This window comes from Eutrigla gurnardus, assembly GCF_963514095.1.
Source record: "Eutrigla gurnardus genome assembly, chromosome: 1".
Lineage (NCBI taxonomy): Eukaryota > Metazoa > Chordata > Actinopteri > Perciformes > Triglidae > Eutrigla > Eutrigla gurnardus.
In genome coordinates this window covers 29,418,772-29,540,667 of record NC_139915.1, presented here as the reverse complement: position 1 = coordinate 29,540,667, position 121,896 = coordinate 29,418,772, and the positions used below count along the sequence as shown (strand labels likewise).

The 121,896-nt window shown below is 41.9% G+C and overlaps 3 protein-coding genes across 3 annotated transcripts; 1 reads left to right on the top strand and 2 right to left on the bottom strand.

Moving 5' to 3' along the window:
- Positions 1–3,475: 3,475 nt before the first annotated feature.
- On the bottom strand, positions 3,476–4,501 carry LOC311015105 (gonadotropin subunit beta-1-like). Its single transcript, XM_084012182.1, has 3 exons — positions 4,416–4,501; positions 3,810–4,033; positions 3,476–3,695 (listed from the first exon to the last, which is right to left on the bottom strand). The coding sequence occupies exons 2-3, from the start codon at positions 3,969–3,971 to the stop codon at positions 3,492–3,494; spliced, it is 366 nt and encodes a 121-aa protein (XP_083868308.1). The 5' UTR covers positions 3,972–4,033; positions 4,416–4,501; the 3' UTR covers positions 3,476–3,491.
- A 9,798-nt stretch (positions 4,502–14,299) lies between these two features.
- kcna4 (potassium voltage-gated channel, shaker-related subfamily, member 4) lies at positions 14,300–61,648 on the top strand (the record flags this gene model as incomplete). Its single annotated transcript, XM_084018448.1, has 2 exons — positions 14,300–17,569; positions 54,321–61,648. One exon carries the CDS (start codon positions 14,300–14,302, stop codon positions 16,382–16,384), a length of 2,085 nt encoding a protein of 694 aa, XP_083874574.1. The 3' UTR covers positions 16,385–17,569; positions 54,321–61,648.
- A 40,076-nt stretch (positions 61,649–101,724) lies between these two features.
- On the bottom strand, positions 101,725–119,882 carry LOC311019412 (CD151 antigen-like). Its single transcript, XM_084018809.1, has 8 exons — positions 119,691–119,882; positions 115,746–115,830; positions 111,714–111,905; positions 106,445–106,519; positions 104,512–104,616; positions 103,457–103,615; positions 103,093–103,179; positions 101,725–102,973 (listed from the first exon to the last, which is right to left on the bottom strand). The coding sequence occupies exons 2-8, from the start codon at positions 115,827–115,829 to the stop codon at positions 102,914–102,916; spliced, it is 762 nt and encodes a 253-aa protein (XP_083874935.1). The 5' UTR covers position 115,830; positions 119,691–119,882; the 3' UTR covers positions 101,725–102,913.
- Between the last annotated feature and the right edge of the window lie 2,014 nt (positions 119,883–121,896).

Sequence of the window (121,896 nt, the reverse complement as noted above, 5' to 3'; positions counted from 1 at the left end):
CTAGATGGCGCCAAATAAACTGAGCTGCACCCAGTTTGGTGCGCCTCAGGAACGCTGACTGATGAAATCTTCCATTACTTAAATTCAAGCCACCAAAACCAGAAAACGACACCAAAACATCCAGAAACCCATGTGGGATATTCATGAGCCCATTCAGAGCCCCACGGGCTTTTAACTGTCGATAAGAAAAGGTGCTGTTGGGTAATAGTGTGCTCTGGACTGTGCAATATATAGCCTTCTTTAAAAAAAAATCTATTGTCCTCAGTTTATATAAAATTCCACTCGGGGAGAAATGAATCACCGGCTGACAGAGAGTCATCCACTACTAGACGGCCTCCATCCCCTCCCTCCAGCTGAGCCACGGCCTCGTCTGGAAACTTGATCAAACGTCCATCTGAATATTGGCTGCGGCGCTCGTTAGCGAGGAGAGAGCAGGAACCCTCTGGGGAGCCGCTGGATGAAAACAAGCCGCTATTAAAGGACACCAGCAGATATCCTGCAGAGTTCACAGTGGAGCAGAGGTGTGACAGGAGAGTGTGTGAGGAGTTTAAAGGCTGAGACGAAAATCTATGAGCAGGAGGGCGTGAGGGTCAAAAGGACAAAGAAGATTAAGTAACGGCCCATGTGTTTGCAATAGAAATAATACATCTTTGGATAAATTACTCTACAGATTTGTGGCCATCATCTTTGGTTTGCCAGCGTTTCTACAGTTAGATCGCTCTATTCTCCTCTTCCTGAGTTCCCTTGGTGTCACATCGAACCCTGCACTCCCTCTGCTGGTTGCGTAACCTCGGGGTGTTTGTATTGATGCGAAAGAAAATGTTGATGTTGTGATATAACGGCGAAGGAAGCGGCGCCCTGAGGCCACGGTCCAACTCTACACGCCAGCTTGTATACGAGCAGCTTAGGTCAGCTTCGCCTGCAGGGTCGGTCATCGCTCCATCGAGTCTCAACGCCTTTTCTTCCAAAAAACAATCTGAAAACTTGTCCAAGAAATACTTCAGCTCCCTCGTATATGTACTCATTTTTCACCCTGAACCTGCTTCAGTATATATAATCAGCATTCCGCTGTCTCAAAGTGAGAAAATACTCTGGAATCTTATTTCTTTTACGACCTGAGATTGATTGTTCTGTTCCCTTGAGTTTGATCATAAATCATTCCATTGATTGTCTCACTTATTAGAGGATTCTGTGACCGCGCTGGAAATATTGATGCCCTTTAAATACAAGTGTTCAAAATCACTCCAGATGAGACTCTACAGCAAACATGTCAAACATTCTATGGTCGTTTTTATCCACATCTTCTTTATAAAGCAGAACTTTTGGGCACGTTAGTGGACTTGTTATAAAGAGTACTACACTCTCAGAATAAATGGTTCTACATAGAACCTTAAATGGTTCAATCAATATCCCCAAATTAAATGTATTTGAATGAATAACCCCTAATATTCAAAATGTTAATAACATACAGTAAACCCATTGCCAACACAAATCTAATGTGAAAGGGAAAAGAAGCATCCATCCATCCATGTACACACACACACACACACACACACACACACACACACACACACACACACACACACACACACACACACACACACACACACACACACACACACACACACACACACACACACACACAGGGCTGTGTTTATGTATCTTATATATAGTATATTGATACATATTTCAGGGCTTTATTAGTTTATTGTCTGTATTAATGATTTCTTTCATGCTTTTCAATAAAGATTTATTTATAGACAAATTCTTATGCACTGGGCATTTTGCCAAATATATCTTTTAAATCGACTACTGTGAATAATCATTCCCAAATAAGGTGAAACCGGTGAAGTAAACGCGTGGTAAATGTTGTGAATTCAATCCAAAACACTTCGACATCAACCAAAATAATGATGTAAACTATAAACATCACTAACTTTGGGACATGGACACTGGTCTCCTGGTTGAAAGTTTGCCTAATCCTCCCGACCTCCTTACAGCAAACATTAAACACTAAAAATAAACTGCAGCATGAACCTTTTCTCAATGAATTCCTCCACCTGATAACTGCTGACGGCACACATTCCTGTCAGCGTGAATAAGATGCTGTCCTCGCTGAAGCAGATCACGTTAGGAGGGAAAACGGGGAAGTTGCCAAGTCGCCACACTGAAGGTAATTAACAGCTCCTCATATTAATGAGCTCTCCGTCATTAGCGGAGCCACTCGGGTTCGACAGCCTCTCCGGATTAATAAGACGTTACTCTAACAATCTGCAGACTCAGAAGCTGCACCTGCGTTTTTCTCTAAAAGCAAGCCTTTTTTCCCTCTAACTGTATCATAGAAACAGTCTCCAGTGGACTTCAGGGTAGAGAGCTGATGTATTTGTCCCTTCACTTCTCTGCAAGGTTGTTCATCAATCCTGCTCCCCTTTTTTTGGATTCTAGTTTCCTGGAGTTGAAGGTAAATTTCCTCAACTTTGAAATAAATTGTAAATGGAGCTGCATTTATATAATAATATATTTTATTCTCGACCACTCAGGGGTTGAAAAACAATGCAGAACAAAAGCATGCACCAACTTCACTGCTGTGGTTTGACTTTTGTCCGAGGTGAGAGAGTATTTCATGTCACTGTTGAGTGCTGCGATTAAGTCTTCCTCAAGCCAAAGCACACAGTTAAGGCTGCTAGCAGATCCAGTTGTTTAAGGCAACTTAAACCTGTTTCCAGCTGTTATGCTAAGCCAAAGCTAAGCTATGACTGTAGCTTTGTATTTGCACTGCACTCAATGGGGGTTACAGCAGGTTTTGTGTCCGCTGGCACCGCAGTTTCCCCTCGATATCTGCAAGCTTCCTCCTTCCATGTCTAAATTCATGGGGAGGAGATATAAATGCTCCAAATCTCATTTTATGCACCTTTAATGGACACAAGAGTGGCACAGATCCTCTCGTCTAACATCAGCATGTTTCACAAATTCGTCAAATGTTAGGGTCAATTGCAATAATGGCTCAAGTGCAGAAACAAATATGCAAGATTTAGCTTAGGGAGCAGTTTCTAAATGTAGTGTTACCTGCTGAAGTGAGCCACTGAGCAGCAGGCACTTTGGATATACCGCAAACTCTATATTTTCATTTCCACCTGTCAAAAAAAAAGAGGTGAGGCCTGCTGTTTTTCTTATAGGATGACCTCAGCATGAAAACTTGGATCGCAGGATTACTGAACTTTAGGTGTCAGTCACGAAAAGGGAGACTGTTGGAGGAATTTAATCTCTCAATCGGCCTTCATCACGTTAAAGTCATCTCGCCACATAATCTACAGACAAGTTCTTCTGCACTGCCTTTTCGTCATTGGTGTTAACAGCTAGAGGACGGAGCAGATTAAAACGTGTGACTGAGGAAAACAAAAAGACAAAAATCCAAGAAGTGATATCTGTTTATTAAGAGTCGAGTGACACAAAGGATGATTAAGTGAATGTAGGATAGATGATAGGTTCCATTAAAAGGAACAGCTGGCTAAGTTTCCACGATAGCGCTTGCAGTCCGTGTCTTCGTCCGGGTTACAGACGCGACACCTGCAGTTTCTGGCCACGGGGTAGGTGACGCCCTCCGAGCATCCCTCGATGTACTTCACCTCGTAGGACCAGTCCCCGTTACAGGTGTTCTGTGTGGACCGGTAGTCAGTGCCGATGTAGCCCGGGACCTGTGACCGACACCAGCACACCACGGTAAATTATAAAAAAAAAACATGGACGTAGAGTATGCAATTTGTGATGACATGGCAAAAACATAAATGGCCATTTTAGCTGTGAAGTACCATTTGGAAACACTGTCCTTCACATTTGGTGGTGTTGATTTCCACGATCCTGCCACAGACCTCCACGTTGATGGGGACGGTGGCCAGATGACAGCGGAGTAAGCCGCAGCGCTGCCCAGCCCCTGCCAGTGCCAGCACTGCTGCCATGACAACCAGCTGCATCCTCTGCCGGGTGCAGCACAGATGCCTACCACAAGAGGGGATCGGGTCTCACTTCAGGCACCCTGAAACGAGCCGTCAGGCGAGGATGAAAGTCATCATCAGCATCAGGGTGATTATAATAGTTATTATATTATATAGTTATTTTTTATTATAAAATGTCTGAAAAAATAATAATATATATGTATATGTATATACTTTTTTTGCAGTGCCTCTATCAATAGAAATTAATTTCTTCATTTGATTTGCCCTATCAGACCTTAAAGAGTTGGTTCACATCAATTAAACCATGAAAGCATATGGATGAATTTGCTTTTATTTATCAAGGCAATAAAGACATTGATCTCGGAGATTTCCACCACAGTAATAATGTAATTATGTCTATGGTTCAAGTTCAAATCAGCTGCAAAGCTCTCATTATGTTATTGAAAGGAAATGAAAACGTACCTGTAGAGCTCTGTTGTCACTCTGAACCAGTCTCCTTTCTTCTGTTACTCTCTCAACATCTGTAACAGCAGTCAAACCTGCGGCCGTCCTCCCCGTTACTTAAATAGTGCTGCTCATAAATCCGTTTAATCTCTTGGACCTCGGCCGCGGTGATATTTCCCCCCACGTGTTTGGATATCGAAAGAGCATCTTTTTCCCCTTAACATTTGGGAGGAGGCCCGCGACTCAAGGCCTTTCTTTCCACGCGAGGGGGCGTGAGTCGCTATCTACAGATATCTTGATTAGATTAGCCAGTCGGGATTAGATGGACAGCAGAAATACATAAACAAAGCTCTGCCCACGCCGTGAGATGGAAAAGACTGGCTCCAAAGTCTTTGTTTTTTTTAAATCTTTTTCAAACCACCTAAAGCTACTATTGTGTATGTTATTTTATATCATTCTGGAGTTGCTTTTTGATGTGTTGAAGGATGAATCATCCCAGTAGAAAGTGTTGCTTTCAGCTCATTCATCACTCACACTTACTTTACTGTCAAATCAAATAAAAAAAGGCACTGTCGGGGCATCTTTGTTGATTTCTGTGCATGATGATCCAGAAGTCAAAGCAACATCTTCAACTGTGGCTAACTTTGTCTGCTCACTCTCAATCGGTATGAATGTTATTAATAACGGGCTGATTTAGTCACGTGAGAAGTAGTCAGATAATTTACAAAAAAAGTACAAAAAGTCTCTGCATTAAAGTAAAAGTAATCAGCTGAATATACTTAGTACAAGTAAAAGTACTCCACCTTTCAGAGTATTATAGCATCACTGCAGATTACTGGATCATTATCACTAATGCAGTTTAATTCACGTTTTTGCTGGTTGAGTTACTGCTTGAATACAATCAAATGATTCGTCTGTCTCTTACAAATCTGCAAAGCAACATACTGGAAGTAACAGGTAATCTTACTCCTCAAGTAAAGTATAAAAACCTCTAAATTATACCTTCCTTTTCCAGCCTCCAAGCTACTGTTCTGTTTACTCTGCTGTAAAGTAACAAAGTGAGCGCTGCACCAGGAGCCGGACGTCTGCAGTGACAGTACAATAGAAGTACTCGGGGAGCGGCCCGGCTCGTCTTCGTCTGCCCTTGCAGCCACCAGGGAATCTCCCCAGCATCCTGCTGACCCGACACCTCTAACGAGGCTGCAGGGGCTCGTCCTCTACACGCCACTTCCTCTAGCCCAAACGTCTCGTTATCAGCCCGCGTATTTGTCCTTTAAGCAACACTATTCATAGCTGATTAATCTTGTATTATTAGGAGAACACATCATTAGTCATTTTCTGACCAGACAGTACAGCAGCTGGTTATTCCTCTTAAAATGAGCACATTGAAACTGAAACATTGACTTATTAAGCAGGAAGCTGAGACCATTGATATGCTAATTACAGATATACCTTTTCTATCACAATGAACCTGGAATCTGGAAAGGTCTTTTAAGTTAAAGTCACATATATATATATATATATATATATATATAAGTTTGGCAAACGTGTGTTGCAGCAAGTTTAAAGAAAACAAACAGTGAAGAAGCTTTAAAAACAAATGTCCTGGTGAGCATCTTATGTCTGTTTCTTGTCACATTAATGTCCGACGGGAGTCCGTTTAAAAGGTGATGGATGAGGTGAAGGTTTCCGTGCCGAGGATGGTTTTCTGGGTCATAACTCTAAGCACTATACTATAAAGAAAAGAAAGGAAATCTCATTTGTTTGCAACAGCTCAAACAAGCTTTATATGAAGTCTTGCATAAAACAGCTCCGAGCTATACGTCTTGCTGACATCGCAGGTTTAAGTCACGAGTCGTTGGTTTGGAGCTCTGCAACAGAGTACTCTCGTTTTTTGTTGGGTTTTATTTTTTATATATAAATATATGTCTACACATACACACACACACACACACACACACACACACACACACACACACACACACACACACACACACACACACACACACACACACCGTAAAACGCTGCCACAACAGCACGGACAGCAGCCACGAACCCACTCAGTCACACCTTGCTGTCCTCTCTGCAGAGCCTCGCCTCCACCATCTGCTACTGTGCGAGTCACAGTCGAAAACAGACTTCTTTAAGAATCATTGTGTCGCATGGAGAAAGAAAAAACACTCGCGGCCCTGAACGCACCGGGCTGAGTGTCCCCCCCCCCCTCCTCCACCATCAGGTCCAAACAAACGCCTCCACAGCCCTGCCAAGGACGAGCCTTTTGTGTGGATGTTTCTGTGTGGACGTTATAGGTGAGGTGCGTTCATGTGCATCGACTGCTGATGATCCTTCACTGTTCTTACCGTCTTTGTTTGTTTCTATTGCTGTTATGTGTTTTATTGTAAGCGTATGTGTGTACCTTTGTTTGTCAGATATCTCATGACCATGTGATTTACAGCGTACTCTTTCTTGGCCGTTTTTTCCTTCCATAACATGTCTTCTTTCAGACTAAATGGGTCTCATTTGCATATTTCTACATCACATTTCATAAAACGTGTCTTCTTTTTACCATATTGTATTCTCTTAACTGTGTTGTCAACAATACAGAGATTTACAGCCTTTTTTTCCTCAGACACTCAGCTAGAAATCTGCCCTTCAGTTCACTAAACTTCCCACTTTAAGTCCTTCTATATCTATATAAGGTTTTTACAGAGGGTTTGTTCATATATCATTCACACCTATATTTATAGAATATTTATTCGTAAATAAATGGACAAAATTTATTATTTTATTTCATTATTAAACTTCGCTCTGAAAACCTTTGTCTCTACAACACAAGGAAACACGTTTGGCTTCATCCAGTGCTCAAATTTATTATCTCAAAATTTGCATATGTATGATACGATAATGCCTCATTTGCATGTTTAAACGTACATTATGTGTTGTAGCATATTGGCCCAACACAACCCTTCGATTAGTCAAAAAATGTTCTTCACCTATAAATAATCTAAAAATCCAACAGATTATCAATTCATGCTCACCTGCATGAACATGTGCTATAAGCACACGTCAGCCGACCCGACTGTGTCCACAAAGTGAGGAGAATCTCAGATAACAACGCACACAGAGGGAGAGTGACATCATTCTCTGCTCAGGTAGATATTACTCCACTAGATCTTTACATAACAAATAAGCTATCGTGATATTGATTTCTACCACGTTGCTGAATTATGTTTTGCATGCAGGCTTATGCCCTTCATCGTCAAAGAGGAAAAGTAACCGACAAACTGAAACTTTCCTCGTGTCCACTGATGCAAAACACCGACAAGGTTAAAGAGTTGTTGTTGCATCATCAGCTCCAACAAAGTCTCAGACTTTTCTGACTTCATCAGCCGGTTTTGAATGGCATTCCTTTAAAAAAAAGATGGCACAATGGAAACTTTTAATGGATTTACAATATTCGTGTTACTTTTGAATGCAGGGTTTGACAGGTTTTGAAATTCATAAATAAATAAATAAATAAATAAATAAGTAAATAAATGCATGCTCTGCCGTGCATCAGAATGACTTCATCTCTACAAAGTGAATGTTGAATAAATTGAATTTTCTGGCTGTTTCAATAAGATGCAGGACGGGTTTTGTCAACAGACGCAGCCGTGTTGCAGCTCTGGCATCAGATCAAAGTGCATCCAAACTTGTGTGTAAAACGGCTCCCTCTATCACCTCTTATTATTACTGACCTCACTACTCCCCCTGGTGCTGACTGGGGTGGATGCACACAATATAGTGCAAGGGGTGAGTGTGTGCATGTGTGTGTGTGTGTGTGATGGGTGGAAGGTTTCCTACAGAACATGTTGTTGCAGACCAGTAAAGAGCTCGTCTAATGTCTCAGACACAGAGAGAGAGAGACGACTGTGAAGACGAGCTCTGTAAAGAACCGCTGAGTGATACTTGCACCGTCAGCAGTTGCTGATTATTTCACAAGCATAAGCCTCCGCATTGGATTTTTGCATTTTGTTTCAGATTTATGAAAAAGAAACACAGTGATTCAGACATTTAGACAGAGAGACTGCGCAGGCAACCCAAAATATCCCTGCAGGATTAATACGACTGGAGACTTCAAAGCACCCGAGGGAATGATAAGGATTCCTTAGAGGAATGCTGCAACAGTTACGTGCTCTGGAATAGAAAGCTTCTTGTCCTAATTAGAGCTTATAAGTCAAACGGATAGCATGAATCAAACGGGCTAAACGGGCTGTAGCTACTGGGTGCTGTGCGTCCCAGCACCGGGCCGGCGGCAGAACCTGCAGAAAAACCAATTATCTGCACGATCAAATTAAACCAGGGAGGTTTCAAAGGCGCAATGAATAACACTTTTATTGTCCCGTAGCGCAAAATGATCCAAATAAATCTGTGGTAGCAATAGCCTGGGTTGATCAATAACAGTGACTCGACAGTTACCCCGCCAGATGCTGGGATGTCTGGCCTTTTCAAGATTCTGAAGTGTTTTTTTGACATTTACATCTGGCGGTGTATTCACAAACATTCAGAGAATACTTCAGAGATACTTCTAGCAAGTAGTATTAGTTCAGGAATGATTTGGGAAACATCTCAGAGCAGCTCCGACAAAGAAAGGGACAGAACAGAAATAAAACGGGATCAGCCATTTTCATGTGTATCAGGGCGACCGGTGTAGCACGCTAACTTCCGTATAAACCAGACCGACTTATGGAAAGACCGATAACAGTGGAGTAATATTACGAACGTAGACACAGCAAATTAGTAAAATTGTAAGACTACGCCAACAATCCCTCCACTCAGCGTAGGAAATCATCATTATCACCAGATGAGTGACAACTTTGTTGAACTCATTTTCTGTAGACAGTGTAGCATTAAAGCATGGTGGAATTGGAGAAGCTAGCTAGCCAACTGGTGGAGAGCTGGCTATGTGGCTAGCTTGCTGATTCCACCTTGCTTCAACACTACACTACAACGGCCCCTCCGCCTCATTCCCCACCCGCCGCTACAAAGAAGATCAAGCTACCTACCTAGCTACCTAGCCAGTTCATTCATCTCTAGCGCTGCAATATCACAGTCACCATAACAACCAACTACAAAAAGACATTTTTCTTTTGTACTAGTCTTAAAGACAGTTCAGTGTCCCTTCTACTCCTGTTCTACTTCTAGACCTTGTTTTAAAGAGGTGCGAAAAAAATAGAGGCTTACTTGCGAAGGAGCCCATTCCCATGCTGATAGTTGTTGTATTTATTTACCATGCTGGTAGTATTAGTATTTAATCTACTTCATATTACCGCTTGGATCTGGTTTCTGTATCTATAAACCAGCGAACAGCATTTTATCTCTCAGCGTTGATTACTTTCATGTCTGCCGTCATTGAGATGGGTGGGCGATGTGAGCGAATCTCCGATGAGATCGACCACCAACGTCATCCCTGAGTGCTTTCATCAACTCACTGTCATTAAGCGTTTGAAGAATATTTCTCCTCTTTGTCTTTAGGCCATTTCTCTCTGATTAAGAAACTCTTTAAGCCTCTTAAATGTCACCTCAGGGGCTTTCCTAAGGGCTATTTGTGAATTCTTTTTTATCCCTACTTGTCTTAACGTTAATGTCAAGCTGAAATTAAAAATGTGCGTTTTCACCCTTTTTAGATCAAATCCTTCATCCTGGAAAGCAAAGTCTGACACATGCATACTTCAGCTAGTACCAACAAGATTTCAACCAATAATATCGTGACATCCATCAAATGATCTGTACGTTTGGCTCTTGGGCTAATATTTTGCACAAATCGATGTTATGTCCCGCCTGCCGATCCCATCTAGATACTCTTGAAATGCAATTTCAGCTCGATTTTAAGGGGAAATTCTTAGAAAGTGTCATAATTCTAAAAAAAATCTTCAGATTCCTTCATTCGGAGCAACTTTTTGTACTGGGACGCTTCATAAATGCAGGTTTCCAAATCAAAGTTATTATTATAGAATAACATCTTATTATTCCGCATTTTATCATGAAGATTCTGTGATCTCTGATTTACTGGCCTTTATGGTAAAAGACTATTTGTTATGGCCGCCAGCCACTATATGGCTTATTGTGTATAGTATCCCCCCCTTTTAGTTAAGCGTCATTATTCCACAAGACTGGCCACATTAACAACAAAATACCGGATTCAGTGGCTTGTCTGAGGCTTCCAACAGTCATTACTCAAAGGAAGTAATGCATAGTTAATTGCTTCTTTCGACAGTATTGCATTGTTTGACCAGTCAATAGCCGAGCATGGCCATTTGTTAAGACTGCTGGTTGCGGTCCAGTCTTCAAAGCGTCTCTGCTGCTGGGGTTTTTACAGGGACCCGATGATGGCAGGTCCTCCAGTAGAGGTGCATTCAAGTGTCACCCCAAGGCTCCTTGTTATCCGTATGGATTTATGAATGTTTGGCTGAAATCTACAAACCTTCCTCAAAATATGATACAGCCGAAGAAGCCGAAGAATCCCTTCCTGTTGTATGGAGCCCATAATTCTTGGGTGAGCCCCAGAACTTAATCTCGGAGCCACTCTCATAAGTGTGTGTGTGTATGTGTGTGTGTGTGTGTGTGTGTGTGTGTGTGTGTGTGTATGTGTGTGAGTCATTTCCAAAGGCTGGGAGATTTTATTTGAGTCGCCAAATACATTTTTGCAGAATTTCTCCCTCGTAATCTTTTATTTAAACATTTCTATCTGCAGTACACCTTTCAGTCACACAGGGGAGCCTGAATGTTCGTATTGTTGGGATGATTGTAGTCTACTTGTAACATTTAGTCTGATATGAGCAGCTGGAGTAGATTCTGCTAGTTTCACTTAAGAGTTCAATAACACACATAGAAAAAGAAAGAGTTTGTCTTTTTTTTTTTAAAAAGTGGGCCCCCAGAACAGAAAAAAGTTTGTGAAACACTGTTTTAAATTCGTTTTTCTTGTTAAAACAGAGTGATGACTTACTATTTCATCCTCAATGAAAATGTTGCAGTTACTGAGAAAAATGAGAAAAAAACAATGATTTATTTGACCCGGCGCTGGTTTGTTTCCAACAGAAACATGCACTCAAATATCACTTTACATAAGGAAGAGCTTTTAAGTGAGTTTGTATTACAATCATAAAGATATTAACAGCTTTTACGACGTGTGCTTACATCAAGATTAATGCTGCAAACAACCCTGAATGGATAAGAAATCATGTTTAATTGGTGCTAAACTAACAGATTTCTGAATGAATTCAACCAATTGTATTGGTGTGGTGACGGAGGATATTCAGCTAGTGTGGCTTTAAGAGAGAAACGTCAGACGGATGATACTTCCTTGTGGTTTATAGCATTAATGTTCCTCTGCAACAACACCGAGGGGCATGTTTATGCAGAAACTGCTACAGATGTAGCTAGCACATTAGTAAAACCTGACAAGTAAGGGTGATGGTTGTTTGTTTGTTTTTTCTACATGTTTTGAGGATTTGTCACAAGTAAATCCCCACTGCCGTGGACATTTAAGTTGTTTTGTATTGTAATGTAACAGCTCATTACTTGTCTGAGCAGCTGCTGATTTCACATCCGCGACTTTGTGGTTTCTTTCTGATAACTATTGACTAAACTGTTCTGGGACGCAGTAAAAAGATAATGAACAAATAAATTAATTTTCTCCTTAAATGGTTGGCATCCGTTCTAAAGTGTCTATTCATTTCAGATGTTTGTAAAACAGAGCTACACTTGTATTTTTTTTATTTGAAATATGTATTGATAGGACTGATTTTTAAACCAGTGTGTCAATAGGGAGAAAATAATACTCTGAGGATCAAGTATTTTGAGTGCTTTAACATTTTTTTACATTTACAATTTAAACTCCCATCCTTGTGCAGGTTCAGGTGAAATCTTAATTATGGATTTCTGGTCATATTGATCATATATATTACTTAAAGGTGCGGACATCTTCTCCTAGGATCATTTTTAAAGGTAAAACAGGACAAAAAAACAACAGGACCTTTTTTTTAGGAGGATGGATTGAACTGAAAACTGCAAGTGCAAACGCGTTTTACAGCCAGCAGTTACACATAACTACGTTACTGAAGTAATCCATTACTTTTTTTTTCCGGGGGGTTGATGGGGGTAAGGACACCGGTTGCCACCCGGCAGTGATGCTGAAGGACAGATGAGGCTCGGGTGTGAGACTGCAGCACGGTGCGCAGTGACCGGCTGCGTCCACTGGGGGAGGACCGAGCACCGCATGCACGCGCTGCGGTACACGAACGACTTTCTCACCGAGGCTCTCCATCATCACACACACGCACACGCACAATAGATGGGATACCGGAGTATAGGTAGGGCTACGGCGGCAGACAGACAGATGTGTGATGCCCAGACCGGACCACGGGGCCGTTTCCCGTCGCCTGCGCGAAGGGGAAACTTTTACCGCCGTCGCGTCTCTCCGCCGTGACCGCGCGTCGCTGTCTTTGATGCCAACTCGCCGCTCGCACACCTGCTTCTGTTTTCCTTTTTTTCCCTCCTCCTCCTCTTCTTCTTCTTCTTCTTCTTCTTCTTCTTCTTCTTCTTCATCAATGATAATTGCTGCTGGTGAACCGGGAGCGATGCAGCAGAAACGGAGGCTGAAGTGGCGATAGATCCTGTTGAATTGAGACAAAACGTCGAGACGCAGCCACAAAAAAAAAAAAAAAAAAAAAAAAGAAAGAAAGGGGGAAAAGTGTCCGTCCACGGGGTGCGTCAGAGTACGGATGGATATAGTGGATGATATTGGTCGCTGGTTGGATACGACGAGGGGTTTGTGATATTACCCCCCTGAATCAAGACGGGAATTTGGGCAGAAGCGAAGAACTGCATCCTCACCTAGCCTACCTCCTCCTCCAGAAGAAGATTTGTTTGTAGGGGGAGGGGGGCGAGGCGGTTTCGTTTGGCCCCTTTTTCCACATGTAAGTATGAATGTCAGAATGAAGGGAGGCTGTTTTTTAAAGGGCAGTAAAAAAAAAATCATGCGTAATGTCTGTTTATAACATGTCTGTCTCCCGTGCATTCATTCCCATGTTTCCCCCCAGTAATAATAATGATAATAATAATATGCCTGTGAAGTTTTACCGCCCTTGCATTGCAAAAGATGCGTAGTATCCTAGACAACGGGCATCAATGTGAACACATCTCCCTGTCTCAGTCCAAACCAACCGCTGTTTCTCTCTACTCTTTTCCTCGCAGAGACGAAGTCTTTGATGAGCTCCATAATATAGATCCATATCAAAGATCCAGCTGTTTTTTTTTTTTTTTTTTTAAACTCTCAATACATAAAATGGCAACCAGGAGTGACCACGGAGGATCAAACAGACGCACTTGGGCGCACGTCGTGGAGGAATGAACCACCTGATGGGCACCGGAGGAGCCGCGGGGAGACTGTGTCGAGCTTGTTGACTCGCTTGATTTATGATGCCGAAGAAATAAAAAAAAAGGGTGGGGGGGAGCTGCAAGTTTGACACAGAGCGCCTGCGTAACAGGCTGTGTGCCACCGGCCCCTCACGTTTTTTTGTTTTTTTTTGTTATGGTAATGATGTCATAAAATATTAGGGGGAGGCCTGTGCCTGAACGGGAAGACAGGCTGATCGATGCCTCCTATACCATGTAAGCCGCCACATGGACTGCTCTCCACTGGACCTGATTGAGATGTGCTCGTTTTTCTGACATTCTCGTATTCACGACCGATTGGTGGAACCGGTTAATGCCTCATTTTTCTCCCTCTCTCCCCCCCCCCCCCCCCCTCTCTCTCTGCGCGCACCGAGCAACAACTTTTATCCTCTGGCCTGCGTCCACGTCGCCCCGAGGCGGGTAGAGTATAAGCGCTCGCCCATCGGAGCCGCTCATTGACTTAAAAGATGGAGTTTGCCATGGTGGGTGCGGACGGCGGGTGCAATAGTCACCTGCCTTACGGATATGCCCAGGCTCGCGCACGGGAGAGGGAGCGCCAGGCTGCCCAGTCGAGAGCGGCAGCGGCGGCGGCCGAAGGTGGGTCCGGTGCGGAGGGAGGAGGAGGCGGCGGCGGCGGCAGCAGCGGCGGCGTGGGGGGGTCCACCACCTCCACCTCCTCCTCCTCGAGCGCTCATCTCCTTAACAACCGCCAGCATCAGTCTCGCGCCGCCTCCTCCACGAACGCCAACATCAGCAGCGGCGGTACCGCCTCGCGCCCCTCCTCCTCCTCCTCCTCCACCTCCTCGCAGCCGCCACAGCACCAGCAGGAGCCCGAGCAGCAGCAGAGAGTTCTCAGAGAGCGGAAAAAGCAGCGCGGCGTCGGACGCTGGAGACGCAGCCGGACGACTCTCGGCGGGGACCTGCGCCACTCGGAGCTGGCGCTGCTCGGATCCGAGGACGACATGATGATAGAGGAGGAGGAGGAGGAGGAAGAGGGGGCCGGGGAGGAAGAGGAGGAGGAGGGGGATGAGGGGGAGGAGGAGGACCGGGGAAGCAAGAGGTCGAGTTTTCTGTGTAACATGGATGATGAGGAGGAGACCGCGTCGCTCACGGACCGGCGGCCTCATTCCGGGTACGAGAACGTTTACAGCGAGTGCGGCTGCTGCGAGAGAGTCGTCATCAACGTGTCGGGGCTGAAGTTTGAAACTCAGCTCAAGACTCTCACGCAGTTCCCGGACACCCTCCTGGGAGACCCCGACAGGCGGATCAGATACTTCGACCCGCTGCGCAACGAATACTTCTTCGACCGGAACCGACCGAGCTTCGACGCCATTCTGTACTACTACCAGTCGGGGGGCCGGTTGAAAAGACCCGTCAACGTGCCGTTCGATATCTTCTCCGAGGAGGTGAAGTTTTATGAACTCGGCGACGAGGCGATCCTCAAGTTTCGGGAGGACGAGGGCTTCGTGAAAGAGGAGGAGAAGCCGCTGCCGGAGGACGAGTTCAAGCGTCAGATCTGGCTGCTGTTCGAGTACCCGGAGAGCTCGAGTCCCGCCAGGGGGATCGCGGTCGTGTCCGTGCTGGTCATAGTCATATCCATCGTCATATTCTGCCTGGAGACGCTGCCGGAGTTCAGGGATGAGAAGGAGTACCTGCAGCCGCGACACAACTCCACGCAGCCCGACCACGGATTTACTCCCTTCAACGACCCCTTCTTCATCGTGGAGACGGTCTGCATCATCTGGTTCTCCTTCGAGATCATCGTGCGCTTCTTCGCGAGTCCGAGCAAACCGGCTTTCTTTAAAAACATTATGAACTCAATAGACATTGTATCCATTTTGCCTTATTTCATAACTCTCGGCACGGACCTGGCGCAGCACCAAGGCAACGGGCAGCAGGCGATGAGCTTCGCCATCCTGAGAATAATCCGCCTCGTGCGGGTGTTCCGCATCTTCAAGCTGTCGCGGCACTCCAAGGGGCTCCAGATCCTGGGTCATACCCTGCGCGCCAGCATGAGGGAGCTGGCCCTCCTCATCTTCTTCCTGGTCATAGGCGTCATCCTGTTCTCCAGCGCGGTGTACTTCGCCGAGGCGGACGAGCCCACCTCGCAGTTCACGAGCATCCCCGACGCGTTCTGGTGGGCCGTGGTCACCATGACGACGGTGGGCTACGGCGACATGAAGCCCATCACCGTCGGCGGCAAGATAGTGGGCTCCCTGTGCGCGATCGCGGGCGTGCTAACCATCGCGCTGCCGGTGCCGGTCATAGTGTCCAACTTCAACTATTTTTACCACAGGGAGACCGACAACGACGACCAGGCGCCGGCGGTGGAGAGCATGCCCCCGGGCTGCCCGTATTTCCCGGACTTTTTAAGGAAATTCAAAGGCTCGCCCTCGGGCTCCTCGCTGGGTGACAAAGCGGAGTATATGGAGATGGAGGAGGGGGTGACGGAGTCGCTGTGCGGGCTGGACAAGAGCCCCAGTAAAGGGAATGGCACAGACATAGGCAGGAAAAACAGTACGAACTCCAAATCCATTCAGACGGACGTGTGATTACAAGTAGAGCTTCATTTCCCCCTTTTTTTCTTACAACAAAAAAGAAAAAAGAATATACGCCCTATAATGTATGCCCAACAGCAGGTGGTCCCCCCTCCCCCTTACCACGCGTTTTACGCACGCGTTTTACGCACGCTCCAGAGCGCACGCACACACGCACATACACACAGGTCACCAATTGGCAGGTTCAATGTTTCATTCTCTTCATCTCAGAAGATCCCCAAAGCCTCTCCACGACCTCTAGGGGCAATTATAATCGATATCTGATTCATTAATTCGTCTAACCTGTGCGGGCTTCCAAAATCGGACAAAAACAAAACACAATTAAAGTCTTAGACTAGACAGGCTATGCATTCGCACTTTATGAGTTTCATCCGTCAATAAGAGGAAGGGTAGGTAGATGGTCGTTTTTTGCTGTTATGCAACAAAGTTAAAAACTAAACGTGTTTGCACTAATGTAGAATCTGCGCTGGGTTTGGCTCGTTGATTTTTTATTTCAGAGACAGAAACTGTAGGCCATGCAAATGGCAATAATTTAGTCATCCTCTGACCACTTAGCTGAAGAATGTTTGAGTAACTTCCTCGGAGAGAGAGAGTGAACTACGGATATTAATAACCTCTCTCATATGCTGCCAATAAAAAAATGGACTCCCAATAAAGGGAAAAGCCTGAGACAGATAAAATACTTCTGTTAGTGTTCCAACACATGGACAAAAAAAATGATAAGACATCGCATTTAAGCAGCCATCAAATAAAAACCAGGGCTAGAATTATTTCTATGACATCCACACAAATATGCTGTTGTTTTCTCCACAAAGAGGCTTGTGTTGTTGACCCACCATGAGAGCTAAGCACAGGAAACTTCAGAGTTTAAAATAAAAAAAACAACATGGCTGGAGAAATGACTCGCCCCCGCCAGGTTTTTGTGTGTGGACAGGCTTGGAGCCCCCCCCCCAGTTTTATTTAAACCACCTCAAAAGACAATATCCCTTTACACGTGGACGCAGATGGAAAGCTTCAGCAAAAACTCTGTTGTGGAAACTCATCAGAGGGGAGTTTGCGAGCGACTTCCTCGCCTGTCCGCTGGACTTCGTGCACAAAGTTTCTTTTTTTGTTCTTTCTCAAGAGGACTATGATTATGTCCGAGCTCAGAGGATCTCCGGGATGTGGACGTCTTCCAAGGTATGTAGCCTGCAGTTGGTGTGTGACAGAGATGATGAAAACAACTATGGCAGAGCCAGAAATACAGGAATGCTCCTGAAATATCCCAAATATGGCAGTGGTTTCATGCCAACTTTACATTATGTAGCATATTTAATGAAACCTCGTCCAAAAATATCTTACACACGATTACGCGTGCGTAAAATATTTTATTATTATTGATTGTCTAAGGGGACATTGGGGCAGTGTGCTAAGAACGGATGCCAAACGTTTTTGGAAGATTTACCAGAAATGATTTTGTGGCTCATTAATAGTTGTCTAAAATGATGCAGTGGTTATTGTTTAAATAACTTTGCTACAGAGCTTACTCCCTGCTTGATGCATCAAAATGTGATTGATTATTGTTGTTGTTTCTTATTTTAGTTGCCTTGTTCCGTCGGTGTTCTCTGCTGCCTTATTAATAGGGATTCTCACCTTCCACAGCAGGTGTAGCACGAGGACACTGTGGCCAACAGAGACATAATATATCGTTTCACTACATTTATCACCAGCAGTTTTATGGTTTTAAATGTGAAAAGTTAGACTTCTTTTTCTTTTGACCCCCCCCCCCCTCTCCATTCAAACATGCCTCGATTGGCTGCAGATTAATGCATGTGCAGAGTTTATCAAGGCACGTTTCTCTGTGCTCGCCTTTGAAGCTCAGTTTCAGGATCTGTGACACAGCTAGTTTGGAGCCAATCGTGGTCCAAATAATGTATTGAAACATAATGTGTTGTGGAAACGTGAGGCCCCCAGTGCACAGACACTCAGAGTGGACATTAAAGACAAGTAAAGGTCATCATGTGTTATAATTATCTGCATATTCACTGATTTGTTTTTTTCCCTTATGCCTTATAATCCACAAACATCCTGAACTGTATGGGTCATGTATGTTGAGAAAAGGTCAGGAAAACATTAGAATTGTTGCCCTCAGAAAGGTCAAAAACCAAAATGTTACTTCGTAGTGTCATAAGTGGTTTTTTTTTTATCCCGATTCCTGATAAAATGTTAAATGTTATGAATATGCCCACTTGTGTCACTATCAGTGGGCATTCATAGCAGCCATGGGACGATATGACAATATCATGTCACGACTATCCTGGCCAAAATAATTATCCCATAATCATCAAAATGTACTTAAAACATACTGGAGTCCCGTTACAAACAGATAAGACATCTTGTTTCTTAGTGAACATGATATTTAGTGAAAAAGCAATGAAATAACCTGAAGTGAGAAGATCATAAATCATCAGGTCTGCCTGCATTAATAAATAAAAACGTGTGTATGCGATCCTCTCCCTCCATCAGGCTCCTCGGCACATGATCACTGCATCAGCACATAATACGTTATTGCACTGTTTATATCCTCAGATGAACTATTCATACAGGATATATACAACACCTGCACCCCATACACACACACACACACACACACACACACAACCAAACACACACACACACACACACACACACACACACAACCAAACACACACACACACACACACACACACACACACCCACACGACCAAACACACACACACACACACACACACACACACACACACACACACCCAAACACACACACACCCAAACACACACACACACACACACGACCAAACACACACACACACACACGACCAAACACACACACACACACACACACACACACCCAAACACACACCCAAACACACACACACACACACACACACACACCCAAACACACACACACCCAAACACACACACGACCAAACACACACACACACACACACACACACAGACACACACACACAACCAAACACACACACACACACACACACACACACACACACACACACACACACATGACCAAACAGACACACACACACACACACACACACACACACACACACACACCCAAACACACACACACACACACACACACACACAACCAAACACACACACACACACACACACACACACACACACACACACACACACACACACACACACACTCACACACACCCAAACACACACACTCACACACACACACACAACCAAACACACATGACCAAACACACACACACAACCAAACACACACACACACACACACACACGCACACACACACACAACCAAACACACACACACACACACAACCAAACACACACACACACATAAACACACACACACACACACACACACACACACACACACACACAACCAAACACACACACACACACACACACACACACACACAACCAACCAACCAAACACACACACACACACACACACACACACACACAACCAACCAACCAAACACACACTCACACACACACACACACACACCCTGGCACGGTGCCAGCTCCTCTCGATACCTCACACTTAACACTTACATAATGTGGCTTATGGCGAGAGGCGCCATCCAAAACATTTTGTGAGCGAAGTGTGTGGGTCAGGCATATTTTTCTCGGGCCCGTGAAGCTGCTCATGGCCACGTGAACCGCAAAGTCTTTGTAGTGCAGATTTAGACCATATGGCCGAGCCATGTGACAAAGTGAGAGTTATTTATGGTTATTTCTCAAAAGGTATTCGGCGCCTGTCAAGAGGACGCGGAGGAGAGGTGGAAAGAAAGGGAGCGTGCAGCGCTTTAATGTCAGACAAGGTTGTGTAATAATAGTGTGAGTCGAGTTGAGTCGAGCAACAGGAAGTTCAATCGCCGGTTTTGCTAATCAATAGTTTGAATCAGTTAGACACAGACTTTTGCTGATTGTAGCTTCTCCAGTGTGATCGTTTGTACTTCTGGGTATTTTGGTCCTTGTTGTTTACAATGCTCCACTCATTGTGCAAATATCAGTCAACCACAGCGATTCAAGTTCTCCTGGAGAATGAAATCTGACGATCAGAGGCACATTTGTACGACACAGATCAGTAGCTGGATTACCAGCCGGGCAGAGTGGGCAACTTTCAGGCTTTTTATGTCGATTACAAGGTTGTACTGAGATCTGTTTGGTAATAAAAAACTCTCAAGCACAATTTAAAACAACTGGAAATGTAAGGACCCTAAAGTGGCTCCTGTATCTTAAAGAGGCCTTTCCTTTAGTGTGTTACATCGTTTTTGTGTGAAAGGTCTCCGGAGTGTCAGAGCTGAAAGTCGATTCCCGGAGTGAGTTACTCTCCCACACATAAACTCTGCTCCTTAACGGCTTCAAACACCTCAATTCAAATCCTGCCTTTTCTTCCATAAAGTGGTGACATCACCAAACAATACATTTGCATAACATCAGCTGCTAGCTGCCTCAAACAACGCTAGAAAACAAGAGCTTGAGAAGATGCTGTTTTCTGCTGTGAAAACGTAAATGTCCTTCGTATGGATTTCCAAAGGAAGAGGAGTTGAACGAATCAAAAATGTAAAAAAATAAGATTTTTCCAACCATAGTGTTCAGCCTCTCTGCAGTGTTTTGGAATCTGGAAATTGCAAACATTCACTAAATTAACCAGAATATAACAGAAGAGCATGTGTCTGTTTGCCAGGCCACCTTTTCACATAGCGATAATGGTTGGTAGCTGGCAAAAAGCCTCATTGACTAAAAGGCAGAACAGCTCCAGAGTCCTCCGAGCCCCTATTATTGTCTCAGAGTTAATCAGATCTTCTCCAACTGTGTCCGTTAAACACAACAGGTCAGTGTTCAGGGTTTTCACGGTGGTCACCACGCTGGCTTCTAAATATATTAGAGGCATCGCACGCCCCTCGGGTCCACATTGAAACGTGCTGCTCTGCATAACAGAAGCCAAATTGTGCTGACAACCAGAGGTCAAAGTCACAGCCGACCCTGCTGACAAAGGGCTCATTTCGGGGCCAATCAGAAAAATGTCTCCTACCTGCAGCCAGGACATCCATCCATCCATCTTCTACACCTGCTTAAGCCTGTTCAGGGTCGCGGCCGTGCTGGAAGCCGTCCCAGTAGACTGGGAGGGAGGCAGGGAACACTCCGGAGGGGCTGCCAGTTTCTTCATGGAGCCAAAATAAAGACAGACAAACTCATTTTCACTCCTGAGGAGAACTAAGAGCTTCCAGTTAACCTGAGATTATGACATCGACTCCTACACGCCAAGCTAAGACTAACACGGCCTAATGCAACAGTCCTGCAATAAACCCTTCATGATGCTATAATGTCCAGTTATGCAGAACTTCACGTCTTATTTTGAAGGCTTGAGTTTAATGTGGAAATAAATGTGTTGTGTTATTCGGAGAGTTGATCAAGTTTATATCCGTGAAGGTAAACCACAGAAAATACTAGAAACACATAGCGCTAAAAGACCATTATAATACACCACAAAAACAGCTCCCACAAATAAGTGAACACCTCACGTCATACCGTATAGTTAATAAATCACAAATCTCTGCAACATAAGATTCTCTGCATGGATATTGTATTAGATAGAACTTCATAATCTCTTCATGTAAAATTTAAGGTTTGGTCCAGAGTTGAGAATTGATGATGAAATGTAGTGGCAAATTGTTACTGTCGTCACAGACTCAGCGTTTTGACTTATTCTTATTACTTATTATGTTTTTAATTCTTAAAGGCATAGCACACCTAGTATTTGTGTAGTTATTATGGCGGATTCGATTAGAGCTTCCTTCCTTTAAAAAAACAAAACTCCAAACATTTTTACAATGTTTGCAAGCTTGCGGCCCTCTTCTTCCCTGCCTCCGCTGACGCATCGCCACTTTTCCCGCCACCACCATAGTGTGAAACCACTGGCAGGAATGTGCACCGGGTCACTTTGTGGATTGGTGTGGGCGTCTTTGTGCTCGTGGCGAGCGAAACGGGAACCCATGCATCAAAACATTGCTCCATAGTAGTGATGGAAGATTAATTTATATATCGGAATAAGTACCAATGCAAGTTAAAGTCCTGCATTCAAACTCCCACTTCCTTTAAGTACACTACTTGAGTATATGTACGTTTTATACTGCTGCTCCACAGTGGTCAATAGAACAACAGCTCATATTTTTGCTGTGTTTTCTGTGTTTTTTTTCCATGTGGTTGTACAGCAATGACAGCGCCGGCTGTGTACAGTAATATCAAGTGCATTACCTCGATACTTCATAGTGTTTTAAAGGTGTAAAGTGTGCCAACGTAAGTCACCGACGGCCTGTAGGGGAACATCGAATCAGCACATGATTGCACACAAAAAAACAAACAAACGGTTAAATGTTAGGAATTTGAGCAGGAAAGTTCTTTCCCCCACTTAACCAGGTAATTTTCTTTCATAAATGTAATGATTTTATGGAAAAATCATTAATCAAGAAAAATAACTTTGGCTGGAACAACATAATAATGCATGTTTGTTTAAAGAGTGCAGCGCTTTAAGGTAATTACTGTAAATGCTCTGTTTATAGATGAGCCGTCATACCTCACGATAAGGTCTGTTCCTCAGACGTAACCAAAGCAACACAAAAAGACAACAACAACAAAACCCAGTGGCATGTCTCACCATTCACGTGTCCTTCCAATACATTCATCAGGACCGATACAGGCCTGTCAGCTAAAGCTGCGCTGCCAACACACATAATACACGATCCCAGCTGTTGTCATCATGAAAGTATTTACGATAATTGTTGTCCCCTTTAAAAAAAAATGAGCCGGCTTGAGTTACCTTCTTGTGGAATCATTAACAAATGCTTCAGTGAGCACCGGATTCATCCATCAATTTCAACTCAAGAAAGTGATCCGCTGTGCAAACATGAAAGAGGGAGCCAAAAGCAGCAGGAAGCGAGACGAAGCTGGCCGACCTTAACGAGGCCACGCACACCGGTCACATTTAGGATTAAGCCAAAAGACACAAAAGTAAAAATTGTTGGTCCCAACATGTCAAATATCGATGTTTGGTCGGCGACCCTCAGCATCCGATACAGACCAAGGAGGCAGCCTTTAGCATCAGTATTAGACGCAACTTGAAGTAGGATTGGTGCGGTCAAACAAACCCAAGGACTTTCACCAAGAAGACCAATGTTACAGTCAATGTTGATTTATTTTGTCACGTCAGCCGCTAGCGTCATGCCCTTGCGTCATGTGAATTTAACAACATCACCACAAATGTCTTTTGAAGTCAGGCAGTGTTTCTATACTCTAAGTTCTAAGTTGTTTTCTGTTAAGTGTTGTCTGTCATAGTGTGTCTGTAAGTCGTGACGATAGTCTGTCTTCTCCATTTTCTACCTTCTTAAAAAATGAAATACAATGTCTGAAGCTATTAGCCTCAATCTTTTGGAAGAATATAATTACTGTAGCTATCGAGCTGTAGCTTCACTTTCACCGAGCCTCCAGGAAGAGTGCTGGGCTTCGAAAACAAATTTTACTTAGTGGCCAAACAATGGAATTGCAACTTCCAGGTCCATCATGTGTGGGCCCAAAAAGACTTCTTCCCATTGACTTTCATTGAGAAAAAGACATCTTCTTGAGGAAAATCAACCAAAGTATGATTACTTGTATAGCCCTTTGGGACATAAAAGTTGTGAAATGTACTAAATCTCTATTCATGCAATCCAGTTCTCTTTATACACCCATGGTAACGTTAGCTTAGCTTAGCTAGCTACAGATGAAACATTTGTTATTGCAGCCAGCAAACTCAACAATCACTAACCAGAAATAAGATCTATGTTTGTGTTCTCTTTTTTTTTGTTCTATTAACACGACTTTGGACTGAGAACTGCATGTGTACAGTGGAAGAAAAAAGTTGCACAAGTTGTCCTCATTGCCCAACTAACTGGTTCCAGGGTAACGTCATGCACGTGACAAAGACCTTTTGTCACCACACACTTTCCACGTAAACCAAATGTTCATGGCCCAGAGTGACGGTTAATAAAGCAAACTCAGGACTAAGCCTCGGTGTAAGATTAAACCGGCTCACGGTTTCCATGTAGCGCTTACACAATGTCTCTCTATTGAAGGATAGCAACCTGATTCTTCTGCACGACTCCACCGTATCCTCCCGATCTGTCAGGCTTTATTGTGTCGCTTCATTATAGATGTATACGCTGCATTGCTAATTAAACATACGCCTCCACAAACAAATCAGCTTCTATGCTCGCACCTTGTGAGCTATACGCTGTTTTTTAATCATCGTAGTTACATTTGTAAGATTTGGTTTTATAGGCGTCAAAATGATGGCAAATAAATAATAATATAGATCAATATTTACAATCTGATGAGGGACACCACTGTCGGATTACCTGCGGTACACACGGAGGTATGTGTGGTCAAATTGTTGATTAAGTTTGCCGTCACACACACACAAACACAATCTGGGGCAACAGAGGATTACAGATTTGTTATGGCATTGGGAAAGGTAAGCATTTCAAAGATTTGTCATATCAAGTTTAGGCTATTTTTTTTTCTCCCCTCATTTTCCAGAGTGCCACCTAAAACCCCGCAGCGTTGCAGCTTTTTATGAACAAGCGTGAGATTTTGATTAAATGGAGCAGCTGCACAACCGTTAAAAAAAGTTTTCTATCCCGCTCCGTGTGAAGATGAGCCGGTGAGCGGCGGCCCGGCGTCCTGCCGGCCCAGTAAACTTTTCAGGGGTGGCAGATGCTGATCACTCTGTGGGATTCATGAAAGCTGTGTGTGTCTGCGGAGGGATCTCGATAGCCAGGGATGCACTTTAGGACTCATCGGTAGTAAAATATATTAGATAGATTCAGCTCCCCGAATGTCACCTTTAAGTTCATGGGCTGAGTTTCTCTGGTTTAAACAGTTTGAAACTCTTTGGAGCAGCAGGTCGACCAGCTTTTTTAGGACCGATTGATTTTTACTTAAAGGTCATATTAATAACATTTTTATTTAAATTAATGATTAAAAAAAAAAAACATCCACAAAGCTATTAGAAAAGGTGCAGAATCAAAGTATCACTTCTTGAGAAACATTTTTTTGATTAGTAATTAATCATTTTAAAAAATGTTGATGGGTCCAAAATGAATGTTTTTTTTGTTTTTTTTTTACCTCTGAGTAGATGTGTACGGCTTCAAGCAAGGCTTGTGAGCCAATAGAATCACGACATTGGTATCACGTGGTCTCTCTGCATAGTCAGGGGTCAAGAGTCTTTGGGGTGGCCAGTTAGTGTGGAAAAAACAGGAAAATGAGTTTTGAATAGTTTAGATGTCAAATATTCACAGGAAAGTATTTCTAATTTTTGTGTAATTTATTCTCATTGTACGTTCACAAACTATCACTTTGTTTGGAAAGTGAGTCACACATTTAGTTTTATCAAAGCTGAACTTACTTCGTAGTGTAAAATAACTCAGTATATGCAAATGTGGTTGCACTGCCTTGTCAAAAGCCTCAATCCATTATTGATTCATTTGATTTTAATCTTTGTTTGCATAATCTCCCATTGGATCAGTGGCTATCAGACCTGCGGTTAAGTGCCGACCGTGTGCCGTTATAACAGCTTTATCTAAAAATACCTCCTGATTAGATTAGACAACAGACAAATTCTCCTTTTCCCCCCCGGTGCACCAAGGACTCGTGTAGGACGAACCAAGCCTCACGACGCGTGGACGGCGGCGTCCGGCTGCACGTCACATTAATGTGCCGTCATCGTCTACGTCGGTAGTTTTTTTTAATTTTTGACAGCATTTCGATTTCAATCGCAGGCGACAAACTGAACTTCTAGGATGTTTTCTTCAATGAACACGTGCTCTTTGAGCATACACTGCTGAATAATGGAACCCAAATAACATGAGTAGGCTTTAGAGGGGGCCCTGACTAATGATGAGTCATATTACATTATTAATGTAGGCTTGCTATATTAGGACACAGCATACGTACATCTCATGCAGCTCCATGTTGGATTTCCATTTCTCGTGAACGTTAAACTGCGCTGTGAACATGTTAAAGCAGCAGGTGTTTTAATCAAAAATCTTTTCTTTCTGCTTCCACTTCTTAAGACAGGGCATTAAATTGAATGATGAGGAATATCGTTAAAACTAAAAGGTCCTTTAATGAATGTTGTTTGTCGTTATTGGTAAACTCAGCTGATTGCTGATCCAGCCTGCAAATCGACTACGTGGTTTCTATAAATCCCATTTATCGCAAGTGAACCTGCACCAGGACAGACAGCAGACGGACCGAGTGGACGCCTTAAGACCCCCTTGAATCCATCAGGTGGACAGATGTAGGACTCCGGTGGGACGATAATGTTGCTTCTCGTCTCCTGGGTGTGTAAACAGGCCGCTGCTTGCTAACACATTCGCTATTCGAACCTTACAATGTAATAGCACGTCAGGGGCCGTGTATCCGTCACCTTGTTTAGGGGCCCTTAATGGCTGAAAGTCCATTAGTGCCTCTTTAAATCACAGCTCTGCTAACAGGTGCAGCAGTTGAGCAGTTTTGATGGTGACATGCGGTGCTTAGCCCGCTGCTAACGTCAGCCGATTCATCATCCATCGCCAGTTTGACTGAGCGAGACGTCGGACATACGAGATGATTTACGCCACCTTTCACACCCATCAAAAATTCGTTTTTCCCCGGCGGGGGATCTGTCCAGACGACCGTCTCCTCTCACGGTGCAGCAGCTTAACGGCTAACTGTTAGCAGCAGCGCTAAAAGCTGGATACACCAGTTAAGGCAAGAATAAAACTGTACATTAACTAGGAAATCTTCATCCTCAGTTCTCCCCGACTTCCCGACTCCTTCTAGCTGCAGTTCGTAGTACATCGAGTACACTCCAACATTAGCAACAATCCCTCTTCTAGCGTCTATCTTTTTCCCACCCAAAAAAAAACCCTGTTTGGTTTTTATCGCATTCCTGCTTTACAGTCTGTCAGATAGCAGCAGCTGGACAAAAAATATTTCAATGATTACATCTCGCACGGCTTGATGGCGCTGCCAGCGAGCGCTGGATCACCATTATCCAGCAGACATTACTGACTGACTCACTCGTGGTGCTAATAAAGAGAAAGATAACTTCAAGATTTGGATCAAATCAGAGCATTTTTACATCACTGTGTACAAGTTCAGTACTGGGGCGGGGGAGGGGGGGGTTTCCAGTTCTGGACAACCATTAATGTTAAATGCTGATAGGTAACATCCAGTTATGTAAGTGCCACGTGAGCCGTCAACATCAATTCCAGTCAGACGACCTCGAGTTTCACCCCGTGGTCCGTCTAGGCCGGCGTGGACACGGAAAACACAAATCCTAGATGAGCCTGGATCAAAGGGGGGAGGGGGGCCTCTCCTCCTGTATCGATCACTGTTATGTAAACTTGAGCCCAGCTCTTCAACAATAAAGGTTTTTTCTTTGTTCGTCTGTTTTGTTACCTGCCCGAGCATCGATTGGTCGTGCTGGAAAATGGCTGCCACGACCAGAACCTCCACAGACCTCGTCTCCCACTCGTTCTCTCTGCTCTCCTGCTTTGGAGCGACTACATGCTTTTATGCGGAGTGACTAACGCTCGCTCTAAAGAGCCCCGGGTGCATCGCGCTGTGTGTGTGCACGTGCACGTGCACACGCAAACGCTGTACGCGACCAATCAGCGTGCCGGGGCTCGACTCGCTCACATGAAGATGAGTCAGTTTCGTGGTCTGCAAAGGCCGAGATCCCCCCCACATACACACACGCTTCATCTCGATCTGTGCAAACGGTTTGATTCGTAAGAGTAACTGTGGAAGAGTAAATTCATGTCAGGACACCCCGGGGTGAGAGACTGCGTGAGGAGGCTGGAGGTGAGACTGACGAGCGCAGAAACGATAACATTTGCCGCCTGTTTTTATACTCAAAGAGTCGGGAAATTGAGTCGAGGTGGCGGTTTCTTCACGTTCATTCAAGAAGACATTTTAATTAGTACAAAAATGTAACTGCTCCTGCTTCTTTTATTATGAATCATTATTCTAAGATAGTCTAGCAAACACCTGATCAACCAGCGCTGGTGCTCACCTTCACATCTGTCGGTGGCTGGAGGAACGCCTCACCTCTACCCGTCTCTGGTCATCATTATGTGGGTGTGACCATCAGAGTTCAGCATCTCACAGCAAGAAGGTCCTCGTCTATAATGGATATAATGGATAAGATTTACTCGGCAGTGATAGATTTGCCTGGAACTTCTATTTTAACACGGAGGGCCCAGCTTTGTTACTGTGTGTTTGTGTTTAAAGGGTAGCATCCTGATATCTTAGCCCCTTAATAAGGAATTGTTCACTGGTTAGTGAAGGTGAAAGCAGCTTTCTAAAGGAACCTCATATCTGGGGTTTCGCCCGTCGCCTCTCTCCTCTGGGCATTGTAAACAGACATAGAAAGCCGAGGGAAACAAAGAGTATTTTACAAAAAAGCCAGCCAAGGGGGAAATCATCGCAGCCAATTTTTACACACATTATTTTTTGTTATCTTTATTATTAGTATCTGTTTTTCCAACTCAGTCAAAGAGAAATTAGGTTTGCATACAACACCCCCCCAAATAATGTGATAGGATACTGCTGCCTTTTTCTTTTTCTTTCTGAGAGAAGAAAGCTCTAACTCTTCCCCACACAGACCTTGTAGAGTGGATTTTGGGAGTATGAAGCGCAGCAGTTTGACTCCCGAACACTTTGGTTAAGGTTAGAAAAACGTGGTTTCGGTGAAATGTTGAAGTCTTTCTCCTCACGCTTCAAGTGACACTTTTTCTGCATAAATCCAGGACTAAAAGCTTTCCGTAACCTCAAACAGGTGCCTAAATATAGCTCCAACAATGTGAGGAAATATTATCGTTCTTGCTGAGAGTTAGATGAGAAGATTAACACCAATCAAGGCTATCGCTAGCTACCGTGTAACTGAGCCCCCAATCAAGAAATAGTGTAGAAAGTAAACAACAAATTAGATTTAAGCACGGAATCCAATAAATAAGACATAATGGGTTAATTAGTGAGCTTTAGAGGTTCTGGTAGGTTGATTTGGTTATAGTTTGTTTAGCTAACTCTTCAGCAACAAATACACGATTGTCTGTCCCAAAATGTGCTACACTATGACATTGCAAGTGCAGATAGTGAAACAAGTACATCCTCAGTGAACATCTAGCTGATGCATTCACTTTCACTATTTTGCAACTCAGCAGATACATGAACTATTCTTCATGTTCAGTCGATTAAAGCATTTTTATAGCCATATAAGTTGTATTTGTAAGCAAAAAACGTAAAATAATAATTATATCAGAATTGACTGGGTTTTTGGTGTTGCATTATCATATTTTGGGGGTTTGGACTGATAAACAATTGCCTTGTGCTATAAAGGATACTGTAATGATATTTTTCCCTGTTATGATGTCAGGTTAGCCCATAATGAAAATAATCATTAGATGAAGCCCTACTGTAAATTATCTGTACATAATAGAACTTGTGGAAGAAGGGGGATGTGTTTTCTAGAGTGGGACAGGCTGTTTTTTATTAAAACGTACATGTTCTTATTAAGATGAAGCTTCGGGACTCTATGATGTTGCAGGGTGCTGGTTGAAGTGAACGGCTGTAAATCCCCGAGCCTCTCTGGTATCGGTTCCGGTTTCACTTGAGCTGCCACTTCTGCTCAAACAACTGCTCCTTCTGTCTCCTGCAAATATCTTGTTGAATGTAAAGTGGAGACCTGTGTGATTAACCAAACTGCTGGTTCGCTGGTTCCCTCAGTGGCACTTTGTAGCCTTCATCCGGTCTACCTCTCTTTGATGGCATAACTCTCACACTCGGCACCCTCCCACCGGCTTTTTTTAAACATTTTAATTCACTGCAGATGGAATGTATTCATGCTCCTTCACCTCTCATTCAGATAATTTGTTATCGTGCCTTTCTGCTCCTCATCTCATCTCTCTCTCTGCTGATTCTCTCCAATTAACTCGTTCTCGATGGCTTCTCTCCAGCTTTATTTTTCTGTCCTGATATACCGGTATGTGAATTAATAATGCTTTTGTTAAATGAGCGAGTGTGAGTCTGGCGTCAAGCTTTGCAACGAAAATATCTGCAAGTTTTAGATTAATAGTTAAGTACTTGCCTGGTGATGCTTTAAACATTATAATGTAGCAGGACATGAATAATGCAAACAGCTATTTTCACTGGGTTGAATCGGTAATTCCCTTTGTTTATTTGGTTATTCTCTCATTGATCTGACATCCGTTAGAAGCGTACCTGCTTGGCCTGCTTTTCTGATATAGTTATGTTTTCATACATTTACCAGTTGATTTTTGTAAATGCCACGACATGTGATGTGGAAATATTCCTCCCAGTGGACAACTGTTAGCAGTTTTGGCTTCGCTCGTACCTCCCAGGGTAAAAAAGAGAAAAAAGAAGAAGAAGGTCTCTATGTTCAAGGGACTCTGCAGTTTAATTTTCCTTGGGCCAGGTCCACGCAGCTATTTTGGAAGCGTCTCGCTGACGTCTGTTGGATTATGCAGAAAAACCACAACGTCCTCTTTTAGGATTTTTTTGTTTTACTTCTCAGGCCACTAACAGTAAATCCTTTCTCCCTCCAGCCAGCTCCTGGTTTTATGCAGTCATGGTTTTCTGCCTCTTCGTTAGACGTTTGACTCTGCAGTTGGCAGATTTAAATTGCTACCGCATTACTGATGGAAAATTCCAATTAATTTCCACTGTTAACAAATGGTTGATTTGTTGATTTTTCCTGCAGCCACTTTATCTTCTTCTTTGTGTGGGCCGGAGATCTTCTGCACATGAATATTTAATTAAAGACAATTAAAGACTGAATGAGAATACACCAGTGTGTTGCATTGCTAATATATTAGAAAATAGACAAAGTGAATTAGATCATTCCTGTCATTTTAATATCATTCAGATGTCCCTCATTTTTTACTGCATTTCAGAATCTGTACTTCAGATTAAACTGAATTTTATAGCCTCTAAGTGTGCAAGGTGTGAACCGCTTTCTTACAACCTCGGTAATTGGAACTAGTAAATCTGTCATCAGGGCAGATAAATATCGCCATAATCTCTTCGTTCACACCGTTCATGTAAAGTGGCCTAATAATCTCAGCTGCTTTACCTGGCAGTATAAAATAAACTCATTTAAACAGGACTGCAATGATCGGAGGATCGGTATCAGGTTTGGTCAGACTTTTAAAGGAGGAGTCAAAAATGAAAAGATTCCAATATTGAGAGTATTAATACGTAGAAGCTCATAACTCTGTCGTTATTTATTCAGATGTAGCCTCTGTGCTACATTCACGGAAAAATAAATTGAATATTTAATTTTAACTATTTTTGGATTAATAGCACAGAATTACAAAGACATAAGAGGGTGATAATGTGGTCCAGTTTATCTGCTGCAACTCATCACTGCTAGTTGGAGGATAGAAAGATGTGTGAGTGAGTGAATGAGTGAGTGAGTCAGTGAGTGAATGAAAGTATTTTAATTATGAATGGATGAAGTGTGAGTGAGTGTTTGGAGGGGAGAATGTAACAGTGAATGAGCGAGAGAAGTGAATGAATAAGTCAACAAGTGGAGAACTGACCGACTGAATGAATGAATAAAAAGAGCTGCAGAATAAATGAATAACTGGAAGGGTGTGTATGAAAGAATGTATGAAAAATGATAAATTATGAATGAGTGAGTGGCATTCATAGCAGATAGTAAAGAATGAATGGGTAAGAATGAGCAGGTCAGTCAGCAGTGTCAGCAGAGTTTGTGAATGAAAGAAAGGATGAATGAAAATATACAGTGTCTAAATGTGAATGAGAGATTTGATGTATTTATGTATATCAACGTGTTTGACTAGCAGTTTATGAAATTATGCATTATTATTATTATAATACATTTAAATCAGTTGCATAAAAGCACAGAAAAAAACCCGTCCCTTGACTGTCTTCTAAATTCCCATGAATGCTTAAATCCCACGTAGCACACAGTCCAACACGTGATATCTCTGCTGGCACAAACGTTGATTTTCATTACTGTAACACCCTATAATCAGTGTCAGATTCTTCCTCCATAACTAAAATCCCTCTCTACACACGATGAGCTATATTTTTTCTTCTAGTGCAGTGTGTCAGCATGTGGGGAAAGACATATTATTAGTTATCTCAGTGTTTGCCTTTGTGGGTTTCCTGTGAGCTAATTGGAGGCCTCCCATGTGTCCCAGCTGAAAAACTGCACGGTTAAAAATAGGTACAGCATTTCCTGCTGTGCCAACCATGAGATCTGTTTAGAAGAGACCCCACCTTGGTTCTGCTTGTTAATTCCAGTGGTGGCTGCTGCAGCTAAAATAGAGCAGTCTGGTACAAATGCCAGCAAAATGTATTATGAGTGCTGTAATGTTAAAAAAAAAAACAATGGAGTATTGTAAAAAAATACCACAACAAAACAAAAATCTGTTGACTGAATCGTACATTCATCCCAGGATCTGTGGAAGCCCAGAGGCGACTTATTAATAAACTCATAATGTGAACTTGAAAATGAAATGTAATGTGTTATTTGAGTAATAAAACAAAAGATTTAAAATTGTAGCCTGCTGTGCAGCAGAAAATATTTAGATGCTTATTATTATTCAAAAACAAAATTGCAATATCAACAATGCTCATGATTTCCTTTCATGGAAGCAAAAGAGTGAAAATGCAGACCTGCAACACACAGACCTTTGATGTTTAAATACTTAACCTGCTTTAAAGTGGACAATATTCTAATGGAATAACCTGAACCTTCAGAACCGTACTAACCAGAACCTTACTAACCCCAACTTTACTAACCAGAACCTTACTAACCCCAACTTTACTAACCAGAACCTTAATAACCAGAACCTTAATAACCCGAACCTTACTAACTCGAACCTTAATGACCTGAACCTTATTCACCAGAACCTTACAAACCCCAACTTTACTAACCAGAACCTTAATAACCCGAACCTTAATGAACCGAACCTTATTAACCCGAACCTTAATGACCTGAACCTTACTAACTAGAACCTTATAAACCCCAACCTTACAAACCCAAACTTTACTAACCAGAACCATAATAACCCAAACCTTAATGACCTGAACCTTACTAACCAGGGCCCGGTTTCCCGATAACGTCCACTCTTAGCGCGCTACGAAGACTCCTACGTTATGACTTACCAAAGTTGTTTACCTCTGTAGTCGTGGTTCCCGAACGGTCTCTTAGGAGTCTTCTTAAGAAACACTCCTTACGTCGTACGTACACGGCGCTGTCCAGAAAGAAAGTGCTGAAATCGATTGCTCAGAGTTTGATTTTCCATTTCATGCGCAGGTGTATGACAGCATTATATTATAAAATGTAGGCTATTGCAGTGTTTGCGAATAAAACATTGCTAGAAATCCTTCTAGGCCTAAACATTTATTTAGGTCGAACTTACTACCATAGCCTATACTGATTTAAAAAAAATATTATAAATATAGAAACAGCGGGGGAGATTGAGCCAATTACAGCCTTAATTACATGCATATTTGTTGCCGTTGTAGTCGAAACTTATGCAATATAGCCGCGTCGGTCAATATATTCATGGGATTGAAGTTGATCCTTATGAATTATGTATACCAACGGCTCCGAGACGGCGATGTCTTTGGTCCAGCTACTTCTGAGGTTGAGGTAAAGCTTAGCCTTGTGATGAAATGCATGCACATTTAATTTTTATTTTCTTCATGAATGACTTAAAACCACTGGTGAAACACAACACCGGCAATGTGCAGTTCCATGCGCAGCAGGGATTTCTGGATTACCGTACAGTGGCGTCGACTAGCGTCAGGAGCTGTAACATCACTACGGTGGAGCTAAGAAGGCTCTAAGAGCGCTCCAGACCACTCTTACCAACGTGTGACGTACGAAAGAGATTCGTAGCAAAGAACGTTTCGGGAAACACGCGAAATGTTAAGTAGGAACTCTAAGTAGGGGTTACGAATGACGTAGCGTTAAGAAGGCTTTAAGAAGGCTTCGGGAAACCGGGCCCAGAGCCTTACTAACCCGAACCCTACTAACCCGACCACAGTAACCCTCCTAACCCGAATGGTACTGGAGGTTTTCTGCACACTGCTTGGAAATGGAGACGTCCTTTCAGACGATAGTCATGGATCAGACAGTGTGACTAAGCAGATTTGATCCACTGATACAAGCTTTTCCACTGAGTTTGGTTCCCTTTCCTTTCCCTCCCAGAGTTAATCAAAGTTTTCAGGATACTCCTCAAAAAGATTCAATCTCCACAGAACTGCATATGAACCGCAACCCTATTCTTTACCGGTGGGTTGATATTCAAACTGATTATTTCTTCAGCTATCTGAGAACGACGGTGTATCCGGCCAGATAGCATTGATCACCAAAATCAAAATCAATTGCGAGCCCCAGTACACATTTCTAGAAGTGTTGGAGTCTGGGATTAAAACAAACACAGCTGCACAAACCCGTCTGAGCAGATTTTGCAGAATGCAACGATCGGCGTAAACATACAGATTCCCTCTCAAAGAACAATATTTCAGGGATGCCCTATAAACGCTCTGCAGGGTTTGGATATCCTTCATATAAAGCTCCTGCATATAATTGTCAATTATTTTTGAGTTTTTTTCCAGTTGCATTAAGTCTGGTTCAACTCATCTGTTCAGTTTGAGGGAAAAACTGATTACCTTTAAATACATAGCGGGCAGAGAGGCTTTCCTTTCACTCCGTTGAAGAGCAATTAATTCGATTTCCAAGGTATTTGATTACAATCGCATCCAACTAAAACGGAATGCATGCCAGTTTAGGAAAAATGTTCGGACGTAAGTCACGAGTATGATGTCGTGAGATGAGAGTTTGTTCAGTGGTTCAGGTTTTTTTTTTTTTTTTTTTCAAGCGTTTATCATTGTCAGACTTCTCTCCCCGAGTGTCAGACTTGATCAATGGGCTCCATGTGATGTTGTTCCAGAGTTCACATGCATTATGTTGAAAACACCATCCCAGTCATACGAAAGGAAAACCAGTGTTTGGGGCAAATGCAATCAATCGTCATGGCAACAAGGACACAAACTTCTGATACGGGGCTATATGTCTTTGGAAAACACTTCCCTTGAGAGAGAGAGAGAAAGAGTGTGTGTGTGTGTGTGTGTGTGTGTGTGTGTGTGTGCGTGTGTGTGTGTTTGTTTCCTTGTGTGGTCATGTGTTTGAAGTGTGTGAACATTTACCCTTCCTTTACTGCTGTATTTATTTTTCCATGTCTCACCCTCACTTTGGAAAATGTGAGTTTTTCTTTTCCAAAGAGAGATCAAATGGCAAATGGCAAGGCTTAAAAAAAAAATGCTAATATTGAATGAATATAAAGTTGTTTTCCTCTTTATACGAGTCAATCCAGTGGAGTGAAATTCAACTGGTAAACAGCAACAAGGCACCTGATGATATCAGTATCAGTTCAGGGTCCTGGCTGTCGTGCTACACGCTGTGTTTAAGTGCCTCTCTGGAACAGCTGGGGAGCAGGGTTTAATCCACAGCGCGGGGCTGAATTATGCATTATCCTGTGAATATTACACCATGTCTATTTAAATGCAGCGCTTGCCCTGTCTCCTCTTGTCTGCACGGTTTCTGCGGTGACGCGGCTGTGGATGCCACACGAAAGACAACAAACAACAACTAATTCGGGATTATGTGCAGAATTGTTATGCTCCTTGTGCAGTTAATTTAATTTTTTGAATTTAATGACTAATGTTAGAGCCTTCCATCCACAAAAGAGGTTGTAAGCAAATAGAAATAATTGCTCTGCCCTTGGTGGAGAAAGGGCAAGGGGATGTAAATCTCATTGTAAAGGGGTGAATTATATTTGTTGATATTGTAGCTCGTCATCCATAATTGCTCTGTGCAGCTCGTAATTAGCATCATGCAACAACAACGTGATGGCTCACTGTTTGCTGTTGGATTTTGATGCAAATAAGATATAATGTACAAAGTGTCTTGAGATCATGTGTAAGTCACTGTATGACATCTCGCAGCCTGCCTACTATCTGCTCCGATCCCACGTAGCGAGGTTTGATTACATGTACACGGGAGGCAGACAACAAGGCCTCCGATTCTGTGCCAGGTGCGTTTGTGTAATCGGAGGCGTTATCTAAAGGTTATCCCGTTACAGACCGTACATATGGAGCCAGGCGGAAACCATCTGATGGTAAAATGGTAATGAAAGGGAAAGAATCATCTTTGTAGTCAATAAAAACATTTTACTTTAATGTTTTTTACATTAGCGGGAGACCACCGGATCCAGACTTTCCTGCTCAAAAATATAATTTTCTCCCTCTGCTTTTTGTGCCGGAGCCTCTCTGAAACCCACCCAGACCACATTAGCATGTAACACACACACGCAGACAGTGTCATGTTATTGCAGCATGTCACTTAATGCCCATAGCACACTCTGGATGCGCCTCACGCCAATTTCAGACCATTTGGAGCGAATCGTTTTCCACAAGGTAGTGGGCAGAATGAAGAGCAGCCAGGGAGCTGAATGAGGCGCTGTGGAATAATAACATACATAATCTGAGTAGGTGTCCCCGTATATACATTCACTTTCACATCCCTCGCCTTCATAGTAAGATTGTCGCGATTATATTTTATGTCGTAATCCCACTGGACGTGGGTTGTGGAGGTCAGGTTTGTAATTTTCGTTTCACTTTGGCTGCAAGGAACTGTGGAAAATCAGCTTAGTGCTACAACTTGCACAGGTATGCATGAGAGCACAGCCGCTCCGGTCATGGGAGACTAGAATCACTGCCTCGCCGACCCGTCACGTCGCAGTTAACGTCAGTTCAACACGAGTCCAAGTGGATGTTTGCACCAAAGAATTGAAGAAATTCAAGATGTCATGTTCACACGATCACAGGCAACCCGGAAACGGTGTCCCTCCGGCCAAGCGTGGAGGCATAAAAATGGCGTATTTGAGTTCACTATAAAAATGGATGCTTTTCTGGAGAGTTGACATGGATTGCCCCAGGGAATAGGACAGTGAGTTGACTAACTCGACTAGGTACAGTGAGATTCATGGCCAACTATAAGGTTAAAAAGAAAAGTAAAGTAAACATTGCTGAACAGTTCTGAATGATGCTTCCCCATTCCTCCATCCGGAAGGAAAAACCTCGACACCTCAACCTTTTTCTTTCTGAATTTTTTTAAGCAATGCCAGTAAATCACAAACCAGTAAATCACAAAAACCAAGAGAGAACCAAAAAAAGACAGATGTCCCTTGCCTCTCATGTAAACTTTGAAAACACTGCAGTAGAGACATAACTCCCCACTCAGAGATTCACCTTTGAGTCCAGAACGAGGCTTAATGGTAGTCCGGGAAGCTAGCCAATTATTAATCAAGTAATAATCACGCTTACCTTTACACCACTGAAATGAACCTCGAGTGTCCAATCGAGAAATATTGGCACAAAAAAATCATCTGTTTGAAGCCTTTCCCTCCCGCTTCTTCGTTTTTGCTAATGAAGTCCAAACGTTTGAGTAAGCTGCCTTGACCAGATGTCAAGCACTTCTTCCCCTTCTGACTTCTGTGAAAGCTTCTCAATAAACGTAGCCCCGAGGTGTTTAGTTAATGTGAAGTAGCAGCAGAGGGAGACGCGAGGTTGGCCGTTTATATTACAGCTGTGATGCAGCCGAGTGGACGGCAAGGCTGATATCAATGAGATGCATCAAGAGCAGTAATTCTGGATTACATGCTGGGTCGTTTTCTTGGGAATGCCAAAAGTGTTTGAAGGCAATTTGAATTCTGGTGGACTGAATGAAAACGTGAAGAGGTACTTAGAAAAAATGTAAATACCTTGAAAGGCAAAATATTTAGAAGTTTAAACTGGCCAGAAGCAGCAAATGTATCAGAAAAGAGATTTTCCTTTAAATTTTAGTTTCTAAATTTGACTAGCTGATTGTTGCTTGTTATTCTAAACGTACAGGATCCAAACACTTTGAATATAGCATTCTAGCTTTATGTTTATACAGGTTTTATGTCAATTATAGAGTATAAAGCAACAAAAGAGGTGGAAGTAGAGGTAGGACAGGTGGCGGAGAAAGTCTGAAGTGACAGTGTCCAATGTTTCCCCCACGTTCACACAGCAGCGGCGCGTCGCCGCTGCTGAATTTTCTCCGCCGCTGCAATAAAAATCCTTTATAAAAAAAAAATTATAATAAATTCATTTCTTTTTTTTCTTTACGTAGCTCCTTTTAGAAAATGTACAGCGCGTAACGTCAATTGCGCATCGTCACGTAACCAACATCAAAGAAGAAAAATACACAGCGAGTGTGGCAGTTGTTGGCAGTAGGCTACCCTACACGGTTGCAAAGTTACATTGATTCTAGCAGTAGCGAGTGAAGCGGAAGATCGAAGAAAGAAGGAAAGAGTGAGACAGACAGAGAGAGAGAGAGAGACAGACAGAGAGAGAGAGAGAGAGAGAAAGTAAGTTGCTAAAATGTGTCGCTACATGACCACCAGTGTTAAAAACCCTCTGAGCCCAATCATTTTATTGTATCTATAAACCGCAACCTCCATGCCGTTTTTCCTCTAGTATTGTGTGTGTGTGTGTAGGCCTATGTGTGTGTGTGCGTGTTGTCGCTCTTTTTGGGATCACTCATAGCCTTTACAGGAGCTTATATCCAGTCAGGAATTTATAGCCTAGGTATTTTCGGGAACTTTGAAAAATGAATCCATACTGTTAGATCCGATGTTGTTCTTTATTGCCATATAAAATCCGTTTTCATCGCGTATTTTAGTTAGGGATTTATGCTTATCGCCTGTAAGCATGTGGTCATTAGCATAAATGCAAGGAAAAAACCTAAGGACTTCTTAAAAGAGATACAAAAATATAAAAATCTGTAAATGAAGACACAAAAGGCAAAGTTACAACACCAATAATCCCATCTACAGTAATACACAGGACTGTTTGAATAGGATTTAAGTGCATATTCTCCTCTCAAAGTGCACCAGATTCATGCATTCCAATGTAAAGGGTACAAAAACATTTCGGCCGGGGGGGCATGCCCCCGGACCCCCCTACAGGGTTCGGGGACCACACCACCGCTGCTGAAAAATATCCTGCGGAAAAAACACTGGTGTCGTCTTGCAGACAGATTTAAGCATGACTTTTTACACATTGTCGACATTATATAGTTACTTTGGCATCTTTTTTTCAATTGCAATTAAATCACAACAAAATAGTTTGTTTTGCATTCATACCGATGTAGTAAACCAGCAGATGTGTATCTTGCTATTCACAGATAATACAGCTCAGTGAAATTCACAAGCACCTCTGGGTGATGTTATGAACTCAGACAGGACAGCCTTTAGTTTCCCGGTGTATCTGGGACTTCAACAACATCCACATGCAGCACTTGGTTATTTGATTGATGAAACATTATCCTCTCCGGCGCAGTGACACGAATAAACACAAATGATCCTGCGGTCAAACTCTGCAAGACTAAAATTCACTTTCATGTTTGGTGTGAACACACCTTTACACATAAAAGGCAGATCCCAGTCACTTCCACTCATCCAGATTATTCTTTAAACTCTGGTATCGGATCGGTACTCACCATCGGCACCTGGACGGAAAAAGTCGGCTCGGAGCAAACCTGATTCAGATCAAACAGAGGCTTTTTTAAAAAAATGAGAGCAGTTCAAAGAGACTGAGGTGTTTGTGAGGAGCTGCATCTCCCTCGGTCTCATGAAAGAAGCACAATGCCTTAAGTGCAACCACACAGTATGTGCTCTGTGTACAAACAAGTCAGAAAGTACAACTAGAAGGAGACGGAGGTTTGACATTGAAAGAGTGCGACGTCTAAAAAAACTTAAACCTGCAGGATAATTGACTGTCCTTCTGTTCACACAATGAAGGACCTGGTCCTGGTCCACACAATGGAGCATCCTTATCTGAACTATTTAGCAAAAAAGAAAAGTAGTGATTATCAAAACGTCAGCTTGTTAATTTGCTGACACAGCAGTGAAGAGCTGTGAGCCACACATTGATACTTTATACACCTTCACTTTATGTAAAAGTTATGGTGTTTTGTTGTTGTGAAAATATGAGCAGATTATTCATTTAGATCGTTGGTCAGTAGTAGGCAGACGATGAACCTGGTGTCGGTGAGAAACCAGCTAACTACCAAACCAGGTCTGTTTAACCTTTAATCTAAAAACCTGCTTTTATAACTGGAGGCCTTACTAAACTAACATCCTTTTACGCTTCTTCTTCTTTTAATCTGTTTTTAAAGTCTGTGAAACTTCCTTATTACAGTGCCTCAGCCTAATAATGACACGCCATCATGTTCAATTTGTTTCATCCACGCCACAGACACAAACAAATTAAATCAGAGGCACTTAAAACACTTTGTACAATACTAAAGTATGTTTGTTTGCTAAATTCACCTTTAGAAAAATACTTTTTAAGGACAACAATATTCAGATAAGACAATCTGGGAAGGAGCTCCAACTTAAGCTCTAACATGTTTCGGATTAACATTTCTGCACTACTTACAGAGTAAGAAGTTAAATAACTCATAATAACTAATAACAGTTTGGGTTAGAATAACAATGATGAATCTGTGATTAATAAGTCAATGTTGTAACACCAGCCCCTCCTCCTTGCTACGTGGCGTTTGTCACTATATTTACTTGCTTGATTATGTGGAATAAATATGAATCTGTTTAATGTGACATGTACAAACTACAGAGCATTACTTGGTGCAGCTGCAAACAGCTGTGACAAAATGCAACACAATATTCAGCGACTAAACAACTCAGTGGTGTGCATGTTACCTCTCAACAGATTTAATATCGCTGCACTGTGGCTTGCTGTGGATTATTGCTTCATTATTTATCCTCGCAAAAAAAACAGCCCAGTGCAGCGTCGAGTTGAGCTGAGTCAAACAGGTGAACGGGTCCAACGTGTGAGTCACTCGTCCTCATGCTGGGCAGCGTTACAGGTTTTGTAATAACTGGAATATGTTAGGTTTCGGGGCTCTGCAGCACATGGAGGTGGTGTTTAGTATGTATGTTTTGAGGTTTTGGGGAAACAGGAAATATTCCACCTTATTTCTGCTCCAACCCGAGTGCTAGGGAGGGCCAGATCTGTCTGATGCATGACAATTTCGGGGAAAAAATTAATCACAAGCACAGAAGCAGCCAGTTGGAGAGGAGACGTGAGGAAGCGAGGCCATCTGGGGAAGAGCCAGTAGTTGTGGGAAAGACTTTTCTAAGGGATTTGATTTTTTTCTAGAAAAAGAGCCGGGTTGCCATATTTCCTCTCAAGATGTCAGGCCATGTCCCTAAATTATATTTCCAGGTTGCACAATTTTTACATTTGCAGAGAACGAAGAAGCAGGAAGATAAACTTACTGCGAAAAGGTCCCATATTTAGTAAAGTAATAGTATATAAATACTGTAAAATTCAGATTCAGAAACTTTAAACTAGCCAACAGGATTTCTGCACAACTAGAAGACATTCACAGTTTTTAATATAACATTCTATATGTGTTTATTTCTGGCTGTATTGTACGTGAACAACATCAGCTGATAGGAAGTAAACACAGTTGCTGTTGCCTCACCATTGAAACACACTAAAACAGAGCTTTTCAGACATCCAGCTATAATCAGACAAACATTGTGAGAAAAATAAAGTGTTCTCGTAGAAACTCAAAATACACAAGTATGAACATGGAAATGAGCATGATATGTCTCCTTTAATACTAAGCCAAGACTACAGAGTGACATTGCTCGTTAAGAGTTTTCTGGTGAAAGCCAGGAAATAAGGATTTCCACGGAGGGCGTGATGTGGAGCAGACAGGAGACTCTGCGGGGGGATGTGACAGACAAATCAATTGAGCGGTTTGACAAGACATGGTGTTGTGGTCCAACCATGGGAGGACTCAGCGGCTCACACTGCGCCGGAGCCAAAACATGCCGAGATTAACCGCATGGTCGTCATCAATTTACAACCTCTTCTGGTTGCTGTTGTTTTTTCCAGTCAAACCCTAAGGTGCCGTGTCTATCAAAGACTTTGGTTACGTCTGGTTGCTATGATACGGACTATCTGCAGAAGCAAATGTGTCGGCAAAAAGTAGAGCACACTTGGCCCTTAGAGATGAGATTTTTGTGGGAGCGAGTGCCATCGCTTGCCTCGGATTGGGATCAACTTTACGATGCCACATGGGAAAATGTTTTTGCTCCGTTGCTCCAGACGTGAGGACACCACAAAGTCCACAGACAAAGCAATAAAAAATACCAGTAGCATAACATACAGAATAAGACCGCAGCATACTCGCAATAAAACACATTTTGATGCCGTCTTTGCAGTATTTGTCCCGCCCTCCTCCTCTGTGATTGGACGGCTGGGTGAAAAGTGACAGTGATATTTCTTTGTTTTGCTTTTTGTTATTTTTTTTAGGCCGTCTTTGCCTTTTATTGAGAGAGAGAGAGAGTGACAATAAAAGGGGGAGAGAGAGATGGGAATGACGTTGCAGAAAGTTATATTTAACGTTTATAGAAAAAAACACAAACGTGAATCAATAGCATAAAAATACATGGTGGTCCCATTTTTAAAAATACGCTGGCCTCAGGATGAAGCACTTTGGTAGCAGCTTCAGCTTGTTGTTGTCTTGACCCATATGTGGTTCATTTCAACCAAACTACCTGCTGCTTTTGAACATATTGTATATGGTTGTGGTTACATTTTCTAAACCACTGACTGGGAGCATTATAGCAGTTTTAACAGCCATCAACGCTTGTTTTTGCTGACGGCCGGTAATTATTCCAGTTAAATGTGTAGTGTATTGTAATGTCCAGAGTTGAGTGTGTACAGTCGCTCAGGTGGCCTCTGCCAATTTGGCACCCGTTTGTTTGTTTGTTTGTTTGTTTGCTTAGTTGAGCCGTGCATGCCTCTCAAAATGTCTCTGCGAGAGCAGATGTTGAGTGGGCAGCGGTGTGATGTCTGCTTTCATAAAGCTACACTTCTGCTCGTGCCAAGACGACTGGGGGGGGTTGCTTAGGAAAACATGGGCAAAACCATTAAATCATGTTTAGGCAAAGCTCGGAACTGGCGATCTGTGGTACGCCTTTGTGACACACAACTAAAACTGTAAGAAATAAATGTACAAGCGTACTTTGCTTCAGGTTTTTTTCATTTGTTTGTTTAGACAGACATGGGCGAACATGATTTCCACTCCTGCACACACTCCTAGAAGCACTCCAACACGTTTGGCAGCGTTGGCAGGTAGGACGATGGTTGGGGATTGTGTCTGTGTTGCTTCTTTGGCAGTTCTTGCAGGCAGGCAGGCTGCTGGCAGCGCCATGTGTATGGGAGGAGGCACACTTGTGTGTGCCCTCCCGTAGGCCAACAGAAGGGTTAGCAGGGGCAAAAATGAACATCACAACTACTAAATTGGGAGGAAAATAGGAGGAGGGGAGTCAATTTTGTAGGGTGCATATAACGGTCACGGAGGGTTGAGCATTATATTTAAACAAAATGTTAACAAGTAGGAGTCTTTCCACATTTCAAAATAATTAAATTAGCCACTTAAAAAGAAATTCAAAAGTCTTCATTTTAATCCGGCAAAGTTTAACATAGCAAACAGGGTAGCAAGCGTAAACTGAGACATAGGACAGAATAAAGAATTGGCTTTAGAACCTGAAGAATTTGCAGGTCTAATAAATGCAAACTCATCATCTGAAGAGAAGGGAACAAACAGCCTCCTCATCTAATACAGATGGACAGGACAGGAATACATACAAAAACAAACAAACATGGAGTTCATGTTTTCATCTGTAAAATATTCTGTATCAAATCTTTTTTCATGTAAATTGTTAGAAAATCTTTGATGTGGAATGCGTTTAGTTTGTGACATTTCCCATAGTTTTTTATGAGATTTCACATTTCACTTTCAAACATCACGTGTGCCCTTTGTGAGAAAATTCACACATGAAGTGGTTTTCCACATAATCATTAGGGATGTGTTTTATAGACTCCTTTTCTGTTAGCAAACATGACGAAGTATTTCTGTGGTCAAGGCAGAATAATTCCTTTGTTTACATAAGTTTTCTTATTTATTTTATTTGTATGAAGACGTTTCTCTCACCAGTCACCACTGTCCAGAGCGTTACTTGAGAACATTAACTATGAGGATCATATTATCCAACCCCTTTGCTTGTGGCAGGCTACTTGGCCGGGAGGGGAGCAGACGGCGCTCCGGAGAGGATGGCTAGTTAGCTCGATGGCTTGTCCGTCTCCAGAGCTGCTGGCTGCTCTCCTCCCGGGAAAGAAGTCTCCCGGCAGCAAAAAGCTAGAGGGATGGTTAGAGACCATAGCTAAGTAGCCAGCTGCCAGTTACCTCGCTCATTCCACCATTCTTTCATGCTACACTTGTTACAGAAAACAAGTCCAACAGTGTGCCATCCCCTCTCCGTATCTAATAAGTTAGCTTGCTGTGGCCCTGAGGGAGTTAGCAGAATGCTAAGCTAAACTAGAAGCAGAATTTTCCCTCCGTCTCTGAAATGCTTTGCTGGTTTTGTAGCTCACTCGAGTCTGGAATCACAGTTCTTAATCTTGAATGTATGCAATATTGATTCTGGCACCCGACACAGCAAGGTGACATTTACAATGTATACGTTTAACCCACAGCCATCCAACATGTTGAAGTAATCAGCTGTGAAAGAGTGTAGGTGTGATAAACACATTTTTTTCTAAGCAAATTGAAAATTATCTTTGAAATTAGTGCAATCATCTAGCTGTCAAGCTCATTTAAATAAAGAGACAGCAAATCCTCCCATCCCCGAGCAGTTTTGACTACACAGTAGTTTTAAAGTCGTTGCAGGAGATGAGCACCCATCTCATGCCCCTCCATTTTCCGAAGGCTTACATCTATAATCAAATATCCAAAAAACAATTACAGCGGGGTCAGTTGTGCAAAATGAGTTCTAGGATATATTCCAAGCTGCCATTATCGAGGGAACAACGTGGTGATTTTTATGCTTGGCAGCGCGACTGGCAGGCTTCTACATCTGCTGTTGGTAAGTGATTGTAGGCGTTTTCATTAAGTCACTGCTGAGGTGCACATGTGAGAAATGCCTGCGGGGGCACGAGATGGAGGAGGCTGGATTGGAGGTGGTGCGACGTGACTGACGGGGATGAGCAGATAATGACAGTTTTCATTTTTGGGTAAACGGCTCTCTGCTTTTGTTCACACAAATAATGAAATGGTGCTTAATGTACCACGGCCACAGTTAAAACCAGTGCATGAAATAAATAACGGATAACGTGTGATGGATTAGAATTATGCATCTGTATCATTGAGGCCTTAAGAAGCGCAATTATTAAAGTTGAAGAGAGCAGCAATAAAAACAACAACCAGGTCGGTCTCAAATTGGTGAATTCTGGAGTGGCTCAACTGGTTATAATCAAATTTAAATAATTTGATTAAAACATATTCACCTATCAAATCAGCTGTAAGACCTGAATGCTATGTGTACATTTACTTAACATGAGCAGAGAGGTCAGATAGCTAAAACAGATGAAATGTCCAGCATCTACAACTCTATGTGCTAATATGAAGACATTTATCTTTTTCATATTTTATTTTATTAACATTATCTTTTTACTTCTATTTCTGTTAACTCATTGTCAGAGATGTAAAATAATTTGGTTAAATTCCTTGTAGCTGTACACAAATAAAGCTGATTCTGAAAATGAAAAAAACAACCAAATAATTGCCATTTCCAATGTATTTCAACATTATTGTAACAATATCCACCCATGTCCATCATTAACACTGTTAACAGTTCAAATACTCAAGTTCATCTGACAGGGCTGTGGGGGGAATGTCTGACAAAAATGGTGGTGAACACTGCTATATAGCATTTAACTGTTAAACTATTTAACTGTGAAATAAAAGAAAGAAATTAAGTTCAATAATTACAATTAAAGTACCCCAAAACAAGTGTAGTCATAATAAAAGGCATTTCAATTCTCTTTGCCATGCTGGCGGCTCTGTGGTTCTGTACGTATGCTAACAGCGACAATGCTAACGTACTGATGTTTAGCAGGTACGATGTTCGTCATCTTAGATTAGCTTGCTAGCGCGCTAATACTTGCTAATTTGCACTGAATATCAAGTGGAGCCGAGGTCGACGTCATAAAACATGGACGAATTAAAATGTTGACCTGGTGAGGGTGCTGCATGAAACATGTATGAATCATCAAAGTGATTATAAATGATCCTCTGGGGACCATGAACTCCTCTAAATAATGTCACAGAAATCAATCTGAATTAAAAAAAAGGGGGTGGACCAACCCACTATGACATTCTCTACAACTAAAAATACATTCAACCTTGATAAAATATTATTTATAGATAGTATTATATATAATACTCTCAGTTAAAATGCACATTTAATGCAAAACTAACAGATACAGCTTTGCCGGAAAAATATCTGCAACAAACATAGTATTTTCAGTTGCATTTTCTTTTTTTCGAGGCCCATTAATCTCAGCCGTCAACATGCGTTCCCAAGACCACGATCGGTCCCGACTTTGACATTTTGGGCTCTGAACCTTTCGTTCCGTCAGCCAGTTGTGCGGCTAAAAGATTAGATAAGAGCCCGCTGTCTCTTTTCATCGGCGTCACAACAACAGGAACAACATTGAAACGTATAGATTATTTGGCTGCTGGCATGGAAGTAATTGGCGCTAGCCCAGTTTTTCAGCTGCTTCTGTGTCTCGTATCATGCTACATATATTACTGTGCATCGGTTATGTAAGGAACGGCGACATTTGAACGACGGGGAACTTTCTGGTTCAGTGAAGGCTTGGAAATAACAACAACTAGGAAGGTTAAATGTTGTAGTATTGTATTCGGTAGGACTACGCCTTTGTCGGAGGACATCATCACCAATAATGATGCTTCCTGACCAGCTCATGTCCTGCCTTTAATTCACCGTGGCAGCCTGTCATGGTGTAATGGTGTGTCGCTGCGTCACACATGCGCTTTCCAAACAGCACCTCTCAGGCACAAACATAAACAAACACACACACACACACATATAACACCTGAAGCTTGGCTTGTCATGCAGCAGCTCACACATCTAATGAGCGAGCCGATGAGAAAACAGTGATGGGGCCGCTCTGAGTTTTGGGCTCCGGTTTGTGGACTGGTCCGGCAAAATGAACAGCATCAGATGAGCAGATGTGCAGCTTTTTTTCTTGTAGGGGTTTTCTCATGGAAAAGTGCTGACAGAGAGCTCGGTGCTAGGGTTGAAATAAGCACAGTGTATGTGTGTGTGTGTGTGTATAATGTCCCCGGCGTACATTGTGCTGCACGTACCGCCGATTCCTGGCCTGAATATTTATAGTCTACCGTGTGTTCGTCTGTGTCTGTGTGTGTGTGTGTGTGTGTGTGTGTGTGGGAATTGGAAAAGCTAGTGTGGATCTGAGAGCCCTGCAGGGGTGTGAGGCAAGAAGCAGCAAGAGGCAGAAAATCCCCGCTGCCTTTGGATTAGCGTCAGCGAGCAGGAAGCAGGCACCCTGCTACATGTGCACTCTCCTAAAGTCAGTCCCTGCAGGATTATTTGATTTATTTCATTCTTTCTCTCCAGGTTTGGAACATATAACCTATATAGACTGAACATATAACAAAAACAAAAACAAAAGTAAAGTGGTAGATTGGTAATTATGGTGCAGTGTGGTGGATGTACAACGTGTTGCATTTGTCAAACTTCAACCTCGTAGCAAGCAACATAACAAAAGGACGTTGAAAAATCTTTAGCAAAGTACTTTCAAAGTCACATCTGTGATAAGGTCATCTAAGAAACACACTCCATTGTACTCAGACAGCTTTAAGGCTTCTTATGAAAAATAAATAGCAGGTGATTTGTCTGTGAAGCTCTCGCTGGTTGCTTTGATGATGATGGTTTTCAAGTTGGTGTGACACGCAGATCACAAGAAGATTTAGATGAGAGCATTAACAGAAACACTTTAGCGTCGGAGAGGATGTTCTCCTGAGAGGGAAAGAGCTTAAGTGCAAACTGTCATAATCTTGTAGTTTTAGTTAAAGAGGGTGAAGGGATGAGCTGACAGCTTTCTGTACCTGTAGACCACACAGAGGTTTGGAGTTGTATTGTGCCGAGCTGAATTACTAGATGAGTGTGATTTGAAAGCAGAGCACATAAAATTTTTTAAAAAAATTACAAGGTTCTCAAAAAAAGCTCCATTGACAAGGACCTTGCCTCATTGGACCTCTTGAAGGAAAAGCAATCGTTCAAGCTGCCACTCTTGATGTTTATGACGTAGGTGGTGTCTCCATACCAGATCTCAACACGTATAAATCGCTGATTCAAACTTCATAGCTGCCATGACTATTGGCCGAGCTTTTCAGCATTAATTACCACCACGTCTCCACAGGAAGCAAGCTCCAAACACACTCGACAGCAAGAAGCAACATTTATTGAAACGAGAAATGTATAATTTCTTTTGGCGAGCAATTCTACAAAGAAGGGAAAGTTGTTCCAACATCGTGAGCACACTGCTTAGAGGTGTTGAGATTCATTTTGCCAATCAGACCTGAGATGTATAAAACAGATTTGTCCTTTTAACTCCTCGGTAGGGAAGATTACTTCAGAGGTTGCAGGAGGCCGCGGGCACATCGTGTGCAAAACGATAATAATAACGAGTAATGAGAAGCCGTTACGTCTCATTTCCCGACTTGATTCAGCTGCGATAGTATCTACAGCTGACGGGGTCGTAGATCGGCCCTCTTGAGGAGTTTCATCCCGTCTACAGGTGCAGGCTTTCCTGCTCTTAGTGGGGAAGACTCTTCTGCGTCACACGTCCTTGCAGGGGTCGGCATGACTGCAGCTGAGGCTGTGCATAGGTGTGGGTCTGTTGAATGAGTCTCATTCATAGCTGCAGATGCAGGAGCCTGCTCATTCAGTCATAAATATCTTCACACCTGGCAGTGGGGCGGCGGGAAAAAGTAGCACACTTTTATTTATTGTCTGCATCACAGAGGTCCTCCAAGAACACCTGAGCTGCCGACCTTATTCACCGACATTATGCTCAACTCTGGCTATTTATAGCAGCGATATTGGCATTCATTTATCACCCGTAACATGGCTGGCACCGTGAAATGTTAGAAAGGTGATAAAGAGTCGGGTCACAGACACCCGAGTTTGTTCTCACAGCCTCCATCCGAACATCTACCGCACACGAATCGAGAACTCTGCTAAAAAAGGTGCATCGTCTTTATCTCAGAAGCCACAGTCGGAGCAGGATGGGCTTTTCACGGGAGCATTTCAAAACGGGTTGAATGCAGGTTTATTCACAATACAGATGCTAAAGCATGTGAATGTGAACCTGAAGATTAGCATTGAATATCCATTTTAAGCACGCACATTAACAGACATGATATCTAAAGATAAAGAGCGAAGGTTCGGCATATAGAAGTTTCAAAATAACAGTAAAGTTTCAGGAATCAGGTGAAAAAACGATATATTTTTTTAACTCTATCAACCCCCTGCAGTTATGTTAATGTCACTTTGAGATTTGGGATTGTAAAACAAAATCATCTCATGTAATATCTGCAGGTTCTGTCTCTTCCTGTCTCACCTGGACTTTTGCAAATATTTTAAAATGACTTTAAATAAAAGTGTTAGCTTCTGGGTGGCAGGTGGTTTTGTAGCTCTGAACACGGTTTAACCCGGGGCTCCTGGCTCTGCCTGGAGGAGGCGGCGTCCCAAAGAGACGGGGTGTGAGATGTACGGAGCTCCTGCTGGGTCACAGAAGTGAGAGCAGCCAGGTACATGACATACAAATCTAGGGCTCATTCCATGGATTGTCCTATTTCAGTGTTAGAAGCCCAATAAATGAAGTAAATAAATAAATGTTATTTGCTGTATTGTCTGGATATTTAGCCTCAGTAGTGCTCTCCATCACTTCCTAGTATTTTCCAGGGCTGAGTCATTCACAACAGGCTCCGAGGAGACCTTTACTAGATATTTCTCCTTTATCTCCGGTAGGCTCTAATGAGAAACTGCCACATCGCTCTAGATTACTGTGTCTTTTGTGAGAAACCTGGATGCAGGACACACAAGGACGGGTGATCATCCACCATGAACCTGCAGGGACCCGGAGAGGAAACGCTGCAGGTTTTCCCTCTCACTCAGTCTAAAAAAAAACATCTTAAACTAATGTGGCAATAAAACATGGCAGAACAAGACGGACAGCGCCGATAGATAATGCAACAGGTTCCTGTGGCTGTTTTGACGCTTACGGGTTTGGGGGGTTTTAAGTTTTAATGTTTTGAATCAGCCTCTGGACAGGAAGTTGGATAAACCGCTCTGTGGCCCACAGCTACTCACAACATTTATGTGCATCTTTGCAGAAAGAAAAATAATGCTGCTTTTAAACCTCTATGCAGTTCACCACGACTTTTCAGACTTCCCTCGTTCCGTGTTTGGTTTCACGATCAGATATGGAGACGAGCGTTTTGAAGCCATAGGAGGTTCCCGCAGCATGTTGTTGTTTTGGAGGAATCCTCATTTCCCCTCCAGATAACGCCGACCCATTAAGGCACGTTTATGGAAAATGTGGGTCAGGGTTATACAACGGAAACATGTGTTTGATAGAAATGAATATGTTAATTGCAGGCCTATAATTTCCATTATTATTCGGGCTATTCATGAATATCACAAGTGAATTGAAAAGGCTGTCTGGCTCCGTATTTATAAGGATGTTTGCTAAAGAAAGATGTGTTTGTTACTTCAATGTAAGGAAAAGTGTTGCCAGTGTCTTTAAAGTGCCATTTTTAAGAATTTCCAGCATATTTTGATGATTTTCATGAATCACAATTTTTAATATCGCCCCATGCTTACACAGGACAATTAATTCTGATTATATGAATTTAAAAAACATTGTGGTGCCTTCAGGCCATTCTGTTGTTCTATTATTTATCCCCAGTAAAGTCATTCCAACAAATGACCCCACTGTAATATTAAAGCCTCGTCGTCATTACAAAGAAAATGAAGCTTCATTTGTTTTCATGACATTCTCTCGTTTCTGCTCCTAAAAAAAAAAAGTTTGTTATTTAAGTCTTGCATGAAATCCACTGTGCAGTAATATCAACTTTGAACCTCAGCAGAGACCACTTTAAACTGCACTAACACACGGAAGCTGCTTTTAAGTCGACACAGTAAACGGATCACTGGGCTTGGCTGTAAACAGATTTCTTTATTTCATTTTCTCACATTTTATCCTCTGAAGTTAAATACTTGTGAGGTGGCAGACATCGTTTTATATGGAGGGTATCCTCTGATCTCTCTAGATTCACCTCGCGGCTGCACTTCAGTTAAATCTCTCGAATCCTGTGCTGACTGCGATATTGGATTTTAAATTTGTGGTTTTATCTTTACAGTACAGGGTAGTATAATGTAAACAACAGGTTTAGCTCTTAATGTCTTAATAAGAGAGTTAAAAACACACACACGCTCCATATGTTTGTTGTAATTGCCTTGTGCCTGCTGCAGCTATGATTGCATACATAATGTCTCCTACTCCTGGGAGACTTTGTGGAAATCCTCAAATTATTGAGGTGGAGAATTCTAAAACAGCTGCTCTGTTTAAGGAGGTCGCTCGTCTCTAATAGTCTGCATCTTAATAAGCACAAATAGCGAGGACACAGAACAGTTACTCTGTGACATGTCTCGCCCTACAGGGAGTTGGCCAGAATTACATAAACACTTTGTGGAGAAGGAATTTTAATTTGGGGGCTGAATCAGCATCACAAACACGGTTACGGAGGATGCTACCGTTGGGCTGAGCTGCAGCAAGTTTGTGTTTGTTTTAAAACTTCACCACGGTTTCCTCTTAGTCACTCCCTTCTTCGGGTTTTTCTCTTTGGACCAGCACAAACACAGTTATCCTGTTCTTGGCATTTATTCCCGTGATTCCCCAGGCTTTACCAACTGACAAATTAAATCATCCCTTTCACTCTCTGGGCACAGATGGGGTTTTGGTCGGCATCCTTGGAGCGCTGCTTTTACAGCCGACATATGCTGCTAATTTCTATTGATCCGAATATAACTCACCTTTGTAGCAGAGATCGCAACTGTCGACTGCAATTTTCAGAAATGTTAAAAAGGATGACATTTGCTTGTGCCTTCCAGAAATGTTCATTGTCGTGGTTACAGTAATAAACAGTTAAACTGAAGGTTATGGAAGAGTCGTGGTCATGCTTTGAAAGACACAGCATTTTAAGTCATTTATCTCTCCTGACATTCATTTTATCAGATTTGTATTGCTTACTTTCTGTGCTTTTGTAGAGTTTTATTATTTCCACTACATAGTTCGCCATGTTGTAGGCCTGTCCGAATGTTTAGTGATAATTAGTATACCTTCCGATGGCCACTGACCGACGAGAATAGAGAGAGGAGCACTATTGAGACAAATCCATTAAAATAATATATTTAACGTGAGCAGAGCAGCCCATCGCAACACATACGGTCACAAACTACTTTGATTTTATTTATTAATTAGGGGATAATGCACTCATTTCCTCCACATTGGCACTGGCAGTGTGTGCTGCTCATTTCGTTCTTACCTTTCAAAATAAAAGCCCTAGACATAAACGCAGCATCACTGCTTACAAGGCAAAGTTAAATTGCACGCAGTTAGCTTATAATATGTATTGAAAAAGTAATGTTTTAATTGTGATTTAATTAACTGTTATTTTTACAGATTAGCTCAGTATATAGTCCTTACCATAGATGAGTAATGGAGTAGTGAACCGTAGTCTTTTAGTGTAAATCGTTTCAATTGTTTTAATGTTTTGATTAATAGTGTTTTGTCTTGGGCATGTTTTGTGTATATTTGCTGTATATAATGAATGATTAACCTTTCAGAGATAAATACGGCTGTAGGGAAGTGAACTCTTTACAGACTCTCGTTACAAACCCTGTATAGACAAACTATATATAGGTAAACTGACTGAGCCCCATTTCAGTTGAGATCCTAAAGACAGCAAACATGTCTGCGAAATGATCAAACACACTTTGTTCACTTTGACTTCCAATATTCCAAAAAGTGCAATCAACACGCGTAGGAACTTGTTTAAAAATCATAAAAAACTTTTAAGACCACACACAAACAACCGAGAGTGTGTTCAGCACAACAATAAAAGTGCTTCGACATCTGGAATCTTTATATTTGACGGAATAATGCAGCCATAAAAAAAAAAAACACGGAGCCTTCGGTTTGAATATTTAACTCAGAATAAACATCATATATCTTGTGTGTTGTCACCCCAACATCTAACAATAATTCTCGTTTTTTTCCTACTACTTTACCTATAAATTACCACAGCAGTCCAATGTTCATTCTGCTCCTATTCTATTTATTATAATATCTTCAATAAAGAACTTTAACAAGCTGACAAATGAATATCAGACAAAGTGAAATCTGACTACTTCCACAACCTTTGAAGCACTTACGGTTGACACAGAAGGGGGAACTGGATGTTATGGGGTAAATATTGCTAAACTATTTATATGTGTTACTAAACCTGTATGTAAGTAGTGTAGTATTCCCCTGTGGCACATCAGACCTACCCCTCTCTGAGTGCTTCAGAGGGAGTTAATGACCCCCATGATCATCTTAAGTATGATGCATCTTGCCCATCCTCTGGCTGGGAAAGACGAAAAAAAAAAAGAAAATGCACAGAATCAGTCTCCATCTTCAGGGTGCCATTTTCTCGAGAGCGATGACAGATTTGCATCCTGTGTGTGTCTCTCCCTTGCAGCGCTGCCAGATACAGGGAGAGGGAGTAACCCCCCCCCCCACACCCACACCTCTGGAAATTGCAGAGAACAAGCAAAACACGGTAACCGGTCACCCTCGAACACGAGCGGCGGCTGAAAAAGCAACAAGGACTGGACGGGACTCGGCCCTCGGGAACCATTCGGGGATGAAGAGCTGCCTGCGCGTCATCAAGTAAACAAACCCTGGAGGGGTTGTGGACTGGAGATGGCAAATGAGTAAGTCGTGGCCCAAAATGATTGCCTTAATTACTGCGCATATACAGATGTATGAAGTGATGAAACTAAGAGACTTATAGTTCAAAGTTCAAAGATGTTTTTTTCTCTACGTGTGAAAAAAAAAGTGTCTCGTAAAAAGGAACAGATGTGAATATTTTACTATGATAGAGATAACGTTTTGGTTGTAACGTCGACATAATGTTTTAGTTGGGTCGGCTTCGTAGGTGTCATTGGTTCCTAAATGGTTTGAGTTTGCTCTCTGCTTATGTGCAGTCAGCGGTACGATTTAATCTATTTTTATCTTGTTTCATATTGTCGACTAAACAAGGCTGGCCTGAGTTGCTCACTCAAAACGCTGGCGACAAACTTAATTCACATGGTGTCATAACAGGTGAAAGTCCTCATTTCTGAAAGTGTATAGAGGCGGCTGGGAGAGAGAGGGAGACGTATATATTGACTGGCTCAATGCGACACACTGAAATACATCAGAAGAATATCCTCTTACATTAAGATCCACTTACACTAAAGCAAAGATGTCAGGCACATAAACACCGTCATAAATATCTGCCACACTCACTTTCTATCAGAAAAACGGGCGGGCGACGCTCGCCGGGCTTTCGCCGTAAAAGTTTTTTTTCTCAGATGCAAATTTAGAGCTGACCAGCTGCTTTGTTGATATGTTTTCACTTTAACTGTATGCAAAAGTAACATGGACGTGTGTTATATATTTTTTTAAACCTAGCCTTGATAATTACATAACCAAAGGTGAAACCCTGAATTTATTGTATGTTGTGGACTTCTGGAAAATGTTGTGATATAGATGCACACTGAATAGGAAAAAAACTAAAAGAACAAAAACAATGTAAATAGCAGACATTTATACTTGTGTGTCCTAAGATGTGTTGCAGATAGAGTAATTTGAGACTTTTTACTTTCTTTGACTGTTATGACCATCGACCATAGTCACCTGTGTTCGGGTTTGTCCTCGCTGATACAATCACGTTCCTCATATTGTTGTGAATGCTGCTCCAACATTCTTCATTTTTTTGTTCTCTTTCTTTCTTTTGTTACATACTGCACATTAAAAATCCACCTACTCACTCATTCGGCATACTAAAACATGAGGTTGCTGATGTTTGTGCAGTTTTGTGAGAAAAGCATTGGATTTTGTTACCTTTCTTCGACCCGCAATGTTGTCTGTGAAAGAATCGAGTAGTTGCCAGTTTTATTTCAGGAAGTTGCAGTTATATAACGTATTTTAATGAAGATAGTGTTTTATTTTCCTATATTTCCCTTAAAAAAAACACCCTATACATACTGTGTTAACTGTCACCGCACATGACTTTAAAGCTCTTGATCTTAGTGTCCTTCTTTCCTCCTGAAGAAAATCCAAAGTTCACACGTTTGCTCTTTTTCCCAAAAATTCACATCTGTAATTACCTCAATAATAGTGTCCCTCAGAAAAGCTGTTGGCTGAATGTTCCAGTTGTTTCCTTAGTGTCAGAAAAACAGTTTTAAAATAGATGTCAATAGTTTACTTGGGAAAGCCTCATCTGGAATGTTTTTTTTTATTGGGAAGGAGTAGTTTTTCATTTCTACATACTAAAAGGTTCATCAGGAAAACTAGAATCCAAGTTGTTGTTCCTTTTGAAGTGATACATAACAATATAAGTAATAAAGAAAATACAAATGAATTAATCCAAATGGAATGACAGCAGATTATAACATCAGATTGGACAGGAGTTGTCACTTAAATTTTCTTAACCATTTCCCAGTTTTTAGTCTGTGAAGCTGCTGGATGTAGATGCATATTTATAGTAGAGCCATGAGAGACGGATGGGTCTTCTTAGCTAACTGTCCACAAGACAGAGACCAGGCGTACTTCCTAAATGTAGATCTGTTCCCTTTAAAAGGTCGACTGTGCAGGATTTAGTGGCATTTAGCAGTGAAGTTGCGGGTTGTAACCGAATACCCCTCCGCTGATCCCTCCCTTGTCAATGGAGGTAATGTGAGGCGCCAGGTGTGAAACAATGGTAACACCCTATTATTTCTGAGGATCTTCGCCTCGCCTACTTTGGAAAATCAAATAAGACAGTAGCTGGCATTTCCTGGGACGTGTCGGAGTCTTTGGGTAAACGTAAAAAACTTCCCAGAGCCTATGTTTGGTTTGTCTGTTCTACTGCAGAAACATGGCGGACTAACATCCTCATTGAAGAGGAGCCGCTCCCTACGTCGATAGGGAAGGCTTATACTACGCTCACGAAAACACAACCATTCTTAGTGTCAGGTGATTAAACTAAATATTCCATTTCTGCCAATAGACCCAACTAAATCCTACGCACTGGACCTTTAAAGAGGTGAATTGAATGGGGGGAAATATATATTTTGACAAGTGATTTTATTACACTAATCTTGTCAGATTATGAGGCCGAAGCACAAGCTGTTCCAGTACCTGAGGGGCTCAGGCCGGGAGGGGTCGGCCTGATTGTTGGCTCTCACAAAGATCCGACAGCCCAGATGCACAAACGTCACAAGAAAAGCAAAAGAGTGGCCACGAGCTGCACTGCAACAATACTGAAACATTCATGAGACGTATTAATCCAGCGATGTGTTGGGCTACAGCGATCGCAAAGCAGCACAACAGAAGCAAAGCCAAAGAGTAATAGATGTCCACGGGTTACTAGAGAGAACGAGAAGAGGATCGGGCTGATTGATCCTGGAGGGCAACACATCCAATCAAGCAGAACAAACAAGCACCGAAGGAGACTGAAAGAAATCTGTTTAACTGGACGGTCTCTAACACATTTCCTCGATCTGAATTCAAATAATTCATTTGGTTTCAGGCTGCAATTATGTCAAGTTCCAGTCCACTTAAATCTGCTTTCATTGGGGGATCAGACGTAACCCAGAGAAGGGCACTGTTCTATAAAGTATTAAGTGAAATGATAATAAAGGTCGCTGGGCAGATTTTTAAGCAGATTCAGTATTACAGGAATAAAAAATGTATTTTATTCTGGTGTGTGAGCTGAATGAGACTCCAGGACTGAATAATAAAAAAAGAGATGGTAATCTACAGTTATCCACACGGATATTTGTCAGGATGTCATGCAGGTGTGAGTGGCAAAGGATTAGTGGAAAAATATCTAATAACAAATCACATTTTTCTTTGACTTTAGCGCTGCCAGATAGTAATAATGTCTGTGTGCCGCTGCAGCCAATGAGCTGTTAGGCCGGTTAACAGTTACGTGGGGACGTTAGATAACAAAGAACAAGGTGAGTGGAGGATTTAATCATGATCACCTCCGAGCTGGAAAACTCACTTGAAATACTGTTTCTGAAACACGAGGAAAAGTCACTGGCGTATCTACGGACCAGAGGAGGTTCGTCCAGCGCAGATAAACTATTTTTCAGTTATGATATAAAAAAAAATAGCTGAACTTATTTTAAAATAAAGGGAGACACTTGTTGGGAGAACAGGAAACAGCCTTCCTGATGAAGCTGGTGTTTATTTCTGAGGCCTAAACGGCTGGGAGACTCAAATCCTCCGTGCTCTCCACAGAGCGGCTATAGGCAAGATTAACTTTAAGATGAATGCCTGCCCCAAATCAATAGCTAAGGATTTCTTCTAAAAAAGACAACCTATTGACCACAGTTAAAGCCATGCAAAACAACCGCCCGGTGTGAGCTGGTGATGTGCACTCAGCGTTGCCAGATTTCACACCAAAACAGCCCACTCACTCTCGCTTTTAATATTTCCATTGATAAAAAGGCTGCTGGGAAGGGGCCCCGGGACTTTATATTTTATTCGTACAATTAGGTGGTAGTTGTTGGCGTGTTTTGGGACTTCCAGTACAAAAGTACGTGCCGATTGTTTTTAGTTGCTACGGTGACGTCAGTGGAGCCGTAAAGCTCTGGACACGGATGGCTGGCTAGTTAGCTAGTTCTTTGGAGTGGCGTTCCTCCGCCTCACTCCCTGCCGCCGTTAGACCTAGCATAGTGTTTGGCCCATTTTCTGTAACAGTGTAGCATAAAAGCAGTCGTAGCTGCAAAACCTCATCTTAGTGAGTCCATGACTTGCAGTTTAGTTTATATGGTTTATAACGGGAATGTCCGTTCTCTTATTTTATTTCTATTGTTACTTCATTCGGCGACTAAACAACTATTTCTTTAAACGAAAATCTTTGCCAGTATTATAAAAATAGGGGGGGGGGGGGAGAAATCAACCTAGTTTTATTACATGGAGATGTAATCTGTTTTTATTGATCATCTGTTATCAGTTCCTTCATGCAGCGCCGAGCCTACTGAACTAAAACCGGCACATTTCTTTGAGAGAGGAAACGTCCAGATGGTACAAAGGAGTGTCCCGAATCATCACAAGCTGCCCAAAATAAATTGAAATCTGCCCAATCAAATAAAAAAGTAGCCAAAGTGGATGGAAGACGGCCCAATCTGGCAACGCTGACTGCCTTTGCACATAGTAATCAGGGTGGATGTGAAACCTACCATCAACACATTTGAGATAATTATTTGTTTATTGAATTTGTTTCTTTTAAATGCTTTTTTGCTGAGAGAAAGAAAAAATAAATACAACCTGGCTAAACCCAATATCTTCCCGTTGCACACAGGCAGCTCTGTAGACTGTGTTTCCGTACAGCAAGGTTTGATGTTACGCACCGCAGATAGAGGGAAACAATGCATCAGGCTGAGGATAAAAAGTAGAGAGGACTGTAACATCCATGGTGTTAAATAACACCAGGAAGCCGTTTCATGTCTTAATCTCCTCATAAACAAGGTGGCTTATGAGAAGCTCTGCAGAACTGTCAAGAGTGCAATTTGGATTCGTTTAGTGCCGTCACTGGATATGTAATGTCACTGCCTGGAATTCGGTGTTGTTTTGCAACCATCTGCCTCCTGCAGAACAGTTATAAGTGCTCTTTGGTGCAAACGCAATGATTACAGTGTTTTTCCTGGTCACGTCTCAGATGGAAGCGATATTTAATGCAGAATCCATACATGTTTGTTGAACGGTCTACGCAGATAATCTCACCTTAAATTACCGGGCTAACAACACACTTGATCCGAGAACTACTCAGCGATCCATACTTAACATTTTGGTAATGATTAGAAGATGGGACATTCTTTCAGAGGTTATGATATTGATAACATGATAATAGCATTCATTAGTCTAAACATTATCTAAATTTAATGTTGTGTTTACGGCACCTTTCGCTAGACGGGAAATCCACCTATTGAGTTGAAACAGTGTAGCGTAAGGTGTAGTTTGAATAAAAAAACAGTTACACACACACACACACACACACACACACACACACACACACACACACACACACACACACACACACACACACACACACACTTGTGGTCAGAGCACATAGACTCACAACAGGCAGTGAGTTCAGTGCTGCCAGAGGTCCCTTGAGCAAAGCAGACAGCTTTAGAGCAGGTGAAATCAAAGAGGTATATCTGTATTCTCTGGTTCAAACGTGAGGATTTCATGTTTTTAATTTGCTGTGTGATAATAACCTGAATACTTGGACATGGATAGAAAAAGCAATCTGAATACATCTCATTGAGCTGTGAAAAAATTAGAACGAGGAACGTTTATTTCACCAATTCTGACATTTTCCTGACAAGACGATTAATCGACAGATTGTCAGATTAATCAAAAACCAACACAATCGTTAGTTTTCAACCTCTTAATGGTAAAAGCAGCAGGATGTTTAGGACGTTATGTAATCCCTTCGTGCTGTGTGATAAATGTGCTGTGCTCTGCGATATGGCAATGTAATGTTTCACATCACTTTTTTAGATATAAAAAGTTCAAACGCCCCAGGAGCTCCACACGCGGCGTGAGAAAACACATGGGAGGGGGGGCAAAAACGCAAACGAATGAAGAAAACTGCTTCACCAATTTGTCAACACGGCATTAAGTAAAACAGGTGCAAAGGAATAAACAAAATGCAGAGCGTTGGGTTGTGTTTCCAGCACGTTCTGCTACGATGCACTCCGGTGCTTCATACCATTGTTGTGTCTTCTTTAATTGCAGCATGTTGTGCTCCCGGGGGGGGCGTCGGAATTCTTGCATCAAAAATAATTTAAACAAAAAGGCCAAGAATTAGCGTGTGCGTGTTTTGACTCATACAATATGTTAATAAGCTTAATATTTTATTTTTTTACACAAGGTGTCTGTCTTAGGATCATTTTATCAAGACATACAAATGAAGAATATATTAAAAAAGGTGTGAATTTGACAGGACGAGGATGGGGATTCAAACCCATAATTATCAGGTGTCTATGCAAGCTGGTGCAGTTTGGTCAGCCGAGGCCACGGTCACGTTTTACGGCGGTTAGAATCCAGTAATCTACATTAGTCATTATGATTCTCACCATCGTCTCACCTGCGGAGAGGTAAACGGTCTGCATGCTGCCAGCAGAGATGCAGTGTGGGTAATGAGACTAATGGCAACTACACAGTTGGGTTTTTTTGGGGAGGTTGGGGGGGCGATGGCAGTGGCGGCGAGCGGCGGGCTGTTGCATTTGTTTTTAATGTTACTGCGTCATGTTTGTGTATGCTTAATATTCAAACTGTTCACTCGCCGCTGCCTCGTCGCTCGCAAAAAATAAGGTCGATCAGCTGACGGCTACTATTAAGGAACATGTAAAATATCTCTACAGTTCAGGTGTTGAGAAATATCCATGTGAGTTTTTTGGCCAGCCTTGCTTTAATTCTGCATGATGCTTTGTTTTGAGAAAAAAATGCATCCTAACCCAAGGTATGTTTGTATTCTTTTCCCGAGGGAGCTCCTCTCCTTCGCTTTCACTCTCTCTCTCTCTCTCTTTCACTCTCTCTCTATCCCTCTCTCTCTCTCTGTATCTTCGGAGCTTGTCACTTCTGACCTTAATTCTCCTTTTTTATTTGATTTTTTTCTTCGTTTTATTTTTTGGTAAACCTTCCGACTTCTGGATTTTCTACATTCATAACATTTTGTAGACAGCAATATGAGATGTGATTGAAAAAAATGGAATATGTGCAATGTTGATTAAAGAAAAATATAATATATTCAATAAAAATTCAGAAAACAAGTGTTTTTAAGATGTGCTTTTTTTGCCGTTACATTTCTTAGATGTTACCACGACTCTCACTTCTCACTGGAATGTACACTTATTTGTTATTTTGCTCACGGTTTACCGTTTTGTTTGCCTCCTGCCAAACTGTTCTGACATGTTTACGTACATGGCTTGCGTCCGTCGGACAGAATCAGCTCCTCCCGCGGGGGGCCAAGCATCACAGTGACAGAACGTTTTCATCCAGGGCCTTTTATGGCGCTCGCTTTTGAAACTCGACGCTGGGGCCCGTTCGTGTTCGACACCGTTTAAATATTTTAAACGGGGGCCGTCGTGGTGGGGCAATTACTTGACTCTTGGACAAACACCAGTTCATCCATCAAGCCGGTGACGCAAAAAGACACACACAGTCCTGAGAGGATGTTCACCTTCAACCAAAACCCTGCAGCCTGTGGAAAAAAAGATATTTATTATCTTTAATGACCCACACACCTTTGCGGCACTAAAAGAGCTTTGTCATGAGTTTGTGGTGCATGACGGCGACCATGAGAGGTCGATGCTTGACTCTGGGATCGGGTCGCGGGGAGGAAAGTTAGACCAGCGTTGAAGATATATAAAACAAGACAAGGTACACAATGTCTGTCCTGTACAATCACAGAAAGACACACACACATATACACACAACCCCACTAACGAGCACTAAATGCCTGCCACACACACGACACACCACTCATTCAGACGACTGCTTCGTCATCGTGAGCGAGCCTGAAGAACGACTCTCTTGCTCTTGTGTTTGTGTGCTTGCATAAACTATGAATGTGAACAAATAAGCCATGCTGAGACAACATGTGTTACTTTCTGTGCTCTCTCTCTCTAAATAAATATGTTGTATTTTCGTACTTTCATTGTATTTCTCCTAATCTGGATTGAATTAAATTGCTGGTGCTTCATATTGTAACATCCTGAGGTATAGGCACGAGAAATAAAAACTCCCAGCATGCACCAGAGGATAGACCGCATGAACATAATTCTCATTTTATCTGCGTGCTTGCATTGTTCACCAGTGTTATTGTGATTTATATCGTATTGTAAAACGTTTTTGGTTTCCATACTCGTGTTGTTTAGAATTGATGGAGCGTATGCAGTTGGACCATGGGTGGTGTTGTGTGCAGAATAGGGACATTGTGCTCCACGATTTAAATGCAGTCTCAGAATCAAAGTATTATAACACTGCACACTCACTAGTAAACTTTGTATGGCTTTTGCACAGCAGGGGCGTGATGAAAAAACGACAAGAACATGCTTAAAAAAATACTGTGAATATTTCTTGTCTAAACTATTCATGCATGTTTGCAAATAGATTTGCAGGCAGATTAAGTACCAGGATCCTAGAGCAGCATCAGGCAGGTAGCCTGAGCTAATGTAAGATATTTGATTTAATTTCCTTTTAGTGAAATGCTCTAAGTGGATTTTTCTCTGATAAAAAGTTCTGTATTGTGATTTGATTGTGAAGGGGAAGAACAGAGGGAGTGGACCTGGTACGTGCTGCCCTTTTCAAGGTTGAAAAGAATGGAAAAGTTTGCCGTCTACAGACTACATCTGGACTACAGCGCCCCCCTGTTGTCGTAAACTACAGTGTGCATTTTGATAATGTCCGTTACGACGCGTCACGATTGGTTGATGCCTTTATTTGCAAAGAGTCACTTTTTCATATCAACTTTCTGTGAGATATATTAACATGCAAATGAATCATACGGAAAAAACAACTTCAGTGTGTGAATTCCTTTAGAGGGAAGAAAGGACTTGTTTCAGTGTATACGGGGGCTGAGGAACAATAACCTAATAATCTGAGTATAATTCTAAACTTAAACAAACTCCCAGTAGTCTGCGTTCTGTCACAGCAACTTCTCGGCTTCCTACTTGTCACAGCTCCTGTTGCCTCCGTCAGTGTCTGCTGCCGTCTACCAGGAAGAGAACACATCACTCAGAGGTGTAAGGCAACACCTGACAGGCAACAATATCTCGCCACATGGTTGGAGGCTGCTCGCCAGTGAATTTGGCGTTCAGCGTTTCCCCCTCCGCTAAGGAAACCCAACGCCGCCGTACTGTATGCTGCCGGCCCCTGAAACCCAATCGGCCAAATCCCAAAAATGTACCTGCCCTCTCCCTTTACAAACAATGCTTCTGTCGCAGGGCTGCGGGTGGAACAGTTGTCAGCCACAATTGCGCTCCCTGCGATAGACAAACTGCTCTTTTACATCCAGAAAATGTCAGCAGGCCTCCTGCCAGACAAATGCAGCAGGACTCAGGCCAGTGACCTCCCCAGGGAAACATTTACCAGCTTCTGCACTTAGATCCAGTGGCGCTGACCTTGGACTTACTCCCCCTGGCATTCTCCTTTCACTCTCAATTTATTAAATTTGACAGTCGATGTCATCGAATAGACGTGTTGTCAAGGATAGATATAGCATTTTACAGTCGGGCTGTAATGTTTATCTGTCAAAGATGATTTACAGGGACACAGAGGTATTGAAATGTATCTCCGACAGACAGATATAGACAGACAGACCAACAGATCTATATACAAATAGATAATGTAAAGTAACATCCAGTGTGTGATCAATTCTCAGGAAAAGGGAGAGAATCTTTAGAGCTGGAGAAATAGACCAAAAAAAAACATTCAATCCTAAATCAACAAATTCACATCAAACCTTGAGTGACTTGCATTGGATTTATCTCACAGCCCAACAGATGCTTAGAAGTCGGGAGGCTTAAGCAGCTTGTTCCGAATATTCCTGCATATAAAGTGAGAAGAAATCACAGTTTGGGTTGTCAGGATGAGGTGTTATTAATCTGATAAGACTGTCCTAAGTGTGAATCCAATCCAAATGTGCTTCACTTCTCACAGCTTCAAGTGGATGATGTCAGATGTTTTCATGGTGAGAACGGGCTCGTTCTCGTATTGCTGGTGCTTGAATGCTTCCTGCTTGCTTTTATTTCTATTATTAACCTTCTGACGTTCAATATTTTTCAAAAAACAGAAAGTGCCAGTTGTTGTCAAAATGTCAAATCTGAGAGGCTTCAGTGCAGCGCTTCACCCAGAATAGAGCCTCTGACTGATCTTCATTCATCTCTGACACTTCAAGGTGTGAGAATGGGAGGAGGGTCAAGGGTCAAGGTGTCCAAAACAGGCCACAGGTCTGTTGTGGCATTTGCACTCTTCAGGTCTGGCATTTCGGCGTCCGGGGGGGCCTCCCACGGCGTGTAAGTTTATCTCCACTCCCATCATCGCCGCGGTCTTCAAGGTAAGGTCGAGGGCAGTCTATTTTTGTTTGGAGACCAAAAAAAAGTGTTTTTCCTCTGCTCATCTGGAAGCGCCCCAACCGAGTGTGTCCTTTTTCACCCTGGCTCGTCCCTCGGCTGCAGACCAGACGGAGCGTTTCCCCCCCGCACAGCTTCCTCAGACCGTGATGCATGATGGGCCCGAGTGGTCGTGCAGCTGGGTCACCGCTGAGCACGTCGCAGCTCCGCTCAGTAGCTGGAGAAGCTCGACAGCGCTCGGGAGGGGAGACGAAAACGAGGCGGAGATCACACTGACATCTGAATTAGTCATGTGATCGGTCTCCCTCTGCTCATCGCCAAGAGATCAATTGAAGTGTATTCCCCAAACTCCCGAGGATGCTGGGAGCAGACAGACGGGTAGTAACTTCGGGGGGGGGGATAGCTTCAGCGTTGATAAGCACTCGGGTGAAGTGAATGAAGGGAAATTTCTGTTTGTTGTCATGGTAACAGGCAGTGTGGTCTGTAAAACATATCCCTAGCACAGAGACTTGATCGGGATCCAGCGGCTTGCTCGCAGCACAGCTCCCCTCCTCCATTTTGAACGTGGGAACGCCGATTGTGTTGCAAATGTTTAATGATTCGTGATGCCTCTGAAAAATCATAGGAGACGTACAGATCAGCGGAGAGAGCCAGGCAGCGGTTTCACATGTAAAACTGGGCTGTAGTACAATCAGGGTGCACGTAGGCTTGGTAAACGGGAGGTGAGTCACCGGATTGTTGTTGGGGAGCGTGAGGAAGACGTTTCGTTTCTATGATGTGTGGGATCTCAGTGCAACCATGCGGAAAGGTGAGGGGGGGAGAAATGTCAACAACTGTAACATTTACTGTAAGGGTGGTAGCGAACAATGTCAGATTATGACGCTCTGAGGGATAACACCACATAAATATGATTATAAACAGGGTTGGCTGGGACCCAAATAGTTTCAGGGTAGGGCTGACCGATAAATCGTATTTTCATCGTCATCGCGATATGAACATGCGCGGTTAACACATCGCAAAAGATGCCTGAAACGCGATGAATAAAAATAATTTTATTTACACGCGCCATGTATTCACACCCAGCATGCGAACATTTGACCTATCAGATGGAGCCCTGGATACATGCGCCATGCATTCACACCATTTGGCCAATCAGATGAAGCAACAGCTAGCCGTCGGCGCCGGCAGCGTCCCCGGGTCCTATGTTCCCCCGGGTCCTATGTGTTCCGGAGCCACCCTCAAATTAATTGGTGTTAATTTTGTGGCGACTGCGAGGCTATGTAACACGATGGCGGAGAAAGGAGAGAATAGCGAGGAAAATGTGGTTGACGAAGACCTTGTGGTGAAAAAGAACTGCACTTCTGCAATTTGGAGTTATTTTGGATTCCGTAGCGACGACGTGTTACAAACACAGGTACTGTGTAAAACATGCCGAACAGCTGTGGCAACTTCCAGAGGAAACACAACAAACCTCCATCACCACCTGCAACACAACCAGTGTTTCCCCTACCATTGTACAGGCCTAAAAAAATAAATCAATACTCCAAAAATAAGCTACCTATCAATTAATTCATAAATCAATAATCATTTACATTAGGAGCGCCTCCGCGCAGCACAGTAGACTTGCTCCGCAAGATGCGCGGCCGCAACAATCCTCGCCGCGCGCTCCCGCTACGTTTTTCGTGTACTTTACACGCTTGATGTTGTTCTGATGCCGTTCCGCCTCGTTAAACCACCACGATGTCGCTTTCTACTTTGAAAACACGGAGTTGACACTGTATTTTGACAAGCTGTTGCACTCTTTAGACTCGTGGTGTGAGCGGAACCGGACCGGTACCGGAACCGGACCGGTGCATTTATAAGAACAATGCCGCTGTGTCTCCGTCCAAAATCCGCTTTCCTCGCGCTGCCTGCTCGCACAGATCCGCTCGTGCGCACATTCGCTGATGCAGGTCGAGTGTTTAATATAAATATATGCAGAGCACGCTACTGATCGCGCCCTTAGGCAGCCTATGTTAATAAAATAAGGATTGTTTTTGATAAGCTGTGGAACTCTGAGTTAACCTATTTCTACCTGAATTTCTATGAACTACCAGGCTGTTGAGTAAACCTATAACTTATATTTTACTTGATAAAATAAGACAATATATGCACTCATGTCGTTGTAGTGTTTTACAGTATCTGTAGCTATTAATGTGATGCTCCTCATTTTCCAGACATATTATTCCAGCCCCTAATTTTGGATAATTTCCATCAACTGGCACCTTAATAAGTCACTCTCTCCTTGAATCCTTGAAAACCTTGAATACACTCTGGTTGAACAAAAATGTTGAATGCAAATATAATAATTGCAGAATTGCAGACTGCTTGCTGTGCCACCTGACTTAATCCAACTGCACCAATACACCATCCCACGCGTCTCGTCTTTATAGGGTTTTTTCGGCGGGTACCACCGGGCCTGAAAAAAATTCTAGGGGAAACACTGAGTGTACCTATTATAGCAGAAAGACAGGAACTGTATAGCTAATATGCACACTTCAATATTTGTTTATTTATCGCAAGTCATATCTCATCGCAATATTGAACAATGGTATCGCACATCGCAGATTTTCCTCATATCGTGCAGGCCTATTTCAGGGCCTGATGAATGTAATTAAATTGTCATGGCAACCAACGTTACCTATTCTGATTACAGATACTCATCGATTTATATGCGTTTATTTACTAAATATTTGTAATTTTCCTGAGACCATTTAAACAGGGGCCCTGGGCAGTCCTGCAGAATAAACCCTGTATTGCTGCAGGGCTGGTTGAATCCTGCAGGACTCAGATCAGCAGGATGCAAATCCTGACCTTGCTTACTCTGGCTTTTTTTGGAGGAGCTTGTAACCATTACTGTAAGTATAACAGAAACGTTTAGCTGTTTAAGTGTGCAAATTTGTGGTAATTTGAGAAAATATTAATTGCATAACAATGAGGAGTGGGTAACTCCTGATTGAGGATCTTAATTACATTACTTTATTTCCCACATCCCTCACCTCACCTGGTTTTAATGATAAACATACCTTGCAATGGACTTAATGTTGGAATTAGGACTGATACATTTCACAATATCATGTTTTCTGGTAATGCAATACATGAATGGTCGATATGAAATAACCACATGGTAAAGACGATTTCATTTATTTGAATTTGTTTGAATTTAAGACAACAGTTTGATTTAACTACAAACGTGAATTCTTAATTGATTCAAATGATGTTTTTATCAATTTAGACCAAAACGTAATTGTATATCATGATTTCTCGATATATGATTTCATCACAATACAATTCTACTGAAAGAAGATTCATTATCATATTGAATTATTGCTTGAATCATTCTGTATTTTTACTTATTTTAAAATAAACATAAAGGCATTAAAACAAGGTGGTGCTCAGTAGTTAACGTTACAGCTGTGAGAGTGAGGAGTGTGCGTGTTCTCCCCTCGTTTGTGTGGATTTTCCACCAACAGTCCAAAGACATGCAGGTTAAGTGGAATGGAAACTCTAAATTGCTCAGTGGCGTGAATGTGAGTGTGAGTGATTGTCTGCCTATATGTTGTGTGTGTGATGGACAGTCGAAACTTGTCTGCCCCGCCTCAGACGCCCAGTGTGAGCCTCCGACGACCCTGAACAGGAAAAGTGGATATGAATGATGGATAGACGTATCATCCAAAAAAAAAAAAAAAAAGAAACAACCAAGTGACAAATATGTATTCTTGAAGTTCAAGGCTGGAAACTGACAGACTATGGATTAACTTTAGGATGGGAGGGGGATTAAAGTGCTGGAATTAGGAACAGACGGGGGTTTAGGTTAAGGTTTAAAGAGTGGATGTCATCAGCGGAGGTCGTCAGAAGTGAGAAGAAAGACAAATTAGTGTGTTTCATGGAGGAGCAAGATTCTGTACAGAGATTCAGGAACTCACCGCTTTTGAATCTGACAACTTTCAGAGAGAGACTCACGCACCGTCAGGTTTATTCACTACGGGCGATCAAACTCCCAACCTTCCTCTCTGCCTCATTCACTCACACACACTCACAATGAAGAAGAGGAGTGACGTGCACACGTATGCATGTGCCAACCATTAACTCTTGACTGTGCAACCAAAAGCCGTGAGCTGTCAGAAGTCTGCTTTGATTGTCTGAACGCGTTTGAGTGCAAAGCCGCACATCTCGCTTTCCTTCCAGAAAAAGAGGGCTAAAATTAGAATGACCTTTTTAAAAAAAGAAAAGAAAAAAAATTGTGTGTGTTTTTTTTTCCAGGAATAAAAATAGAACTCAAGCGGCTCGCAGGGAAACAAAAGCCTCCCCTCCGTTCTGAAAAATCACAGTCTGCGCCTGCGAGCTCAGGCTTTGCATGAAATGAGCATTGATAAATTTAGCAGCGCTTACGTAACTCACGCTCAGTTTGAATCTTACTGATGAGGCAGAAAAAGACGTGTTTTTTTTATTTTTTATTTTTCATTCCAGCATGCCTCTGCTAATGAATTTTTGCAGGGGGAAAAAATGCAAACACGCAACAGCAGTGACAGCAAAGCCTGACAAGGAGCAGGGACGGGGAGTCACTAAGCTGACGAATGGCTGTGAAGGTAGTGCTACAGAAATGTTTGTCAGATGCTTCTACCCACCCCCTTCCACCTCCACCTCCTCCTCCTCCTCCTCCCCCGACCTGCGGCCTCCACGTTGATATAATATCCACATCCATACACCTCAGAGGAGCTGTCAGTCTATTTTGGTGTTGCCTGAGATCAACTTTCACCACGAAGAGTAATAGCTGATATAAATGTATAAAAAATAAATAATAATAAAAAAAGACAGAAATGCACATCGGTGACAATTCTTTGAATATTAACAAAGAGTAGTTGTTTAACAAATAGCTCTGACAGTAAAAAGAATAAACCCTGTCAGTTGTGCAGGATGTGTTCTTTTCTCTTCACTGCGTTCGGGAGGCAAGAGACGCTCAGACGCACCGAAGCGTGACGGTAAGACATACCATCAAAGAGTGCGTTAGCCGAGGAGAAGCCGCCCTCCTTCACTTTGGATGGACAATTCTGTATCAATTTGAATAGCGCAGTCACAGGCCCCTCCATTGTATTAACTCAAGAGAGAGCTGATGCATTTCAGTCTCACACACACACACTCCTGACGTGGCTTGCGTTCGGCGGAGAGAGGGCAGACGGTGGAAATAAACAGCGGCGAGGCAAAAGCGAATGTCAATTCATCTCATCACCGGGAAGCAATTACCTCACTCTCTCTCTCTCCAGACTGTCGCTTAGCTGCTTCTCACACATCCAGAGGACTTGAAGGGGGAACATACTGAAGGCCAGCGCACAATCTCTCCCTGTTCTCCACTGGCAGGATGACCCATCCAGCCATGCCAAATGTGGATCAGGGGCGAGAGAGAAAGCGAGATGAGCATAACACGGGCAAAAGAGGAATTCTGGGTAAGACAATGCCAGAGAGTAGATACTACTTGTACTACGCTACTTGTTGATGATGCAACAACATCGGAGCAGCAAAGTGGAGCGAGAGAGACTGTGTTGTGATATGGCGACACAGATATTCTCTATTATGCATATCACATATAAACAGTAGATATTGTCAGACAGCATGTAGCAACACAGCAGCAGTTATCAATAAAACTCTGATGTGAGACCGTGAGTGTAACATAGAGGCAAACTGCACTTTAAATACCCAGAAGGCAGTGCTGATCATGACATTTGCCCCCTTCTCAAGCGCTGTAGCTAAAGTTCTGTATAACAGATCAAGTAAAGTACACGTCCATGTTAGCGAAATGTCAAAACAAATTGTTTAATTAATATTAACATTAACTTTGCATTAAAAAATAATATATTATTCAATTTGCATTAAAAAATAGAACTATTACAAACTAACGTTATGTATGTCAGCACTTTCGCACAGATCATGTAAACCTTAGAAAGGCTAAACACGTAGTCCTAGAGTTCAAATACGTCATAGCTAACATTAGACGCCATGGAAATAATGTCATCACCTAGAAATACATCCACAATGTTTTGGCTAGCTTTCGCTAAATGGAAACAACGCAACCGTATCAGGCTAATTAACATAGCATACTATAAATGTCACATAATTAGCCGATGAATTAGTCCACTTTGTCATAATTACTGTAAGAGATTACTACGGTTGTGAGGAGAACTGATGCAAGATGATGCCAAAATTATGAAAATGTGAACTTGTTTCCATAATTTTTGTATGTAGACATAACTAAAATTAGTGAATGTCAAACTGAATGTGTTAAATGTGAAAGGACCTCACTATCAAGACTATGATTTTTACCTGATAATGCCACATTGTGAATCCCTTATTCTGTCAGCATATTGGTAGTCAAATACTGACCAGCTGGAACACAAACTAATACATGGACAGACCACCCAATGGCCAGATAAACTTGTATCCATGCAGTAATGCAGTGACAGGCTCCAACTTTCTTTCTCCGGATGAGATGTGAAGGACGAGGTATGTCAAAGACGGGCAGATGGGAAGCTCAGTCCCTAAAGCCCACTTTACTAATTAAGGTCTAATGATATGTGATGTTAAAATTGCCTCCCCTTGCTATTTTTCACCACATGTTTGGGAACATAAGCCTTATGACCTCTGGCTTCCACAGATGCCGTTTCCAACCAACACGCGGTGGCCTCTCAGCTCTGTTTACCCGCTGCATGGAGACGGAGAGCATTTTAAATGACCACTTACTCTCAGCGTAACACTATTGGACCCGTGGTTAACCACTTTGCACCAACTGCCGTTTGGTACCGTTCTTCACCTGTTATCACAACGCTTTCAAACATAAAATGTCAACAGGCCTTTCACTGAAACACCAGAGGAGGTTCGATTTTCCGAGGAGCTTTCTAACGAGGTATATCCACATCTACGCCACAGCAACGATTACCAGGAGTAATCAAAGATCAGCTTTTATCGATTACGATGTTTACATGATTATAAGTTAATTGGATTATCAAATAACACAATGTTCAAGGATTAATTTAATAATTACTGTATGAGGCTAAAGAAGAAGCCGTTTTCACATCTCTTCTTCTTGTGAAAACAATGATACACATGATAAATGAGACATATTTACGACAAATATCTATACATATGGGGACTGAAAGTGCTTCAGGCTCAAGATATTAAGTAGGTTAAGTAAGCGATAATGAACAGAAAGGTGCCTTACAAAAGCAACAGACCAGATGGAGATGAGGGAGAGGCATTTCATCCACTGAGATGCATGTGGGAAGAGTTATTTTGGGTGTTCCTAAATCAAAAGTCCCTTTTATTTGCTGCAAAGACAATAGCAGGTGACCGGCAGTTGGAGTACTTCCAAGGCTTGGATGGGCATGAAACTAGTGAGTCATCAGCACAAAAAGATATCGAAAATATCTGCTTCGTTGGTAAAAAATCTAAAAGGTACAAAAAAGTGACTTCATCTTAGTGAGAAACAATGAGCATAATAATTCAGTTCATTTTCCCTGAATAATAAAGATAAAGATTACGCATTTTAGGAACCTGAAAACATTCAGCAGTTTATTTTAGTTCACTTCCAGATTCTGGGTCACTTTTGCATAAATCCGGTTACTATGCCTCTGGGTTATTTTTCTCAGTGGAACATGGAATTTGCTCCATTTCTGATTCTTGCCTCTGACTGGCTTCTACAGCAACATTGAGCTTTTTTCGATTGTTAACAAAATCGAGAAGACTCCCATGTTTCTGTGTTGAGATCTATAGTGGATATCATTTAAAGAAAACTTTTAAATGTATGAATGAATTCACAGCAGGGTAAAAAAAAATACTGATACCTGTGTCTTTGGCTGATACACAAGGTACACAACTACATATATGAATAATATGCATTTAAATAAACTTGTACCTCCAGAGGCAATAGTGAGTCACTGTCCAGTCTGTTTAATGAGAGGATGAAGATGGTGCTGCCCTAATGGCTTGTATGTTTTTATAGTTTGCTTATTGGATTAAATCCAAAGTGGTATTACATGGTTTTATTATTATGTGTGTATTCAAAGAAGTGGTGTAGTTTAATTAATGCAGCCGTTATGAAACCTGGATGAATTACTGAGGTGATTGCAAGCGGTTCAGCCAAGACCTTAGATCAATATTGAACCTCTTAGTCTTTTTTCATGCAAGGGTACCTCAATTGAGATCTGATTCCCATTAGAATATCTAAACGACTTTTTGAACTGTTACGCACCTGTAATAATTCTCACTTTCTAAATGTACAATATTTCTGTGCACATGCATGCAAATATTTCTCAAGAAAACGGCCAAAAAGTTAGAGGTACTAAAATTTTAATGTTTATAAATGATCTACTCTGAACCAAATCACTAATGCAGAAGGTGCTGCGGGGAGAAGATGAAAGGCTGACAGTGAATATGAATGCCCAGAGGATTCTGGGAGAGAAAAAAGACAAAGAGGGAGAAAGGGAGAAACAGAACACAGTACTTGTTTAAGGCACTGCCTGTCCCGAAAACATCCTGTTAGTCAGTTCAAAATAAAGCCGGATACAAACACTGATTTTGGGTCACCTGACCTCCGTCCCTTGATAGGATTTCTCCTTAAACTTACCAGACAGCTACTTCAATGAAAAATCCAGTGTAAACATCCCTCCCAAGAGCTAGACTGAAAAACTGGCCTGGCCAATATTACATTGAAGCAGTTATATCACTACTGAATGTCAACTGATAAAAACAATAGTGTATCTTTATGTTTTTCAGTATCTGCCTCAAACATCCAGGACAGGCCTTCGCAGGGTGAGGATCCAGTGTTTGAAGCCAATGAAGTGCTTCAAACTTGCATTCTCTCGGATGGCCATCAGGGGGCGACTCCTCTGGTTGCAAAAAGAAGTCCGATTGCCTGGAAGGCTCTGAGAAAATGACTACTTCATGAGTTTATGGTCTCAATCGCTAGTTTCAAGTCTTCTTCAACGCAGCACAATGTCAGTTTATTAGAAAACTAGACGATAAGGCAGGGTATGTTTTAAGGCGATGCTACCTTGTGATTGACAAGTGGCTACCGTACACTTCTACTTCATACAGTCGATGCTGAAGCCCCATGCACATATCTACAGGTCACCTGTCCACCAGTCAGCTACCTCCATGAAAATAAAGCAGTTTGACTCCTTCTAAATGGGAATTCAGGACAAGAAAAAAGGGGTGTTTAACACTGATAAGTCGAGTTAAACCAGGCTGTGTTGACTACAGTTTGCAAACCAATTTGCCCCTCCGGGACAAGACTATCCTATTACCTACCCTATCCTAAAAGCTCTTATCAAGCACATGTATGTAATACATAGCTTTCTTTCCAACGGTGTCAAACTCCACGAGCTCAGGAGCTGTGAGGGACAGAAAGAACCCCTGTTCATGCTGACATTCGCCACCTCCCCACACAGATAACACAGACAGAGAGAAGCTGACATACTCACAGACAGAGTGGTGATACAGAGAGGGAGTAACTCAGAGAGGCGGTGAGACGAAGACAGAGGGAGACAGAAGCAGGGAGACAGGCAGAGACGAGAGAGGGAGACCAGGGAGGGAGGCCTGCAGCGAACGTGGCCCTCACCGTCTAGACTGAACCAAACACCAATACACACAAAGTCCCTGCTGGCTGGAAGCTTTAAAACAATTGCAGGCCTCCGCTGGTTGTTAGTGCTTGATGCTAAGCTCTTATTACAGCGTGAACATCAAGCCTCTCTCATCTGCATTTGTGATCTCTTCTCTGTGAGCCCCCGACAAAACTCTTTTAAAAGCCCTTCATAAGGAGGATAGAACGAACTTGTTCTAACAACAATCAAAAATAGGTTTCTTTTATATACGACTTCAATTTCAAATCAACAAATCAATGTTTATGTAAGAAGTCAAAGCACCTGGAACGACTACAAATAGCCCAAATCTATTCATTTTAGAATTCCATCACTCACTTATACCCACCCAATTTTACAGTCTACTGTAAAAATTGATTACAAAACCCCAGAAATGTTTTTACTTAAAATAAAAATCTTAATTTCTATATTCAAGTTGTGTTCTGGAGTGTCCTTTTCCCCCCTCTTCAACCCTTTTCTTTGCTGCTGCAGTGACAGAATTTCCCCACAGGGATCAATAAAGTTTCATCTCATCTTATCTTTTATGAATCTGTGCACGAGGGCAAAACCATCGGTTAACATACAAAGAGACAGTGACTGTGAAGCCGGGGACAGAGGTGACCCGGAGAAGCACTGCAGTTTTACATCCTGTGTTTTATGTCTCTATACAGATAATACGCATTAAAAGTTTGCCCTATGATTATCTTTTATGTTATATTTGAATATCTTTCTTTTAGTAAAAAAACAATCAAATAATCTTAAATGATATGATCATCAATCACAAGGTCTCTGCATGAATACACTGTATTTTATGTCACTATACTTCACTTTTAAACATGACAGTATCAAGATTTCATTTTTACTTTTAAAATCCCGCTTATTGTCCATACTGGTATATTGTGTCACAGCTAGTTGTCCTTTTGCATACAATTTTAACACTGAGACTCAAAACACTCACCAATCGGATTTTAACTGTTCTTTTTGCTATTCGCCATAATTGACCTGTAGTGGTTTCCAAAAATGTCCTGATTTTATTTGTGCAGACGTATGATTTTCTCAGCTGACAGTTTATTTTATCAATGATGAATAGGTTTCAGCAAAGGCCAGTGAGATTAAACACCGATCGAGGAGTGCCAACCAAAATGAGTTGGCGCACAACAAGGGTTTTGGGAAGCGAGCTGCTTCCAGCTGCCTCCTGTTCCCTGCAATTGATCATCAGAGGGGACAGACTGGCAGGATGTAGTAATGTGTGTGCTGGTCCAGATCCCCACGCCGGCTCCAAAGGAACAAAATTAATGTCTCTGCTGCTTTATGCAAGGGCCGTCTAATGAGTTCTGGACCGATTCTGGCTATAAGCTACTGTATGTCTTTCAAAGCTTAAGCTTTTTCCCTTTGTCTCCTCACCTGGTGTGTGTGACCGTTCACAATTAAAATTCCAATGCTTCATCTGGGAATTATAGTGTGCTCTTAAGACAGTGTACATGATATACTGTGTGGTACATTTGAATTAATGAGTATGACACAAAGCATTCAAGTACAAATTGATTTAAACAGAGGGTAAGATGCACTTACAGCGGTGCAAAAGCAATGAAGTGAATTTTAACACGCTGGTATGATTGACTGTAATACATTTTAAACTATGAATGGGTCTTCATTCACCCATGCCTGCTTTAAAGGTACGAGTGAATTACTTTGTGATGCAGAACTTAAACTGTCCAACCTTCTACAGCTCTCTAGGGATTGTGCCGGGAGGTGGAGACTATCGGAAATGTGCCCATGGCCTAAAATAGCATCCTTTTTTCTTTTGTTGCATTGAGAAGTGATCACGCCCTCCCACAAAAACGACTACAGAAAGAGAAATAAAGATAGTAAAATTTGGCATTTGAGCCATTTCAGTGGGAAGGGATATAAAAGAGAGTTGGAGTCAAATAAATCTTCCATTTGGAAGCGGAGAGACTCAGACGTCATGAAATGTCATCTTGAAACTTTAAAAGCAGAAATCCCCAGAGGGCTGTATACCACAGGTGACTACATAGTCATAATGCACAAGTGCTAATTTACCTTTTTCTCCTTTGTGATGATTGAGCTGCTTAACTTCTGACACCAAACTTACTAGGGCTGGGTATCGTTTAAAAAAAAGGACAATACCAATACCCTTAAAGTGATAGCAATACACAAAACGGTTCAGATCAGTTTTGAGTCACGGATCGGCTCGAGTGACATTAAACAATTATATTCATCATATTAAGCTGCCTATTCCGCCTGTCTGCCTCTACCTTCAGGACACTGGCCTCCAGGGTGCAGCATTCACGAAGACACACTTGACGATGGCTTACATCTAAATAATTGGAAGAGACATTGAAATGTTCCTGTTGCACACAGCCGTCTAGCTAACTATCTTAATTGGGACTAATTTGCCATGAACCCTGGGTAAATTAAGATTTTTATAACTCAACTAAAATGCCATCCGGCTCTTCAACACCTCGATATTACCGAGGATATTAAGCAATGAGGGTAATGAAGCTGTCAGCTGTTATATGCTGAGGACATCCAGCTAGCGTCCTCTGCTCCAACACACGGTGGACCCGAGCAGCGAAGAGGAAAGAAACAGCTGGAACACCTTGATTTTAGAGGACACGAGCACCCGGTGCTTCCTCCCAGCACCACCCAGCACAGAGTGCATGGAAGAAGACGCTGCAGAAACAAGTCAGCAGTTGAAAAATGGTTTGGTGTTTTAGAACAGTACAGTATGCTTTTTAACATTCAGCCAATTTGTTATAAGATTTGTCCGTATAATGACACTAGATCCCTGCAAAGGTATACGTAGCGGGGATTTTAAGTCCCACAGGACTTGCACTATGCAGCAGAGCACAAGTGATTTTTTTTTTTTTTGTTAAAGTGCAACATCAAGCTGATGTGGAGGAATTGCGGATAAAGCTAACTGCAGCAAAACATTACACTGGAGGATATGATATTCTGTGGAATTATTTATTTATTCACAATATGCATTATCAACAACGTTAAAATCCTTGGTACCTCCTATGTCAAACACCTCAATCATAATACAATAATAGTGATCCAGTCATTCAGCCTTTAAACTGAAATGTAGGGTTTCATGGTCCTTTATTATGTGTCACATCTATAAGTACACCCATACATTCCTCTGCATATTAAGAACCTCCTCCACCTGCTATTATACAAGCAGACTTAGACATTCTGCCATAAAGCTGCTTAGTAAATAGTCTAGACTGGGTTGCACTGCACCTGAAAACCCTTTGTGTACTAAGGTTGGGCGGTTGGATGAAAAGAGGGCAATGATTCATCGGCTTTGTAAAGTGCGCTGGTTGATGGATCAACCTGTTTCTTTTTGTATTTGTTCGCCTCTTCATTTGTTCTTACCTAAAACACAGTAAAACTTGCCTAAAGCTGAACACGAAAAAAACAACACATTTCTCCATCAAATCCCTCAGCAAGGGTATTTGGGGGGTATTTGTCGCTTTGAGTATCAACGACAGATGTCATCCTGTTAAAGATGAGGGATAATCTGCGAGGTCGCATTGTGCACGTTGTGTACTTTGTGTGTCTTTGGCCTGCACACAAAAGATGAATTAGTTGCAGTTAACAAAAGCCAAAATTTGTCAAAGGGGAAAACGCGACAACACTAATAGGATTTGAGTTGGTGTTTCAACGGTTTCGCAGCGGCCCGGCTTGCCCGCAGGAAACTGATGTTACTTCATTCAGCAAAACATGACAAATAGTAGCAACTATAATATAACAAAGGTCAACATCAACATCCTCTTTGTGACAGCAACAAAAAAAAAGGGCATTCCACAGAAAGCTTGCATTGTGGAGTGCCCAGCACTAGAACCCAACCAAGAAATCCAGCAGTTTCATTATTATCATCCCAATCGCCGAAGCTCATCAAACAACATGAAATCCTTCTTAATGCTGAGACAATAAAATGCCATAAATGTGGTTTAAATTAGCAGCAAAGTGAGCCAATTTAATTTAATTGAAATACAGAAATCTAACTATAGGCTTCTGCATTGGCACTAAACACAGGAATACGATGGCCAAAACTATATTCTTAACATTGGTTTTGAGTTTGCTGCATGAACATTACCAGTCAAAGATCAATGGCTTAGATTAATTGATTAATTAGAACATTAAAACATTTGCTTTATTATGGAACAATAGTAAATATATAAAAGAGAAAACAAGACGGAAGAACTAATTGGTTTCCTTTTATGACTCCCCCGTCATTTTTGCTGCTTGTACTCTTCCTCCCTGCAGCAGACTTATTTTTATTGAAAATACTCTGGTAGGAAACCTGGATTTTCACAGCAGAAATGTTTTATTTGTCTTTGTGGGAAATGAGCTAACAACAGGGGCAATTATGTTAATGCTATTTGCAACACCTGCGTCTCTCCTACTTTATGTGAAAATGTTTAGGAGGGTGGACCTCAGCATCTTTGCATCTTTGGAGCCTGTTCTTCAGTCTGATACCGATTATCATTCTGGCCGATGAAACTGACCCACATCTGTCAGCTGCCAGTGCATCATTTGCTGAGCGAATTGCACCAGCCATTGATGAATGGACCTGCCTCCTATGCTTAATGGGATGCTGGGTGGATCACTGTCCAGCAACGGGACGCCTGACAACAACGGTCGGAGCAACGCAACTCTGCTAATGTCATTCGGCAATGGAAGTATTCAACTTTTCAAGATTGTGAAAAAGAAAAATCGTATTATTGAAGCTGCAAGCGCCGGTGTGGGGCTTCAGCCCTTGTGCATGTTGGGGTGAGCAGCGGGACACTGTTGGACGCATCCCTGCACTCCCGCCAACATTTGACATTGTGCTCACGAGTTAAATGTAATTTCTTCTTCTTGAGTTTGAAGGCGCTGCACATAAATCGTTAATTTTTTACCACTTCCTGTGTCCAATATCAATACAACATATTGCAATTCTTGCTGATTCACGATTCTTTCCCTGAATTATAAATGACAGCAAGAGTCCAAGCTTCTTTTTTATACCACTTTTTATTTATTTAACTACAGCAGGTAGCTACACACATCAGTGGAATTTTAAATCAGGTTTTCTTACTTCTGGATCCAAACCCACAACTTATGGTTTCATTGAAGTTCCAGATATCTGCCACACAAGCTGTAGAAGGCTTACCAAAGAGTTTCTTCAGAAAAGGAAAAATGTTTTGAGGATATATTTGAAGGAAGAGAACTAAAGCAATTTACTGTGAAAGCCCATCAAACTTACTTAGCCTCTTCATCTCCTAATACAGTGAAGCTGAGCTGCCTATTGGATGAAGTCGATTCCCCTTAGGTACTTTTTCTGCAGTGTGACTAAGACCGTGTTATTTCTTCCCCCAACTACGACAATAACAGCATTCGTTTGCTGTTTTGAACAAACAGAAAAAAAACAGAGGGGGGAAATTAGTCTATAGTGACAGTGGGATGATCTTGGGATCACCTGCGGCTGGTTGCCTCCATGTGGAACGTCTGGTTTCCCCCCCTTCTTTTGGCTCTAGGATCTCTGTGTGTGTGTGTGTGTGTGTGTGTGTGTGTGTGTGTGTGTGTGTGTGTGTGTGTGTGTGTGTGTGTGTGTGTGTGAGAGAGAGAGACATGGAAAACCAAAAACCTCTTAAAAGAACAAACAATGCAGAGTGTATGTCTTCATTTATATCTAACAAAGAATAAAGGGATTAAAAGGCTCAGTTTGCAGTTAAACAACATGCATACGAGATGATCAAACAGCTGAGGCGAGTCATGTCACATTTTGAAATGTAGCGTTTCCTGCTCGATGCACTGGTGTTTCTGATTACGTGACACACCAATTAAAAGTCTGGTTTATTTAAAGTTTACGGCCCAATCGTTTTTCGGTTTCACACATATTGGCGAGGTCTAGCTGGAAAAATCGACGAGGTTTTAATGTGCAGACTGGCAGCTGATAGTCTGACGTCATTCAGCCACATCTGTAAACATGTGGATGCACTGCTGCTCATTTTCCTCGCGCTCAACAAACCACTTCAAATGCTATAAAAAAAAACGACACAATGAAATTTGACAGTGCTCTGATGTTTGGCACCTGAGAATGGTTTTGCGTGTTTAGACATGCAGCCAATATTTTTTAACACTTACACAAAGCAAGGTAAGAAGAATGTAAAAGAGAGTTGACAGTTGAGACATACAGTCCATTAAGTGCACTGACTGATAGATGATGATGATGTTAAAGTCAGAAGTGAGCTAAATGTTTCATGGAATCTGGATTAATGAAGTCCTAAACAAAAAAAGGAGGAGTTAATGTCTGGATTTGAAGATACTATGTGGGTCAGAGCTTGTTTCTCCGACACAGCCTCTATGCATTTGTGATCAAGTATGAAAACAATTGGTTTCCGTATGATTCCTCCACGTTCAAAAATAATCATGTGAAATTATTTCCCCCGGAGCCGGCTCGTGTCACATCCGAGTGCTGGGTCCTGTTGTGCAGCGAGTTGTCCTGGAGGCGCACACCGTGCCCCACATGCCCCAGAATCAGCGTGACATGCTGTTAATCACATGCGGTCATTTATCTGTCAGAGTCGCCCCAAAGTGTTGTTGCGGTGAGGATGGACAATTCCCCGCAACACCGTCAACACGCTCACCTCCGGCTGTCTGGCTGAATGGTGTCTAAAAGCCAATTCGGTGCATGACGCGCTTCATAATGATACGCCGACGAGTCCAAAAACAGGCGAGTCCAACGCGTACCGACACTGAGAAGCACAGCCTCAGCACTGTAGCTTTCTTACTGACCAAATTTATTTTTTACAGACGTGCAGGACGGCTTAGTGGGACACCAACTATGTGGGAATGTGCTTTTATACAAAAGAGACAAATTCAAGTTAACAGAAGCAGAAGGCCTATTTATCATACCTCCAAAAAAATCCTGATTTCTCCAATCGTCAATGACGTCCTCATGTTGCTGAATCAGAAACAGGGGAGATGCAGCAGTAGCTGTGGGTCCAGATCTATGACAGCGCCTCATATTTGCACAGAAACCAGACAAAACTATGTGTACAAATGTATGTTTAAACCATAGACCGTCAATATTACAAACAACGTCGCTGCCGTATTTATGCAGAGATGACATCATTTTGAAGTGCTAACAGAGCAGCTAGGATATTTTTATTCACAGCATCTAAGCCGAATGAAGAGGGAATGAAGGAAAAAAAGAGGGCTCAGCTTATATGCATACACAGCTATAGTGTTCACACTACACGACTTATACTAGTCGATAGTTTTCGGAGATTCCCAACAGAAGCCCCAGATCAGAGGCAAATTGGCATCGGCTTGGTGCTCCGTGAGCCAAGGGGCTTGTCGCTGCATCACCCAGCAGGTTGAGTATCTGACCTGTCGGCGAGCTGCAGCCAATGAGAGTGCAAGACACGCGTCGAGAGGTCGCCTGTGAGTCAAGGGGGGGAAAAACTACTGTTGGTGCAGTCAGGGCTCGAGGCTAACGACGTCTTGTCATCCCGGGGACGATATTTGTGGTGAGGTGAAATCACTTGTATTATATTAGAAGGCATTAAAATAGAGCTGCCATCAACATTATGGTTTAATTAAATACATAAAAAGGAGTCAAAATATCACATTGATTTTGAGAGGCATGTGGAAAAGTGCAAAATGACAATTACATTTAAGTGCTAAATGTACACATTATGACAAAAGAGGAGCAATAAATAAACAGCCAAATTACAATATTCCACATACAGGACACTATAATAAAATCTAGTCTTAAATCTAAACTAGCACATTGAATGTTCTATGTAAATATTTCATTTTTGCATCTCTGTACTAAAACGAACCAGCCATACACAAATTAGAAAAGAAAAAATGAAAACATCCAATGTCTCCATTACTGTGATCTAGAAATAGCAACTGTAAAAATTGTGCCCATGCTTATAACACACCACCATTCAAACATTTTGTTTTTTGCATATGCAAATAAGCCAGAACTGTCAGAACAATCAGAATGCCTAATGCTTCACTGAATGCTGCACAAAAAATGCTCAAATTTCCCCCTCAGACACTGTGAGTCACTGCATACTAATAAAACGTTCATACAAAAATCATATTTATAAACATGCATGTAACTCATCAGCTGAGAGAGGAAGTAGTAAAACTAACATGACATTATGTGCAGATTGATCTGATTTCATACACATATATTCATGTATAGCTGCCTATATGAAGTGTATTAATGCTTTGTGAAAAGCTCCAAATTGCATCTGGAATACACTACGTTATTCTTCATTAAAAGCTTATTAAAAAAACGCAGGGTTAGGGTTGTGTGTTAAATCACGAATGACTGGCGAGCTACTCACTTAATAAACTGTGCTTGGCTCTACAGTCTAGTTTTGTATTGAAATGAAAGCTTGAACCAGCAACAAAGTGGACATATTATTGAATGAAGCGAAGTCTAAATCAGCGCTGATAAGTCATGTTTTCACACATTGAAAATTGTGAATAAGTCCAAGATGTTACAGCCGAGCGCCGCCATCTCCAGGGATGAAAATGAAGCCAACAAGTCGCCTATAAACTGCAGTTCATCAGATGACCACTTGAAACTCCAAAAGCTAATCAATCAATCAATAAATTTTTCTGCTTGCGTTTTCCTAAAAGCTAACTGAAAACGGCACCACTCAATAATGCCACCATTAAACTGCACACACGCAATATTCTCAGAGCATTCACTATTAAAAAACAAATAAACTACAATTAACACACTATAAGAAGTACACATTTTTCTCTGCAGCGCTGCCACACTAGCCTGCTAACTCAATAGTGTCCCGTCACACCACATTGGATTCTCAGTGCAGGCGTTTGTTCTGGCCAAATATCAATTGATTTTTGGAACGACGAGTGGCCGGTGCCCAGAATGCTATATCATCATTCATCGTTTCAGACCCATCCAGATTAATTTGATCACAGCAGGATAAGAATGGTCCATCAGGCTGTAATGTGGCTGTAATACGGCACATGACATGATTTTTAACGCCGCAAAATTAGACGGGGAGGAAGGGACGCTTAAGTGAAAGGAGGCAGACGTCCAGCGGTGAGAAGTTTCATCGATGTGCAAACCGTTCAATACCCACAGATTGTCTTAAAACAGACTCGTGTACAACAATGTGGAGATTTGATTAAACTACGCTGTTGAAATGGGATCTGAAACATGGTGGTGTCGTTGATATGGACGGGGAAATGTCAACCTGCTCCTCATGATGGAAAAAGTCAAATTTGTGAGAAAGAAGCACGTATAATAGTATTCTCTGTGTTTCAGGCTTCCAACAGTTTAATTACTTTTGGTCTGAACACCAGGAATATTTAAAAAAACATGCCAGGCGATCAACAACGTGAATTGCAAAAATGTCTCATCATAATTAAAACCCCCGAACGGATTAATTTGTAATTCCTGAAGGCAAAAAAAGTTCAGTTTCATTTACTGAATATCCACACTATCCAGAAATATATATATGCTATTAGACAAGTCAAAGAATGATTTTGTAAAATAATTTAATTAATGAACCACACGTTTATTTTTTGTGTGTGTGCATATTTTAGTCCGTTTGCGAGGGATCGTCTTAGGTTTTACGGCTACCCATTTTAAAAACAACAAGCTATTAAAACTGTAAATGCAAAACCATCTGAGCCTGTTAATCATGTGACACGTGCAAAGTGGAACCAAATTTGCTCCAGTTCTGCCCAGAAACTTTTAGCCGTATGCGTTATAAAACACTTGCACAACAAACTGAGTGGTGTGCGAACACAAATGAAACGCCAGAGACGGGAGACCAGGGTGAAAACACTACTTATATACATATCCTATTTTCAATTTCATAGCATAGCGGGTTCACACTGGACGTGCAAGCACCAGGACGCACCTCAATTTCCGGAGAAGCACGTCCTCAGCGTTCTCGTAAACCAATTGGGCTGCTCACACAGGACCCGAGGTGGGACTCCCATCCACTATATTTATTAGAAATAGCCGAGTGCCACTGGTATTTGTGATTGTGGTTTTTAAATTATGTACTTATTCTACATATGCCAGAGCGAGCGATACAAAATTCAGCAGAGGAATGCGTTTCTGGTGCTTTTGGGAATGCGTCTGTGTGTTTTCATACAGTGTAACACATAAGTGTTTGAAATGTTCCTTACCTTTATAATGAAAATAACACAAAATTACACAAAGTTGCCAGAGAGAAAAATGCTACCTCAGTTCCCAACAAGGGGATTTTTGTTTGTCGGCTCTGTCTGTCGGTTGTTGTTTTTTACGCTGTACTGAACTCACAATGAACCTCGACTTACTTAAGGATTATTTCTTCCTGCAGTGCAGTTGATAACTAAAATGAAGATGGGAAGGGACAAGTCATCTAACCGTTAGCAAACTGATGTTGAGCTAATGTCAGCGCTTGCAAACACAACACAGCATATAACTGACATTCCACTATAACACAAGTTGCAGACTGTCATACTTGGGCATCTTATAAAAACTTCAGCGTCCCAAAACTTTTAGGCATTTTTTTCTGTTGTTTGCTAGCAGACAAAAGTGACGAGGAGGCACTTTTACACAACACAGAGTCAATGGAGAGCAATTACTTGTTTCTCCCTCTGGTGTGGATGGGAATTAAATGTCTCCGTAGCTTTTATAGGACTTTGTGTCTGTGTTGCCATAAAGTCACACTTAAGACAACAGTTAGAGTCTTTATCTCCCAGAATGGAAAGTATTTCTGATTAAAAAAAAAAGCAATGTGTAGTCGAGAAAATCGTTATTTCAAAAGTGGGCAAAAGTAGCAGATAAAGAGCAATATGGAGCTGCTTCGATGCATTTCTGTATACACATCTATGTTCATGAACCTTCTACAGGAAGAGAAAAGAGCTAAAAAACAACAACTTTTCTTCATATACTAGGGCGTTCTTGACCATTTGAAAAAGTGGTTTTAGAAAACAATCCAGATTCAAGGCTTTTCCATAGCTTTCAAGAAAGGTGAACTGGGAAGGAACTGTACCTCATTTGAAAATGCATAGATATACCTCAAAAAGCATAGACACCAGTCCTCGCCTTGCTCAGTCAAGGAAACTGTTGAAATGTTGCATCAGGAACTGTTGATTACTTTTTTATTTTTTTTTTAGTTTTCCGCTGGCTTAAGTCTGGCCTTTATTGTTGTCCATGTTAGTTGTTAGTGCATATATTTATATATTTAAATTATGATTAATCACACAACAAGAACATAACTTTGACAACAAGAAAAGCAGAAATTATGTTTTCTGTGATGGATCGACTCAAGCAGGTCTTTAAAAGTATATTTTTATAGAAATAAATGCAAACCAGTGGAAACATGGAAGGTTTAAAAAAAAAAAAACATAAAAGTGCTGTGAAACACTTTTTGGAGAGTAGTCAACAGTAATTATAATGTGATTCAGATAAGCCAAGACATTTAAAGCCATTTTGGTTCTTTAAATCTATCTTGATAAATAACTACAGTAATTTCACTTTAAAATTCCATTTCACACGGCGTTTAGTACATGTTTCATCCTTTCATCTGATACCTGTCGTCTTTCATTGGATTGTATATTAATCTTATGGAGTAGCAGGAATGCTGCTCGACAGTTCAAAAACATATAAAAAAACTCTCGGAGCATTAGGGAGGTGGACTTAAACATTTAAGAAAATACAAATCAACGTTCTGTTAACGTACAACTAAATACTGTCAGTGAAAAACACTTGATTCTAAATCCTCAGATTTTCCAGACACCACATCAACATTACACACCATTATGATGACCTGCTCGTTATTTATTATATCATAATAAATGTCAGAATACTGTCACTCCAATAAGCAACTAATTCACTGTCTCCTTTGTGTAAGATTTTAACAATATGAACGAATTAAATTATTTTTCAACATATTTTGGGACATCCATGCCTTTAGAGGCTGGCATTTCTCTCAAAGGCAATGTATTAAGTAGTTTTGCGTTATTAAAAGCCTAACAGATGCAAGAGAGCAAATACATGGTAAGTAAGAAGCCGGTGTTCACCCGGCAAAGTCCGAGCTACCGAGTTACCTCGGGGCAAACAGACAGTAGGGTCTATCAATTTTGATGCAAACCGGGGAGCAGTGACCTTTATTTAAAATTTCAGGGGTACTAAATAATGCTGCCACTACAGAGCACTACTCACACCATACTGTAAGAATGACAATCCCTGTGCTTCATAAAAAAATGAATTCATAACATAATTAATTCAACACAGAGTTCGTCTTTGTCTGCATTTGGGTTCTTGGTAAAACCACAACAAAAACGAATCTTTTAGATTGGTCGATGGAATAATTGATAGATTACTCAGTTAAAATTCTGAAGGGCCACATGCACCAAACCACCGGGTTAACAATAGGTTAACAAATTACATCTCGATTATCAAAATGGAATAAATTGTGTTTCTCTCTGCGTGAGCTAAATATGATCCCAAACGTTTGGCGGCTAACCCTACATCGTGTCTCCTAGTACACCGAGTTCAGGGTTCGGTCTTTGACAGGGTCTCGCAATGATGTCAAGTACCATCCAGATCAGAGGCTCTATGTGTAGGCTTCCCTGCCTGCCACTGAGAGTTGGTTAGTGAGGTCAGCGCCTCGTTACATCACCGCTTGGCACTCAACCTGATAAAACTGGCCTGGGAGTAAATCGGCCCAGTCGACTAGAACTATGGCTGTGTATGCACATACTGTATCATGTAAAGGAGAAAAGGAGGTTTTACAGTACAAAATTAGCCCGCAAACGTTTCTCCTCATCTGAATTTTACGACTTTAAGACTTCCCGATATCAACGCACCTATGTGCGTAAAACTCTCCGTTGAGAAAAGTTGAGCTGTCACAAAGACTTTGAATACAAATACTCGCCGGCACAACAGGGAACAAAGAGTGTAGAAAATAGTACTGCGGATTGTCCTCGCTGTCACGTCGGGAGCTTTGACGTTAATGAGCATGTCTGAACGAATGGAAAACCGTCTCCGTCCTGATCGAAGCCGCGGCCACGTCACCCGCGACGGCAGCGGCCCAGAGCAACGCTAACATCCTCAGATGCATCTCAATTGAGTCACTGATGCAGCCCTAACCCATTTCCAAACGTCTGGCAAGACCCTCCTTGTCAAGGCAAATAGGATGACGGCACAAGAGTCGTGTGGACGAATGATGAGGGCGTTGAGCTGCAAACAGAATGAAAATGACCAAGAGAGACAGAGGGAGATACCGAGAGAGAGACAGAGATAGAAGGAGGCATTTCACTGGCGTATGCAGCTCCCACACAGTTAACATCTCCATGTTGTCGGTTTTTTAATACATTTTTTTTCTGCGATGAATCACCCTGTGACCTACATCTGAGCACCAATGCTGAGAGCAAAAATTAAATAGATATCATTAGATAGCTTCTCCCATCCACTTGTTCCAAATTACAGTCATTTAGTAGCCCGCCGCTCATTCAGAGAGGCTGCTGCTGTGATTGTTTGTGTGGCTGCTGGATGATATCCTGTGTGTATGCAAATATGTGTGTGTGTGTTTCTATATTTTTGGCTGACCAGTAATAAAACGCAAAAATTGTATTCACTACTAAATGCCAAAGTGTAGTCAGCTGGCAGTTTCTTTTAATTTCAAAAGCGACTCTCTTAACTGTGCCCTCTCTTGTGAAAGCAAATAAATACTTGTGATGGCACTTTTCCCTTTTCATTTAATGCCTCTCTGCCTTCTCTTAAACTATCAAATCCAACTGACCTTTCCAGTTTACAATCCAACAAATGAAACCCAATAATGACTTCAGTTTTTCTGGTAGAACACAACTTCCAGACTAACTTGACCCAACAATATTCATAACAGTCGACCCACTGGGGCCTCAGTTCGTAGTTTGTTTTACAGAAAACCAGTAAAACTTACATTTACAACTCAGAATAAACTGCTGAGAAAAGCATGCCAAGGCTCAGCCTCAGGATCTGAGCAGCACATTCTCATTTCAGGACCAATGCATTTGAATAATGAGCCATGTCGATGTCGATGTGTATGTCTGACAAACATGCTGTTGCAAGCTTCCCTGAGGCTCTGTGTACATATATATATATACATACACTGTATGTCTTTCGTGCGAGGTCACTTTACTGTTGACTGAATGATTCGATGCAATGTGCACTCCTAGAAAGTAATTTTCTTGCTCGACAAGGGGAAAGAGGCTGCATTCACAAGAGCAAACAACAAACTTCACATGGTTTGTACAAAAAAAAAGGGAAAAATTGGAGTTGTTGTTTTCAGAGCTGCTACACTTGACTGGAGAGCCAGAAGATGGTTGTCATAGTCACGTGATGACTTTGTGTAAAAGACTTCAAAAATGAACTTAAATGGACGGATGTACCAGTCGACCCTCACCTGTGGTCAGGAGAATGAGACAGCCGATACAAGAGGCCAAAATGAGGTTTAGGTGCTTAGGTTTTCGGGGACATCCAGACCCAGAACACACTGGAGAGGTTTCACATCTTCTTAAAATCACATCTCCAACTTCTGAGTTTATTCCTGCCTGGGTAAGAGAACCCAGATTATGGCTGCATTAATGAAGTAAGTAAGTAATCTATGTTTTTGTTATTATCCTTGTAATTGAGATCAGTAATATTTTCTTTTTCGTACATCTTTGTATAGAAAAAATACCATCCATTTAAACTGCATCTGCCTTCAATAAATTGTTGGAAGGACATCCTGGATCCTGTGTTTCTGAGTCCCTGACTTTCTTCCATCTCATCTGGCCTGGGAACGCATCTATGAGCATTTAATTGAACCAAGTAATAGCATTGGCCTGTATCTGCCTATCGAGACTTCATCCAGCTCTTGGTCAAACTCTTCCTGTCATATTTGAAAGCACGCTGCCTTCAACGCTGCCAGCTCAGAGGACAATGGTGTACTTTAGGAGAACATAAACAGTAGCTAAAGTAGGAAGAGGAATCGCTGCATGCCTGACAAGAGTGACTGTTTTAGAAACGCTCAACGCGTGAGTGGGCAGACCCACCGCGTGCGACCTTCTTCTCCTCCTTCAAAGCTGCTTTTAAACGGCCATGATATAGCTGCTATGTTTGGAAGGAGCCTGCGGTTCAAACCCAGAGTACAGTTTTGGAGTCGAGGAATGAAATAAAATTGAATTTGGGGGAAACTGATCGTGTTTCCGTAGAGCCTCCAAACACAAGCGCTGCCACTAGATCCAAATATAAACACTCACTCAATCGTTGTACGGCTTTCTCTCTCACGCACACTTACACAGACCCTTGTTATGGGTTTTTTGTTTTTTTCCCCCACCTCTACATTACTCCCACTCACACGCACTTAAAAGTCAGGATAAACAGGATACAGGAGCTGTTCTTGTAGGTTTGAGGCACTTTAACAGCACGCTAATGGGATGTGAACACAGTCTGACACATTGGGGAACCCCAAGCTGACCTACGAAGTGGCAAGGACTTCACTAGTGCTGAACGACTCTCTAGTTTGCTGTTACACAGAAAGACGTCAGTACTTTCAATAGTAAATTATATATATTTTTTTTTTTTTTGCCTTCCAAATCTACCCACGGGATCTGCAATCAAGTTGCAAAAATGGCGGAAGGCCCAGCTGTGGATCAGGACCAAAAACTGAAGCAACTGATCAAATATGTCATTTGACATAAATACAGTACAGTGTTTGAATTGCTCTGATTAAAAGGCATGGGCAATTAATTACAAAAAAAAACAAAGTCTAAAAAATGTAAATGAAAAACACAAAAAGCAACAAAGCCAAACATATTGAAATGGGTTATGTGGTGAAGTGCAGACCTTATCGAAAGGCAAAACCAATCGAGTCAAGGAACCACATTTAAATGCACCTCAGCTTTCCTTTTAGGTGGCTGATGAATAATAACAAAGCATTCAGTAGAATAATGTAGGTTTGATATAGATTTTATGATTCTAAAATCTCTCATTTTCTTCCAGATCCCAAAAAAACTGAGCGCGAGAATAACAATGACCTTTAGAAATGATGCTCTTTGAAGCTATCGGCCACCTCCGTAATCCTCAAAGAGCAAAGTCAGAATGCAATTGTGAATAAAAATGGACTTGAGCTCACACACACACACACACACACACACACACACACACACACACACACACACACACACACACACACACACATACACACACATGTCCTTTTGCACTCTCTCAGTTATGTAACCTTAATGCAAGAGACAGCTTGACTAAGACATCCTGGACCCATCTTGCAATCGCCGTTAACTTTGGCATACTGGGGAATTCATCCATTCATTACCACATTGAGCTGATGACCTGTGTGTCAAGAGAGATGTATCACGAGGACAGGAAGCGCTGGACTAGGAGAGCATGTGGGTGTCTGTGTGTGTTGACAGGAGATGTGGTTGCCCGTCTCCATTGCTGCATGCTGTTTTAAATGAAGTAAATCCACAAATCCCCTTTCACAACCACATACACTATTCCCTCTTTTTTCATTCATACTTCTGACCGCTACGACCTGCAAGGCGAGGGTCATGTGACCGACAGGGTCAAAAGGCTAGTTTGTGGTAGCTTTGCTGAATGTCTACTTAACAGAAGAAGGTGAACAGAAACAGAAATATACAACTCTCTGCAGCGAAAAAAGAAAATCGAACAAGCTGCATTTGTTATTCTTTCATCGAATTTTTAGAAATTGTGATTTCAAAAATGTTTCAGTGAAAAAACAGTAATGATGTGAGAAATATGGCGTTATTTTATGAATATTCATGCATTACAGAGTGACACATACGCAGCGATACTATAGCATTATTCATTACATTGGTTCATTGTGAATCTGCAGTGGGAGGAGCCTGAACGTTCCAATCTGTATGCGTTTCGTTCTGCTAATTGACACATACGAGTGTCCACATATATGCAAATTCAGTTTAACAGCGTCGGCATATAGTTTGACAGAAATCGTGGTCCATTGAGCTTAATAAGCCCGGCTAACTGGGCGAAGCCAACTAGCATCGGCTCCCTCCGACATTTTTACTGCTCTCCTTCTTAACGCTTCAGGTGAGCTGCGCGACTCTCACACATAAAACAAACCATTGCACACACACGTTACATGAATCTCCGCACACACAAACTACATGTCTCGCAATTCAGGAAGCAGGATATCGTAGCTTCTACAATTCTTGAAACCTGGATGTTTTATTACAGCGGCTATGGCAAAATATGATTATGAATAGGGCACATCCTAATGTCATTTAACTAGACAACACATGTAATTTAAAATAATCAGTTCTTACTGAAATGTGTCTAACCTGCCATCTTTCCAAATAAACATTTGCAAAATGCATTGCTAAACTCAGAGTCAGTGTGGTGGATTTAATAAAACTGCTTTAGCTTGCACAGCTAGTAGTCGCCTGCTGAGAGTAGCTTGCAGCTCAGCTGCCGCTGTTGGTTACCTGACCCTCGCCTTGCAGGTCGTAGCGGTCCATTGAGAGTCTCCTGGATTGACACAGGTAGATAGCTATGGCGAAGCTTCCTGTTATGTACCCTCTCCATTAAACACACACTCACACACACACGCACACAGCCACACACACACACACACACACACAGACACACACAGACACACACACACACACACACACACACACACACACACACACACACACACACACACACACACACACACACACACACACTCGTGCAGAGGGAGCAACAGGCGTTCAGGGGCCTGCCTTGCAGATGCACACAGTGAGATGCAGGGCTCCCAGAGGCCTTTGCTGCGGCATGCAGGCAGGCGCCACTGACAGCCAGGCACACAGTCGACTGTGACAAATGGTAGTGGACTTTTTACGCCCCAGCAACTCGCTACCCCCACCTCTAACACACACACAAACCCTCAGCACCCCCACAACCTCCTCCATCTCTTTTCCCATCAATATACAGAGATTGGAGGCACAGCCTATCAACAGCCCCTGGCTTCTCGTGCAGGGAAGAGAAGAAAAAAACTAAACAACAACAACAGCAAAAAAAAAAAGAAAAAGCTAAATCTGCAGAAATATTATGCACTGTCATATTCCACCCTTACTGAACCTGAGGAAGGAGGAAAGTCTCAGGGAGGTACAACAAGATGAGGCAATACCACACTTAATACTGCAGATTTACAGTTCTGCACTTACAGTACATGCACTCATATTATATTATATTATTGAGAGTAAAGCAAAGCTCAAGTGTAGGTGCCACTTAAACACCTCAAGCTGGTTAAGTGCCATAATAAAAAGCAGAACTTGATCAGCAGACCTGGATACCTTGTCTCATATAAAACGTAATCTGATCCGTGTTGATTTTGGGATGCAAACAGGTTGTTTTATTAAAAAAAAGAAAAGAAAAATGTTGAGCGCATGTGAAAGAACTTGAATAAAGATGCCCTTAAGAGTAATCAATGCAAGAAACCTTCACTTTTAAGTCAATTTTGAGCTCCAAGCTTTGGATTCTGGTATGTGTGAGCAAAAATGACATGGATCTATTAAACATCCACAACAATCCACATGTGGTTGTTATCCTGCAGGGACATCAGGCCATAAGGAGTATATATAAACGTACAGGGATAAATCTAAACCTGCAGGCTGACACATATCAACTCAATTATTATTCATGTAAAGTATGCATATTAAAATGAAACGATGCTATGGCTTGTAGCACACAACCTGTTCTTCAGGCAATACAGTGAGAAGCAGCTTATGACCGAGAAAACATGGATAAAAGGTTGACAATAATTGGAGTGAGGCAGTAGTCATTAAAAATTAGAACAGGTATTAAGCAGTTGAGATGATATAATGATGTGAAAAATATTAAATCTTTTTGAAGATGTGCAATAATTATGTGAATGGGCTGTGCACAGCAAACTAATCTTATTTACAAATCCTCAAAGCCGATGAAAAAAGTACCTCACAGTGTTAGGATAAGAAACCCCCCAAAAATAACAGCAACTGCATGTTTCAGATCAGAACCACTTAAATCCTCAACACTTGCAATACAAAATATTTAGAAGTATTCATTGTAAATGTATGAGCCAAACAACAACCATTAAAACAAATTAAACCCAGCTGCTAGAATGCAAATTAAAACCATTCAAATCCACAAGTCAGAGGGAAATGTAGTACCACAACATTGATTTGATAATTTAGTTACTAGTTACAGTACTGATTCAGGTTATTAATATACATTTGATCAACAAATAGATTACGGTGTATTATTGAGGGATACATTGATCCCATGGTGGAAAATCCACCTGCCTTTGCAGCTGCAACATTGAAGTAATATAATAATTCTTGTTATGTAGTAATATAATATACATTTTTCTTAAATAGGTCTATTTTGATGCTAATACTTGTATGTGTACTGTCCGTACATGTACTACAGTAAAAATGATTATTGTGTTACTTTTAGTTGTAACAAAGTACTTTTACTTTGCTTCTTCACCACTTTACGGTCAGCAGCTAGCTTAAAAACATACATTAACAGACAAAGTAAGGCAAATAAAGGCCAAATAAAGGCCCGAGCCTATGTTAGAGGATTTACGGTAATCAGTACTTACCTTGGTCCTTCGTGAAGAGTTGCAGTGACAGCTGACAGCTAACGGCTAACAGCTAACAGCTAACAGCTAACGGCTAACGGCTAACGGCTAACAGCTAACATCTAATAGCTAACGTAACGGGGTCAGAGTGGACAGGAAAACTTCTCCACCGGCTTGAAATGCTGTTAAATGCCGGTAAACATGCCGCAGAACACCGGGGATGTGGGGGTGTTGTTGTTATTATTATAAAAAAATAACAAAAAATAAAAAACTCCCGAAGCGAATATGTTCTTTCGTCCAATGCTGCTTGAGAGCAGCGGAGAAGAGTAAAAAAAGGTGACGTTTCAAACAGCCCGCCATTTTGAAAAAGGTGCGCTTGATATGTGTCCTGTGAAAGACCGATCAAAGGGAATTGCGTTGCTGGGCAACAGCTTGGCTCCATGTCGGTTTATAAGTCACTGAAACAACGAATATATAAAATAAATATAAATAAGGGTATATATTTCTTAGTACAGATAATAAACTGGGGGATAATAATAATTTTAATAATTATTATACAATTATATTAGTTAAATGATTAAAATAATTATTATAATCTGTTATTATAGTATATTACAGAGGAGGTGGAAGGTTGTTAGCCCATCATCCGTCTCTCTGACCCCCATCTGTGGAGTCCAGAGAGCATCCTGGAGGAGAGCTGGCCTTCATTTATTCATTGCCGCTGATCTCGCCAAAGAGTAGAAGTATTTTACCACCGGTGCTGCAAAGCAGTACTCTTCTGGGTGCAGTTTAAGATGCTTTACTTAAGTATTTCCACAACTTCATACTCCAGATGGAAATATCTACGATTTCTACTTCACAACTGTTACTTTTGCAGGTTTTTGAAGATTAAACCAGTGCTTCCCATCTGTTTTGCCTTTTGACCACTCACAAAAAAAAATTTGACGTGACGTGTTCAAGACCCTAAAAAGTCACATTTAATTATTCCCATGACAGAACAACATATTTGTGCAACAGAGTCTGAAATAGGAGTTCAAACTCTGTGTTTTTCTTCTGAAAACCCATGAATCATATCATGACCGCTGAGATTTCTCTTGTGATCCTGTGATACGCCTACATGTTGAGGTCTGGGATTAAATGAATAAAGTATTAAAACTAAACCAGATACAACATTCCACTTACATATTGATGCATCGGTATTATAGTCGAATAAATGAATATGTGATAACAGGTCACATACAGAACCCAAGTACTTTTACATGTAGTACATGTAGTGACATTAAGCTGACAATACTTAAAACAAAAAAACAACAACATAATTTGCAATCAGTTGTTTATTTACACATCCAGCGGTTACAGAGTCCACCTGTTGAGTACAAGTCTAATATTCACTCTCTATCAGCTCTGTTTCAGATCTCTACCAACTCCTGAGGGAAGAGTCTGTCTCTTTAGCTTAATGCTCACTGTCTCTAACTGTGCCTGTGCACTGTTTGATGCTGAGCAGGTAGTGTACTGTCGGCTTTTTTAAGCTGCCTGCTGCGGCTGAGAAAACGACACTGAGAGCAGTGACAGTGAACCCAAACCAGTGAAGTAGTCGGCCGGACGGCTAAACAATGAGTTTTAAAGCTCTGGCCGAGGGGGAGCTGCAGATTTGTGTGATGACATTCTGTAATTAGAACCACTTTAATTAGACTTTAAGCTCCCGTATTGTAAAAAAAAAAGTGTGAGTTTCGTGTCTTTGTACTATTATAAAGCAGTGATAAGTGCTAGATAAATACTTTGAAAGAACCGAAAAAGCTCAAACCTCTTTTCTAAACGAGCCGTCAGGATTTCAGTACGTTTTAAACATTCTAAATAAGTAGTTTATTTCCAGGTTGCCTTGTATGTTAATGACATCAGCTGACAGGAAGTAAATATGGACCTAATCGTTTTGCTGTGGAAATCTAATAAGACTAGGAGTAGAACAATCAAATCAATGAAGCAGGATGGTCAGAGCGGGAGCTATTTTTACGTGTAGCGTTGCCTCCATATACGTTGAACCAACTTACGATAAGTCGTGGACTCGCTGGTCGAGGTTTTGCAGTAAGTAATAACATACATATTGTTTTCAGCTCTAGTGTTGTCAGGTAAAACCCTTTTAATGGCCGGACTCATCTAAATGCATAATGGATCTTTAAATTAATCCCCCCCTTTAAGAGAGGTTGCTCAGACATCCAATAACATCAGATCGTCCTATAGTCCTTCTTTAATTAGGATTTTACCTGCGTGAGCACGTTTTTCTGATTGAAATTTAAGGATATTAAAAAGCATATCTCCATCCCTCATCTCGCCCCGCGGTCTAATCCAAGTGTCGATAAGCATTTTATTATGCACTTTAGAGAATCTGTGAACGCACACTCAACCTCCCGGTGAAGTCATCGACCCCCGACACTATCGGGATCCTTTCAATCAGATAAATCAGGTGCACCTGCAGCATTTAAGACATTTAAAACCACATTACACACACACATTAATGCCCCGTCTTCATCACTCTACTAGAGTCAAGCAGCCTGTTATTGGAAACACACACTCCATCATGTTCATCTTCATCGCTGTCCTGTGATATCAATGCATCTCCAAGTTTTCAAGAATAACCTTTATATCAATGATAATTCAACAGGTTTTAAAGAATCATCTTTACCTAAAAGTAGCATTTAATCCTTAAAAAAAGGAACATCATCCCCATTTGGAGATATAGGATTTTCACTTTTCATTTCAAGAAGTGGGGGAAAGTTTAAAAAAAACATTAATTATAGCAAAAAACGGTGACTTTATTTCACTGACGTACATTTTCCATCTAATCGTATAAAAATTAATTCTTTCATGTTTATGAAGGCCAATAATCTTTTTTTTTGTACTTCAGTATACTTAACCACGCTACATACAATAAGTAACATTTTTACTCCAACATTTATTCCAAAACAATAGTTCCTTTCCAGATTTTACATGAAAAACATGAACAGGTAATAAAATGATGCATTTTTGTTGGGACCTTTATAGTGTGATATTACCACTTTTAAAATAATTTGCATACTTTTTGAAAACTTTTGAAAATCATGTTGTCCTTTTAATTTATTTCCTTTCACACCGTTTCCAGGTTAAACTGTGTTTTCTCAGGAGAAATGAAGCTTTATTTCGCCATCAGAGGGCAAAAATGATCATATTCTCCCCACGGAGACCAAGTGTCAGTGAGAAATCAAAGAAAACCATGTCATGCTTTTAATTTGTGGCATCTTTTTTTAAATTATTTTTTGCAAAGTAGTGACAAGCTTAATCCAATGTGATGGTCAAATTACCTTCATCTCCCTTTTCCTCTATTGTTGTTTTCTAACAGGGAACTTTGTTTCTCTTTAATCTGACAGTTAAATGAGTGTTTTTGCTCTCAGGTTATAAATCAAGTAAAAACCACTCTGCCCATCTAATTTAGAAATTAAGCCAATCACATTTTATTTGTAGTGTCATATCACGACCGAAGTGATCTCAGGACACTTGGAGGACGAGAACACGATCAGGATTTTCGCGTCTGCGTTGTCGTACCACATCTGATTCCACATCTACAGCTGCAAATCTCTGCTGCCGTCCCTGGGGACACGCACTCCCAGTTAACACCCCCCCCCCCCCCCCCCCTCCCCAAACAGATAGAGTCCAACCCCCCGTAGAGAAGAAGATCCACAGCCAGCTGGTCAAACCACCTTGGAGGACTCAGAAACTCCTCCGCCTGAATGGGACGTGACCCAGAAGAGGAGGAGGACGGGGAGCCAGATGTTGAGGCGCTACGCTCCAGGGAGCGGAGGGCTGCAGCCGGCCTGAGGGGAGCGGGTGAGTGACAGGGATGTACGCTTGGAGCCCACTACGCTATCTGTATGCACGGGGATGGAAGAGCCACATGTGGGCCTCTTGTCAGCACACAGGAGCTTTACCCTGATGGGCCTCCTGGTAGTCCCTCCCCCCCCCCCCCCCTTCTCCTCTCCCCTCCAACAGATGCACCATTGACATCTCTTAAAACGCAGAGCGGCAGCTCAGCGAGAGGTTTTATTTCACACAGCTCCTCAGTATTAGTCTGAGGGGAGCTTGGAAAGCTAGCGAGGCTCAAAGTCTCTCAGTTTGCTGCTGAGCCGGTCTCTCTCAAATTGGTGGAAATGTAAATGACTTACATAATCAGCATTCTCCTTTTTTTTTCAACACACACACACACACACACACACACACACACACACACACACACACACACACACACACACACACACACACACACACACACACACACACACACACACACACACACACACACACAGTGAAGTCAGCACTTAACAGCCCTGTTGATAACTGTGTAAAAGTGTAATCAGTTGACCAAGCAGAGGAGAGTGGAACTGACACTTTACGTGGCTTCGTCTGCTGCGTAATGAGGCTCATCCCTGACAAACAGTCATCATCATCATCATCATCATGTGGGGGAAGCTGTTACTCTGCATTAATCAATTCCTGCATCATGTGTGCAACGCGGCCTTATATACACGTGTGTGCAGGTACTTCTCTAGATCCTTCTCTTCACGCTGGATTATTCCAATTAATTTCAATTTCAGTTGGCAGCCCCTTGACTGCTAAGACAATAGGCTTTTTCTTCCCCTTTCATTGAGACGGATTGGGCCAAGTGTGTTGCTGCCATCTACAGATGATTACATCGGTTACCCCCCCCCCCCCCCCAACACACAGACAGACAATGTAAACAGACGAGGCCTCGGATGAATACGAAACAACCCGAGATGTCTGAGCCTGCGGCAGAGACGTTCAGCATGCATACAAGCCGTCAGGGTCCAGACCTCCTGTGTTCACCTGGAGCCCGCTGAAAGTCACGGCGATAAAAAAAGAAAAAGGAGAAGAAGGAGTTCAGAGTCCTCGAGAAATATTCTGACTACAGAATCACCCTCGATCTCCGCCGGTGTCATGAACGCACACGGATGTTCCTCGCCTCGTTGACACGCGACCTCCTCACAACAACAACCCGACGTCTATTTGGAGCCATGTTTGTCAGAGGTCACACACACACACACACACACACACACACACACACACACACACACACACACACACACACACACACACACACACACACACACACACACACACACACACACACACACACACACACACACACACTTATTTGGTTTGTACAGAATCGATAATATTGAAGACAATATTGTGTTTCTTCCTCTGGGATTCATCAACACGACCTCTTTGGGTGGTCCTGACCCCCTTTTTTGGGTGGAAACCCTAAACCAAACCATAACCCCACGTAATGAAACCTTTAACCTCAACTTGAACACGGCGACGACAGCAACCGTTTTAGCTCATGACAAATGGACCTGCGGTGAAACCAAAAATCAGCAGATCTCAGCAGATCAGAGATGCCCTTAGAGTCGATTAAATTAACAACTGAAATCTAAAATTAGACACACATATAGGAGGTTTTGTCTCCCCTTGGGTCCCCACCCCCCCGTCTTTGGGTGACCCTGGGAATAAATGCCTGTTCCAGAAATCACCTCCCAGGAATAATAAGCAGAAGGTGGATGGAGAAGGCCTCCCCTCTGAAAAACAACATGCCTCTCTGCTGGACGGGCCACGCGGTGGAGCTACAGCGGCCGACACATGCGTTGAATGGACAAGCGAGTATTGGATGAGATATTTTGGAAATGTCATGCGCTGGCATTATTACCATCCCAACAGACAGGGAGGCCTGGACGAGGACGAGGACGGAGATTTATCGTTTCCATCGGCACGGCACAATTGGCCGGGACATGCTGGTCGTTCAGAGGCTCGTCATAATTTCATGTCATTTCTATTTTAAAGTCAAAAACGCAACGAGGCGAACGCAGGCGGCCGTGTCAAGAGCAGGGCAGACGACCGGCATTCCACGGATGTCTGCTGCTCGGAAAAGGACCGCCGTTTAAACGGCCATGTGCTCAACTACTTTCACTCCGATGGAAACATTAAAGGCTCGACTACACACACACACACACACACACACACACACACACACACACACACACACACACACACACACACACACACACACACACACACACACACACACACACACACACACACACACACACACACACACACACACACACACACACACACACACACACGCACACACACACACACGCACACACCAAAGAATCACCAATCGCTGTTGTACGTCCTCGCCAGAAAATCATGTTGCCGTTTACATCCACGTCTGTCCAAAATGACAGTTCATTCCATCAGACATTTGTGGGAGTTTAATGAGGTCACGGTGACCTTTGACCCCCAAATTCAAATGAGTTCAACCTCGAGGAGTACAGGTGGTGGACATTTGGGCCAAATGTGAAGAGAATGGGATGGTCACATTGAACTTGACCTTTGACCCCCCAAATCCTTAAGTCCACGTGGACGTATGTGGCAAAACCCTTTTTGAGAACAGCCCAGACGGACGGACGACCCATAAACCTAACGCCTGTGATTACGTCGGGGTGGGGAGGGAGGGGGGGCTTCATTTGCAGTGTTAGCAGTCCCGATGGAAACCAATTAGAAGTCTGTAGCCGCGAGCCGACCGGTTGCCATTTAATTTCGCCTTGTTACGTACACACACTGAGGAGCGTATCTTTGGATGAATGTTTTTTACAAACAAATGAGGGCATGAAGTTCAATATCTAAGTGACGTTTGTCATCGTGTGCACGTTTTCTCCCCTCCACCCTGGAAACCATATTAAAAGCTTTTCTGCCATTCTGAATTAGAAAACAGTGTGTGTGTGTGTGTGTGTGTGTGTGTGTGGGGAGGGGGTAATCCTCAACAGCCTCTGGGTGTTTTGCACAGTCTCACCTGCTGTTTTCATCAGTGTGGTGTTGTGGTGGTGAAAAGCCTGGCAGGTGCTGCCTCCCTGTGTTTGCACGCGGTGACTGCAGCTTCTGGCAGTAATGACACTGATGCACAGTCACGGCCGGGTCAGACGCGCTGCCAGCAGAATAACTGCCATCACGGATCTTATAGCCGTGGCGGTATAGGTGATACACTTCAGCAGCAGCTGTCAGGAATATGGCTGGCATCCCACCGTCGCCACAGTACAGTAACATTAGGGGAATTGACTTTGGGTTAATACACTAATGCACCTGTAAGCTGGTGCCAATTGTGTAAGGACCAGTGGTTACGGGCCACGTGGTTCTGTCTTTTACACAATAATGCTCTTTTTTTGTGCAGTTTTGTGGATGACGTGACCCCGGAGCGCTGTGAGGTGAAGGACGCCGCTCAGCATTGTGCAGGGAAGTTATTTAAATATTTGGCTTATTTGTCAGTCGGCGTTTTTTAAAAACATTTTTTAAACATGATCTGTCACAATGAATTACAATGGCGCCGAGAAAGCAAACACAGCAGGCACTAAGTGTATAGTTGATGAATGTTTATTCAAACTCAAATCATTCCTGGACTATCACAGAGGCAGAAATACAGCAGGTTGATTTAGTGTCATCTTTTGAGGCGTTGCCAACAGTGATCCTACCTATGCGTTTGTTAAATACAATAATAAATTCATGGTTTATAGAAAAGTAAACAAAAAAAATCTTCATTCATGAAAAGAAAGACATCAGTAGGTCTGCGAATAAGGCTGGAAGAGTTACAGTAGGTCCTCACACAAAGTTACAGTTGAAAACTTTGGCATCAGTGGATAAATCCTTTGTATAAAAAAGAAGCAAACACGGGGCACTTTCTTATGAGCCGTATTAGTGGCGCTGCCTGTATATTATTATTAACGCGAGGAGTCGCCGTGTCAAACGGCACTCTGCAGATACCGCGCCCTTCTCCGGGGACTTTAAGGCGTCCAGCGTTGATTAAAAACACGATCGCGAACACATTAGGCGAGAATTATAGCTCAAAAGAAAACACCTGGAGTGCTGAAAACAATCATTTACAAAATATAAAAAACAGTTCAAGAGTTTAAAAGGCCACTATGGAACATATATTTAAAATGTGTGACTGGCTAGTTAACATGGAAACAGAGTTGCCGCTGCAGTTGAAGAGGGCCCCAGTGGTGGCGGCTTGTTAAACCCGCCGCCACTGCTGCTGCTGGGACGGGGAAGCTGCCGCCATCAGGATTAACATTTTCTGCAAAGTGCCAGTTTCACTCGGCTGCTCTTTTTACGGCACTCTCGGGCGCAAAGCACCTGGCCGGCAAACAAATGTACACCGAGGGAACCGGAGTGGAAAAAAACTCCTGCAATGTTTTACTCCCAAGGAGGCTGTCCTACTCTAATTTACACAATCGGTATTAAAATTCCCCATCAGTTTCTCTCTGAGGCTTTATTTTAGTTTTTGTTTTCTCGCAGTGCTGTGATCTCGGAGATGGAGCTGAGGCTGCAGCTTGAGTGCTTAATTACTTGAAGAAAACCTTGCAGTGTTTTTCTACCTTTTTGTTTCCAAAATGAGATCCTCAGATGTGCAACCTGATCCCTTGCCAAATTTCCCTTCCCCTCGGTGCAAGGCAAAGAAAAAGAACCTACGGGCTATTTGGGTATGGCGTGCGGTGATGAAGTTACCTCCTTCACCAACACATTTCTCTTCTTCTTCTGCTGCTCCTCTTAATACGGCTCTGCCTTTAGACTTCGGTATAGGCAGCATGTAAACACCATCCCTATGACCTGGGGGTTTGGATAGCCGGGAAAGGAAAACACACGATTCAGCAGGAATCCCTCCACGGAAATACATTTTATTTAATCTCCGTTCTGTTCGTGTTGAAAGAGCGGACGCCTTCGCTCACCTGTACACAAGCGATCCCGACGCCCACCGCGCCGATGATCTTCAGATGGTCCAGGATGAATTTCTCCAGTTTGGTGATGCAGCCGCCCTGAATGAAGAGCAAACAGTGCCTTTGTGTCGGGGAGTCTCACAGCAAACAAACGTCATGGATACGGTTCAGATACGGCAGCTCTTCTCTGTCTCCCACAGCCAAAACGGGAGTTACATATTATATTTACGCATATTTGAAGAACCTGATAACATGGGCCGATGAAGAAAATGGTTGAAACTGGTGCCCAGCCCTGTCAGAAATCGTGATCAAGCCACCCACAAGGAAAGCCCTCCCCCTCTCCCCCTGACAGCCCCGGCACCCTTCATCCTCTCACCTCCACCTTGTAGATGTTGGATGGATGGTCCCTGCGGCCGCAATGCTCGGTGGGAGTCTTGCAGCAGCTGTCAGGCACCATCCTCCCGTTTGCTTCTCTGGAGCGGATCCAGACGCTCTCGGCCCAGTCTGATGAACTGTTGCTGCCACAGCACTTGAACTGAGGGGAGACGGAGGAAGACACATTTTCTATCTTTAGAGGGGAGGGGGGGATTTTGAAGGCAGCAAAGAAGTATGAAAAGACATTGATTTCTGCATTTCACAAAGGCAAAGACAAGGGAAAAAAAGTCTGATGTGATTATTTGTTTTCTTACATATAAGCTACAGCGACTTAGCTTAGCTTAGCATAAAGAGTGGAATCTCTGTCCACAGCTAACCTAGTACAGGACTATTTCTCCAGAGTATTAAACCTCCTGGAGTCTCTGACTGGTAACTACTCCCAATTATAAAACAGTCCAACTCACAGTTGGACTCTAAAAACAAAAGCCATTTATACAGTTTGTTTTTTTTGTGCACCACTTAAACAAAAGGAGATTTAACATTTTTAATTAGTGAGATTCAATGAGCTGGTAGGTGGACTTTATGTGACTGTGAGAAGTCCAAATAGATTTTTAGAATAGGTTTAGGAGAAAGAACAAAGAATAAATGCTGACGTCTTGCAGCCCGGGGCTTCCCATACTTTGAAAAGTAAAGCATTAAAAAACCAACGCGGCTGAAGTCTCGGCTGCTGCTGACATTTCTCTGCTACAGGAGGGTGAAGTACAGCACAGGGTGCAGACAAGTCCATCACGCTTAGCTGAAGACAGAAGGACTGGAATCGGATTTGTTTGACTCGCCCTCATCACTGAAATCTCTAATCTGCTGGGATGATAGGTTACCAAAACGCCGTCCAATCAACGGGCCACGTGCAGAGTCCATGTGACCTTTTTCTCAGACGCTCTGCTTCACTTCTAAATCGGATGGGTAAATGACCAGCTACGCACATCCACTTTCTTGGGGTCAAAGGGGGGGGTCACTCTTACAAAGTGACGTGGACCCTGCTGTGCACACGCTTACCTCCTGCTGCAGCTTGTCCACCGCCCTGGTGATGTGCTCATGGGTGCCCTGGTGATACTTCTGGGTCATGGTCTCTCTCAGGTTCTGCTTCAGCTCCTCATTCAGCTGTTCAGACACACAGACAGTATATATCTATACACAGAGCATGACTAGTAGATGAAATGAGCTGTGATTGTCGACTCAGCCACTGAAGGATAATTATAAATGTTGTGGACGGCAGGTTCTAACAACAGAGGAGCAGATGAGGACGAAGACGGGGTGGCGGCAGAGAGGAAGTGGGTGTTTTTGTTCTCTAGACCGGCGGCAGAAAAAACGCTTACAGGAGGAGCGGGGAGAGGTCTGGGGGGGCTCAGTTTCTATGGCAACAAGCCAGCTGGGAAACCACTGTAAATCAAAGCGTGAAGGAGATATCATGGGAGTGAATGATGAAGAGAGGGGAGGGAGGGAGGGAGAGATGAGAAACAGGAGGTGAAGAGGAAAAAAGGACGAGGAGGGATTTTATTTTGACCTGTTGACAGTTTGGGGGAAACGCTGCGGCAAAAAGGAGGTGAAAACGGGCAATTCAGGATTCAAAATGGCTCAATACGTAGAAGCAGTTCACAGCTGCAGATGTTGAGGTGTAAATGTGCGCCATCTACAGGTAAAGAGGGTAATGACATCTGCTGTTTTGTCAATGGTGCGACCTGAAGGCAATCACTTCTTCATGGCTGGTGTTATACATATTTAAAATGTTTGTTAATGAGTATATGTTCTACTGAATACTGGAGAGAATAATTCTGTTTACCATAAACAAACTACATGGTTGATGATATGAAGGCAAAAAGAATAAAAAGCTATACAGAGAGAAAACTATTAAATGCTGAAATCAGCAGCCATAAAATAGAAAAACTAGAGTCAAGTGGCAGTTTACATCCATGGCAGTAAAAAATGTCATCACTTCATCGTTTTAGCCTATAAGATGTTTGTGTTAAATGTCATCATTCGCATATGAAGTCTTGAGTTATGGTCGAAAACGTATTTGTCAAAATAGACCATAAAGCAGGGGATGCGTCGGATGTTTGTGCCAAAACTCGTAGACATTCGCTAAAGGCATTCCTGAGTTATTAGTTCCCGTGAAAGGAGCAGGCGGACAGATAATCTGTAAAAAGAAAATGCACGATGTGTTCACGTCTGCAGGTCTAAACAGCTACAGCCGAGTCATTCGGAACGGCATCTTGAAGTGAAAAGCAAACGTGCTGTACTCCCGAGTGTTTATCAGAGAGACAAATGAGGAATAACAAGGAGAGAAGAAGAACAGAGGGCGATGACGAAGATGAAGAGATGTTTTTGTAACAATCTTTTGAAGCAAGTAGAAGTGCGAGAGCTTCAGGAAGCAGCAGAGGGCCTCGGAGCTCAGACGACTTGTGTTTTATTAATTGAGGCAGTCATAATGAAAGCACCTCTAGACTGAGAGAAGTCCTGTTGTTGAGCTACAAGCCACCGGGGGCGGGAGGGACGCTGGAGAGCAATGTCTGGTTAATATGACTAGAGGTGGATTTGTAAAGGAGGACATAATAACCATAGTAAGGTGGAGGGAAAGAGTTTAGTTTCCACATCAAGATGTTATTCACTTGCTTGTGCATTTAGTGCATTTTGTGGTTTACACACTTTTTACACATTGTCGTCATTATGTAGTTATTTCAGCATATTTTTTTATCTCTTTATTGCAATTAAATCACACAAGTTCGTTTTGGGTTCATACCGCTGTAGTAAACCAGCCGATGTGTGTCTTGCTATTCAGAGTGAACACAGCTCACTTCAAGCTCTCTTAGCGTTAGTGAGAAAGTCCCTAAATCCTCACTTCTGTCAGCTTCTCCTCACTCATTCCACACATTCACCCTGACATACAGTAAAATCCCAGGGTGCATTGTGAAACCTTTTTGTTTTGGGTTACCTGCTGGTAGTAGATATAAGCCAGGACGCCGGCCAGGATCTCCAGGAGGAAGATGCACATCAGCAGGACAAAGTACTGGAAACGGCAGAGAAGAAAATACAGTTAGTGGACGATAACGTGATGAATCATCAGGAGGCTTAAACATCTGATGTGGGGGACTTAAAACCCTCTTGCCTGCACTGCTATGTATACAAATATAACATGCTAACACATGTGAACATGCTCATGTTTTTGGTGTAAGATAACCTTTGTTGTTTCCAACGTGGAACTTTGTTTCTCTTTAATCTGACGGTTAAATGAGTGTTTTTGCAGTGAAAGAAGTAATAAGTGACATTATGCTCTCCATAACTGCAATTCTTTATAGGATAAATGCATTTTTAAAAGGTTTTTTTTTTGGGCCTGTATTTTTCAAGTCACTTCTGAAATTCACCACAATCAACTTATTGTGTTTTATTGTGATCTACCATAACTTATGTCTCGTAAACATCTGCACAGACAATCTTTCCAGAGGCTGAAATCAAGAACAACTGGGTGAGTGTATTAAGTCTTTCCGACTTCACACACACACACAGATCATGCTTCCCGGGCTGATCCCACACGGACAGTGATGTGAAGCGGGTTTGACAGTGAACCTGTTGTTGGCTGTAGAGTTACTGACTGCCGTGACTCCAGAGGACTCCTCATGATCTCAGGCACACACACTCTCTCTCTCACTGACTCTCTCATTTTACATCTGAGCTGCCATTCTCCCGGGCGACTGAAGGGCACAGTGTAATTACTGCCAAAATGACTCTCGTGTACAAAACCTGCATTGGCTTCAGAATATCCAACATGACGACGCTGAACTCCTGCATGCAGCATTCGCACGCCCGTATTTGTATGCAGCTGCGTGTTTTAGCAGCGTCTCCATTTCAGACTTCATTAGAAGTGTAGCGCTTTCCTTTACAATTACGGAGCGAGCGGGGAGTTCAGAGTCCCGCTGAAGGTGACTTTAATCAGACAGATAAGGGTCGGACACGTGCCGAGCTGTCTATAAGCGCCAAAACAGCCGCCTGCTCATTTAAGTCCAGCCGGCTGCTTGATTATTCGTTTTCCTGGATCTAATCAAGTGGTTTTATGCTATGTGCATCTGCGTGGTGATAGAGAAACAGGCCCGTCTGTCTGTATCTGCTCCCACATGCTCCATAGCAGCGGCTCTCAACCATTTTCACTCAATTCCCTCCTCTGGAGGAAGAACAATTTCAAAAAGTTAATGCAACAAGATATCAGGCCATCAATTTCCTTCTTTTGATGCTCGACAACAAACGCACACAAACACACACACACACACACACACACACACGCACACATATGCACAGCTCCATTATGTTCTCCATCTTTGGCAATCTCTTGCGACCCCTCCTCCCTCATCATGACAAGTTCATTCCTTCTCTGTGATTCATGGCTCTGATCTCAACTCTTCAAGATGCACCATGCATTCAAAAAACACACACACACACACAGACACACACACACTAATTTACCCTCCCTGACAGAACACAAGCCCGACCCGAGTGTATTTATGTTATTCAGCACCATAAATAAATTATATTTATGTTACGCAACAGCATAAAGGACTTAATTTAACACTGTACCCAGACCTTCTCATCCATCTCTCCTGCCCTTGTTGAGGCCTATGAGATTGTGCTCAGAAATGAAGGATGATCATAACTAAATCATGAAAGACTCGTCGGGTTTGCAGAACAGGCGGAATGTGAGCTGAAGCAGCTTCACGGAAAAATGAAAGATGAAGCTCTATAACCTTTGCTTCCGCTTGCATCTCTGCCAGCCTGTTGCCTCGTATGAATACGATCCAGCAGGAAGAAAGACAAAACACCACATATAGTAAGATGAGGAAAAACAATGAAAATGGAGGCGCTGGATGCCAGACAGTGGGACTGACAGCTGAAATTTCAGCCACAATTGATGAAACACTGTTGGTGTCTACACGGAGGTAAGCCCCCCATTCTACTCTCACCTCCCATTAGAGGTCAAGCCAGGGGGTCTCCAGGGAGAAGCTGGGTAGCTTTGCTGGCGGTGAGGAACGTCTGAAAGGCCCGCCGAAGGCCCCCAGACCCAGGCCAGACAAGAAGTCGAGGACCTCGGGTCACATTTTCGGGTGTGGTGGACATTTTTTACGTTTGTGACGATTCATAGAATAAATAGCAGAACAATAGTTTGTCTCAGACCTGTTGTCTGTGTGTCTGCAACGACCACTGCTGTATTGTGTGAGTGAATGAAGGGCTAACCCTCCGTCTAAACACTAACGGGCTGTAAGACGTCTTAAAAACCCCCATAGTGGAGATGTAAGGACTGTACACGAGGAGTGGAAAGAGTGACAAACGGCAGATGAAGACACACAGACGGAGTGAGAAAGGCTTTTAACGTGTCCAAGTCACAACGGCATGAAGTCAGTTTCTCCACAGGTGGATCCAGCCTCCGTGAGGACTGCTTTGCATTTGGCTCTGTGCTTTGGAAGGAAAAACCTTCTCCCCTCCTCTCGCCGAGTCATTCCACCGTTCTGTCGCTTTCCCCCTACAAAACAATGAATCTGTGTGCTGGCAGACACCACAGGGAGAGTGTTTTTCTTCTGCGCTTTGTCTTACTGACCTCGCTAGTACTTTGTATAGTGCAAACATCACTTACTGTGGGCCTTTTTTTTGTATCAAAAAGGCAACAGCTCATTTATTCAAGCCTTATCGATGCAGGTATCCTGGCCATGCTGTTGCTGGATCAGCTTCTTTTGCTTTCATCTTGCGGTGAGAACTTGTGACCTTTAGGTTACAGGACAGCGTCTGCACTCGCCACACATACAGGAGAACAATTACTCCCCCACCACACCGCCCTTATGTTTGCCCTCTTTAACAATCTCGATAGTATCTCTCCTTGACGACAAGTTCATTCCTTCCCTGTGATTCATCGACCTCATCTCACCTCTTCGGGATGCAGCGAGCGTTTCAAAACTACACGGCGTACACGCGGGACAAAAGATGGAGATGCACATCTGGATCTGCTGACTCATAAATCAAATAATCTGGACAGTGGAGACTCCACTCCTCTGCTGAGATAGAGCTAGAGATGTTTCTGTTTTAAAAGGGGAAAAAGAATCCCCACACTTCAATACAGACAAAAGTCCTTCTCTATCTAGAGCAAAATCTAGAGCTTGAATGCATCTGTCGTAGCATTTCTTTTATTCTACTTGCCTGCATCTAGGTTCCCGGCTCATTTGCATATTCCCTTTACATCTGGGTCTCTAAATGTCATCTGAAATCTATAATTTAATTTATCCAATTTTAACCCTCGTACATCGTATGGTCCTTTAATGTAAATTATTTGGTTTTATGTTTGCCCGGCATGTGAATAGTAGTTTAGTATTATTAGTAATTGTATTATTATCCAGATGGTAGGATATAGTTTTAAGTCAAATGAAACTGGCTGCAATTTTACTCTTAATTTTTCGATGATCAAGTTGTGGGAATCACCAGATGTGAGTTCTTAAACTTTAAAAAAAGAATTACCAAAAGGTTTAATACTGTATTTGCAACATGTATAGTTATGTTATGAAAGATCGATACATTGTGTTTGTATATTGATACAATATTGTCTTGAAAAATATGGCAATACTTTGCAGGATTGATCCCCCCCCAATATTTTCTCACAACTGTTTTCATTCGTGTACCAAACTAACGAAAATAAGCAATTACGAGTCTGTTTTTTGTGAAGACATTTCAGTCGTTACAATAATAAAATGAGCATTGACATATGATGAGAGGAGTTGTTGCATAATTTGAACATAAGCGGCCAAAAAAACAGATTACAGTCCAGTAGTTTTGTTTGTTTTATGTGAGAAGGTTTTTTTTTTAATTCTAAGGTCATCCATGTCCTCTATAAACCTCTTGTGACTTCACCAATGCTTCATATAAATACACCTGATGGAAACTGCCTGTATTTTGGCATCCACCTCGTCTCAACCTTAAAACATCTGGCTGAGCCGGATCCTTGTGGACTCGTCTCCAGTGACATGTGGATAACGACCCTGGAGCCACAGTGGTGTTCATCATGCAAACGTTTGCCATGTTGAAAAAGTGTGAATAGTACAGTGTCTCTGTGTGTTTGTACAAGGATGCACGTTCACCAGGTCTCTGTAGGCAAATCCCACCGTGCTGTGTAGAGAGGGTGCCAAGTCAAATGTGGGCATGCACGCTCTCCGACTGTGTGAAGTGCTTTCCTCGTCTGAACTGAACCCAATCCAGGCTGATATCTTGGCTCTGTGTGTTCGTGGCACCACAATGTCCTTCTGACAACCAATACTTCTGGAAGTTTAACACGGTGTCCCACATTTACTTTCTGGCTTATTCCAAAATACATTCCGATGCCAAGAACGATGTCAAATAAATTGATGTCCCACTGAAGAATATGTGATCCAGTAGTATTTGGAGCACAGAGTAAGAGCCTGAATCATTAAATATACAAGAACGCACCGGACGGATGGGACAGACACAACGCCTCCCGTCACTGCCGTCGCCAGCAAGGAGGCATACAAATCTACTCGCTCAATGACTTCCACAAAGGATTTTAATACGCTTGTGAAAAATGTTTGTTTTTCCCCAACAATAGGAGCGTTTGGCCATCTGGGTGGAGACAGGAAATAATGCTTGCCAGTGCACAAGTTACCGCTCCATGTCAAACACAATAACAGAAGATAGAGAACCAGTGTTTTCCTTTGTTCTGTATCTGGGCAGAGTCCTGAATAAAAAACGTGGGCCCTTTAATGTAGATTCTGTTTCAGCTGAACAATTTTGTCTTATTTACATAATGATTTTATTAATTAATATGCTGTGCTGCATATGCAATATTTCTATATTTTTTGGAACGGTAATAAAGTTAACTCAACTCCACATAGGGCTGAAACTAAACAGTGATGTTATTTTAAGTTTTTACAAATTATTATCTTCTATTATTATCACAATGTTTTTTTCAGTATTGGGGTTAATTTACAAGTCACTGACAAACAAGCTAGCAGTTCCTCCACTTATCTATAAAAGCCATTTGATTTAAATGTCCTGAATCTACAGTAAGGAGGGGGTGGTGGGAGAAGAAAATAATCACCAAAAAAATAATATATATCATCATAGTGAATTCATAACATCCCACTGTCTGATTTAAATGTGTTGTGATGAGATTGTGTGCAGCTTCCATCATCCCTCTCTATCCCGACGTGATCTCTTACCACTCGCAGTAGCCTCCTCTGCTCCTTGAAGGTGGCACAGCAGCCCAGCACGCCGGTTACCATGACGATGGCTCCAGCCAGGACCAGTATGTAGGCGGAGGCAGCGTAGGTCTTGGAGGAGAGAAGGCTGATGTAGTCGCTCTTCTCAACCAAGGTCCAAACACCCACCGCCATCACAACGCCCCCTGCCAACTGAGAGAGCAAGCGCGTGTTAGAGTCCGTTAAAGGTTTACATTATTTATCACACAAGTTGCCCTCAAAGTGACCAAGGAGGGAAAATGAATGTCTGTCAATGGTTCTGATGAAAATGACCCACTGCTGCCGTTTGAGCCGAAGCTGGGGGATAGTTGTGAATGAGCCGGATGGAGCTGCGGTCAGTAATACAGGGCTGTCACTGCTAGACTGGAGGAATGCATATACTTAGCTACAGCTGCAGCAATTAGTCCATTTATATGAGAATATCATGCTTCATTTTTCAAGCAGAAATGCCAGAGATTCTCTGGTTTCAGCTTCTCAGATGGACAGATTTGCTGCTTTGTCGCACATGGTGGTAAATATAATATATTTGGGTTTGGGACAAATAAAGACCTCATTCTCGCTCCAACAAATTTAATTATAGTTTATAGACTTTTATAGACGATAAATTGGTAAAATAATGGGACAGAAATAATCAATAAATAAAATAATTTATATTATTTCTAATTTTTTAGAAACTATTAAGTGAATCTTTAAACCCTTAAATGGAATAAGCCCAATAAATAAATAAAGTCTTCAATCCAGAACACAACAGTCATAGGTCCAACATCTTCAGCTTCATCTAAGATAACAGTTTTAAGAGAATACGAAGGAAATTAAATCAATAAGATGTCAGTAAGACAAGGGAACAGATGGTGCAGCACAGAAATCTGTCATGGTGCCAAAGCAGTCAATCCAACAGCCGGCCTAATTTGGATTTCATTCATCAAAAAAGGGGCAGACGACGGCTGGAGAGGCCAGACGGCGAGTCAGACTGAACCACGCCCGAGGACAGGGTGGCAGGAAAACACACTAAACAGAAAACATTTCACCACACTGTAAACTAGGATGTGCAATTTAGTAGAAATATGCTCAAGCCATATTCTAATGTCTTTTTAAATATTTACCTCGGGACATTTAAAAAGGATAAGGATAATACTTCAAGATAATTGATCAAAAGAGGCGATAGTAATGTTTTACTTCTTTTAAACATAAATAGTCTCAAAACTTGCAATCCACAGAAAAATAAATCCGACAGCAGAGAGCGACAGACTGAAGAGGTAAATGGTGTTCAGTGTTTGCAGTGATCGCACCATGTGGTGAACAGGATGGTTGTTGTTTACCTGCAGTTAAAACTCAATGGGCCACAGGAGTTAGTGACTCTTGTCTGAGTGTAATTGAAAGCTGCACTGGGGAAACTAGCTATGGCGACCTCCAGTGGCAGCAAGAGGAACAAACATGTCATGTTCTTGTGCCAAAAGAAAAACCAACCAAGGCAGATTAAATGAGAATTAAAAAAAGAGGACATGAGCACAGAAGAAGTAAAGGCAATGAAATAAATTAGATCACATAAATAGGAATAACAACTCTATAAATAAAATGTAGATCAAACATTTCCAAAAAGCTTTCACAAATTCTAAGAAAGTTTATGCAGTGTGACTTATCACTGACATCCATTATTAAAAGCATTGCTGCTACAATAATGCTTTGTTTGAATTGCACTCCACTCAAACTTATCTCCTCGCCCTCCTTTATGTTCACAAACACGTCAGATAAGGATTTGAAGGAAGTTACTGGGAACACAGCGGTCAGTGCCTGAAATCTCTGACATGAAGATTGTGTTCTGGAAACATTAATCTCTAATATAATACCCTTCAAACGAAAACATTCAAAATAACTTCTTTTAAAAAGGTTTTTAACTGTATAGTTTGAGTTGACGAGCCAACATGTTCAAAAAATCCATGACTGGACAAAAACTCTGGAAGCATGTGAGTTGGTTTAGCCCGGTTAGTTCACCGGACCACGAAACTGTGTGCCGACACTGTGAAACTGAAGTCTGGTTCATCTGTGGATTCACACCAGACCCCAATGTGTTGATTAGCTGAGCGAAACAAAAACCGATTGGAGGGCGAGCCCCTTCTCCTCGCGGCCTTCAGGCTCCTCCCACTGCATATTCACAACGAGCCAAAATAACTAAAGTGTTTATCTCTGCGTATGTGTGTGTATATATATATATATATATATATGACCACACTCGATAGTAGATGATACAGAATTATACTAGTGTAGCGCACAGCAGCACCTGACACTTAAACTCTGCTTCATAGGCCGTCATTATGCATCTGAACAAACTTTAAGATGAACACGTTTCCACAAATAACATTTAAGCGGTGGTCAGAGGAGGACGGGTCCGGCCTGGATACTTCTATTTACTGATGCTTTTTATGTTGTAGAAGGAAACATTAACATCTCTGAAGCTACTGTTAACCACAGATCTTATTATTTCAGGCATCCAACCAACAGAAATTCACACTTGACTTTGAGCCGAGGGAGCTGCTAAATGCAAAAATGCTCCCTTGTTGACGTTTTAGGACTCATTCCTGCTGCACGCTATTCTGCCGTTCACCACTAAACCAGCTGTTACAGATGTGACCCAGGATGTGCAGCGAGACTTAAATAAGCTACTGCATACAGAAAGTAGGGCGGGTGTGTGGGTGGGACCTCCAGACCTGAGGCAGCCATATCGTTGTAACCCATCTGGCACTGAAAACGTTCAGGACCGTCTGTCTGCCAGTTTGAGAGAGAGATCCGCCTCTTTGGCAGGAAGATGATTATCACATATGGGGCCGAGCCGTCGGTGCGATTTCACACCGAGAACGATGGAGGACGAGAGAGACGGTGGTGCTCTGCTGCCACGCTGATGTTTGACTCTCATTACACACAGAACGTCCAACATATGAAATCCGTTCTTTGTAAAGCCGTTCTCCTGGAACACCGCATTCTTGATACTGGAATGTTTTGGGAGGAAATTAGCCTCTGAATGCATCCTCTGTGTCCTCGCATAAGTATGCAACTTGGCTTTGATTCGGATGAACTGGAGTAGCGGCGGACGTTCATCTGCTGCCTGAATAAAAACGGCTTTGTTGATGGCCTCAGGCCCATTTGTGTCATATAAAAAGCTAATTGTGTGTGTCAATACATGGGCATATTATTTATTACTGTCCTTTTGTTTGGCTTCTGTAATAGAATTGTATTTTTATGGGCCAAAATCTTCTATCACGATATAGTTTTTCAATGACGATATGTATCACAATACATTGTGAAATGATATGTAAAAAAGAAAAATAAAGTAGACAGTTATAGTCTGAATGGTCTACTTTGATGGCAGATATCATATAGTTTAAATTATTTGTTACCATTTGGGTTTTCGAAGGTTAGTTTTGTCCGTTGTGACAACATAATCCAAGTAATTGCTGAAAAAAAATCACAATAAAGGAGGTCAGAAAAGCTTTGCCAGATTATCTAAACCACTTTATGTGTCGGGAAAACTTGCAACCGATATGTCAGAGGAGACAAAACTCTGGCAAAAGCCCAGGATCAAAGTTGAACCAGGTGTGTAAAGAGCTCACAATGGAGAGCTTGGTCAATCGGTGTATTATTGTTATTATTCTCCTTGCCGTTCTCTTCCAAACACAGTAAAGTTTGACCGAGCTGAGGGATTGTTGAAAACCTATCATTGTCCAACTGCTCGTGTTTCTCGATCCCGTCAGTTGCTGTGTTCCAAGATCTCAGCAATTATCTTGGTGAGTAAAATCATATTACAACCAATAAAAATGATGGCCTGACCAACGGACAAAAGGGGGATTGTATTAAAAGTTATAAATCCAGAGAATAAATGTTTTAAGACATTCATATTGGAGAGCATGCAGGCGCTTGAGAAGCACATTAGACCAACACAAGCACTTACTGTAATTAAATCCGTCGTGGAAGCTCAACTACGCCAGAATGGAAACTTACCCAAAAGAGAAAGTTGAAAGTAAACAGGAGGTATTTCAGGCAGATGGTCCCACAGGCTTCCTTTTTCTCCTCATAGGCCCCCATGCTGCAAAACACAGCAGACTTCAGGTCAGTTGTGACAATAACAAACAGTGGGAGGAGAAGCTAGAATTATTGTCTAAACGCAGGCAGCTACAAAACAATACTTACAAAAAATACATTCTGTAATGAAATAATACATTAACAAAAAAAAGCCACTCAACAAAAATCAAAGAATAGAGAGCGAGCATTTGATGGCAGCTTTCAGCGCTCTGCAGTTTCTTTGTGTGACAAGAAAGTTTGATGGCCGACTTTTAAGAGTAAATTTAAACACCACAGATTTAACAGAATATGTTTTAAAAAGGGAAACTAATTTGTTGAAGGTTATAAAGTCAAGAATATCACATTTAACTAGGTGTGCAACTACCGATTATTATTGTCTTCACTTATCACTTGGTCTATAAAAAATGTAAATAATTCACAATTTCCCAGAGTCCTCAGTGATGTCTTCAGTTTGCTTTATTTGTTCGACCAACAGTCCAAAACCCAACTTTACCACCAAAAGCTCATGTGTAAGTAGGGCTGGGCAATTGGGCCTAAAAATAAAATCTAGATTTTTTTCAAACTAATGGACAACTTTCATTTTAAACCTAGATTTTGTTCTGTTTTTCTCTAAAACTAAAAAGACCAAGGCAAATTTTAAGTACATATTTTCTTTATTAACACAATACAAATAAATGAGATTACCAAGTAGTCTAGGCCAATGTGATCAGCTTTCAAGAATTAAAAAAAAAAAAAAAAAAACACCACTTGGCTGTCATTATTGTGCAAAGATTTTTTTTAAATCAAATTGAAAAAAATGTCTTGTTTTAAACCGCAATTTTGCGGTTCACCCATTTCACAAACCCTATGAGTAAAAATGCAAATGAATCCATCAAGCAAATTCCAGTTAGCGTTAAAAGAGCCTCCGTGTTTATTGTTTTAAGGCAGGAATGAAAACAGATGGACGGTTATCCCAACACTCTGTGTTTAGATTGCAGTAATAGATACCGTATTCAAATTTGACAGTGTTTCCACTGCAACAATGCCAAACATGACACCCGTTTGAAGATGGTTAAGATATCTAGATCCTATCGTAGAACAACACTTGCTGCCTTCATGTAATCTTAATTGCCAAAAAGCTCACGTTCCCCCGTTTCTTTTTTTTTTTAAACCCTGCAATTTTCTTGACTCACTTGCCAGTCAAGCTCAGACTCGCCCTCCACCTACTGCTTCTTATCAAACTTCTTCCCCTCCTGCCGTCTGCGGACCCAACGCTGACTCCTCTCAAATCAGATAAGTGCAATGCATGAATGAGTGAGTATGTCTGGTGTCTGGTCTCTGTCTGGTGACCATCTGTTACGATGGGTCCATTTAGCGCCACCTTGTTAATTAAATTCAAACAACACTGAACAGACAACTCCTTATGCTAAATCTAGGAGCCGGATAGGAAACAGCTGAGTCAAGACAGGAAGTAATGGCCCTTTAAAATGCTTAAAAACCACTGGAAGACAGATGTTTTTGTTGTCACGATTTGTATTTAGCAGACTCCAAATAAGACATTTTTAGGCGATCTAAATGCTACAAATACATTTTATGGGATGAAAACACACTGAGAGAGTTAGAGTTCCCAGACAACAACATGGACTATGGCGAGTTAGCAGCTTGTCAATCACGAGGTAGCCACGCCCATAATTTAATAAATATAAATCGTGCTGTGGAGAAGGCTTGAAACTAGCGATTGAGACCATAAATTCATGTTTACAATGTTCACTGAGAAGAACGTAAGGCACTTTAGCGTTGGGTTCACTCTTCAGACCCGCAGGTTGATGGTGAAGTGTATGCATCTTATTAGCTTTTCCCAGGACGTGACTTCTTTACTCAAGGGCATATCAAACAACACCTGTCTGACACACTCAATGTAAATTGCATTTATGGCTGTCTCGTCTACACTAGAAGATTACAGTGGGGAAATGCTTGGAACAGGCCCACCAAAGGGATTTGTGGTTTTTTTAACCTGTAAAAGTGAGCAGATTTGTTTAAATGTTATAGACATTGCAGGTTCAGTGAAGGTGGATGGTCTTTTCAGGCTTGTTGGGGGGGAGGGACATTATTATTATTATTACTATTATTATTACTACTACTACTACTACTGCTGCAGTTTTGAGCACAAACTACAAGTAAGGCTATTCAATTATCAAGTAGATGTAATAGAAGCTGTCAAGTTGGCATTGTTAGGTTTATGTGTTACAAGAGATGATCAATGAGTAATACATATTTAATTGACAATTATTTTCATAACTGATCAACTGTTTTGAGTCATGGTTCTAGCTTCTAATACGTTTTTCTTGTGCGTCCTCAATTGTGAAGTCAATAATTTGTTTAGTTTTGGACAGTGGAATACATCTGAAGACATGATTTTGGACTCTGGAAAAACCGATTCAATCAAGAAATAAAAAACAGTCATCAATGTTAATGATTGTTAGCAGCCCTACTTGAGATTATTTATGTATATTTAAATGAGAGGAAAATCACAAATCCAATATTTTGACTCGTCCACGCCAGATTAAATAAAGTCTACAGCACTCTGATTTGAGCAGCCGTAGAGACACAACTCTCAACATTTCATTTAAAGTGGGACTTTATATACGACACCTGCAACTGCATTATGACATTTTTTCACTTTAGTCTTCGGGGACAAGTGTGTTGGAAGACCAGCGTAGTGAATAAGTTGAGGACATAGAGTTTTGTTTAGGTCTGAGCTCTCGTAACCTTTTTCTTTTATGCATTTTTGTCATGTTTTTCTCAAATCAAATAGTTTAGTTTTAGATTCAGATCCCGTCCTGTTCATTTAACTTAGCAGACAAGATGGTGAATAAAAGTCACTCTTAATAAATGATGATATTTCCTGTGTTAAATAGGTCTTCCGCTTAAAAAAAAACGGACAGTCAACACTCAAAAATACATATGACTTTTTGGTCGAATTGGTCTAGATTTGGTGGTATTGGCCATTCTTTAATATTACAGGATTATTATGGCACTATTACAGCAAACGTTTTGAGAGAACGCAAACATCTTTATTGCAAAAGTTGGCAACTAACACCAAATCAATCTAGACTGATTCACAAGCGCTAGGTAAGAGGACACACGTGTATTTTGGAATGGGTTGAAATATCCCTTTAATTTCTATTACATCTGTATTTCAAGTCACTGGGACCACTGCTTCGATTATAGCGCAGATTTTGGGGGAAAAAACAAGTAATCTGATTTGATTGAGACGTCATGATAACATACTTCTAATTGAAGTGAGTCAATGAGATTCAAACCTGTGAGGCTTCATCACCAGACTGGAAAGCACCGGCTTGTCTGACTAGCTCCTAGCTGGCTAAAACATGACACAACTTGGTTATGATTAATAAGTGACGTTACGTTAAGTTACCTAGGCGACGATGAGTTAGCTAGCTAAACATGAACTAACCGTCCCGGCAGCAGCTCAAACTAGCTAACTAGCTTTTTCCCGTAATAACCGTGTATAAAACACAAAAAACGCCGTCTAAAGCCCCCCGTCGTGTTTTAAATTACACGATTAACGTCACCATCACCGTACACGTACGTTTTCCTGGTTGAATCTCAGCCGGTGTACGCTAACGCTGAACTTTATCCGTCTTTCACCACTGTGTCGGAGGTGGGGGGAGAAAATGACAAAAACACACATTTATAGCAAGACGAGCTTCTTCTGAAAGCCGGCACCGACCCGGTAAAAAACACAACACAACCGGTGTGATAATAGAAACTCGACGTTTCGGCTGTATCGTTAAAAGAAGACGTTAACGTTTCGTCGACATCGCGGTAGAGGAAGCTAATGAACCTCGAGGTGCGTTCACTTACCTGTCGTTTTTTCCGTCGTCCGTCGATGTAAAAGAGATGCTGCGACACGATATTCCTTCACTTTGGTCTGTTTTCTCTCTACTTTAATCGGATAAAAGGCCTCTCCGACAGCCGAGTGGATCCGGAGGCCAGGAAACCCAAAGTGCTGAGCTCACGTACAGATTTCTGCTGCTGCTACCACCGCTGCTGCTGCTGCTGCTGACTCCACCCCGGGCCACCTTGCATGTTTCCTCGGTGTTTTTTTTTTTTTTTTCTATCCCGGGGCGACGCTTATGTGATGCAAACAGACACAGACTGATAAAAATAAGAAAAGTAAGCACGGTTCATTGGATTTATACCGAGAGTATGAGGGCCAGTTGATTTTTTTTTACTAATAAATTCAAAGTATGTTAAAGTCTCACTTTAATGAGATAACAGTCAGGGAGCTATGGAAGTCCATTTATGCCACTGTCACAAGAAAGAGGAACCTTTCTTTGATTCTCTCTCTCTCTCTCTCTCTCTCTCTCTCTCTCTCTCTCTCTCTCTGTCTGTTTGCATCACAAGTGTAAGAAAATTGTTTAAAAAACAAAAAAATAGATATTTTCTAAAAAATAATGAGATATTTTCATAAATATTGACTTAGTATCTCAGAATAATGACACACAACACGAAGTCATTATTTGAGATATTAAGTCATTATTTTAGAAAAAAGTAAGTAAGTAAGTAAGCATGTTTGAATGGGTTTATACCGAAGAGGATTAGGGCCAAATGTTATTTTTTTTAAACTTCTAAATTCAAAGTATTCTGTTCTTTTAAAGTCAGAATTCTGAGAAAAGTCAGGTACCTTTCTCAAAATGACACAGCATCTCAAAATATTGACTCATAATAATGACTTAATATTTTAAAATAATGAGAAACCTTCTCAAAATAATGACTTTCTATCTCAAAATAACGAGAGACTTTCTAAAACAATGACAGTATCTAAAAAAATTACTCAAGCTCAAAATAATGAGAAACCTCAAAATAACAAGAATAATAATCCTTCTCAAAATAATGACTTATTATCTAAAAATAATGATGAACTCATCCCATTATTTTGAGATGTTAAGTCTTTTCTTTTTAGATAAGACATTATTTTGAGAGTGTTACATTGATGGAAATGGGCTTCCATAGATCTTCTGACTTTAAAATACTAAAAATAATGTTATAGATAATGTACATGTGTTATAAAACCATCTTGGAAAATATCACGGTATACAGTAAAAATCTTTATTATTGTTCTTCAGTTTCAGTCACAATGACCCTTAAATAAACAGAAGTGCTTCTTTTTGGTCAACCAAATGCCTTATTATTATTTTTTTTGGAAGAATGCTGTAAAAATTGTAGGCACTATAGTATTCTTAGCCTCCCTGAAATGTCACTATCCATCCATCCATCCATCCATCCATTGTCTACCGCTTATCCTGTATTCAGGGTCGCGGGGGGGTTGGAGCCGATCCCAGCTGTCATTGGGCAAAGCAGGGTACACCCTGGTCAGGTAAATGTCACTATATTGGATTAATTTAACATTATTTGTTTGTGACACTAGTTTTGAAAAGTAATGCGTGAATAAACATGACTATAATATTAATATTTGTGCATTTGAAATAAGGTTAGCATTTGTTGGAACGGAGTTCTTCTGGATGATTAAACGCCATCCGTTGGGCCTTCATGAATCAGTCTGACACAAGCTTGTTAAGGCATGAAGTATTCACGATATTAAATTAATTCACGGCAGAAAGTGAAGCTTTTTTTTAAAGTCGCTAATCGCACCACACTGCAACAAATTCAATCATTAAGATGGAATGGAAGTCTACTCAAATAAAACGCATTATAACTCTAGTAGAGGTCCTACATTTAAAAAAATCTACATATGTAACATCCACTAATAAAATTAAATATGGGTCTATTAGAAATTATATGTACCCTACGTTTCAGAAGTCATCGCTGAATATTATTTTAGTTAAAGTCCAACAGAGATTAAAAAGTAGGTAATCGCTAAATATATTATACTTAATGTTAATGAATTAAAAGGTGATTTATAGGCAATGAGGAGCATTTTTATTGCCTCAATCTCAATATGGTTGTTGGCTAAGCCGGTGTCTCGCAGCTAACAGTGCTAACAGCGGCAACGGCTGTATGTGTCGTCCTTTAATCACAAAGTTTGTGGTTCAGTGTTCGACTCCGA

Bases quoted from the DNA above. Each gene is read 5' to 3' on its own strand.
- LOC311015105 (XM_084012182.1), bottom strand. From the start codon at position 3,971: ATGCAGCTGGTTGTCATGGCAGCAGTGCTGGCACTGGCAGGGGCTGGG. The intron at 3,696-3,809 runs GTACTTCACAGC...TGTCGGTCACAG, and splicing joins AAGGACAGTGTTTCCAAATG to GTCCCGGGCTACATCGGCAC.
- LOC311019412 (XM_084018809.1), bottom strand. From the start codon at position 115,829: ATGGGGGCCTATGAGGAGAAAAAGGAAGCCTGTGGGACCATCTGCCTG. The intron at 103,180-103,456 runs GTGAGAGGATGA...CTCTTCATTCAG, and splicing joins CCAACATCTACAAGGTGGAG to GGCGGCTGCATCACCAAACT. The intron at 102,974-103,092 runs GTGAGCGAAGGC...CCAAACCCCCAG, and splicing joins TCGGGATCGCTTGTGTACAG to GTCATAGGGATGGTGTTTAC.